Raw genomic sequence first — 141,141 nt, forward strand, 5'->3', positions numbered from 1 at the left:
ACACACACACACACACACACACACACATATATATATATATATATATATATATATATATATATATATATATATATATATATATATATTTGTCTGCTCTGCCCACCCGGCTGCATCTCGCTGGTTATATTGTGCATGCCTATCACAAGTCTTAATGGCTGTGCAATGCTCATATGTTCCAACTGTGAGCAATTATCATGCTGCGGTTGACTGCACATGGTCAGCTGGGCAACTATCCCGTCAATCCCACCTGTGTCTGGAGAACCCACCTGAACTGACATCAGCGATCGGACGAAGACGCCGCAGGGGTTACGCACCATGTGTTATGCACCATACCCACCGGATCCTCTCGCCTGCGATTGGTCAGCGAGCGCTCTAATGCCAGAGGTGGTGAACACTAGCGGGCCTCCGGCCGCGGCCACGCACACGGAACCCAACCAGTAACCGTGGTGCGTGACGTCACCGTTCGGTGCGCGCGATGGCTGAGCTTCTGGTGTTGATCGGAGAGGTGGAGTAACCTGCCGCGGTCGCCAGGTCGGGGCGATGCGGGGGAGACACTGGTACAAACGGTCACTCGTGTTCGAGAGCCGCGTCTCTGCTGAACTCGTGCCCGTTGCTGATGTCTTTACCATGTTCATTACAAGCTTGCCGTTTCGGGCAATGCTTGAAAATATCTTAGACGAAAAGCATCCAAACCTAACATGTTCGCCTGCACTAGTGACAGTCAGTGTACGTGAAAAGGAAATTGACTTATTTATCTTATGTATCTTATACATGCATCTTATGTATCTTAAGAATACGACATATCTTAAGATGTCTATCAAACGAAAACAAATTCATCGACGTATCGCGTTCATAATCAGGTTAGCTTTTGAGGCCAGCGCAGCGCATCATTCTTCCGACTCCGCCCGGATCACTCATCATTCTTCCGACTTCGTCCGGATCACTCATCATTCTTCGTTATCCGTCCATGTTCTTCCGACGTTGTCAAGAGTGGCTGTTTCTGTGAAGTGACACGACATCGATATACATTCAGCCTGTGTGTGCCTGTTCAGCGATGTTGAGAGACGCCTTGAAGTAAACGTGCAAACCAGAATGTATTCTCGTTGCAGTTCCACTTTTACCATGCCACGGATTGAGCTTACTAGGGAATATAATGTTTTGGTTTAATGCATAGAAAGCTATAATACGCTCATCATGTCTAATCTTGTAGCCTATTTGCTCCCAGTGTACTTATTACACCGTGATATCGCTACTGACAGGTAATTTATACTTTTATCTCTCAGATTATGATGAAAATTGTTGCTTAATGTAATCGTCCGCATCAAATGCGTTTCTTACAGTGTTGGCTCAAATATACAGATAATTTACGAGTTATAGGCTCAAAAATACTTTAAAGGCTATGTGGCAAGGGTTTCTTTGAATGCATTTAACTCTGTGAAGAAATGTCGAGTCAAAGAGTCAACAAATAACCTAGCAGGTTAGATTGGAACATGAAGCGTCACAATGAAAGAAGTGGACAACCCCGGTCCAGGTCTCTCGGGCGGAAGCATAAAATAATGACGGTGCGTTCCTACCGGTGGAGATATATAGAACAAATTAGATAACCAGGATATATAATGATATCAGGAATTTACAGACTTTCCGTAAATGAATACAATGCAAATGATGCAATTTCAACTGAAAACAATGGCTGTGATGGAAGTTACGTGAATATCTCAGTGTACAAACTGTCCAATTCTGCTCATTTTACTACAGATTTCAAGTGGCGAATTGTACAGCATAAATGCGTATCATGACTTGTATGTTGTGAACGACAACCGATCCATAGCACGCAGCCAACGTGCTCACTAACTTCATTGCAGCAGTCTTTTAGTCTGAACTGACAACTAGCTTCAACGATTTTACCCTGCTAGTGGACAATGACTTCGATCAACTACGGAAGCCGCTGTCCCGCCTAGGAGGATTGAAAAGCACGGCCTTCCCTCAGGCATGCTTTTCAAGCCTCTGTGATTTGCATACCTATTGGCTGCCTGCTGACCACCCGCATCGGGCTGCGTTGACCTGAGGTCGAGATGTCTGATAGATTCAGTTGCGTTCGCTAGTTAGCCTTTTTGCCAGAGCATGTGTAATTTGTTGGTAGTCAAACTGATTTTAACACGCAAGCAAGTAGCAAGTAATCTAAATATTTTACAATCGTTGAGCAGAATCGGATTTGCCAAGTCATCAGCCGGTGCTTTCCAGATTGTCGAATTGTCGGATTAGCTCTCCGAATAGTCGAAGTAGATATGTACCTCCACAGGTGATAACTTTCTTAAAAAGCACGAGAGGTGCTGTTTCAGCCAGCATTCGGCAGCCCATGCAGCGGTATGTTTGCCTGCTTTGGACGCCTCATCGATGTAGTGAAACTGAAAATAGTGTTAACGTTACGTTGAAGCGGGGTGTACTGGTACTGGTCTCGCCGTGAGGGCCGAGCCACAAGTGCCCTAAAAGAGGAGTGCGAGGCACCAGGTCTCGGAACAGTGATGCTTATGAAAAAGCACGTCTTACTGGCTATGAAAGCTTTCGCCTGCGTGACTGAACGTGATCGGCCCTACGATCGCGTTAATGTTTGTCAGAAAGACATGCATAAATATGTTCATGGATGGATTTGTTTTTTAGATGGCTGGATATATCATCTATGGCTTATATAAGCCAAAATGTGAGGTTTGCGCAGAGTTTAAATGTCAGCATCCCAGTCTTTCTTATGAGAGATGTGGGTAATCAGAAGACACTGATATAAAGGATGCTTGTCCAAGGAACAAATAAACAGAAGAGGTTTTTTTACGCCTGCTGTGGTGCATATACCAGAGTGCTTCACTTTTCATGCCATGCATTTTTACATTTTATGAATTGTCATGAAATTTCGGTACATTTCACGAAATATGTTTACATATCTGAAATTTCAGAGCATTTCATGAACTTTTTGAACAGTTCACGACACTTCATACTTTAAACGTTTTTTAACAAGCCCAGTCCTGTACTCAAACCGATGACTCTCCACGGACTTAACAACAGGTTTTAGTAGCTTGACTCTCCTTTCAGTCTTTAATTTGTGGCAGGAAAAGCACTGAACGTTGCTATTAATTTTTCTACATGCCCAATTGTCTGACGTTGAATACCAGAAATGTTGGACTCACGAATATACTAGGATTAATTACCGTCAATAAATTGGCTGTAGGTCAGCTCGATGGCTGTTATTCTGTACGCGCTCACACAATAATTAGAAACTGAAGCTTTCCTCAAAATATTGCATGCCTTTACAAAATAAAACTTGTACTTTCAAATTCAAACAGGAATCGCGGTACGCTGTGTGACTGCCATTCTGACAATTGCTTTCGCGAAGTTAATTAGCTGAATGGGAGCAACGAATTAGGATGGCGTCCTTGTGGCGTGAAAAATTATGCGTGACACTTTAACCAACATCAAAACAGCTTGGAAAGAACAATTGAGCCTCATTGAGCAGTTGCGACCAGTTCCAGCCAATAAAGCCAGTTGTGCGCTTGCAGCCTTTAAGATTGACGCAGGATATATAATGTCATCAGACAGTCTTGTGACATAAGATCACTGTTCTATTCTTAGAAAGGTACACTTCCTAAATGACTTGAGTTCGACTGGCATGCAAATTCCTTTTTGAAACTTTATGTGTAATCGATGCCAGTTTTTGAAGGGAAGTGCCCTTTATCGTAAATTGCTGAGGATCGCAACCAAGTAGGCGATGGCGCAACTAAGGCGTTAGGGGGGGGGGGGGGGCGGGCTCGTGGGGCTGAGCGGAGTTTTTCACCACGACTCCGCTGAATATGATTGTGCAACCTGGCAATCAGGAGACAGCTATTTTGGCTGAAAATATCATAGACTACCATGGGCAGTGTCATGTCAAGCCTAACAGCCCTAATTTAATAACAAGGTCATCGGAAAGCCGAATGAGTACGTAGGGCACGCACCTCAGGCAATTGTGTACGGTACTAGAGCAAACCAACATCGATGACTTATTGATACGGTAGGTGCTGCACGGATTAGCACTTTGGGGTTCTGTTGTTTGCAGTGCGTAGGTACTGGTAATGAGGTTGAGATTGCCCGTAAAAGTGGTGTCCATCGGCAATCATAACGCGTCTCCACAGGCGGGCCTATTTTATCTGTACGCTTCGTATCGTCAAAAGCCGGCTGATCCGAAGCTTCTGCGCAATAACGATTGACAAAAAGGCCTATACTATCGGAGCTACCCCGATGGGTCAAATTAAGCTCATGTTATGTTCTTTAAACGGCTGATTGCACAATTGGTTAGCGTTCGTTAAATTCATCATGAGCGTATGATAATAACATTACAGCTATGTCGTAAAGCACCATGGATACGACTACGTCCACCTTTACGGCGCGTAGGGCAGCAGAGATCTGCAACAGGCTGAGAGGGATGCGACCTCCAGCTGCACGCCGTTCCAGCGTCATATTCAGGGCTGTGATTAATGGCGTGACTACGGATAGTGCAGCGTCCAGACTTGCGTTCGACTCCATTTTCTTTGGCCATGTCAGAACCGGCTCATAGTTTTGGGATCCGATTCAGCTCATGACTCATAACTGTTTCAAATTGGTTACTTCAGCTCGGTTCGGACCAATCGCTTGCGTTAGATCATTTGGTTCTTGGCTCACGCGGCTTGCAAAGTAAAAGATTCGATTTATTTCTGGCCCGTTGGGTTATGACTCGTGAGCCAATATATACATATATATATATATATATATATATATATATATATATATATATATATATATTATAGCATGGAAAATAGTTCAAAAGGCTTAGAAGCAAGTTTGAAGTGTGAGCCTATCAACTGCCGTGCAGAAAGCAATACCTTTCCTGCAACCTTTTACCAATCAGCTCTTTCAAGTATCAGATCGAGTCTAGCCCATTCCAACTTTCCCGTACAACCAGACTACCTACTTGCACCTTGCACCAGATTCATTAGTTAATAGCATGCCATGTGGACCAGACTGCACTAAACCTGGAAGTTGGCAATCTGACACTGATCTGCGCCTGCCAAGTGCCAGCCAAGGGCACTCACGTGAACGTAACCACATTTCCACCAGCCAGTACCAGCCATGCCGCCGACGATGGTATGTCAACAATTCAACACCAGATTGAATGAGTATTGCAATTAAGATAAAATCAGTATGAAATATTAGAACTTATTCATATTAGATATCCACTGCTAAGATTGTACATGAAAAGCATAACTAGTTTGTTTTTCTGAACAGGCATACTTACTAAAAGTGAATGTTTTACATTTGAAGATATTGAAGAAAGCATCAGATACGATGTAATAAGCTCACATACAACTATACTTTTTAAGTGGAAAAGATTGCTTTTGACAGTACAATTATTTCTTTAGTAAATATGCGCTCCAACGCGTCATGGTTTGGTTACATCATTGCACATTTCACAACACTGATCGACAGCCAATGGTCGTTATATTTGGCAATGCGTTCACGAACGCTAGATACGAACGCCTCGCTACTTGTCTTGGCCTTCACTGTCGCATGGCTTATGGGATGCGAGTATTTGAGTGACGTCATTATGACGTCATGAATGCAAGGTGACTGAAATACCCTCCCCGATAAGCATTTGCCCATTTTCGCAGGTGCTTAGCTCAGAAACTAGATGGGCTTAGGTCGTAATAAGGGCAGGATTGTAAACAGCACCGAAAGGTCTTCAAGATGGCTATCTCATTTGAAAGCCCCATATACATGGAGAACACTTCCTTTAAATGCAGTTTGCAAAGAGCAAAAAAAGAGGAATTATTGACCCATTTCAAACCTGGAAATAGCTACTGATGCAATCCCGAGGTCATATTCCGCTACGTAGAATTCGCGTATGAGATGAGACGACTTTGCGACTATTGCTATCATTTCATATATCCCAAGCACTAGCATGCCCACAGCGGTTTAAGTAGTGGATGAGGGGTCAAGCAGAGACTGGTTTATTGCTGCGACAATTGGCAATGAACAAAATAATCAGTCCTTGGATGTTGTAGGCAGCAGACAATCTTTCAGTGATTCTGGCATAAGATATAGTAATGTAGGTTGTCTATGGCCAGTACCATGAAGTATCCTCTAGTTCCTGGCTGAGATTCAGCGGGCTTCAGATCAGGATTAACAGTATTGTGCTGGCTGCTTGCGAATCATAATAATAAATTGTGCCAGTTTTGCAAAAAGCTTTGTGACTTATGCTGCATGCTGTTCATTTTAACACTCCGAAATAGTCCGCTGATTTGTCTGGCGCGTTCTGCACTTCCTCATGCTACCATTTAAATTTGAGCTATATGGTTCACTGATACAATATTAATAGAACTGTTTGGCTCACAACTCAGCTAATGAAATTTAGGAGGAATGTGATTTAGCTCATGGCTCAAAACGACATTTTTCCGAGCCCAATCAGAATCACCCCAAAACGATTGGCTCGTGAGCCAATTCACGATTCAGCTCGAGTAAAAAACAAGGCTGACAGTGTCACGTAGTAGTGTCGAGAATATACAACATCCTGGTTTCGGACTCCGTGTCACCAGATCATTGAGTCTAGTTCCGGTTCTTGCGTTGTCCCAATAACGTATTTCAGCGATACATCGATCATAGAGTTCGAATAACGTGATAGTACGTATATTATCCTCGTCGATGCCTTGTAACTTTGACTCCAAGCAAATAATTTCAAAATATATCATTCCGTAACTATGTTCGCTGTCGATAATTACCGTTTGCCTGAGTCGCACATCACTAAGTTTGCTTGGCTGTTCGCAGTCACATCGAGAAAACACAGCTTACATTTGGATTTCTTTGGTAAGCAAATTTGCTTATCTGCACATTTGCACATTGAACTCTTTGCACGTGTGGTTTCGAAACACAGATGTGCCAGAAGGCATCATCGGTGCTCCGTAACCACACACATCGGCGTCGTAATCCGCGCATTTGCACATAGAACTCTTTGCACGTGTGGTTTCGAAACACAGATGTGCCAGAAGTTTGCAACGGTGTTCCGTAACCGTACGCATCATTGCCATCATCCACGCGTTTGCACATTTGAACTCTTTGCACGTGTCGTTTCGAAACAAGGTATCAGCCGCCACGTGGTGGGTCGCGATAAGATCTGCACACACGCGACGGGCTCAATCTTCGTGGCGTTCCACAGCATACATTCATGCCCGTCTGACAAAGTTGTCAGATACGGCTTGCGCGGGAAGCAGGCAAGCGGGCAGGCTGCTTTGGCATTCAGCAGGGAAGCACTTAACATTTTCATTGAATGGGTTAGTTACCCCGCATGCTCTGACTATAATGCGTCAGGCGATCTACTTTTCACTCATAGCGGAGGGCAGGTGGCAGCAGCTGCAGACAAGGCAGCAGCTAAATATCTGAATTAGGGTTGGATTCAGGGCAGAGACAGACACTCAGCTAACTTGAAAGCCAATGACGATATAGCAACTGTGCGATTTTACGAGTACATGCAGGTTTCTGTACCACGCTACTGGAATAAGAACGAGAACAGAGGTAAGCACACACAGGCAAATCTATTAACTGAGTCGCTTTGATTCTACCATTCTAGTCTTTCCCATGGCAAATATAGCAGAACTCATGTGTTGTGCGTATGGCTGCATGAAGCAAAACACCATATCCACGGAACAAGCACCAACGAAATAAATAAAGGATGTATCTGAACATTCCAGGCACAACATTAGGCGGCAAGGAGCTGTGGTGTGTGCGTGCACATATTCACATGTATGTATGTATGGATTTAACGGCGGCACATTGCACACATTAGCGTTGTGCTGACTGGTCCGATCAGGGCAATGCCTTGCCAAGCATTCCCGTGACGCCAGAACGGCGCTGGCTTACCATTACGGAGGTTTGACGTATCGCCATCTAAGATCCGCCCCCAGCCTTTTTGTGCCGGCGCGGATTGCTCGCCGTCTGTGGCGTCTGCTGCGCTGAAGGACGCAGACACCGACCGACGCGCGGCGAGAGGAGCATACAGAGGAACAGGGGAGCACAAGGGCTGGGCAGTAGAGGAGCAGAGGATAGAGGAACATTGGAGAAAAGGAACAGAGGAGTCGACGGGTGGAACGATAGAGCAACGGAGGATAGAGGAACAGTGCAGTGGAGGAACGAAAGCAGTAGCGGAACAAAGCAACAGAGGGACGTAGGAGTAGAGGAGCAGAGAAATAGAGGAGCAGAGGAAAGAGGAACAGTTGAGTACAGGAAAGAAGAGTGCAGAAGCAGATGAGTAGAAGAATAGGGGAACAAGCGAATAGAGGGGTAGAAGATCATAGGAATAGAGGAGCAAAAGGTACAGGAACAGTGGGGCAGAGGATCAGAGCTGTAGAAGGGCAGAGGAGTCGTGGAACAGAGAGGCAGAGGAACAGGGGAGTGAGAGGAGCATAGGAGTTAGAGGAACAGGGGAATAGAGGAACATACGGGATAGGGGAACGGAGGAGGTGGTCTGTAGGTGGTGGGGAAGACATACGTGAAAGGCCGCCGCTCGCGTAAGACTCCACGGAACGCTCTAACCCTTGTAGCTGGACCGGAAATACGGAGTCGCAGTTGTGTGCATGCCGTCTGCATTTTACAACTGCGCAGCTAAATTACAATGTCATGCCACTGATATCCATGTGGTATCACAATGTTTTGCCACTGATATCCATATGGTATCATTAATTTAGAATGGATATCTTAATTCGGTACGAACTAGGTCCTCCGTCGGAACAACTCCGTTGCGTGACTCCACCTATGGGCAGTTTTGAATCGCCTCCCACACGGGGTATCGCTTCGAGGCCCAACGTGATGTCGGACCGAGCCGAGTCTACATAAGCTTATGCCATGTCACAGCGTCGACTTCGTTGATGGGTCGTGGTACTTGGAACGAGAAATCACATGTTTATCTTGAGAATGTGTCAGCTTTGTGTGCTTTCCGCCTTGTGTTCGCATGTGGTAGGTATTAAGAGTCATCCTAAAATTTCAACTTTCGAAATAAGTGCGTCAACTCGAGCCGTTCGGAGTGTGAATGCTCGGCGACAGCCCACGACAGCGCGGGGGCCAAACCGTGAGGTGCAGCTTAGTTCTACAACATGTTGAGCAATCAGAGCACTTAATAGTCGTCAGCTGGTTGGTTGGTTGGTTGGCTGGATTGATCAGCTGTCCATGTCCGGAAGACAACGGCCTGGCCATGTTTGTCACGGGACACCTGCGCCGCCGAGCTGCTGCCGCTTCCGAGGACCACCAGGTCGGGGTCACGGGACACCTGCGCCGCCGAGCTGCTGCCGCTCCCGAGGACCACCAGGTCGGGGTCACGGGACACCTGCGCCGCCGAGCTGCTGCCGCTCCTGAGGACCACCAGGTCGGGGTCACGGGACACCTGCGCCGCCGAGCTGCTGCCGCTCCCGAGGACCACCAGGTCGGGAACACCCACCTGCCGCAGGAATGGTTAGTGATAAGCGTTTCGTCCTCAAACACACATTCTAGGCTCATTCCTGCCTTCAACTCATGGGGATATTCATGCGGTACATATTTTAACCTTTGCTGTTACGGTTCTCGCTCGCTTAAAGCATGGATTTTACATTCATAAAACAAAATCACATGTACAAAATGTCACGCAAACCTACAAATGAATTACCTAATGCAGGGATTCCTTCAAGTCTTGTCAATGTATACATGCATGCTATACATAAAGATACATATAAAAATGCATAGAATATAATGTTATATATAACACCTATAGATGTTATATATATAAATATATATATATATATATATATATTTATATATTACACACAAGAACATTGCGTATATTTAATCTGGGCCCGATAGCAAGCAAGCTGTCCACATTTCTGCCCTCGTCAAAGGTGCGAGTAAAAGAAGTCATCGCCCAGCTTCGTTATTGTTTAATTACAGCAACTGGTCTGAAAGCTGAACATCTCGCAACATCTGTTAGCTAGACTAATTACACGACTATCTAGCCTCCCTCCCCCCTAAAAAGGCATCCTGACCACGTGTGGTAGGTGCTACCGTGTAACAGTGTTATAATCCACGCGCAACCGAAAACAATCCGGTGGACGAACGGATGACGGGAAAGCTAAGCAGCCACGAATGAGATCGGCAAATCAACAGTTTTTGCGACGGATTCCAGTTTCATTACATTCTAATATTGGAATGCTGCTGGTGACGGGAGTCCTCACGTCGATTGTCTGGCAACGGACCATGGACTTATGTTGCGCGTTCAGCCTTACAAAAGATGAAGGAGGAAAGTGGTGCGCACAAAACCTAGTTATTTGTGAGCCCTTTAACCATAGCCCTTTAGGTTGCGGGATTGACATATCCGCTCAAGGTCAGTTGGTCTGCTGAATCTGGAGATGGCAGCTCTAAAGATGACACAGCAAGTTGACGAGACCTACATCCCTGCGGCTCCCAGTCCACATCTCAGCCGCTTACAGGTAACTCATGAATAAGAGTCCTTAGTTTTGCACGGACTATGCATTATGAGGCGATCCCCACGTGAAACATTGAGTAAGCTGCCCGGTTCATTGTGAGAAAGAACATTCAAGATAACTGGACACCTGTATGAAGAATGGGGACATATCAAAAGCAGAAGCTACATAAAAGGATGACAGTCACAAAAGTATATCATGACTTTTTCATGTTCATGCGGGAGGTAACAAGGTGTTAGGCCACCACTTTCTAGCCTAGCTCAATACTCAGGCCAAACTCAAACTACCAGAGCAAGCGGAAATCATCCGCGAAAACGTCTAGCGTGCTGTGGCGTTTTCATCGTTGCAGATTTTTGTTTCGGGGTTCTCTGACCTGCATCGCTGTTCACTGGATACAGGTTTCGAAATCAGGACAGTGTCATATCAAACCGAAGCAGGCGCTCTTACCAAGTCAACAGACGAGGCATTCGTTGACTGGAACTTCCCACATTAAAAAGTGTCCGAATGTGACGCGCGTCGATAGCTCACTGTTACTGACCCCTCCATTTTCTTCCGCGCGGTTACGTATCCAGCCCCCCCCCCCCTCCCCAAGGCCAAATATGGCGCGCGCCTCGCACTTTCAGACAAGCCTTACCTGCTCGAGCCTCACGCCGTGCAGACTGATCAGTTGTATCTAATGTACTTGCATTATTTGCGCCGGCCACGGCTTCCTGTTTCGGCAAAATCCGTCCGTGGTTGGATTGAATATTATGGAGTGAAAACATGGACAGGGAACTGGGGGCCCGCCGATACACACCGGCCTCTCATGACATAAACGGAAGAACAATAAGGTAGAGGGGGAATGCGTCAAAGACGTGGCGTGCGAAATGAGCCAGATAAGCGCTTGGGCTATTATTGCTTCGCTTCAAATAACCTTTGGGTCTTAAAAACGCTATACAATATGACGAAACAAAATTAAACGAAATGGCAGCATCCAGCAAAAGCCGACAATGTGAATTGCTGCAGTTGGTGGGCTTGCTTCCAAACTGAATGTTCAAGTCAACTAGAGCGTATCAACGAATGCAAGAAAGGATAAACAAATGGGCTATTACTGGCAAAAGGCGATAGTATGCAAAATAAGGTATCAGAAATTTTGTCACAGATGAGCAGCCCTTGTGCGTCTTAGAATATTTTGAAAACTGGTTCTGGATGGGGCAAGTTTTTAAACATGTATGACACGTGATAATAACATGCGTGCATGGCGCGTGATAGCATTGTCCTGTGCGCTGAGCTTAAATACGATTGAATTCTCAGCAGAAATCGAATCGAAAGCAACAAAAGTGAGCACTAGGCGTGAGGGGCGGAGGTCTAATCCGGCAAGGGCGGAATTGTCGCATCCTTCCCTTTTTCGGCTTATGTAAATTAAATCGTTTCAATCAGCATTTTGTTTTCATTTACGGCTTTTTCTGACATCACCTCTGCATTTCCTGCTTTCCCTCTTGTTGTCAAGGTAGGGTAACGGTGGCAAGTTAAAGATAAAGATTTAGCCCACATCATTTGATTGGATGTATTCATGGAACCGCCGTCCACACTCAACAGTGCCTGTCGTATGAGCTATATTATGAAATTTTGGGTCAACGGTACAGTTTTACAGCCAGGGCTTAACATACCGCAAAACTCGGCACGGTCCGTCCTGGCCTCTGACGTCACCGGAACCCAGTGCGGCCACTGCCACCGGTCACAAGACATCCCAATGAGGGTAAACAGGAAGCGCCTAAAGCTACTAAAGGCCACATCGCCACGATTGGGTGAATGTAAAGACAGGCGCCCTAAGCAACTGCACTATCGGGACAAGCAAATATTGAAGGCATTCGCAGCTGTTTCGTTATTTGCTTTTATGTACATCACCTGCTGTCTTAGACAAAACACATAACGGACAGGTAATCAAAAGGCCAAATGAGGCCAGATGGCCAATCAAAGGCCAAACGCTCTTACCAAATGAGGTACAAGGACAGAAAAATATTGAAGACAGTTGCAGATAATCTGCTGCCTTCTTTAATGTTCATTACCAACAGTTTTCGGCAAAACACAAATTTTCCTAACTTGGGGGATTCTGGCCTCCCCCAACCTGAGCTCTGGTCCCTCCCCTATTTTGAGGAGCAAGGGGGCCAAAGTTGGAGAGAAACCGGTTTCTCGGAGCATTTTAGAGACAGGTTTCGTCATTGTCTTTACCTGAGCCCCCCTCCCCCCCCCCCCAACTTGTTTCCGAAACTACACCGCTAATCTCTATGTCAGATCGAGTAGGTAAAAAGTAGATGTGTCTGTGCAAATATCTGTCTAACCACATAATGGTAGAATTACAACAGGCTTGCACGCAATCAAACACCAATAGAACTGCAAACAACTTCCAGAAACATAAGTTATTGCACCTGGCCACTTCTCAACGGTGTCTATAAGAACGGTGCCTTTTCCAACCCCATCCAATATGATGCCTGCAAATATCGCTAAAACGGTTGCGATAACTTATCAGGCCTGTTATCAGACACACCGGAATATTTCAAACACAAAATGGTGCACATCATGCAGGAAACGCCCCCAAATGCCCTCCCTAGCCGTGCTGGTCCACCGGGACCGGCAATGACCGGTAATACGGGACGGTGGCCCACCGGTAATACCGGACGGCGGCCCACCGGTACCGCCGTCAGGCATCTGCACTGGGTGAAGCAATCTATGTGCGCTGTAGCCGCTGTTAGCATTGCTACCGAGCGCGCGTCTTGCAAACGTGCGCACGGCAGCCAATGCAAGTTTCATTTGCTTTTGTTATTTTAAATTATTTACGCGGCTAATTTGGCTCCACGGCACTGGCTAGGCGCAGATTGTGACGCGCGCAGCCTGATAGCGCACTCAAGGTGGGCAGATTCAGTACATGGCAGGGTTTTACCGATGTGACGCCTTAATTGAAACCCTTCACGGGGGTGGGGGGAGGGTGGGGGAGCGCTCGGCAAAGCGGCTGCAGGAGCCGAAGCGTAGAAGGCTGCACGTGCCGACGTAGTCAAGAAAGTGGGACTTTGCTGTTCCGTTGATCAGTAGTCGGGGTGAAAACAAAGCTCACCGTAAGAGTGGCAAAACGCACCAGTGAATCCTTCCTTTTCCCAATTTTGCGTTTCTGTCGGACATATCTTGATACTCCGGCCTCATATTTCGAGCGTGAAAGCTGGTCGCCTGAACGAAATTAGCGATCGCTTTGCAGCGGGGACTATGTTAATGCAAGCATTCGGCACCAGATTGCTGCGGACTCACCGTGCTCTGCAGTGCACGACCCACACTTATAAATGAATATATATATATATATATATATATATATATATTCCCACAATATGTTGTCATACTGTGTAGCATCAAAACGAGGGAAGCATTATCAAGTTCATGTGGGGACCAAACACCACATCTCCGGAAACTAAGCTTTTTGCTGTTTTCGTCTCCTTTGGCGAATTATAATTATAGCCTTGTTCTGTGGGGGAAGCAACCCAAAACATGTGCACAACTGTTATCCGTGCCATTGACGCTGCATGACCGCAAGTCGTGTTGGCTATTTCCCCCAGACTTCTGGGCCGGGCGCGGACGTGGCATGTTCTATGGGCCCGGTGGGGTGGCGGTGCCGGCGGCGGCCCCGGCTGGGACCGGCCCCATTGTGTGGCGCCGGCGTATCGTGCGATCCGCCACACGCGACGCATCGATTGCTAGCGGCAGATAGGTCGACAGACCGGCACGACGCCGCTGAAAGGCCGGCGGAAGAGGCCAGCCGCGCAACTTCTGTTGACATCCGTCGACGAGGCGACACTCGTCGCTGGATGTTTTACCGTGCTGGCAGCTCAGCTGGTGGAGCGCCAGACGCGCCCAGCGATGCGCCACAGACACGTAAGCGGGACTTTACTCACGGAGTTGGTGCAAGTAGGCATTGCGACTCAATTCTCTCTCAGCAGCACGATGCAGCTAACTTTGATTTTTTCAATGTTGTGGATGCAGCCAAATCCAGACAGGCATGTGAAATCGAATCACCGACACCGCGTTGCCTTTGGCGGTCAGTTGCGAACTGCCGGGAGAGTCGGGCTGAAACGGTGCCCTGCTACGGCACTGCATGGCACATTATATGGTTCATATGGCATGGCATATACATGGCATATAATTAATAACGAGTTACAGGCGCCGATTCACCAAACGAATCATGAAAGCCTCCAGTCGAGTAAAAAATGAAATACTGCTGTCTCCTAGCTGGTGTGTTTCACCATCGTTTCATATCATTTGGAGCAAGCTCCATCACCGTGAAGGATGTCGAACTATGTCTGCGACTGGAATGAGTGACGTCGATTGCGACGTCACTGATGTGACGTCGCAGGTCGACGTCACTGATTCAGTGGTCGTGCCAGTCAATCACTGCTGTGTGGTGCGCCGTATGAACACAACGCGTGAAGATGTAGAACCGTAGTGAGTTGGGGGGGGGGGGGGGGAGTTCGCATCCCCCTCCCTACGATCTTGGGACTCAGCTCTCCGAATTGGACAGAGCACTTGGAATGGATGGAGAGGTGAGGACATGGAGTCATGGTTTCCCCTTGGGCCACCCATGAGGTTTTGGGGCTCCAATGAAAATCTCATTATGGGGAGTCACCAAAAACCCTCATTTCGGGGCCTCATAACTTTTATTTTCAACAGGCAGCAAACCCAAGGACACTTCAAAGGGCCCAAAATTTTATTTTCAAGAGGAGCCAATTCCAGGAGCACCACACGGTCCATGCCAGCCCTTGCATGAGATCATGGATAGGCCTCTGGCGAATGGGCACCCAAGTTTTCTACGAGTTGAATGGGAAACGTGCTGTGTACAGGCCTCCATGTACCTGCGTACTATGTTCAGCCCTCCACAATGTGCACAAGCCCACAGCTTCCATGATTTCAGAAGTGAAAATCTGAAACCTGAATTGCCGGAATCTGCGGATTTGGGGGATGGGGCACGATGATGGCGTGTGTCCATCTACCCCTGAAAGAAATGCTGCACCCGCCCATGTAAAGAACCACTAACCACAGACACCCTGCCGTTCGGAAATCGGTGCAATGTGAGATAAATGAACACAACATGATATCATGTATACATTTTTGTTTGTTTCAAAAGCCGAGAAAAAAGAGCCAGGTAAAAGACAGTATTTGGAGTGCACCAGGCTGATCTACCTAGCTCACAGTCCCCACAGGTTTTAACATTGCACCCCTGTAACGCATCTGTTTTGGTAACAGTGGTCATGCCATCAGGCATTTTACAACGGTGCAGTTTTTACTATGCTTAACATACCCGTCTATCCAATGATTTTGTTCTGTCAACCGAGTACATTCACATCATTTCACGACTTCCGCTCCACTGACGGTATTGACGCGGCCGACGATGAAATGAAGTGATAATCGAGTACCGCTAACTACCGAAGTGACGTTGTAGGATACGCAAACTAGTAGCAGACATGCTGTCTTTCTCTCGTTTATGGGCGGTTCTATGAGCTATGATAATCTCGACGGCCACGTCTTGCTACGGCTGATGCAAGCACGCATTAATGAAGTCGTTGCATTACTTTCCTATAAAGGTGTCGTCTATTGCATTGCCGTGGCAATGCGCGTGAGATAACAGATGTTCGGGAAAACTGGGATTTCCTGGGTATAAACTAAATAGATACAAGACACAGAATAGGCCATCGTGTTTTAATTACCATCGTCGTGTTCGTAATACCAATAGGCCATCGTGTTCTCAAAGGCATTCCACCCACCACTGGACGGTTGCTGGTGCAATGCAACATGACCGTGACACCAAAATTTAGTTTTTCTTCTGTGATGTATTTTTCTACTCCGCCAAGTCGGGTGGGCCATGCAGGCTCGCTGCTATCACCCAAAACAAGACTGGTCGTAAACAAACTACAGACGGCATCGGACGCCCTTTAATTCAGTCGGAGGCCTCGATTACCAGTGCGTGGGAATTTTCACAGGTCAGCTGAAATTCTCGACGCGAGGTAGCGGTGTGGCCGGTTCTGAGCCCGACGCTCTGGCCAGACGTCTTTTTAGGTTCCACAAACCAAGCATCACGGCCTTGTCGATGGGATGACTGGTCTAGAATGACTCTCAGCAGCCACATCATGTTGAACACGTGTTGAGCACACCATGTTGATCAGGCTGCTTACGTTCACATCATGGAAAAATTACGGGCTAAGGTACGGGTATGGATATGGCATTTACGAAATATCAGGCATTAGATTTCTGGAGAAATGCTACACATTGTTCCTGCTTGTGCTCATTTTAATAATCAATAGCTTCATTCACACTTTTTTGTAATTGTCAATGCATGAGTAAGTTTGAATGTAAGCTTTGCTAAAACTCTCTACAGTTTAGAACCCAAGTGCTGGAAAATTGTCAACAGGCTTATAACGGGCGGGGATAAAACCAAATTGGAATGGGTAGTGAGTAGATGGGTGGGCACAGTCCTAAGGATAGCGGTTGGATTGGGTACATGGAATCTTATCCCGAAAACTTCTATTGTGAGCGTTCTACTGTGCTATTTTTTCTCTAAGAATGAATCTTAGTACATATAGTTTGACACCCACAATATCTAATTTCCGTCGCGAGATAGCTAGTTATGACAGTTTTCATGAAAATCAAGCTCATCGAAGAACACCGTTCAGCCTTCGTTTGTATCGCCCAGATGTCTTATGCTATTGCGACGGACGGTAACGCTCATAGACAGCTTGATAAGCGATGGCTAAGCAAATTTGTGATGAAATAAAGGAATCGAAAAACCCAGACCCAGTAAAGAAGTATTTTGCAAGTCAAGTGCCACCATTGCATTTCACATTCGCTGAGCCTGAGGTGGTGAGGGCCCTTATTATCCCGCTGGTCAAAATGTGTATGTAAGGATACTTCTTGATACGTTACGTTCGCCTGCTGCCCTTTGCTTTCGAGCGACAGTGAGGCCGCGTGATACCGGGCAGGGGCGCCACACTTGCTGCTGGCGCGTAGGCAGACATGTTTGTTTGTGCGTTCTTCCACTGGCTAAGCGGCTTTCATAAGGGATATGAGCCTTCCCGCACTCAACACGCCATTACGCACCAATTACCCACCCCACCGCCATGACTTGTCACGCATGAAATACGGTGGCCATTGTGCTCCTGCGGTGTACGGCGCCATGCACCGGTTTCAAACAACGCAGGCGCGACGCCAGGAACCTCTTGTACATTGGGCAGGTGGGCAGTGTCTGTAGCGGGACAACACCATAAAAAATGCCACCTCATCCTAAAGAACGAATACTAATTGACAATTAATTACCATTTTGATTATATCTGCCACTGCCCTGTAATGAAGTATTTAATTATGCATTTATGTATTTCCTCGGAGCATCTCGCATTGACCGACCTGCAATTGATCACATTCGGTGGCGCTTTAGCATCAGTATCAAGTCCTTTATGGTGTGAGAGTGGGGCACAAAATCGACTTTGTAAAATGGCGACCCATTCGTAGGGAAGCAATGGAGGAGAACGATTTTGCTGCGCCTTTAGAAGTACTGCCAAACAGGTCGCAAGGCTTTAAACACTCCCCAGTTGATTCAACTGGAAATGAATTGAGCGAGTCGAATCCCAAACCGGTGTGTGTTGGATATTGGGAACGTCGATGGGGACTGCTGAAATGGCCAATGCGGATGTGGTGGTCGACAGTGAAGAGTGTTGTAAAGGACCAGGTGTAAATGATGGTACAGTTAATCCGGCTCCGGGCGGGAAATGGAGCCGACTTAAAAAGGTTCGACTTTGAGTAATCCCTTGGCGAGCTTTGGGGACGCTTATCCAGGAGATGGCTGTTTACGCTGGAGGCGCCTGAAGTGCGGGTGCTTTACACGGCCATGAAAGGCGTAGTCGTGATCGCAATACATTTTGGTCGATTTGTTTGATTGCTGACTCTCACTGTGTGCGCGGGGAATGCTTCTCATGCACGGCTATTGCACATGTGCGGTTTCTCAGCGAACCAAACAGATTGCGCGCACAAATTGAGTGATTACAGGGAATGGGCAATGGCATACATTTTGTATTCACACCCTATTCTGAACCATTTTGAATAGATGGATTTCTGGGCTCAGCGCCCATGCCACGCAGTACATGCTGCATGAGCCCTTGTTGTTGTCCATTGGTGTTTTCGGGCGCGTCGACTGCAGTGGTCATTTTGCGCCCATTTCGATGCTTTTACTTAATTTGTGCGGTGTGAAAATAACTTGAAAGTAAATATATTTTAACAACGAAAAGAGCTGTTTGGAATCAAGAAAGGAGGAACTGTCACCGAGCACATCTTTAATCGTCAGGGAAGAAGCCTGCGGACCAAAGTGACGTCGTCGTTCTTCGAGGAGGCATTAGTCATGACACAATGACATGGTGGACAGTGAGGACGGCACCACACCGCCGGCATAGGGGTCTGTCGGCTCCATGCAACAGATGGCCATGGGTGGCATACGTATGCCCAATGCGCAACCTGCATAGAGCCACTTCTTCCCATCGCACACTGCGAGAGCAGCTGCATGAGCCCTGAAGCCACCATCCGGCCGTGAAACGGCGGGTTAGGCCAACAGCAGACGTTTGCTATCGAACTAATGTGCCACACTGCTTGGCACGTAGCACACGGCACGTCCTGCCTTCTAACGTCACCTGACCTTCAGCACAGTTGTTGCAACCGGCTGCAGGTCGTTCCAGTCAGGGTCAAACAGCGAGCGCTTTAAGCGACCATAGCCTACCCCGCTACGGTTGGGCGAATCGGAACGCAGGTGCTGTTACCAAATAAACCATCGGGACGGATCTGAACGCATATGGCACATGACGGCACCCAAAAAGCAAATTTTTAAAATTTTTCCAAATGTGCACTCGGACAGCAAAGAGTTGATTGATAGAGAAAAGTATCAGCTTGATGCTTTGCCTAGCGACGTCGTTTTGCAGTAAACAGGTGGGCATCGAGCTATTTGGAAGTTCTAAAATGAATAGCATGCACAAGAAAATATCAAATAACATCACAAAAATATAAACTGTATGCATTTGAAAATGCGTCTCAAAATTTCTGAGATCGTGATGATGAGAGATGATCCAGACAAGATTGAGTAGCCGGATGGCTGCTTTGATGTCCGTTTCGTTGGACTGTGAATTGCTGCCAGATCTGTGCGAATTTCGGCACCTGATCAAATTGGGACTACGCGGCTCCCAGCAGTTGATGTAGGCGTCTCCGTATAGCCACGCATGGCCCATACCACCGACGCCTCCGGGCGGCGGCAGCGCATGCATCGCGAGGAAAGACAGTGCAGAGCTCAGCTAGTGGGTGAACGGACGGAGGGTGCGCACCACCGCAGTGCCTCATACCACCGACGCCTCTGGGGGGCGGCAGCGCATGCATCGCGAGGAAAGACAGTGCCGAGCTCAGCTAGTGGGCGAACGGACGGGAGGTGCGCACCACCGCGGTGTCTCATACCACCGACGTCTCTGGGGGGCGGCAGCGCATGCATCGCGAGGAAAGACAGTGCCGAGCTCAGCTAGTGGGCGAACGGACGGGAGGTGCGCACCACCGCAGCGCCTGCAGCCCAGAGCTGGCACAGTGCGTGCGGTGAGACTGACAGGCTGCACCTTGCCATGTGCACAGCAGGGGTTCGCGCGCTCGCCCTCCTATTGCGTTGTCATTCCTGGCCCGGAGGAACTCGGCGAACCCGAATGCGCTCGAAGTTGACCTGTATCTCCACCTCTCGCTCTTCCTGTTCCTACGCACGGCGCGGTTCGCTGGATACGCAACCTCTCGACATTGACATGCCGCCCAGCCGGCTGCTCCTCCCTCGCTCACGTGATCGTCTGAAGTCGTCATTGCTCTGCAGGTCCCTCCTCCCTAACCTGCACGATCCTTTGAACCTGTCACCGCTTTCCATCCCGCAGCTGCATTGCTTGAATTGCCACACTTTTTTGTTGCATTTTATTGCCACGTTTTGCGTGCTACTCAACCCTTTTCGCAACGTACCGATACATGCTGTCACGTCATTAAAAACACTCATTCTACACATGGAGTACACGCTTGCACGGGGAACGCTGGCACCTTAACACGCACTCATCATCCGTCACTAGCCCAAGGGTTAAACAGATAGAAAAAACTGCCAGAATAGTGAACCACCATGCGATAATACTGCTCATTGTGTCAGAAAAGGCTGATGAATTAATGATTTTGGTCCGTTCATCAATTACGCAATTTTGGTACTGTTTCAGTCTCCTCTCCCCTGCTTACGCGCTGGTTACGCTGGGTGACCCCCTGGTTACGCTGTGTTAAGCGTAACTCCCCCAAAAGGTAATGTCTGTTGGACCTCTGGTTGAGCTAGAGACGCGAAACAAAGGTGCTTATGCAGTGAGAGGAATCCATCAGCATCCATTTCTAAGGCCTTAAAATATATAAAAAGACTTCGGCATTATTACCAAACACACCTAAACGTAACGATATGCTGTCCACCCACCCCCTTTCCTTGGTTATACTTTAGTCACGCTACACCAAAACACTCCCTTTTCCCTCCGTTCGTAACGTAATATATGGACAGTCCTTTTCGGAAATGTAACTAATTATTTGCTGAAAATCCCAGAAAGCGCGAGATTCGGAGAGTTTACCAAGTCATGAACTACTGACGCTACGATGGCTGCGATCTCATCTCGCGCCTCTCGCAGGCGCCCCAGAAGTCCCACGCTCTCCAAGCTGTACAAGTGACTCGGGAGTCGTCGACATATCACGCCACGCATGGAGGGAGCGAGGGTGATGGAGCGTAACCGAGACCTCACAAGGGGGAGGGGGAGGGTGTTTTGACAGCGTGAAGTCACACTCGGGTATGATCGGAAATCATGCTACCTTTTTTATAATGTCATAAGTTTTAAAGCCGAGTGCATTTGTTTTTTCTGACAAACAGCATGTCCGTCCTCTGTTTCGCACCTTTTGCTGAATCCGGGGCGAAACAGACGCTACCTTGTTGGGATGTTACGCGTGACACAGCGTACTCGGTGTTCTGGGAGTTGACAATGTAATGCGCAACGTAATTTATAGTGAATCCCAAGTTCGTAGAGGTTTTATGTAGTGCTAAAACGAATGTTGGTGAAGCTTTTTCCTCTTACGAACGACGGCACGACAAAGGATGGCAGATGGGACATACACACAGAAGTTTTGGAGACTGTGCTGTACAGCCGGAGGTAAACTTTACTGGTGCCGACGTCCATGTTGATCTCCTGGGTGCCATCCAAAATGGCAAAAGGAAACATCAGCAGGCGGAGTGATAAGTCTATACAAAAAACCAGATCGTCAGTAAACAGTGCCATCAGTGCGGTGTGGACCAAGCATTGGAGAGATACCAAACAGGGAAAAGGCTGACAAAAGCAGCCTAACCAGCAGGCCAACGCGGGGATGCAAGATTTGCGAGTCGTTAGCGCCTTTGGCTTCCGCGCAAGATGCACCGGTTCTAATCCCGGTTTCGCCATGGCCTCTGAGTTCTTATGTGGTCTCTGCAGTAGACAGCACTCCGCAAAAAGACGACGTACTCTTGGCGCTCCCTATTTCAAGAGTGATGACATGTGGAGTGGTGGCATATGGTGTGCCTCACACATGTCACGTCGTGCAATAATGTTAGGTGGAGAGATTACAGTTTCGAAACGGGGGATGCCGGCGGCTTATAAAAAACTACAATGCAAACGCTGTTCGCAGGAAAACTGTTCATTACTATTTTTAGGCTTGCTTAAGATAGCTGAGAAATAGCAGTTTGTGTGCTAGTCCTACCAACTTTGTTTCTTCCAACCCCAGTAAACATCTTTTTTTGTTAAAGGACGACTCGTCGGAACAGGTTGTGTGAAGCACGCCGACACTCAGCGTTTTGGGAAGCGCCAGCGAATACAGTGGTCACATAAGCACACAGAGGCAGCCAGAGAGGAATCGGACCCGGGACACCATAGCACCAGCTGAGCATTCCTTAATTGATGTTTACCAACCTGACGTCATTTAATGCGTTTAGGCCGTGTATAGTGCGGAACTGGGGTGACAGACAAAATCGCTTGGGGCTCAGCCAAAAGGGTTGACCTACCTTACCCCAAAACCTGATATCTCTCCGGATTTCAGCCTTTTGACTTTGCTTCCTCGGTGAAGAAGCTTTCTTTTTAAATTAGCATTTGGTAGACAAACATTTCTGGGAGGAATGACTTCCAATTTCAAGTTAACGTTGGCTGCCTTTTGTGAAAAGCTGGGAATGGGGTGTAATTCACAGAAAAAACATCGTAGTAAATCTTAATAAGGGATCATTGATGGCAACCATTGTCGCTGATCGTGTTGTATAACCACCCCAAACCACGATTATGGGACAGATACACTTGCTGCGGTTGGGGAAAATAGGCAGTAGTCGCTATCATGGTCACCCTGCACTTTTAAAAGCTGATGCATATTGCAGTCATTCTCTCTTTTTCCAATCCAGGTGTTATCATTTGAAAACAAACTTGTGAACTACTTGCAAACTAACAGATGAAGGAGTTAGCGTGAAAAGGGAATATCAGCTACCTACAGTAAACTATTTGGTAAAAATTATCACTTTACAAATGGTGATGTGTTCAGTACCTTGATGTGTACCGTCTGCCTAGTATGGATGCTGATAGTTAGGATAACTGTTCTCCATTGATTTGACCGAGTATTTCCTTTTTACTTAAATGCATGGAGGGTGCCCCAAGGAACATGAGGAGGAGAAGGCCCAAGTCAGGCTGGGGTAAGCTTAGGTGCCCAAAAGTTTATCAAGTGACGCCCCTGGCACGAAGGTTTTAACAAACAATGGATGCCACTGTAGAGTTTCATGACGCGAGCCAAATAGCGCAATCTTACGTAAGTTGCTCAGTGCATTAGCGAGTAGCATTATTCATATAGATAGGACGGTAGTATTAGCCTTATTCCTTTGGAAAAACACGAAGAATGGATACATAGTTTGGTTGATATTTCGACAATATGCCTTTATCAAAACAAAAGCAGAAGTGAGTTCAAAATTCCTGTTGATGATCCTACTCCATTTTTCAGGTTGTTTTTTGGAACAGCAAACCACAGTTTTTACAGGACACCAACATTCAGGTGATTAAACGAAGAGCGATCGCCAGCCATTACCAAGATACAGTGCCTATCTAAGAATTAGAATGCGCGGACATGCGTGCACATGCAAACGAATTCAAGCAAATAGGCATCACGCATCACGCTTCATTCAAACATGCAGCAAAATGAAGTAAACAGGCATCACACATCGCACATCAATTATACATGCAAACGATTTCAATCGAACAGGCATCGCACATCACGCGTCAGGCATCACTTACACATGTAAACGATTTTAAGCTAGCCACATCATACATAGAAGCGCATATCATTTTCGCATAATTGGCCATGATGAGCTCTGCATGCTAAGCTTTGGTCGCCGACTTTTTATAAGAGTAGATTCACTTATTTTTCTGTCTGGGTGGTTCGGTGCTCTGTAGATGACTTTAAGCTCTAAAAGGGGCATAGGGTCCATACTTCCCTCGATTTCAACCCGAGCGTGTTTTGCCAAAAAATAGTCACCGAAAGGGGTATTCCCCGTTTTGTTTTTAACGTCTCGCAGGTGTTCATTGTATCTAAAACGAATAGGGCGCGTGAACTTCCCGGCATAGACAATGCTCCTCCCATGTTTTTTTCACACAGTTTACACTTGATTTGGTAAACCACGCTTTTTTGCGTGCAAACCCCTTAAAACCCAGAACTGCATAAATTACATCTATTGCCACCCGGGCACTTAGGCTTCGAGATGGAAGATTTCACCAGAGACTTTTTAAGCTTATTGTCGTTTTTCCAAGCCATGCGTACGCTCAGTTTTGGGTTTTTAACGATGTGTCTGATTTTCCAAAGCAAATGCTCATCTATAGAAGGTAACGTTAAGAATCCGTCTTCCGATAGGACGTGTTTCCGCCTCCTATCATCCATCCCCCAACGCGCTCTAGACTTTTTCACTTCTTCAACACCATCTAAAAGTTGCGGAGAATATCCGTTGCTCAACAGTAAAGCCCATATTTTGTTTGTGCTCTTTCTTTCCTTTTCACTACTTGATGAGTTGTTTAGAGCCTTATGGAACATGTTACGAATTATATTGTGCTTGGCGCAAGTTGGATGCGCAGACCTGCAGTGCAGAATGATACCAGAGTTTGTGGGCTTGATAAAGAGCTCCGTTTCTAACGTTGTGCGGTTGTTCCTCCTTTACACCGTCTCTAGCGTATCCAAATATGGGACCCTCTTTACGCTCCCCTGTATGCTCCATTTCCATCCCAAAATATCAAGCACACTATGTCTCCATTCTCCTGTTTTTTCCGAGGAATGAGGCTAATACTATTGTCTTTTCTATGCAAACAGCGCAATTTTGCAAGGGATTTAAGTTTTCCTGTGCAGATGGACGTCAAATGCAGGGGGTTTATTGTCACTCACTTGCATCACTAGGTATATACCAGGCAGCTGAACGAATGCGACGAGAATAGCTTTGTTCTGTGGAAGGTGGTGCACGTTAATGTTCTCGTCAAGTCTAAGCCGTTACATGCCTTTCTGTTTCGGTGCAGCAAAGCATAATTTAGCCTACATGTCCCATCACGATTTGCTTTCACTCATTCGTAAAATACGCACAGTAATTGACCTAATTAAGACATTGTGAAAAACACTGCTTATGCATTTTGTTTGAGCGTGGTGAGCAGATGTTTGCTCTCATGATATTGCTAACGTCGGCCAACCGCTGTTAAAACGTCTACCCGAATGCATGCGTGCAACGGCTTCTGTTCAGCCCGACTTGTAATCCAAGTTTTGCTCATTTCAAGCACACACATCTTGACAGCAGCTAACTTCATCGAAAATATGAAATAACAGCCAGAAGAATACCGCTGGTTTGACCGCGCGCTCGGCCGTTTGCTCTGTGCCCGACGCTCTCTCGAGTGGTGTGGACGCGCGCATCATCAGCCCTCTGATCACTGTCCTGAAAATAATCTTGTTGAATTGATGGCAAGACGGTCCTTAAAGTGAACTCGATTCACTCCGTTGTGATTGCTTAAGCAAAGGCTGAATAAGCGTGTATTCAGTCCTTTTGAGACCTTAGTGCTGACTGCATTGGTCCGGAGGAGGCGACTCTGGCTGGTTCTGGGTTTCTGCATAGGTCGGCGCTGAACAATGCCTTATGACAACACCGCTGTCATTGGGGGAAGTGCTGAGTTAAATTTGGACTACCTGATTGTGATTTACAAGTAGTTGAGACCCAATGCAGCCTGGTCCTAAAGCATTGACATTGAACAAACATCCAGGCAACAATGCATCTCGTAACTCTGAAAACGGCTCCGCACGCCAGTCAGACTTAAAACGCATTCAAGTCCTCGCCCTTGCATGGGCAAGATAACAGTGTGACAGCTGAGAAAACTGCACGCCCTACATCTGCTAGGAAATATTGCGATGACATCAGCTGCCCTTGAGATTGTGCCCCATAGGAAGGGAGAGGGCCTCCCAGACTAACAAAGTGGACTCCTCAACACAAGCATGACCTGCCGATGCAATGCAGAAAAGGGTCTCCCGAGTCTGATTTCGTGGTTTTTCCCCATTGACCGCTGGGAAAGTCTTCCCAACTCGAAACACATCTCGACGCGCCTGTGCTCAATCGTGTTCTACAAGTGATTCTTATTCAACAAGTGCTCTGGCTGGTTTGGGTGCGTTAACATGACGTTATAGATCTTCTTCTTGCCTCCGTTGTCGATTTAGCTGGAAAATCAAGTAGCTTCTGCTTGCTATCTGTAGGCAGAATTTATATATATATATATATATATATATATATATATATATATGTTGGAATATTTTGGCAGAATTCTTTTTATGCATGTTTGATTAAAAAAACTGCTGACTCAGCGTTGACGAGTTTTTTGAAGCATCGTTCTAGTTTCCGGGCCTTTGACTTGACATCATCGCTTAGATTAAAGATGGTTCGCACAAAATTGCTCATTTATTCATCGCTCCTTACATTCTAACGTTCCGAGATCCTAGAATGTAAGAAACAATGAATATATGAGCAATATTGTGCGAACCATCTTTAATCTAAGCGATGATGCCAAGTCAAAGGCCTGGAAACTAGAACGATGCATCAAAAAGATCGTCAACGCTGAGTCAGCAAACACACACACACACACACACACGCACACACACACACACACACACACACACGCACACACACACACACACACACACACACACACACACACACACACACACACACACACACCACACACACACACACACACACACACACACACATATATATATATATATATATATATATATATATATATATATATATATATATATATATGCATGTAAGCATGCATGTATGTATGCATGTATGCGTATATGTATGCACATTATGCATGTTTGCTTATATGCATATATATATATATATATATATATATATATATATTCATGTATTTGTGTCTATGTATGTATGCATGTATGTTTGCATGCATGTATATGTGTATGTATGCATGCAAGTATGTATTCGTGTATGTATGGTTGTCATCCGATACATATCGCCGCTTTCTGAGGGTATGACGAAGTGAGCTGCCCAGCGGACTTTTCACACCAATATGAAAATGTATTAATTTAGATTCGGTATGAGTTTCAAAAGCGTGCGTCACCCATGACGCCCACCAAGCACGACTTTGGGCCTCTCGTAGCAACATTGGCAAGCCAGGGATTGCTGAGATTACGTCAGGGCCTTGATAAAATGAGGAGCATTTCACGACAGTGGTTGATCAATTCTGTGAAAGTTGCGTCGGTGAAAAACGCGTAATTTATCGGCAGTGTTTTAATTTGTCATAGGACGCTCATCTCGACGCATGTATACGAGCTGTGCACACGACATGCGCTGGCATTCGAGCGTTTGTCACAGCGAGAAGACGCGGGCTGCCACGCTGAATGCGTACTAGTTTGCTCAAAGCCTTATTTTATGATGGCTTCAACAGATGTGTTGTGTTGCCATGGCGTTGCCTGCACACCGCCCGTCTCTAAACCTAGGCAGGCGACGCGTTTCTTAACACAGTTGGTGTTGAGAACTGCGAGCGAATATATATATATATATATATATATATATATATATATATATACACTTGAATATATTTGAAGGTGATTTCTTGACACCTCGTTCTAACCTGGGCTCGGTGGTATGCTGAAGGTCCGATGTTTTCAACACAAAAGCCCGAAATGTCAGCCGTTCGATCCAGAATCGGCGCGCTGCGACTTTGAAGCATTCAAAGTCACACATCCGTATTAAATGGCCGTCTCCAGCAGGCCACTGCAAGTCAAAACGCGAGTTTATAACAGTTTAGAGGAGTTAAGAGTGTTTCTTTGCCTCAGCAAACACAGGTTAAACGGATGTTAACCGTAATGCTTATCGGCAATCGTAGGTTGAACGGAGCAACTCTTGCCTACATCTATCACATCACGCAAATATTCAATATACAAACATACAACCGCATATCATTTCTTCCAACACTACCCGAGTGGGTAGTTTAACAAAGCTAAAATCAGCAAGAGGCCATTGTTCGAATGAAGTTACAAGACCTACACAGGCCAATGTCGCCAGTTTGGCGGGAGTCTATCCTCGGGGGCTAGAATCAGCCGGCTGCCTTATCGCTCCAACCCGCGGGACCAGTTCACCTATGGAATACAGGTACGCCTCATTCCACGACTCGCAGCAGACAGACCCAGCACCAGTCCCCCAGGCGCCCGACTCTCCATGCCCGCGTGCGGTCGGCGGTCCTGAATTCGTCGGACGTCGAAAGTCAGGCGGGCGCCGGCGGGACGCGGCCGGCCGCCGCAAGCGGAGACGGATTGCCGGCGGGCGGTGGGCGGGGGCCGGCCAGCGGATTCGCGGAAGGCGGCCGACGGGTGGACGGCGAGACAGAGCCGTCTAAACGATGGTCTTCGTGGCGCCGGCGGTGCGCGTCGCGTCCGGCCGCGCCGCATAACTCAGCGGCATTGTCATGCATCACGCCGGGCGGTACGTGAGGCTGCAAACAGGCTCTGCACTCGGCGACGTCCCCTCCCCATGTCGCGGCCGCGGATCTCCGTCGATGCCGTCAACTCGCCGCCAGCTGTTTTGCCAACCGTCTCTCACTGTCGGCACTCCGTGGGCCTCCCTGCCGCACCGCCGACGTTTCACCAGTAATGTCGCCGTCACTGGCGAAGTTTATCCGGTTCAGCTCTCTGCCTGCGTTACTGACGCTCATTCAGTTCTTTTGCCATCACTGTGTCGCCGCGCCCCAAGTCCCCCTGCCGCCTTTGTCGACGCCCCACCGATCCTCTTCTGAGTCGCTGTCAACGTCCTACCAATCCTACTCTGAGTCGCTGTCGACGTCCCACCAATCCTCTGAGCCGCTGTCGACGTCCCACCAACCCTCCTCTGAGTCGCTATCGACGTTCCACCAACGCTCTTCTGAGTCGCTGTCAGCGCCCCACTAATCCTCTGAGTCGCTGCCGACCCCCCACCAATCATCCCCTGAGTCGCTGTCGACGCCCCACCAATCATCCCCTGAGTCGCTGTCGACGCCCCACCAACCCTCCTCCGAGTCACTGTCGACGCCCCACTAATCCTCCTCTGAGTCGCTCTCGACGGCGTAGGTGTTTGAAAGATTTAAAACGCTCAATACTTTGGAAATTACGTATATAAGTGCCCAACGTAAACAGCAATGGCCTAGAATCCCACTTTTACATTCCTCATAACATTGAAAAGTCCCGCTCGTGGAACCGCGTCATTTCACACTGTCCCTACTGACGCTCCGACGGCTGTCTTTGTCGACGCGCCAGTCCTCAGTCCACGCGCCACCAGCCGCCAGCTCCTCCGCCAACGCCCCGGCGCCGCTCGGCTCGTCGGCCCCGACCCGGAGCCGGCGGCGGCCGCCTCTGAGTCCCAACGGCTCGCCGCCATCGGCGATAGAAACACGCTGAACACATTGCCAATCAACTGCTGGAACTGTTGGAAACGTCTGGCGGAAAATGAGACGAGTGAGCGAGGGTTGATGATGCCGTTGATTGGGGTTTTAGGGCGCGTCGACTGTCACGCTTATTTTGTACCCGTAACAAGGTCTCACTTAACGTTGAGAACATACTGCGGAAAACACTAACATCCTGAGAAAATACGAAAAGGTTGCCTACCTCAATCGCGCGCGGGTCATTACCCAACGCGTCACGGCCACGTAGCGTTGGAACGCAGCGTGGAAATAACGCAGACGTTAGTTGTTGAAGGACGGGCATGACCCAATGGCGAACTGTCAGTGGATCATCACAGCCAGAGCACTTTGGTTTATCTCCTCCACGCAGCGGGTGTTAGGGTCCAGGATGTCACAGTCGGTCAGCCCGCGGTCGGTGGGTGGGGCTTGTCAGCATAAGTAGGCGCCAGAGCACGAGCAGATCCGGAGTAGGATGTTCACGGGGAAGGAAGCACGGGCTTTGGCGAATGACAGTTATTCGAGAATCCACCAACTAGGTCAACGGGAGAACATCAGCGAAAGATCATGTCCGTTGGCCTTAACATCCCATTCGACCTTCGGCGAGAAGGTCGGCCGGTGCAACGAGAACGCGACACTGAGTGCCGCTTTGAAGTGGCAGGGGCCTCCCACACTGCAAGAGCTGCACCTGTTAGCTGGGATCTCACTGCTTTACCCTGCAATTGTATGTGCCGACAAAACAGCCGAGCTCTATCATTAAGCATGAGGTACTTCAGCTATTGTAGCCCTGCGACCTACCCCTTACAGGGAGATGACGTGTGGATACTAAACACCGAGCCTCTGCGCAGCACCCAAAGCGCCACCTATAACGAATTCGCCGGGTACACGGCGACACCTAACCGCAGACGGATGACCACCTCTCTCCGATTAAAACCTAAGCAGCCAAATTTCAGACTACTGCACCCAGGTAAAGTAGTGCACCCACAGCAAACGCACGCCGACAGGGCGATAACTGTTTATTTAACAGGCAATGATTTGCAGGTAAACGTTACCGAACGCCACCTGCTTACGGAGAAAACACGGTACCCCCAGTTTCAAATATTTGCAATCATCACTACGAGCCGGTATTGGGGTAACGATTTGCACGGTAGTTGATCGACGTTGTGACTAGATTCATAGCGAATCGCGCTGCACCAACAAGTGTGGGAAATAACCAGCGACGCCGAGCGCGGTTCCAAAGTTTCTAAGTCAGCCTAAATTATCGAGTACGTGGTGCCTACAAGTTCGGTCTAAGCACACGAGGGATGCGCTTCGTTGCGTTCGGCGTTTTAGAACAAAATCGATCCAGTTCTCTAAAGGTATCAGCGGAATATACATACGGTCAGCAATAAGCCACGGAACAACGCACAAAATAACGCTAAACGCTACTCATGCACATGCGACATTGCACTGCTGTAGGAGCCTGCATGGAACAATTATTTTGGCCCCGAATGGTGGGCAAATCGCGCGTTGGAGATACATAAATGCTTATAGAAAACTGTGGTATCACCGTTCTGCCAACTACACCGGTACCTTTCTACATTCTGCGCAGATCAACATACCGTGCTGCAATGGTAAACGCACAACGTATGTTCCATTCCTTCAAAACATTTACATGGAAGGTTAAGCTAGAAGATGAAATCATGTCCGCGTCGCACCTGGCTCAGGTTAACCAAGATACCTCACGTATTTATCATAGCATCACGGGCTACAACTGGGGGAAGACAGCAGTCTCTAAGGAAAATGTCAGAAATAAGTTTCATGAAGGGACTTACGCGAGTCCGCTGGCAAGATAACCCACGATGGCCCAGCTACTTCGCCATACTCTATATCACACGTGCAAAACCGTCGGAAGACATTAACTCTCGGCATCGTATGCTACAAGAATAAATATGGAACTTGCCTAAAAGGCGGCAGAGTCGATCTGTCCCGGTACCAGTCTACGAGGCAAAGTTCGATAAATCACAATACCCTTAATCACGTATGGGCAACACAGGCAAGCGCCTAACGTACCAGTACCACATACAATCGGAATCTACATAGGTCTAACGCATCGGCACCACTGCATTTGGTGTCTGCGCAGTGCCAGCTCTCCAATCAGGGGATCTCCATGGAGAAGAGCAGCGGGTGAGACGTGGTGACGGTGACCGTGTCGGCCACCGGCCGGTTGGACGTGCTGATCAGCTGGCCGAAGCGCATGTCGTCGCCGGCCAGGTTCCACTGGAGGCCGCTGGTGGAGACGTCGGTGGCGGGGCCGCCGACCGGCACCAGCGAGCACCAGGAGCGGCGCAACTCGGCCGGCAGGCGGATCACGTGCCGGCCGGCCGCCAGCAGCCACGACAGCGAGTCGCATGCCACCTGGAACACGGGCACGGACAGCAGCCGGGCCGCCGTGAACAGCGTGTTGACGTTGGCCATGATCTGGTCCAGCCGGCCGCTGGTGTCGACCACGGCCATGACCCACCGCACGCCGCCGGCGCGCTCCGCCACCACGCGCAGCGCCTTGGTGAAGTCCGTCTCGTCCTGGTCCGGCGTGTGGACGAACTCGCACTGCTCGAAGAAATGCCTCGTCTCTTCCGTGATCGAGTCGAAGTCCCCGGTGATGACGTCCGGCAGTGCGGGCCGCGGCTGTTTTCGTGCGTCCTCACTCTGCACCAGAGCCCTGAGCACGTTTGTGCCGCCATCTACGGCGACGCGCAGGCTGGCGCCGTTCCACAGGCGGAGAGCCTGCTCTTCTCTGCCACTTACTGGCCTGTTTAAGAGCACACATGCGTACGGAGTCTCGACAGGAGCGCCCAGATACGTGAGAACTTGGTCTGGGTGCCACGTACGCAGCCCGTCGTCCTCCGAGGACACAGGTAACAGCTGACATGCCACTAAAGGGGAACAAACATTCGTTAAAACGCATAGATAAATTTAAAGCTGAGTCAATACAATATTGTTTTGCCCTCCTAAGCTCCTCAAACAGCCCAACACCACTCCTTGGAGAGGTAATGCCACTGCAGACATACAGTCCTAAAAAACTGAGACAGGACCAATGACCCAAACCCTAACAGTGCTGATTTGTTTACTGTTAGGGTCTTGTAGGCACGTCAATAAAGATCAGAATAAGAGTTGGGGGGTACAGTTTTTCAGCTTTCACCAATACCCAGTGGGAAGAGGAAAAACAAAAGAGGAAAAGAGGAAACACAGCTTTCCTACCACTGTCCCTGATGCCATTGTACCACTAGCTGCCTAGCAGTGCAATGCCTGCTGTGACAGGTTTAGCATAGGATAGCCATTCCTTTTTCCTCCTTCTCCTCTCTACCCACCTGATGACAGGTGAATGCCAGAAGTCTGTGCACCCAACTCTTCTAATCTTCAACTTTCAGCCTACAACCCTCCAATATCAGGCAGAATAGTGCTAGTCAGGCTTAAGGCAGGGACAATGGTAATTTGTTTAATGGCCTGGGGTGGAACTCAATGAGAACATATCATATCAATTTTTACTATCCTATTTGGAGCCATCTATGGTGAACAAAAATGCTGGCAGAACAGGGTGAGGGGTTTCCTTTGCTACACCCCAGTGATAGTCATTTATCTACTTTGAAGCATGATGCCTGCATCAATGTGGTTATCAAAGGACTTTTTAAAGAAAATCCTTGGGTTGGAGCCCTTTTTTAACCTTCAAAGTAAGCAACACCTACTTAAAGAGTAGCATGCCCAACATCGGCTGGCATTCCCTGGTTTGGCAGATAAGCAAACATATGTCAGACATTTAATTATTGGTAATGAAACAATGCCAGGACTCCAGCATATTCTATTTCTGTTTCCAGGGACACAAGTGCATTTCAGGAGGCAGGACATCAGGAGCATGATGGAATATACCAAATTACATGATATGTATCAACAATGTATAAGAGAGCACATGGTCTCATTGCCCACCTGCAGGACAATGCTTGGGGGGAGGGGGTCAAGCTGAGGATCTGGTGACCCATCCTCCCATAAAAATTGTGCTGTTAAACAGATTAAGCCCTGTTTATTTCAAATAACATAAGTTATATATTAACCTTTAGCACCATTTGTCAAATAGCCCTTAACTTGTAAACTTTGGGTTTCAGTACTAATAAACTTTCCAAAATTTTTGTGATGTCTACAAAGAAGTTACAGCATAAAATGTACAGGCCTCTAACCATATTGTAGAGGGACTCAAAGAAGGTACCAGCTCAGCATGGAAGGGACTAAGGCCTGTCTGCAAAAGATCCTTCCACACCACTGGATGGCTACAAGACATTAATATGCTGAACCTTTTGCTTATGTGTGGCCAACTCAGGTCAGGCCGAATTATGCTGAATCTTAAAATAATTTTTCGGCGAAAAATGTTGAGTGTTTTTGAGTGAGTGTGAAAAAGTGAGCATTTTTGCCTGCTACTGCTATTGCAACATCATAATTCCTAAAACATTGGATCTTTATGCATTGATGATGATTGGCGGTGACTGTGTGCCAATATCTCATCCCTTGTATTTATTACGCACCTACCATGTCTAAAATTGTTGTTGATGTAACTGCTAAGCCAGACATGTTCAGCGCAACGTGTTTTTTTGCGGCCCGGGACCGGGGTCTGGGGCCTTACCAAATATTGCAAGTCGATACCACTGCAGCCAACTGAAACTTAATGTAGCTACCCACCTTTACAATCAATCAACCCGTTATTTTGCGTAAAATCACAACAGAACTGGGGTTCAAGTCCGCAAATGATAACCCGGACTGTTGATGACTACCCTCTATCGCATCGGGCTCTATATTGATATGCGCAGGGCGGTACAAACACCGGCTGGAAATGAGGAATGTAACAGATGCGCCAAAATGCATACACACGAAAGTAGCGTGAAGATCTTGCGTTAAATGAACCTTTACGTTCGTCAAACTGTCAACGATTTCGTTAGCTATATTCAGATCGATATTTATGGCTTTAACCCGCTTCGAGTTCCAAAATAGGTCTTACCAGTCTGAACTCTTGTGCTCCTCATTTCAAGAACAATATTTGTTCCTACACTATTGCTCGGTTTCCACACCTCTTGTTTTCCTTGGATATCAAGCGAGTCAGTTTTGAATAATATGACCTGGAACCAGCTATAACTCCACTTATCATATTAAGGACTTGGGAGGGGCTGTATGTGGTTGCGTGCTGTAAGTTTCTGAACAAACAGCGGTCTGAATGTAAACATGCATCTGTTGCAAACTTGGGGAAAGTCAAACCTCCATGTTTCCTTGAGTATGTTTAAGTGATAATAAACGATTAAACATTTCTGAGGCGTGGATATGTCCCATGAACCAGAAAATCAGTAAGACGGGTTGCTCGCAAAAGCTTTCATGAAGAAAGGATGATATGGCAGCGAAAAAACTGACAGTAATGACGCAAGAAAGGCAATAGTGCGCGTAACGAAAATACCTGCGAAAATGGCTCGCACGAAGTGCCTGAAGCAAAAGTGGCTGTAGGGGAGAGCCCTGTTGAAGGCACTGTTAGGAGACAGCACGCACCGAAGTAAGGTGTGATATGTGAGGCCTTTCGTCATTTAAAAAGATCTGACCTAGTTGACTCACGACCACGTCAAACGCTTTGTAACATGATTTGATCAGAGGTAAAAGTGGACAGATGATTTCGGGATGTAATGCGGGCATGTCCATGACTTTAGGTGTGATTTGGAACTTTCCTTCACCTACGATGTAGGTTGTCTGATAACAGAGGGTTTGAAATTGGAGACTCGTGTGTTTGTGTCGTTGTGCTGCAATGACACTCGGAACACTTTGTGCTTGGAAATTAGCTGTGAACTGCATGCTTTGAAAACCATCTCAGACACTCAGAACCTATGAAAACAAATCAATGAAGTCTGCAATAAAATATGTTTTGTGTTATATAAAGATGCATCATCATTTTTGATCAACACTTCAGTATATCTAATGGGAAGGAAACATAAGTTTGACCAGAAGGCAGCAATCAGTTGACAGCTTGTAAGCTAGTCCCAGTCCTCCAGCTTTAAGTTGCTGTGGATAATTATGAGAAGGAGTGTAGTTTTGCAAATAAACTGGGGCAGAAAAACCATAAGAAATAGTGAAATTTGCCTGCAAAGTATATTAGTAAACAGGTTTTTCCAAATTTTTCCCACTCCTAAACTTAGGAGAACTACACCTGTGGTTCTGGGCTAAGGCATTAAGAATAATAGTTTGTGGAAGAAAGTGGGTGTATCATCATATGTTGTTGCATGTCATGAGCTTTGGCACACTTTGGAGTGAGACTGCTTTAATGTTGTCAGGTTGTTGTGGCAGCACAAGTCATGTGAGTTTTCAGTGTCATAGTTTATTTGTGCCTGAGGTTTGAGACTGTCAGAGACATAATTGATTGAAGGAGGCTGATCCCAGTCACTGGATCATGGTGGTTGTGCATGTGTGCATGTCCACACACCCTGCTACAAAAATACATATAAAGCCAAGCATGTCTGGCAAAGCAGCACCACCACTGCACTAATTTCATTACATGCACATTATAAATATGAATTGCTATATATATGTGCACTCATAATTTAACACATGGTTGTCCCAAATTTAAGGGCATAGATAGCCAGTGTTGAAGGAATCATAATGCTGCAAAGACAATTTCAATGATATGCACTCAGAAAGCCTTTTTGCCTGTAAATCAATCAAAAATTTACATTAAGAAACATTAAGGTTTCAAGACACTCAATTCCTTTTTAGCATTAAAAGCCCTTAGATGTATCTCCAGGCTTATCCAGCCAGTTGGCAGTTGACACTCTTGCACTGTGGGATTTTTTTGTGCATCAAAATATAGCTGGCACCATACTTTTGCACATAGAAAGTCTGGATGTATGGCCTGCCTGATTAGATATAAACCTGACCTTTCATCTTGGTCTAACTGAGCACCAAAATGTCATTTGCCACAATCAGTTGACATGCTTAATGCTAGTTTAAATAAGGCCTTGAAATACTGTATTGACTGAGGACTGGTTTTCCAGATTTTTGGCTCTCTATTCTGTTCCATGATCATTTGCTCTGTGAAACATTCTTTAGTTGTAAGCTGGTGAGGCCAGACATGGGTAATAGCCAGAGTCAAGATCAAGATGTGTTAATGCAATCCTTGGCAAACAAGAGAGAACTTGATATAAGCAAGAAGTTAACACATACCCAATATGTTAAGGTAAGTGCTTTATTGTAACTAGCCTTACTGAGTAAACATTTATCAGTGACAAGATTAGTTGTATTGATTAGTATAAGAAGCATATGTTTATTGTGTCTTATCACACAGGGCATTATACATCCCATGATTTGCCTGAGTTGTCTAATATTTCCCACCCTGCTGTGCTGTTTCCAATTGAAATGAAGCATACTCTGTTGATTGATATAGCTACCCAAAACTGACTTGATGAGAAGTGCCTGATAATAACTATATACATATGAGCATAACTCTTCAGGGATGTGCCTACAGGCATACCAGGAGAAAGGTTAGACAGGGTAACATAGTCTATTCCCCCAACAGCATGGCAATTTAAAGATCAGGTCCTTTAAGTTCAGAATTTGCCCTTTACCAGGGAACTGTTATATTAAAACTCTATAAGTATCTTTAAGTCTGTTTTGCCTAGTTGTACAAGGCATTTCAGTGCTCCTTTTGGCTGTTCTGCCCACTCGCTTGATGGCATTTTATGTTGTCAACATCAGTTGGTGACAAGTGTGGGTCATGTTTCAGCACACTCGTGGCGAAGACATCGAGGGTTGTCTGACAGATCTGCCCTGGGATCTGATTGATGAGGTCTCACTGTATGAACGGGTGAATGCCTCATTCAACCTGGTCAGTACCCTGCCAGTGGAACTACCCCTACGATTGCCACATCTGCAGCATCTGAACCTGAGCCACAATCGGATCAAGGAACTGCCTGAGAGCATTGCTCTGTACTTTCACCTGGAGGAGCTGAACGTCTCGTACAACCTGCTCGAATCCCTGCCCAGGAACATCACCAACATGCGGCGCCTGGCGGTGCTGGACGTGTCTCACAACCGCTTCAGGCAGCTGCCAGACGACGTCGGCCTCATTCCGGGCCTGCGCAAGCTGAACGCCTCCTACAACCAGCTGTCCCTGCTGCCGACCTCGCTCGGCTCCAGCGACTCCGTGCGCGTCCTGCTCGTCGACGGCAACAAGTTCCTCAGCACCATCTACGAGGCGGGCTCGGACAACGTGCTGGCGCAGCTGCGCCGGGCGGCGCCGCCGCCGGCCGCCGCGCCGCCTCCGCCACCGGCCGTGTTCGCGCGCCAGAACGCGCCGGCGCGCGGCCAGTTCGCGCAGCTGCAGGCGCAGACGGTGGCGACGGGAGCGCGTACGCGCACGCCGCTGCTGCCGCCGTCGGGAGCGTCGCGGCTGGAGCCGGAGCGGCTGCGCGACGCGCTGGTCGGCCTGCTGTTCGGCGCGGCGCTCGGAGACGCCCTCGGCCTGGCCACCGAGGGGCTGAGCCGCGACCAGTGCCGCTTCCACTACGAGCCGGACTACACGCTGGCCGACACGGTGCGCGACGAGCTGCGCGTCCGGTACCGCGACGGCGACTGGACGGCCAACACGGACCTGACGGTGAGCGCCACCGCGCCGCTCGCCGGCCAAGGCTCGACTCCGTGTGTGCGCACGGCTGTTGATGTGCGCTCGCGTTGGAACTGGCAGAACGTGGGCCCCGAGTGACTCTTGTTCTTGCATGAAAGTAGGCAGCATGGTGCGCCTTTCGTGCCGATGAAACTGCGCTGGGTGCGTTGTGGCCCACTCTGCCTTGACGGACTAGGACAGATGTACTAGGCCGAACCTTTTGCGTGGGCTAGGACTTAGGATGGTGTAGCTCGAGCCGAACCCAGCCTCAACTGTCGCTCTGTGTGCCGACCCTCCCTGACCGCCTGTTTATGTGCCGGCCCTGCTCTGACTGTCGCTCTGTGTGCTGGCCCCTCCCTGACCGTCGCTCTGTGTGCCGGCCCCGCCCTGACCGCCGCTCTGCTCGCCGGCCTGCGCAGCTGGTGGCGCTAGACTCGCTGCTGCACTGGGGCGGCGTGTTGGATGAGCTGGACTTGGCGCAGCGGCTGCACGGGTGGCGCCACCGCGGCCTACCGGAGCTGGCCGACGCGCGCCGGCCGGCCGCCGACCTACTGGCCGTGCGCACCATCGACACGGCCGGCTTCACCGAGGCGCCGCACGCGGCCGCGCGCCGCGCCAGCGGCTCGGCCAACAACAACCTGAGCCCGGCGCGCGCGCCGCCCGACCAGCCGCCGCCGGATGACGGCTGCCTGCCGCTGGCGCTCGTCTGCGGTACGGGCTCGGCGCCGGGCGGGAGGGCAGGCCGGACAGCGGCGGCCGGCTGCCGGCCTCGGTGCCAGGCGGGGTTCGCCGTCTCAAGTGACGCCAGGCAGCCCTGCGACGGAGCCAGGCGCGCTGGGGGCTGGATGAAGGCAGTGCCGACCTGATTTATGGTTTGTGTGTTTGGTCAGGGATAGAGGGTTGTGCTGGTTTTTCAGGGCCTTCTGCGGGAGGCCGCTCAGTCCACCGGTGGCCAGCGTCCGCGCTGACGGCCGGCGCGCTCCGTTTCAGGCATCCCCCGCTTCCACGACCTGTCGGAAGTGGCCGGCAACGCGCAGCGGGTCTGTCTGACCACACACGCGCAGCCGTTGTGCGTGGCGGCGAGCGTGACGCTGGCGGCGCTGGTGGCGCAGCTGCTGCAGGGTCGCGGTCAGACGGCCGCCGACATGGAGCACCTGCTCAGCGCAGCTGGCGCGCTTGGAGAGAAGTTCACCACCGACGAGCACGAGCGGGATGCACTGAACAGCTGTTTTCGGGAAACGGGCGAGGACAGGTGGGAAACACTCTGCCAGGTGTGCTGTGGCTGCAGCCAGGCTGCAGTGCTGCGTTCCGTGCGACGTCGGTACAGCGAAGGCATAGTGGGCATTGTGTCACGTATGATAAAAGTGCCGCAGTGTCGCATACTTTCGAAGAGTCGCACCAGCACGCCAGATGGAAGCAGCAGTCAGTCCAAATGCTTCCATAAATGCATGAGAGGAATGGATAAAGAAAGGGAACGGATGTGTGTGTGTGGGGGGGGGGGCGGGGGGGGGGGGTAATACCAGAGAACCAGTACTCTGGACGCTGCTCATGTCAGGTCGGGCCGCGCGCCACAAGTGAAAGGATGCCAGTGGCACCGCGTAGTCCTGCGACGAGTATCTATTCTGGTCGGCCCACAAGGCGTCAGTATTGTGGTGAGCCGGCTGTAGCGAAGTATCGCATCCGTCGCCGACGCGTCCATAGTGTGACGTCGCTAGTGCGTCACTGAGAGCCCGCGCGTGCTGCCGGCAGCACGGAACCGGTCGTGGACGGCGAGGGTGGCCTGCTGTCGGCGCTGGCGGCGGCGGTGGACGTGCTGCGGCGCAGCAGCCGGCCGGAGTCGCCCGGCTGGCGGCCGCTGGTCAGCTCCGTCACGCTGCTGGGCGGCCGGGCCAGCGTTCGCGGCCAGTTGTGCGGCGCCCTGCTGGCGGCCCGCTGCGGCCTGGCCGGGCCTGCCCGCCGATCTGCTGCTGCAGCTGCGGCCCCGCCACCTCGACTACGTCAGCGCCAAGCTCAACACCCTGCTCGACCTGATGGGCCTCTAGAGGTGCCCTGACGGAGCCGGCGGGGCCCACCGGCGCCCCGCTCGACCTGACGGGCCTCTAGGAGGTGCTCTGACGGAGCCGGCGGGGCCCACCGTCGCCTCGCTCGGCCTGACGGGCCTCTAGAGGTGCTCTGACGGACGCGGCGGGGACCCACAGGCGCCCTACTGGACCTGATGGGCTTCTAGAGGGGCCGTGATGGACCCTGACGGACCCGGCGGGCCCCACAGGTACCCTGCTGAGCATGATGGGCCTCTGGAGGTATCCTAATGGACCCAACAGGACACCACAGGCGCCCTGATGGACCTGGTGGGCCTTTAGAGGTACCCTAATGGACCCGGCGGATACCCACAGGCGCCCCGCTGGACCTGGTAGGAGCCAGAGGTACCGTGCTCGTCTTCTTCGACTTCAGTAGCGCGCGGATAAAGCTGCCTGGATCTGATGAAACATCGTGGACATTATTCCGGCAGTCCTCGACCTCGTGTGCCCGTTACGCGTGTCCTGGGCCCATAAGGCAGGCTTCCTGTGCCGTCACCACATCGCGCCTCTCGCTCAATATTTTCTGCGGCGCTGCACGGGTTCTTTAGGACTGTCCGTACATGCATTTCGCCCATCCGTCCCACCAAAACACTTGTGGCAGACACGCCACTATCCAAAAAATTACGCGACGTGACTGAGCAACCATGGCCGCGTGCCAAACACGCCTCGTATGGAGAACAGCCTCTTGCCTGACGTCAGACGGTGGGACGACTGCTTTATAGCGTGATTTTTTGAAGACACGCACGCACAGCGGCTCGCCGTGACAGTAGAACAAAGACAGGGTACTGCGAGGCAATAATCAGCCTGCACCCGTTGTTGTGAGGAAATGATGTGGGGAGATGTGCGATGGTCGGGCTCCTCGCACGCTTCACCACATACGCGGACTTACGGTGCCGACCGGCGGACGCGCGGCTGCGGATGAGTGTCCCGGTGTATGAAGAGCTCTCTACTGCGTCTGTCGCCAGTCTGGTGTCTGCTGACATGTGATGGAGGCCGGTGCGCATGCGCGGCTCTGTGCCGCTCCCGGCGGTGTCCGAGCCGGTCGCGGCGGAGCGCCCGACCACTGCTGCCCACCGGTCCGGGGAATGCAGTACGCTCGCGGCTTCCGCCCGTGGTAACCAATGATTGTGTGATGGCTGTGAATGGGGTGTTGGGGTTTGTTACAATATGCATAACTGTCTGTGCCTTGACGGACAGAGTCCGCTCAGGAACGAGCGGACGGGTATATTTTTGGACGCGTTTTACGGGCTCGCACGGAGTCTCCAGCACTGTTGTTATGGCACCGATCTGCACGACGGGGCATCCAATACACGGTATATTTCATACTCTCCGCCCGTGTTTGGTTTGACAGCATCGCCGCGAGAGCCGAGACCGACCCGCCGGCTGCGGGGCTCAGGTGTCCACCATGTCATCGTCGGCCTCCTCCGGCAGCGGTGGCAACGGCGCCGCCCGCTCCGGGTTGTAGAGGGCGGGCGGAGCGGCCACGCACGGGTCGTACGTCCACTTGGGGAACATCCGCTTGTACAGCATCATCAGGATGGTGTCCTGGGAGTTGAGCGGCCCGTTGAACACGACCTTCATGTGGCCGTGCGTGCCTGCGGGGAGCGGCGAGTCGTCAGAGACGGAAGATGGACACTTGGGCAGCCGCACGACCGCGAACGCGCTGCATGATAGGCTCACGCAGGTGCAGCTGAGCAGTACGCATGATATATGGGGACATTAGTCTGAATACGTGCTGTCGCTGAGGAGGAATCAACGGATGCATCCAAAAGAACCACGTGTAGCAGCAGAAGCAGATGGGGAACCATCAAAACGTCAAAAATTTTGCGTCCAGTGCTGCTATCGTCCAAAAGTCGTAAAGTTGAGCGTCCACCACACCAAAATTGCGCCCAATTCCGTGTCAGCTGTCGGAGTTCAAAGCATCTAAGTACGCAACGTCCAAGATCACAGCATTCGATGTTCATAACATCAATCGACAACGACGTTCAGTTGATTGGCTTTGACTGACACTGTCCTCCAACCTTTGGACGTCCCGAACGCTGGATGCTATGAATTTTGGGTGCTGCGAGCTTTGATGTGATTCTCGCCTGTCCAGGGGACATTGGAGGTTTTTGGACGTTATGAACGCTGGATGCAGCGATTTTGGAGGTTCTGACCATTGGACATTTCTGGATCTTTGGACTCTCATCTCTGGATGTTTCAATATGCATCCGTACAGATACATCACCACTTCTATGACGTACAAGAGCCCATGACACGATGCGAATGTCTAACAATTGTCATCTGAGATGGGCCAGTCCTAAGGCAGTGGTTCCAGATGATTCCCTACAGCCGGAGTCAGCCAACTCACCAAGCGGCTCCTTGATGTTGCCCCGTCTTCCGTACTTGGTCCTCAGCTCGATGGGCTTGAACCACATAATGTCTTCCCGGTTGAAGAACATATATCTGTGAAACGGCCGCACGCTTTTCAGCAAGGATGCCAAGAAGAAAACTGACGTCCATGTGCCTGGTCTACATCACTTGCCATTTTGCAACTCATAGCAATGACACAATGAGCCAAACCGAAAACATTGACGATGCAAACCACATTTTGCGGCGCGCAATCGACCGATCGTATCATTACCCGCACCGCCTGGACCGGCGCGTTCCCCGTCATACCCACCTAGCCACCGCCGAGCGCTTGTTGATCTTGAACGGGTGGCCACTGAGCACGACGCGCTTGGTGACGATGCGGTCCGGGTTGACGGAGAGCACGGAGCCCGTGGCCACCAGGTCCTGGCGACGGACACGGGGCTGGTGAAATACGACCAACGCCGTACCGTAAGCATCTCGGAAAGGCAGCTGCGTACTAAAGCGGCTTCCATGAGAGCATGCGGCTTTCGTGCTCGGTTTTTACAAACGATTTCCGTTGGCACATGCGGTGACTATGAAGAATGACATAAATTTGAGTCTGAATAATGCACGCAGCTTTAGAGAATTGATCTGTCGGAATCCAGACAATACCTTGCGAGCAATATCAATTAACTTGGACGGAAAAGAGCCTCCTATTCGGAGAGCACCACGAACACTAGACATTGTCTAGCCACAAACCTAACATTGTTTCAGAAAAAAAGATGACAGTGTTGGCAAGATCAAGAAATTACCCTCACAACACCTTATGCACGCGAGTTTCTTATTGAGCATGAGCACCAACGAACAAGACTGCGAATCCCACCTGGCTGCCGTCGCGGTCCTCCTGCATCACCAGCACCGGCGCCGGCCCGTACACGATCGGCGCGAACATCGTGGCCACGACGGCCGAGTCCGCCCGGAAGAAGCGCTCCATCTGGCGGGCACGGCCGGACGGTGCAGGGTGAGGGCGAGCGGGAGACAGACTGCCGGGGTGTGGTGCGCTCAGCCGGACCGGTGGGGAGCACCCGGCACCGCCTCTGTGGCGCTGCCGGTCAGTAGGGACCGCAGACCCGGCACATTCTGCTTACAGTGGAAACATTGCCACAGAGACGACCGGGGCATGCCAACAGCAGGATACCTAGAGCGGTTCGCACTATCGTGCTTGGGATGCTCGCGAAGGCGACCAAGCAGCGAAGCAATGGACATCTGACATCACTGTACCAAAACACGCCGACTACATACGAAACTTCCTCAACTGAATACCGTACGAACGCGCGGGGCATTCTGTGCCAGCACAGAGCCGTGCCTCCTACGTGGCTGCATGGACTAGGCAACACGCCAGCTCCGAGTTTCGCATCCGCATCCGCTCCAGCGCGGCGTGGCGCAGCGCGGCAGCCGGCCACCCACCTTGTGCTTGTCGCCGTTGGTGTGCTGGCTGAAGACGGGCGCGGCGGCGAACCGGCGGAAGCCCACGTGGAACACGAGCCGCTCCTTGGCGCGGATCGGCCGCTGATGGCCGCTGGCGTGCCGCTGGATGACGCAGTTCAGCACCGACATCTTCTGCTCGTGCGCCAGCAGACCGAACACCACCAGCGGCGCCGCCGGGTCCCGGCTCGACCACAGGTACGACGGCACGTTCAGCAGCCGCAGCGACACGTACTGACCCGGCTGGCGGAACACAGGACGGGAGTCAGACAACGCACTGCCGGACTCAGCCGGTGCAGGAAGGACCCGGACCCACACGACCCATACGTCATCATCCAGCTGACCGGGCACGGCCTGCACCAAAGCGGCGCGTACGCTCGACACGACCGTCCACCGGCTCCCCGCCGGCCCCACCTGGGCTCCCTCCGGCTCCTCGGCCAACGCCAGACGGCACACGCGCTCGACGACCACCCACCGGGTCCCCGCCGGCCCCACCTGGGCTCCCTCCGGCTCCTCGGCCAGCGCCAGACGGCACACGCGCTCGACGACCACCCACCGGCTCCCCGCCGGCCCCACCTGGGCTCCCTCCGGCTCCTCGGCCAGCGCTAGGCGGCGCGTGCGCTCGAAGTTGGCGAACTGGAAGCAGCGTGCATAGTCGGCCGGCAGGTTCTCCTTGGGGTCCCATGGCGAGGCGCGGAACGAGGCCAGGCCGCGGTACTTCTGGAAACGCACGCGCGCCGGCACCTCCTTGGGCGTGTCCACCTCGTCCGGGAACTGCTCGTCCTCGCGCGCCTCTGTCGGCCAGCGCCACAGTCAGCAGTGCAGAAGGCGGTGCGAATGAAGAGCGAGCAGGCTTGTTGTGACGTTCCAGCACGATGTGCGATACAATGAGAAATACAAGGGCACTGTAGCGCCACGAGTCATCCGTAGCAATTACATGGAATAGGCAAGCCTGAGTATTCACACCGTAGGGTCGTGGAGACTTCATACAATATTTTTGTCTGTTCCTTGTGGTGAGTGATCTCACAAAAAGCATGATACTTTTTCAAACCATCAACTCTAGATCAGCAGAACACCACTTTGAATAAAAGCATCTCTTCACGAAACATTTGATCGGAGGTTAAAAGGGGAGCCTTATAGTTCAATAACATGTCCCTCAGAAAGCCCCAGTTTGTTTAAAAAAAGCCGGTGTTTTTTCTCTCTCCTTGACCATGATTGCCGCATCCGACACCACTCATACTGCATAAAATTACTGTACTTCAAAGGAGCTTCCGGAACCAACACGGACATGGGGCGCCAGTTCACCAACACCCACCACTAGTCGACCCAGTCCTCTGCCAGTCTCAGTCCGCGCGGCCCCAACTCACCGCGGATCTTCTTCAGCGTGGTCGCCTCCTCGTCCAGGTCCATGTCGCGGTCGTACTTGTCGTCGTCGACGGCCGCCTCCGACTCGGTGGGCGCCACCGACGCGCCTCCGTCGCCGTCGTCCGACGCCGAGTCCTCGTCGTCATCGGCAGCGGCCGGCGCTGCCGCTTCGTCGGCGTCGTCGCACGACATGCCGTCCGAGTCGGCGTCGTCCGGCTGGTCTGCCTCGCCGTCTGTGGGAGAGCAAGCGTCACGCTCCGCAAACAGGGCCAGGCCAGCCGGCACGGCCGGCCCCCTCAACATACACGACATGAACGTGGACGGGAGCGAGGCACACCACGAGCCAGCGCCACAACGCCAGCACGCCCGCATTCCTACTGTGGGGATAGGACGATAGGCACAACCATATGTCTGAGCATGTTTTCACTGCACAAGGGCTAGCACAACACAAAGGACCTTCGTAGATCTGCCCTTCGGGACCAGGCCACCCGTCCGTCCCTACGCGGGCCCGCCCGACACAGACCACCCAGCGGCCACTGTGCGCCGCCGCCGCCTCACCGCTGTCCACGATCCAGGCGGCCTGGTACTCTGACGTGCCGCGCGGCACCCGCTTCCGGCGCGCCACGCGGTTCAGGGTCTCGGCGTCGCGCAGGGCGTCGTCGTCGGGCCACGGCTCGTCGCCGTCCATCTGCTCGTCGGGCATGTTCTCCGCCTGCAGCGACTCCTGCCGGCGGCCGGACAAGGCGGGCGGTCGGGGCAGGGGCCGGCTGTCGGCGCCGACGGGACGCCGCGCACCACCGCACACGGCGGCCGGCGTGAAGCCAGCTCACCCGAGACTGGTACAACCAGGCGCGACGGGCAGAGCGCGCGCGGATCAGCCCCAGAGGTGCGACACGCCGATGACATGCGAGGCGACGGGCTGATGACTGCTGTACGCCTATCTACAGACAGCTCAATCTCTCGGCATGTTCCAGGTCTATTTTTACTTGTTTTTAGCCGACGTGATCGCTACCGGTCCGTTTCCACTGCCGGGTCGGCGAGTCAGCGTGCGAGCCGGCACACTGACCTGTATGGCCGGGTCGGCGCGGCTCAGCACCCGCTCCTCAGCGTCGGCCATCGCCTGGTCAGCAGCGGCGGTGGCGCGCGACCGGCCGGCCAGCGGGTGCGGGTCGGCCGGTCCGGTGATCTCCGACAGCTGGTAGTCACCCCAGCCGCACACGTGCACCAGCCGGCTGGCCGACAGCGGGCGCCGACCGCGCAGGTAGCCGGACACCTGTCAGCGTGCCGGAGCCGGCCTGTCGCCACAGCGGCGGCCAGCGTCAGCACGGGCGTCACGGGGCGTCCAGCCCGCGCGGCTCAGTAGGATCCTCATGTCCTCATGTCCTCTCCTCACGATCCTCATGTCCTCTATCTCACTTGAGCGCCATTGGTTGACAGTGACAGCTTAGAAGATGCCACCACAGGCGTAGGGATCAGCGACAGTGCCAGCCCGCGCCGCAAACAGACGTGAACTCAAACTTCAGCCGCAGCCGTCTATGGCTTTCTCAGCACGCACGCATAGTTACTAAGGTCACGTGCAACGGATGGATGCCAACGTTTTGTGTAGACGTCAGCATCTTGCAACCCTCTTTATGCCCACCGACGAAGTACGAAAAAAACTTTTCCTTTTGTACGCCAAATACGAAAGTACGTTTAGCATCACAAACTGCGCATAAACCGGCCGATCGGCGGCGAAAGCGTGACAGTCTGACAGTCGAGCACCGGCGGCGGCGGCGGCGGCGGCGGCTCACCTGCTCGGGATCCGGCTCGAACTGAAGCCGCTCGGCCAGCAGATGCGGCCGTCGCTCCCGGAACGTGACCGGGCGCAGCTTGCCGTTGGTCACGTGGTGCAGCAGCGCCGACGCGTCCGACGGCGCCGCTAGCACGTGCAGCCGGCCGTCCTGGCTGCCGAACCAGCGCTCCAGCTGCTTCTGGATCTGCTTCTTGGCCTCGCTCTGGCGCTGCGGGAGGGCGAGATGGCCGTCACCACGTTGGACGATGCACAGAAAAAAATGCAAAAAATGCAGATATTGTGAGTGAGCGCGTTAATACAACGGAGATGACAGTGGCGCTCCCGTTGCCAAGGGGTACGTCCCTCATTGTTTGCAGTATTCTGACACATTCATGTAATATCTGATGACTGTCAGATATAAACACTAGTGGCAGCGATACAACTTTCAAACTACTTACGGCCGTGATCGCATTTTGTAATCATGGTCTCATTTTAACATCACGATCTTAACTGAACTCCGTTTCATTATCACGGTCCCAAGTGCAACACGCTTCTGATAACGTTACGGACGCCAACGGCGCCTCCTTTACAACGTTGAATCCCGTGCGTACCTTGGGTGTGGCGTGCTGTAGGCCGAGCACGGCCAGCATCGTCGAGGAGACGCCGTGTGCGAACACCGCCGAGAGGATGCGCGTGCCTTCCTCGTCGGCGCCGTCCGGACCCAGCAAGAACAGCACGCAGTCGGCCACCTTGACCGCGTCCAGCGTGGCGTACAGGTCACCGCCGGGCGGCGAGATCACGGCGAGCCGACGCCGCAGCCGCCCCACACTGAGGGTCACGGCACGGCGTCACCGGGCGGCCTCTACACCACTGCATGGCGTCAACGAGGGCCTCTACAACACGGCACGGCGTCACCGGGCGGCCTCTACGGCACTGCACGGCGTCACCAGGCGGCCTCTACAGAACTGCACGGCGTCGCCAGGCGGCCTCTACAGCACTGCACGGCGCCTGCCGGCAACACGCCGCTCATTCCTGATCAGTATTACTGGCATCACAGCCATGCTACAGCCATCCAAATAGTCAACATGCAAGACGCGCGGACCAATGTCTATCACGCAGACATTTTTTTTCTTCGGCGCATGCCACAAACATTATCGTTACAACCAATCACCGCACAGTTTCATTGGCCGTTTCCTTCCCCTCGTTCATGGATCGTGATCAGTGATCGGGCTGACCCAGCCCGGGTGCATGCACACCGCTGCCCGGTCGGCGCCCCTCAGGGCACACCGCTGCCCAGTCGGCGCCCTCAGGGCACACCGCTGCCCAGTCGGCGCCCCTCAGGGCACACCGCTGCCCGGTCGGCGCCCTCAGGGCACACCGCTGCCCAGTCGGCGCCCTCAGGGCACACCGCTGCCCGGTCGGCGCCCCTCAGGGCACACCGCTGCCCAGTCGGCGCCCCTCAGGGCACACCGCTGCCCGGTCGGCGCCCCTCAGGGCACACCGCTGCCCAGTCGGCACCCCTCAGGGCACACCGCTGCCCGGTCGGCGCCCTCAGGGCACACCGCTGCCCGGTCGGCGCCCTCAGGGCACACCGCTGCCCGGTCGGCGCCGCTCAGGGCACGCCCCAGGGCTGCCCGAGCGGCCGCTCACCTGATGTGGGTGACGCCCTGCGGTGACTGGGTGACCGTCAGGTCCGCTTCGGCAGCTGTCAGCAGAGCCAGCGCCTCCCGCGCGCTCGCGCCGCCGTGCAGCGGCACCAGCGCCACCAGAAATGGCGGCGTGCTGGCCGTGCCAAGCGCGCGCCGCCGGTTCAACGCCTCCTGGCGCTTGTTGGCGCGGATCTGGCGCGCCTGTAGTCGCCGCTCATGCCGTTTCTGGTCATGCTGCTTGCGTCGGGTGAGTGCCTTCAGCTGAACTTTGCCTGCCGAGATGTCAGGTGGGCAGCCATGACGCATCACTCTCTGAAAGCTGCTAATGAAGGGTGCGCTCCATGTTTGCACAGGGTTCAAACCAAAATAGCCATTTTGAAGATCAATCAGTGTAGTTCACAGCTTTGCCCGTCTTAAAAGCTACATCCTTCTACGTTCTGAGCTACATGCCCACGAAAATGTGCAGACAACTTCATGCGGACTATTTCAAAGCCAGTCAGGCATGCATGACGTCATAGCAATGTCATTCAAATCCTGCAACCCCAATGGCCAGTAACAGTATTGGTGTTCAAGGCCAGTAACAATATTGTCATCCGGCCGCTCAGATCTGGCATGCAGGATCACGACTTCCAAGTACAGTAGACGTCAATTGGCTATCAACCTATGTTGAGCAGGCTGTGCAAATCTCAGTCATGATTTCGCACCATAGCTGAGTATGTGAAAACAAGTAAACATTTTAAACTCACGGATAAATATGCAAGAACACCACGAGAAACGACGAAAACACAAGTACATCACGATATTTGGCTCGTGACCACTTCAAGCACGCCACTGCCATCTCTCAAAGAATTAAGTATCACAGGTGAGTGCCACTGTGGTAATTTCGCATGGCTTGTTTGGCCGTGCGTCAACGTTATACAAACCCCTCATGATACAATCAAACAATGACATCCTGATGAGCACATTTTCTAAAAGGAGAAAGTTTGCTGTCTAGAGCAGTCTTTTCTACTAACCTCACCAACACATCGCCACAACTCAGGGGTGGAGTTAGCCACACAGCATGCAAGGTGTGGTTAGAGAAACAATGTTATTGAAGACATGGGAACACCTGTAACACACCTTTGCTGATGTTATCCAGAGACCGGTTGCTCTTGTGTCTGCCAGTTTTGTGCTGCTTGTTTTGCTGTTTCAGGCTAGATGCTCGATGGGAATGCATGTTTATATTTATTTCTGACCTGAAATACAAAATATCAAGAGTGTTCACAGCAGCCCAGATGACAAAGAATCTATACCACCATCATCCATGACATCATGAACCATATATTCTGCCATATTCCATGTTTGCAGCAGTCTGAACATCAAAGATTCCATATAACATCATGTAGTATCTTTGCGGACAAACAACTTCCAGTAACTTCATTAAAGTGAAGCAGGTGTGTTGGCCCATATGCGAACTCACTTAGCCCTTAGGTCAAACTTTAAGGTGTATATATCATGGCCTTCAGGCCAAATAAGGTCAAACTCCAGCTTGGTCTCCAGAGTGCCCCCAGAACCTAGGTACTTGTTCTAAGGAAAAGGTCCCATGCTCATCAAAGGTCAGTAACCTTGTTTGACCCTTTGCAGGTTAAGGAGACCCTAATCATACAAAACTGCTTTGATGTTTGCATTTGAATAAGGAACACAAATTTCACTATGCATATGTTCCTAAACACAAAATGTTGAACTGGGTCATTTTAGGTCAGTGAACTCCTCTGACCTTTAAGAAGTTCATGGAAGATGTAAAATGTGGTTTCTGCTATCAATCAATTCAAAATGAGCACCAGAAACTACCCCAAACATTACGCCCTACAGAAATAAAACAGGTTGGTTTTGACCTTGGTCTGACTTTTATACCTAATCCTAGGTCAACTGAATTAATTCATCCAATCATTATGTTGTCTCAGAGAGTACCTCAGAAATGTATGGCTCCATCCATCCAAATGTCATGTTGTCTAAGAGAGTATCTCAGAGATGTATAGCTTCATCTAACATTCCATTGTTGCATCAGATTGAAGGCTTCTCTAGAAATTGACTTCACTGGATCCATGGCCTGACTTTGACCTGCAGTAGCTCAGCAACCTCACAAGGTACATCTAAATTTGTGATGCAAAATGATCTGCTATTCAATTGTTGACAGCTATGCAACATTTGGCATGGCTATGCAATGAGGTTAAGAAACCATTACAGAAAACCTTCAGGTTTTTTTACCACCCCTGATGTGAGCTTGTGTTCATCCAAAGCTGAAAAAACAATACATTTTCCCATCCATATTTATCTTCAGCCACTTCTGTTAAATGAGTGTTGACATGAGAACAAGTTAGCTGCTGACAGCCTACCTATAAATGCAATACAGACAGTTTCATGAATCCAACATGTGGCAGGGTGGGTATGAGTTGGTTTAGGCACTTGCTGCTTGACCTTGACAGGTATGACCTGTGGCCAGTGACACTGGTCATGCTAAGGGTCAGTGACAGACCATGCAGAGCATCACAGTATGTTAACCTTTCACCACCACATTCTGCTATTGCCTAGAATCACATGATCAAATGGTAGGGGTCCAGGCTCACACAACAGACACTGCTTAGCATGAGCACTGATCCCAGAAATCCATCCATTCAAGTGCATGTGCACTGCAATTCTGTGCCCCCATAGCCTGGTGCACATTCACCATAAAATCCACCATCCAAGGAGAACCATCCACCATCTAGAGAGCCACTATTTCAGGGATTCATGAAAATGTTATGGTGGTTTTAGGCAAACAGCACTCGTAAGCACATTTCATGCAATAATGAGCCAACAATCAGTGCACTTTAACCTGGTCTGAACTTATCGACCGCACATGCGAGGTTCACCGCACCAATGATGCGTGCTCTTCGGCGTTCGCTGTCCCTGCACACGTATCCTTATGTAACGGGTAGAAAACACTACAGAGTGTTCGAAACATTTACTGAACACCAAACAGCACAGGACATTTACCTAACGGAGCCCTCCACACGCAGTCACACATGCCATCTCACAACACAGGTCCGTAGCAAGCAACGCAAGGAAAAAGGCCAAGGCAATTGCGTCCACGCGGCGCAGCGTGCGTGAATGCTTATGTCGCATCCACGCCATATTTGAGACAGTATGTTACGTCATAAGTTTTTGTGACTATATGCTACCATATCAGTACTTGAAGTATAACCAATTGGTACAACCTTGATCTTATCGAAAGGCACTGGGAAGCGAATTTCTTCGCGCGTCGCGTGGGATTATGAGCGTTATGAGCGCTGTGTTGGAGCGTGGTGCACTGGGACGGCCAGAATTGGGGGTTGTCGTAAGTCAATTGTTACGTTGTCTTTACTGGCTGACAGCGAATTTTGTGTTCTGTCGGCGGATGGGGCGTATGTTGGTTTGCTATAGCCTGCAGAAATAAGGAAACAGTTAAAGAGCAACAGGCTGAACGCGACAAACAATTTGGGGCAACCAAACAAGCGGCAGTTCTGGAGACTGGCTGTGTTTGGAAAAGAATAATGACACCCAACTTTTGGCGTGTAATTATGTGTTTAATTCCGTGGGCATAAAGCATGTTGGTGTAGGTATACATTGGTACCTTATGTTGGAAAAATCATTGTACATCATTCATTGCGTTAAAGGTGGAACATATCGTAAATAGTCGTAAAACGGGTAGATTCATGCTCCTACCTTCAAATTTTAATAACAACGGTAGTGAGCTCCAGAGCGCTGCGCGCACCCCACTGCCTTAGCTCCCCAATGCTGTTTCTGTGTTATTGTTATGTAATTACAATATTTCTGCTCATCAAGAACCATAAAAAATGTATGGTGCCAAGGTAACAATAATAATGCAATGAAAAATGTTTCTTATCACGTCTAGGTATGTTTACAAAACAGACAGGCCAGAAAAGTCCAGAACGTAGCCCAATCTGACCTAACCTAACCTACCCCCTCACCATATCCCGTTTAACCCAGTGTCCCACTGGCATCCATGTCCCATGCCACATATATGTACGGTATAAGAAGTTTTGTTTAGCCGCCATATTCACATTTTGGTTTTCATTCCCACCCAAAAATGTCATATTTCCCCACCATGTCAACCAATCTACAAACAATACTGAAGACTGCTTGGATGCTTGGATACGCAAGAAACATATTTCGTTGGATTCTTGTTACCTTGGCCTCATACATGTTTATGGTTCTTGATGTGCAGTAATGTGATCACGCAGTAATGTTGTGATCATGCATGGCAATGGCTGGTGCCAGGTCGCGGTTGATGCATGTTTGCGGCGCTGGGATGTTCCCTATCATAGTTATTTAACTTCCAAGGTAAGAGTTTAGATGACCTGTTTTACGATTAAGTACGATATGTTCTACCTTAAAAACGGTGATTTATGTACAATGCTCTTTTTTAACATGAGGTAGCAGTGTACGCCCTGACCAGGATGTTTGTGCACTGTTGGTGGAGAGGGCAAGTTCTGCTCTTAGTATACATGTTTCAGGACTTACCAGTCATGTTGAGTGGGTAGCGGGATTGTGTTCAGCTCGTCATCAGCCCAATTAGCCTAATTCTTTGCTTGGGATCCAGAGCTAGTCAGGCTATAGGATTCAGGCCGACATCTGTGCTTTACTTCTTTTCTAGCTGTTGCATATCATCTTATTTCCAGATTTCAAGTGATTTTTTTGGATCACATGATAAGTAATAGAAGACCTTAATAGCTCAGGCATGCGGCTTGATATGTTTGGCCTTAAAGTTGGATTATTTTTCAGAATATGGATCAAATGTTGAAGCTGTCATATGATATCCATGACTACTCAAGTTTCTCAGGAGGATATGTTCCAAAGTAAGTTGTCTATGGTTCCATTATCCCACAAAGTTAGCTATGCTGTCCTGTTAAAAAATATGGTGTTATAATGCACTGAAACATTGGTGCATTTGTAGGTTGTGTGGTAAATCATACAGAAAACAATATGGTATCAGATGATTTTGCTTTAATTTAGTATTTTACATATTGTATTTTTCATATACTTTACCATTATCATTACCAGCAGAGTCATAGGTAGGATAGTCATAGTCAAGTCAAGCCATAAGGTAGGATCTTGGCCAATTGAACTGTAAGTTTTATTTCCCAAGGGCTGCATGGAAATAATGTTGCTTAGTGTAAGCCTCTGGGTATCAGTTTTGCTTTAAGCATTGTCTTGTGAGGTGCTTGCATGTTGTTAAAATCTGACTTCTTGTCCTTTAGAAACATTGCAGAAGATAAGCCAAGTGATCAAGCATCAAGATGGTCATCAGAAAACAACAATCCCCCACAGGTAAAGGCCCTAGCAAGAGCAAAATGTTCAAGTTGGCAAGCTGTTAGATACCCTGACCATTTAATTTAATAGTTTCTTGCTGGCACCTGGTGTTGAGCTGTCTCTGAATATGTAGATGTTCTATGTTGCCATTCTTGTATGGTTGGTAGACCAGTGTGCTAAGCTTTCAGATGTTCTTCATCATTTGAAGCTCAGGGGTGGTTGTTTTTTGCCACTACCTTACATCATGTTGTTGCACTTCCTGACCAAGCATGCTTGCTTTGCAGTACATAATTTTGAAGCTGAAACAACCTGCAATTTTAAGGACAATCACATTTGGAAAATATGAGAAGACCCATGTTTGTAACCTGAAGAAGTTCAAAGTGTTGGGAGGCCTCTGTGAGGACAACATGATTGAGCTTCTTGACAGGTGATCATTATTATCACATCATGTTCCCAGCTGTGTGAACTGTGACCAGTTTGGCTAATCAATCAAATGAAACTTGACCAGAAGTGTTCAATGGTAGCAGAGATGTATGAGTATGATACCAACAGCATATTGTGGAGGCTTGTGTGTTGATTTGTGTCAGCGCTTGACGATTCTAAAGCAATTGCTCCTTGACTTTGACTGGTGGAGTGTGTAGTATTGTCCTGGGGCTGTGTGGCATTATAGGCATGTTAGAGCACCTTCTCAGTAATAATTTGTCCACTCCAATACCAAGTGGGATTTTCTGTCTGATTGCCTGAATTGTAGCTCTTATTCCTGTTACACATTGGTGAGGGTATGCTTGCTGACATTTTGCTGATTGCCTGAAGTGTAACTCTTGTTCCTGTTACACATTAGGTGAGGTATGCTTGCTGACATTTTGCTACACTGTCCACCCCATTTGATCATGCTCTCTTTCAACCAATGACATTGTTTGGCTCTCCCCTCCTGCCACTTGCCGACCCTTGAGTTAGCACAGCCCTGTCACATGGGGCTCTTTGAGAAAACATGCAAGCTTTCAATACCTGAACATGACTGCTGTGCCACGCGACTGACCCGTGCTGTGGCCATTTGGCAGCGGTCTCAAGAATGATAACCAGCCAGAGACGTTTTACCTGAAGTACAAGCTGGAGAACAACCCTTTCCCATGCCAGTATGTGAAGGTGGTGCCCCTGCACTCATGGGGGCCCAGCTTCAACTACAGCATCTGGTATGTGGAGCTGTGGGGTGTGGACGACCCAGCCACCGTGCTGCCCCACATGGACTGGTTCACGGCGGTAAGTTACCTGGTCGGCGCTTGCTACGGCAACCTCCATCCCACATATAGTGATACAGCACTGTATGGTATAGTACATTGTTGAATTGTTTGACAGCCATGAAGTGGGATTATGGTGGATACTGATGCACGATAATCGGTATATTGCCCCTAGCTTTTTGATGTTCCTTTGGTTTTCATGTATCAATACTATATATTTATATGTACATACACATGTAGGCATGTATTACTTGCATTGATGCATTTTTAGTGCATTCATGTACTTGACTTAAGCTACCACCAAGGCTGCTAAGGTCAATGTTTTTGACATAATTTGGTCCTAGATTGATGGCTCAGGTGACTGGACAGTTAGCTGATAAGTGTGCATGTTTCCAGTTGGCAGGGGCTCTTTACTTCGTGTTAAAGTGGCATTGCATTTCTCAGAACCGGTCAGGTAATCTAGCGCGGAAGTCGTTACCTTAGAACCCAGGCTGTCACGTGCGTTGTCACCAACTCACCAGATTACCAGGTGTGTAGCTCGGTGGGGTGCCATGTCTGCATCACATCTTTCCCCTCCCCCTCCCCCCGACAGTACCGCGAGAAAGAGGCCATCCGGCTGTGCCTGAAGCACTTCCGGCAACAGAACTACCAGGAGGCGTTCAGCTCGCTGCAGAAGCGGACGCGCGTGCAGCTGGAGGACCCGCTGCTCACCCAGCTGCACGCGGCGCTGGTGGAGCGGGGCGACTTCGGCGCCACGGAGGAGGCCGTGCAGCAGGCGCACGACCGCGGCCTCTTCCGCGAGTACATCGGCCAGCACGAATACCGGCCGGAGTGGCTGCCGATCGTGCCGGCGCCCGGCACCGACCGGCCCGGCATGCGTGGCGGCCATCAGGTGAGCGCCGCGTCTGGGGTCACGGCCGCACCCGGCCCGCGGGCTGTCCGGAGGTCACGGCCGGGTGCCGCGCGCTGCGTCCGGACCGGCGCCGCGGCGACTGAGGTCGCACGGTGGTGGCGACGGCAGTGGCGCGGGTGTGGTGTCTGGTGGATGCGATGTGTTTCATGATAGCCATAAGTGGTACGGGCAGTCTGAAACTCGCCGGTCAAACACACGGCCGGGTGCCCGGTGCTTTCAGTGTACCACATGCATCTCCAGGTTGTTGTTCTTTAAAACGCGAGATGTATTCACGTCTGCAGACATACGGGATGCCAAATTATGTTTACTCTGTCCACATGCTGCTGCAAACTGCTGGTAGCTGGGGTCAGTAAATCGCCATTTCAGATAAGGCTTTCTGGGCGGGCCTTGTTTACAATTACCACGCCCAGATGCATCGACAGTCGTTCAGATGCATTCCCACCGGCGAGCCCGGTCCGTGCCTGGGATCACCCCGTCCCGGGGGTGTACGTCGCTGCAGCATGCGACCGTCGCCAGCGGCCGCTCTCCCGCAGCCCGGCCGTACCGCGCTGCCGCGCCCCGCTGACGGCGTCCGCTCCGGCCGCTTCAGATGTGCTTTGACCCGGCGCACGAGGTGATGTACCTGCTGGGCGGCTGGGACGGCACGCAGGACCTGGCCGACTTCTGGGCGTTCGAGATCAAACAGGGCCGCTGGACGCGCCTCTCCGCCGACACGGCAGCTGAGGTGGGCACGTGGAGCGGTGCGACGGGTCGGGACACCGCCGCCGCAACAGGCCTCATCAACACGCAAAATGTCACGCGTTATCAAGCAGGAGACTGAGACGCACGGACGCCATGACGTCAGACGTCATGCATGACGATACGCGTGGGGCTTGCAACGGAGGACGATGCTTCCTGTTTTCCTATATCAATTGAAGGAGGCTTAATGGGTTCGTGATGGGCAATAGTACCATACATAGATCGCGTTTCTCAATGCAGCTGACAGGGTGGCAAGCTGGCAAGGTATGTGTCAGCGTAAAGAGGTTCATCTTGTTAGGTCCGTGAGTTTTTGCTCACACAGTACACATTGCAGGAGCGGTAGCTGGAAGCATGGCGTGTTTTTGCGGTGCATGAGGTCATGTTTACATCAGTCCGATAACTCATGTGTTTACATCAGTCCGATAATGTTGTTGCACGTGGTGGCTGCAGTAGTGATGCGCGTGGCACCGTTCCCAGGCAGCTTGGTTCTATAACGGTCGCACAGACGCATCTACATGATCCACTTGTGGGCCAGGCGCATGAGCTGTGCTTCAGTGACGCCGAAGTCGGCACAGTTGTTGTACGCAGCGATCTCCTGCACAGGGTGGTCCGAGCGCCCGCAGTTGCCACAAGATGTGTCTGGACATGGAGAGGCAGCAGATCTTCACTCTGGGCAGATACGTCGACTCTTCGCAGCGAATACCGGAAAATCTCAGGGTAAGTTAACGAGCCGGTTTTCATTTGTGGCCGATTCACACCACACATCGTGCAAGCTCAAAACTCATATGATTAGGTTTATGTTTAGTACCGGACGGGGTTAGATTATAAATTTGTCGCTTACTTATGGTGGATTGATTTCCTTGCATTTTTCGCCGAGTGGAAGTTCAGTCAACAGAAGCATCGAGTAACATCGAAACATCGAGTAACCCCGTGCACTTTGGGTCGGCGCCGGAACGTATTCTGCACATGCGCAGTGAAGCGCAAGTCCGCATAATGCACATCTTCGTAGAGTATGCAGGTCTCCGCACCAATGTCGGCTCGACGCTCGTACACCCAGTCTCGGTTCAGCTCTCAGCGACGCGGTCATTTGCCAGACAGTCTGGAAACGTCTCTTGCGTGCACGTGGTTAGATTCATTAGCAGATGCTGGATGGAGATCTTCAGTCCAGTTGCTCCCAGATCCCGGTCCCAGCGTCAGTTTTCCTCTTATGCGCATGTTCGGTGCCGTCGCCGCTCGTCGCCGCGCCGAAAACCGCGCGCTCACCCCCCCCCCCCCCCCGTCTTGCCGCCTCCCGCAGAGTGACTTCTACATGTACGACATCCCCTGTCGCAAGTGGACGCTCATCACGGACGACACGGCCAGCGTTGGCGGACCCAACCTGATCTTCGATCACCAGATGTGCCTGGACCCAGTCACGCGCACCATCTACGTGTTCGGTGGCAAGGAGCTGACCTGCACCGCCTCGTGAGTGGCCTCTCATCGCGGCCGGTCCTGGACACGCCGGGTGCGCAACTGGCCAGTGTGGCGGGGATGTGGCCAGGACAGCTGGCCAGTATGGCCGAGATGTGGCCAGGCGTCTTCGCATGTATTAGCGTGTCGGTGTTCTGGCCGAAGCGAGCCGATTATGACGAAGTCATTGATGAGGATTCATGTTCACTTATTGTCATCGATGCTTTGGAAGGGTGGGTCTTTGCTCCGCATGCGTCTGCTGTTACACTCCTCTTTCGTTGTTGCGTTAGGCTTGTTTCGTTGACGTCTGTGTTGCGTGGTGGATGGGCGCGTGCGGAGGCGCGTGCGGTGGGCGGCGGTGACGCGCCCACCCTTGCTCGCCGTGACCGGCCAGTGTGGCCAGGAGCTCGCTCGACGACCGCACCGGCACACTCAGCTCCGTCGAGCCCGTGTTCTCCGGCCTCTACGCCTTCCACGTGGCCACCAGCACGTGGGGTCTGCTGCGCTCGGACGGCCACCACGCGGGCCCGGGCCAGATCCGGTCTCGCGTCTCACACTGCATGCTTCTCGATCACGTGAGTGTCCTGTCGGCGCTTCTAGGCTGCTCGTCCGGGCTGGCGGACGGGTCGGCACTGGCGCAGCCTTCGCCGCGGGCCCGCAGGCCGCCGACCCCGGCGGAAGAGACGTGTTGGAGATGACAGAAACTCGTCCGCACTGGCTCTTGTTGTTGTGTACAGCGCGTGTGTGGACGCCTGTCGCCTGTTGAGTGGATTCGTTTCGCGGTGCGCGGTGCAGTCAGCGCACGCCCTGTGCTAGTATGCTGACACGCCAGGGAGGTGCCCTGTCGCCCCGGCCCGTCGCAACCTCCCCGCCGTGACCGGGCGCCGCCCCGACGCCGCAGAAGAGCCGGCTGCTGTACGTGCTGGCCGGCCAGCGCAACAAGGAGTACCTGAACGACTTCTTCACGTACTGCCTGGACACGGACGAGCTGGTGGTGATCTCGGACGGCACCCGCGGCGACGGCGCCTCCGACGTGCCGGCCGCCGGCACCACGCAGCGCGCCACCATCGACGTCGACCAGGCCGAGATACACGTGCTGTCGGTGAGGCGGCCGCGTGGCTCGATGCGCCGCTGACGGGCGTTGGGACAGCTGCCGGCCGCCGTCTGGACCTGGCGCTAGCGACCGGGACGGATGCGGGGCTGGCAAACCGCGGGGAACGTGTTGAGTGCTTTCGTTGTTGGAAGTGTAGCTGCAGGCTGTTCGTGGCGGTTCGGGGGGTGCCCACTGGTTATCTTCGCAGCGTCAATGGAAACGGAGGGAGCCGCGCACGGACGCAACAAACCACGCATTCATAATTGCAGGGTCTCAGCAAGGACAAAGAGAAAAAGGAGGATAACTTGAAGAATTCCTTCTGGGTGTACGACATCAAGCAAAACAAATGGTCAGTCTGGTTTCCCAGTTAGCTCATTGCTTCAAGCGATATCATTGCGTTGTGTTTAGCTAGTGCTTAGATTTCTCTTCACACGCCGTGACGGAGTGTGGGTGGATGGTAGACGACTTAGTCCAATTCGTTGGTCGCCAGTCACCTTCAGTCACCAGTCATAGGTCTTTTTGTCTTTTGAAATTCACCGTCGTTTTAGGGTGCCCTATTCGCATACGCGACATGGACTGCTCCGCCGACGCATGACCGTGATGTGCCGTCAAGCATCTATATATTGGGGTATTTACCCCGTACTTGCCCCTTCCCCTCCTTAGGGTGTAATCCCCGCCTTGCACATTGATCGGAGGAACGATCACACTGCAAGTGGCTAATCAGACCTACTGCAGTGGAAATACAAACGCCGCGCCGGGAGTCGGTTGAATGATTACGTCGGCGACAGCCTCACGCCACGGTCACGTGCTTGGGTCGCCGGGAGTCTGTTGAATGGTTACGTCGGCGACAGCCTCACGCCAATGTCACGTGCTTGGGTCGCCGGCGCCTTCAGCGCGCTGATGCCGTCCCCAGGTCGTGCATCTACCGAAACCGGCTGGAGCCGGGCCCCAGCGACGACGCGCGGCCGCTGGTGGAGCCGTGTCCGCGGTTCGCGCACCAGCTGGTGTTCGACCACATTCGGAAGGTGGGTGGCCGCCCGTCTGGCGGGCCCGCCGTCCAGCCACGCACACTGTGACTGTCTCCGTGCGCCAGATGCGTGGTCTCTGAGCCGTCAAATGCCGCACGTCGATGCAGGTGACATATAATTCATCAGCGCGCTGTGCGCTGCCGAGCTGTGGCGGCGCCGGCCGGATGTCCCTGTCTCATCGCACGGTGGCTGCCGGCCGGTTATCCGTGTCTCACGACACTCCGTTGTCGCCGGCCGAGTGTCCCATCTCACACCACTCGGTGGCTGCCGGCCGGGTGTCCCATCTCACACCGCTCGGTTGCCGTCGGCTGGGTTTCCCATCTCACACCGCTCGCTGGCCGTCGGCCGGGTTTCCCGTCTCATACCGCTCGGTGGCTGCTGGCCGGGTGTCCCACCTCTCACCGCTTGGCGGCTGTCGGCGGGGTGTCCGTGTCTCACCGCTCGGTGGCTGCCGGCCGGGTGTCCCATCTCTTACCGCCTGGCGTTTGGCCGGCAGGTGTTCTACTTGTTCGGCGGCAACCCAGGCCGCAAGTGCAATCCCAAGATGCGACTGGACGACTTCTGGCGGCTGAAGCTGACGCGACCCACCTGCACCGAGATCCTGCGACAGTGCAAGCTGCTGCTCCGACGGCAGAGGTCAGTCAGCCAGCCGATCCCGCGCGGACGTGTGTGGCGTGCATGACATGGGCCTCTTTCATGATGTTACGGACGGAATGGGCCGGGTGCCTGGTAAAAACAGTCGTGGGAGGTCTGGGGCTACCTATCTGAGACAGACGAGTCTGGCCGGACTGGCCGAGACGTTACAAATTTGGCATGGTATCGTGATAGTTGAACGCGCACAGACTCTTGGGCATTCTTGCACTAATCGCAATGACGTTATGTCCCACAGTTCATTTGGGTGCAGTGGGGTAAGCAAAGGATTTGGGAGTAAAATATGGGGAATGGAAGTTCAGGGGCAAGGAGAAGGGACATCTTGGAATACATCTGCACATGGCTTGGCCGCACCCGGCAGACCTGTGACTCGAGCCGCGCCGTTGCAGGTTCGAGGAGTTGGTGACGGAGGACGTGATGGCGGCGCTGCAGTACCTGCAGACCGAGCTGGCCAGCACGGTGGACCACGCCGACGCCGAGCAGGAGCGGCAGTTCCAGCTGCTGGCCAGCCGGCTGTTCGCGGTGCCGCCGGCCGACCCGGCCGACACGGAGCCGCGGCGGCGCGCCCGCTCCCAGCTGTTCGACCAGCTCACCGTGTTCTTCCCGGCCGACATGGCGCAGCCGCGCACCAACCTCACCGACCTCATCGTGCTGGACAAGTGAGGTGCGCAGCCGCCGCCTCGCCTGCCGCGCCGGGTCGGCTCCCGACATCGAACAGGCCGTCATGGGGACCGGCGCACGCCGGCTCCGTTGTTGGCCGGCCGCGACAGTGGGCGCAGCCGACGCGCCTCCGCAGTGAAGGTCGCGACGGGAGTGAGCGGAGCGTCACCGAACGATTTCAACGAACGGCTCGGCTCTGAGAGCGCCGCCGGGAAATGTAAACCAAGCGTGACTGAAGGTTGATCAGTGAGAGAGCTACCGGAGCGCAGCCGGAAGACGGACAGCGTCGTAGCAGAGAGAACGAACTCGATAAAGAGCTAGCTTTAACATGGTTTTCACAGCAGTCGTGAGCGGTTTAAGAGGCTGACTCTGGCCACTGCGCCAACGTTTGGTGTGGCACGCCTGAGTGGAACGTTCGTCTCGCCATGTGCCGCGGGCACGACTCGCGCGTGGTGGGGAGCTCAGCTGAAATCATCCTGCAAGTACTCACCGGCTGCCACCTGCACGTCGGGCCTGGGAGCGTCGCCTTTTGCTGGTCACACTCCAGGAAGTGTTAATCTGCAGGAACTCGCGCGTAGTTGTCTGCTCACCAGCGATGCATATGCGGCGTCGCGGCGCGTGCAGCCGCCCCGTAGAGGCGTCACAGTGTGCGCGTGTCTAGTCAGCAGGCGGTGCTGGGTGACGCGATCAGTCAGACAGTCGGACGCTGGATAGCCAGGTGTTCGGTGCCCCGTGTGAGAATGGAATGTTTCATACAGTATGCTGCAGCGAGTCAGTCTGGTTTTCCTCGAGTAGGGATAAAAGTTTCGTTGTGCTCTTGGAGCGCATGATGCAGATGTCCCCTACCTGAACCGCACAGGTAAAAGCAGCGCAGACAGCCTCCAAACAAAACAAATCCTAATGACGCTTTGGTCTATTGCGCCAGGGACTGGCCACCATCTGATCTCCAGCAAACGATAGGAAAAACAACGTGTCGCCTCTAGCCGCAAAGGACTCAATGGAGTCAGTCGGGACGATGACACATCTGGAGTCAGTCGCGCCAGTCAGACCCCGCTGGACTGAGCCTGAATCCTGGTCTCTCACACGCTCGTCGGATGCTCAACCGTCCGCACCACTGCCGCAAATGTACAAACTGGCCACCGCGGCACAGTGCCCCCCCCCCCCTTTCGTCGCGGTGCCGCCGTGACCCGCTCCTCCCCGATCTACGAGGAGTCGATGAGCTCGCGACGGCGCACCTTCTCCAGCTGCTCCAGGTCGCGGTCCAAGAGCCGCACGTCCACCGGCGGGATGAAGGCGCCTGCCACACACCGGCGCTCCAGGTTCATGAAGTTGAACGTGGCGGCCGCCTGCTCGGTGGGCAGGATCTCGAAGCCGATCCGCTTCTGGCGCAGGAAAGCAATCACGTCCCTGCTGACGGTGGTGCCCCGGTCGCCTGTGGTCGGGAGCGAGGCATGTGTCAGGGTGGGTTAAGGGTGGGTGTGCTCCGCCGCGGGCAGGGGGCGCATGACACTGACGAGTTCGAATGACACGAGAGGAACCGGGGACACCGGGTGTCGCCATGTACACGAAGCTCTCCAATGTGTTCCAAAGCCCTCAAAAACCACTGACATGTCAATTCACCACCATTATGCATTATGCGCTCATGCAGGCGACAGCTACACCTCACGTTTGACCGCCCATTACTTCAGTCAAGGGTCACACTACAACTCGATGCGTGAAAGGAGTGCTGCACATTACATGGTCCGACCTGTGCCGATGACCAGACAGTCGAGACGTGGCTCCATGATGCTGAAGAGTGACAGCGAGGCGGGCGTGATGTCGGTGTGCGAGCCGACGTTCCAGCCGAGCACAGTCCGCGGGAACACGGCCATCGGGCCCACAACCACTACACCTGTGTTCAGGTGGAAGCCAAACTGCCAGCACAGGGAGGCACAGGCTCACTTACAGAAGATGACACATCCAGACTGAAACCAGACTTTGGGGCAGGCAAATGCTGAAGTCATGGTGGAGACTGCCTTGACAAGAACAATGTGCCTGGGATGTGGGCCATACAAATTCCAAGTGCATTTGACCAGAGTTGTATCTGTTCATATGTAATACACTCCTGGGGTAATCAGCTGCTGCCCAAATGGGATAAATATCATGCCAGATTTTTGAACCTTGAACTCATGGGTGGCTTTCACCATAACCCTTATAGTGTTTGACATTTATAACTTCAGTGACATCTCACCTGGCTCACTCCATCAACACTGATCAGATCACCCATCTCCTTGTTAAGAAGTGTGACAGTGGTTCTCTGGTCCTCATTATGTTCAGAGTGTACCAGCCTATGAGCAGTCAGAGCCAATGTTCTTGCATGATGAACATGGCTGGAAATAAGACCAGGTTGTCATCTACCATTCAACAATTAAAAATAGGCATATCATACATGTTCAAATCCATGATGGTTAGAGACTACAGTTCAACGCTGCAACAGCTTGGGACAAGTCTTAAGGAAACTCAATGAAATAATATTCACCTCAACAGCATCTCGGCAAATATCTGTAACAATGGTAAGCCAAACAGAAAAACAAGTACCCTCACATATCAAAAGTCATGAGTAATCCAAGGTATGTCCTTTTTGCTCACAGACACACAACAGAGCAGAGACATCAATCTGTGTAAATAATTGGAGGGGGCAAAGGAAGCAAAGAAATGGGGAGCAAAGAACCTAACATCTCCATAACTGACTCTCAATTGGCTGAATCCTCTTTCTTTTGACAAACTTTCCTTCAATACAGACACACAGACATATATATATATATATATATATATATATATATATATATATATATATATATATATATAAACATACATACAGGTGGTATTGAAACATTCAACCATGGTCATCAAATGATGCCTATAGCAGATGGGCTGTGAACTTTTCTTTAATTTTTGGATGATTCCTGACAAGCAAACATATTTGGGACTCACACCAGCTTTGGGGGCCAAGACATAGGGGTACAAGATCTACACAAGAGCAAAGGAACACTCATGAGGAGCAGAATAATTATTGAGTCATCCAAGCCAAATATTTCACTCCACAAACATTTTCTCATTCTTTAGGTACATAGCTGCAATCGCAAATTTAGGCAGAAGGCAATGCAAAAATGACATCAACTTACTTTTTGCATACTTTCCTCGCCAGTGAACATCCCAGGGGTTTTAGAACCCGTGCCAGCATAGCGGCAGCACTGGAGAACGTCAATGATTACACCCAGACTACACAGTCCCAGACAATGAGGTGACCTGTGATATGTAAGAAAATCAAAATTGAAAATACACTATTCTGTCAGAGGCGTGACGCAGCGTCGAAATTCCGTCTGTTGCCCACTATACAAGGTGCACGATGCCCTCACGCCATAAATATTGACATATGACTATTATGTAATTATGGTTGTCTTTTATCGGTTTGGTGATCCACTAAATTTAACAGGCACACTCCGCTAGAGGCTTGGCAAACAAATGGCGCGACAGAGACGAGTTGTAGCTGTGAGGGAATTTCAAACAAATCGAGAGGTCGGTTTTCGCCGATTATTGCGGATCTTATTTTAAACCATTGAGTACGTGTTCGTGAGGGTAATGTTATGCAGTCCAAATTAACCTATATGAGAACACTTATTGTGCGTGTGCAGATGTGCAGACAAATGTAAACCCAGTAAGTACAGTGTGTGTTAATGCAATACGTTCCGCGAATCATGCTCTTGTCCTTGATGCATGCGCGGCTCGGAGAATCGGGCATACTTATGTCCTTCAGTATGGTTGGAACTAGCATATAAATCTAAAGGGAGGAGTCAACCTATTCCAGGTAGTTTCAAGTCTGTAAATAGTAGGTCAATGGCCAGAAAATAAAGAACTATGAGTTGGTAGGAATGTTCCTTTGGACTGCTCCTTTTTTGTTTGTAGATGTGTTAGGGATACTGACCGCTTCTGTCATTTTGTGCCCATAATGTTTTAGACTATCCTTGAAATTAGGTATTTTCTCATGCTTGCTGTTTCTGTTATCTAGGAATACTTATCTGCTTTTTAATAATTTTAGATATTTGATTTTGCTATTTAGATGTGCATTTGTATACTGCAAGGTCACAGGCAGAGTAAAAATATACAAGTTCATCAATATCACTACAGTTGCTGTAGCTCACCACCATCCAGACTGCAAAAGGGGTTACATTTTGTGGCAAAGCAGGGAAATCACTGAAAAATGCATTGGCAGTTAACAGAATAAGTAGTTGTAACCAGTGTAGGCTGGCTACATCATGTCACATGGTACTGCATCATCAGCATTGTTGGCATGACATGCATGCTAGCAGGCATAGTTTTGCTGTTATTATGTGGGCCCTCACCACCATTTTGATCTTCCCATAGGTAGCTGGTATTGAAGCAGCTGAACAACAGCTACAACCTCAGCACCAATGGAACTATCAGACTTAAGCAAACTTCCTAGCATCACAGAAGAATCAATCATAGCCTATCTCAAAAGCAGGCTTTTGTCAAATGTCATTTACACATGGGCTGGCACAAACTTGATAGCTGTCAATCCCTTCCAAGATGTGGGTACATTTGAACACCCTGAGCTGAATCAGCTGATACAGCAGCTGGATGGTATTGGCAGTCCATTGCCTGCACATGTGCATTCTATTGCACAGATGGCATATCATGGTCTGGCAACAGGAATTGATCAGGCAGTCATCATCAGTGGTGAGAGCGGTGCCGGCAAGACATTCTCGGCGCACCGCCTGCTGCACTACCTGGTACAGCTGGAGGAGCGGGGCGATCGTGGCGCCGGCCATGCTATGGAGCAGAAACTGAATGTCTCCAGCCCATTGTTGGAGGCGTTTGGTAATGCTAGGACGACCAGCAATGGTAACAGCAGCCGCTTCTGCAAACTGTTTCGGTTGTCATACTCAGACGGCTCGCTGCGTGGGGGCTCGGTGCACACCTGCCTATTCGAGAAGACCCGGGTGACGTGGCAGTCGGGCGGCGAGCGGAGCTTCCACATCTTCTACCAGCTGCTGGCGGGCCTGCCGGCGGCCTCGCTGCGCACGCTCGGCCTGGAGCGCTGGCCAGCGTTGGCGGCGCTCGCGGGTCGGCCTGGCGCCGGCGACGCCACCGCCTTCGCGGTGACGGAGGCGGCCATGGCCGAGCTGGGGCTGAGCGGCGCGCAGCGGGCCGCCGTGTTCGCCGTGCTGGCGGCGCTGTTGCACCTGGGCCGACTGGTCGTCGTGCCTGAGGGTGACCGATTCCGGGTGGAGCAGGACGCGCCGCTGCTGGCCGCCTCCCGGCTGATGGGCGTGCGCCCGACGGCGCTGGCCGAGACGCTGGCCGTGCAGCAGCTGACCGCTGGCCGCGGCAGCGTGGTGCGCCGGCCCTGCGCCTCGGCTGCCGAGGTGCTGGCGCGCCGCGACTGCCTCGCGCGTGAGCTGTACGACGGCCTGTTCCGCTGGCTGGTCGACTGGGTCAACGTGCAGATTGCGCCGGCGGACGCTGCGCCGCGCACCCTCTCGCTGCTGGACATCTCCGGCTTCGAGAGCCTCGAGTGCAACAGTCTGGAGCAGCTGTGCATCAATTACGCCAACGAGCGGCTGCAGCAGTTCTTCCTGGCGTCGTTTCTACGCCGGCTGGAGGCGGCCTTCCTGGAGGAGGGCCTGCTGGGTGCGCGGCTCGAGTACGCCGACAACGAGCCGCTGCTGGCGGCGCTGGACGGACCGGCGCCGTCCGTGTTCGGCGCCGTGGACGAGGCGAGCGGACTGCGCCAGCCGGTGTCGGCGGCGCAGCTGAGCGCCGCGCTGCAGCGGGCCGCCTGCGTGACGGCCGGGCCGGGCGGCGCGCACACCTTCACCGTGCGCCACTTTTGCGGCCCGGTGGCGTACGATGCGCGCCGGCTCATCGACAAGAACCGCGACCGCGTCGACCCGTGCCTGACCGCGCTGCTGGCGGGCAGCTCGGCGCCGCTGGTGCGCCGCCTGCCGGGGCCGGCCGAGTCAGTCGGCACGCCGACGGGTGCGCGCCGCCGCCACACGGTGCTGGCGCGGCTACAGCGGGCCGTGACAACGCTGCTGCGTCGGCTGGCCGGCGCCGACGTGCAGTACGTGCGCTGCGTGCGGCCCAACGGTTCGGCGGCGCCACGGCTGGTGGTAACCGACTACCTGCGCCGCCAGCTGCGCGCCGCTGGCGTGGTGGCCACGGCACGGCTCGCCGCCGCCGGCTTCCCGTTCCGCCTGACGCCGGTTGAGTTCTGCGCCCGGTTCACAGCGCTGCTGACGCCCGCCGGCCGCGCGGCGAACGACGCTGTCGCCAGGCGCCAGACCGTGATACAGGTGCGAGCCGCGCGCAGCCATCCCAACCGAACCACTCAGCTCCCGGCAGGGTCGGGTATCGCTATGGCATAGCCATCAGCGATATACTGATAGCACTAACTGGGCTTACTTTACAAGCGGAGCACATATTTTCACGTGCTCTTTGTCGCAATTTTACTCATGTCCCAAAATTCGACACTTTAAGGCAAAGTGGCATTGATGAGAAACATGTGTGACTTCCCCGCGCCACGGTTTTCATGCTTCCTCTAAGAAACGTTAAACGTGAAATGTCGTTTCATTCGATACTGTAAACATGCGGTCGGTTTGACTTACCAGCACATATTGACGACATTAAGGTAATCGCGAAAACACCGCCGTATTCTCGTGTCGCCATCCGTTGATTCACATTGTCCTAGTTATACCTCTCGAGAGCATAAGGTAGGTTCCGTCACTGTTATACTTGGTACCCATGGTGTTGGTGCTCTGACATCCCATTTTAAATACAATATGGAGTACACTTGATCCGTTAAACAACGATATTAGGCGACTGAGAATTAGTCCCTTCCATCTTTGCTATGCATACAAAACTGACTTACAGCGCGCACCTGCTGGAAGAGAATTGTGGCCTACTGATATTTCTGTGATGCCCCCAGGCGGTGGAGGACTGGCTTCCGGACGACTCGGAGGTGCGGGTCGGCTGCGGCCACGTGTTCCTCACGCAGCGGGCCTGGTACCGGCTGGGCGGCCTCTGTCAGCTCCGGCTACGTTCGGCCTCCAGCCGGCTACAGCGCGCCTGGCGCCGTCGCCGCCGCCACCGCGCCGCCCTCACCATTCAGCGCGGAGTCCGGGCCTGGCTGGCCGGGCGGCGACTGTGGCGGCGGCACCGGGAACGGGCCGCCCGCCTGCTGCAGCGCCACCTGCGTCTGTGGCTGGCCGCCAGGCGGCGCCACAGGGCGGCGGCCGTGATTCAGCGTGCCGTCCGCGTCTGGATAGCAGCCAGGCGACGCCACAGAGCCGCTGTCGTCATCCAGCGGGCGTACCGAAGCCGCGCGCGCCGCCAGCGCGATCGCTTCCGCCATGTGACGACGCGACAGCGTGGGCGGAGGCGGGGCGCGCCGCCCGAGAGCCGGGCCGATTCCGCGTCGGACGGCGACTCGGGCGTGAGCTGCCGCAGCTCCCCCTCCGAGCCCGACCGGCGCTGGCAGCCGCGCGGCGCGGGTGACCCGCTGCTCAGCCCGCCGGCCGCTGGCGGCGGCAGCGCGCCGGGACCGCGCCGTCGCGAGTGGACCCCTCGCTCGGCCGAGGATGCGTGCCGGCCGCCACACCAGCTGCGAGCGGCAGGCCGGCCTCTGTTCTCCGAGAGGGGCATCGTCTCGCTGAGGCATATCTTCGACGGGCCGCTCAGGTTCCACACCAGGAAGACGTGCCTGCCCTTCTCCTGTGAGCTGCCCCGCCGCTTCGTGCCAGGCGGTCTGTTAGACCTGTTGTAACGGTCGCCAGCGTCCGGGTCCACGAGGCGGCCTGCTGGGGCAATGAGGTGTCGGTGATAGTCTACTGCATAGGAGACGTGTGCACGTGTGGATGGCTTGTAGACCTATGGATGTGACAGGATGACGGCACACGCGAACAAGAGGCGTGGTCAACAGACGCATTGGACTTCCGACTATTACCATCGACATGTTCAACACCGTCCGAGCTTCTGTACGTCGCGTGGCTATCTGTCTGTTCACGACGGTGGCATTCCGCCTGAACTGGATCGCCCTGGTTCTGGTGTGCTGCATGCACTTGCGTGAATGAATAACTGATCGCTCGCGACCTCGGCTGACGTCAGGAATGTCGGTGCTGGAGCCGTACTCACGCTCCCCTGAGGGGCTCGCGTCGCGCTGTGTTGTGACTCGTGGAGTGCTGAGGATGATTAATCACGTCCTCACCATGTGCAATGCACCAGGTGCGAATGATCAGTAGCTGTGGTATAGGTGCTGGGAATCCTACCGTGCCGTTTTCGCTTCGCCGTCAAGACCGATGGAGATGGTGCCATATCATAATGTTCTATATGCGACGGTAGCAGATGCGTAGTACGCCGATACTTTGTGGTCATGCAAAGCGCAATAAACACGCCAACCGTGCATGAAAACGTCGTGTAATGGTTGTGTGTAGCAGGCGCTACATGACTGCATAAATTCATCATCTATTCATGATGAGCTGAGAACGACAGCGATTAGCTAACCAGCTCCAGCTCCGCAGTTCCGCCTTTACGGCGAAACGTCCCGGGACTAGCACTAACGCTACAGTGCGGCACGCATACCCGCGTGCTTTATAAAGCCCCGAATGTCTGGCCGAGTACGCTCGGCGCTCCTGGCATCGACTTGAACTGGGGCGGGCCACACCAGCCTGCAGCCAACTCACTCGAACAAAAGACGCTCCAACAGTTCTAGCCAGATAATCCATTCGAAGCGGCCATTTCACCCCAACGCTCAGCTTCCTTCTTCCGAAAACGAAAGGTTGTGGCCACAAATGCAACAATTCACGACATCTTGTCATCACAATGTTGTAAATAGTTGCTCCAGGGCTCGGGCTCATATGAAACGGTTCAACTTTCGGGGCAAGGAAAACCCAATACTGCGGCACCCACGCGGTGTATTGGCCCGGTCACTTCGAAGACAAGTCGAGGTTCCGTGAGAAACAAAAAAGCACAAGGCAACGAAGGGATAAAAGAGCATCTACACATCGAGGCAACATCGGCGAAATACGGCTATCAGGTCACACCATGAAATTCACGCGGTAAAGGCATCGCATAAACATTGGTTGCAAAATCATGAATGCTTGGGTTGATCAAACAGTTAAGGTATCGCACGGTGACAATAAGTGACACGTACAAGTAGTAGGCAAACATTCATGCAACGTTTAAAAAAGGCGATTGAACAACGATACCTGCCCCTCCCCAAACCCCATCACCACCAAACGATCATGTGACACCAGACGATGGCCGCAGCGCCACCTGTGGATTAGGGGGGGGGGGGGGACAGTGCGTTGGCACCGCGCCATTGGAGGATAAAGTGGATTGAACCGGACAAAAAACCTGGGAAAAGGTGTTTTTTTCTGAGCGTTACGGTATCACTGGTGCTTACACCTCGTACAACACTATCCTGCGGCCTTGACCATAGAGACCACGGAGTAACAACGGACCTCAGTATCAACCTTCTGTCAAATTGTATTTGGGGGCACGATTTCGCACACTAATCTAACAAAGTATTTCTTTCAATATAACAATAGCAATACACTATGATATAACGCTGATTGCACGATGTTGAAAATTGACAGAAATGCTTAACGATCGTGGCCGTTGTAAACCAGAAGTAAGCTATTCCATATTACAAAGTGGAACATTGTTGCATGATTAATCACACCCGCATACGAAGATTAGACGCACTTTGAGCTAGTAACATTTTGATTACTGATTTATTTCATTCGAAGAAGGCCAAAGAACTGTTCAAAGTACCTTAGTTATTTTACCAGGCCGTACCAGAAGTCTCGTGTCGGAGGCATTGGCAAGGCATTGGGCCGTATTTCAAGGAACTGGACCCGCCCCAAATTTGCTCGGTTCCGAGCGCGGAAAGCGTCAGTGTCGCACATCCATCACGCAGGCTCCGTCCCTTCACTGTTCCACCTAATTGCTGTGTTATTGTCCTAGACGTCATGCATCAGTACGCAACAGTGGTACGATGACTACGGAGGTACTTGATGTCATGCCGTTACAAACGTCTTAAGCCAAGGAAACGTGTGCGAAAGTGCAGTTGCCTATGTTGTTCAAATTGTTGTACAGTTCCAATTTCCCCACATTTTTACACAAAACTGAAAAAAATTTCTGGTACACCCAATCCCTTTAGTAGTCATTAACCACGTCAGCCACAAGAATGTTTGAAAGGAATGCTTCGCAATATTCATGAGTCATTTTGAACAGGGCACAAGTTTTGAACAACCATCTTGAACGCACCTTCAACAACTATTTTGTGCTATGACATGATCCCTCTGCATTGATAACCTACAAAACTGACTTGATCGTACACAGCGGGGCGAGGAGCATCAGGCGAGAACGCAGCCTTCGCCGCCAGCGCGCGTCGCGGGCGCTGGCTCCGTACAGCTCACCGCCGCGCGGCCGCGCCACAGGACGGCCCCGGCGCAAGGCACTGCACACCCGCATCCGTCGAGGCTCACACCAACGCCGGCTCCGCAGCGTCCCCTCTGGAGCATCCACAGTCATCACCGAGGGCGTGGCGCCGCAAGATGGCGCTAGACTACCGCGGCGCCGCGCCTGCCCCGGTGTTGGCGGGCGGTGTTCGGTGCGGTGCCGCCTCGGAGGCCGACCGCACGCCGGCGGCGGCGGCGGCGGCGGCAGCGGCGGCGCGGGACACGGGACTGGGCGGCGGTGGGCAGACCGCCCGCTCCGGCGGCGGCGGCAGGATCTGGCCCGGAGACGACGGCTCCATCCGCACCAGCAGCGGCAGTACCGACTGAACCGCAGGATCGACCAACTCGCTGTCTGGCGGGGCGGCTCGCTGGCTGCACGACGGAGGATCAGACTGACCGGGTGGAGGAGGGGTAGACTGACTGGGCAGTGGAGGGGTAGACTGACCGGGCGGCGGAGGGTTAGACTGATCCGGTGGTGAAGAGGTAGGCTGACTGGGCGGTGGAATGGTAGACTGACTGGAAGGTGGAGGGCTAGACTGACTGGATGATGGAAGGGTAGACTGACTGGGCAGTGGAGGGCTAGACTGACTGGAAGGTGGATGGGTAGACTGACTGGGCAGTGAAAGGGTAGACTGACTGGGTGGTGGAGGGGTAGACTGACTGGGTAGTGGAGGGGTAGACTGACTGGGTGGTGGAGGGGTAGACTGACTGGGCGGTGGAGGGGTAGACTGACTGGGTGATAGACGGGTAGACTGACTGGGCGGTGGAGGGGTAGACTGACTGGATGGAGAAAGGTCGGACTGGCTGGGTGGTGGAGGGGTAGACTGACTGGGCAGTGGAAGGGTAGACTGACTGGGCGGTGGAGGGGTAGACTGACTGGATGGAGAAAGGTCGGACTGGCTGGGCGGTGGAGGGGTAGACTGACTGAGCAGACAATGGTCAAACTGGCTAGGCGGTAGAGGGGTAGGCTGAGTGGGCGGAGAAAGGTCAGACTGGCTGGGCGGTGGAGGGGCAGACTGACTGAGCGGAGAAAGGTCAGACTGGCTGGGCGGTGGAGGGGTAGGCTGAGCGGGCGCCTGAGAGTCAGACTGTCCCGGCGACGGAGGGGCACACTGGCTGGGCTGCACGAACTGACGGGTCGGCGGAGAGACCAGCTGACCAGCCGGGGTATGGACTGATTGACCAGACGGTATCGGGCCAGACTGGCCGCACCGGAGAGCACCAGTCTCACCGGGCGCCGGAGGGGCAGATGGGTCGGATGGTGCAGGGACGGGCCGGCCGGACGGCGGCGGTCCAGGCTGACCTGACAGGGGAATGGTAGCCTGACCGGACGCGGGAGGCACACACTGGTCCAAGGCGTGAGCAGCCACCGGCCCGACTGGCGCGGCTGGAGCGGCCGTCGGCTCCGACGCGCCCGGTGTCGACTGGGGCCCGCCAGGGGCGGCGCCTGGTGTGGGGCCGCCTGGCCCCGCCGCCTCCAGCGTGCCATTCTGGTGGCACACCGGTGCCGAGACCGTGTTTTCCATCTGCCAAGACATGGGTGAATTAATGCTTGCACTTTTGGACACTTTAGTGCTATCAGTCATGGGTAGAAATGGCAAATACATCCCCGTAGAACAAAACATCAATAACGAGCCATGTCGACGGTTACTTAGAGTCCATCCATCGGAAAGCACGACACAATTATATTTACCAATCCAAGATGGAAATGCGACAACATTTACTTGGTGTTCACCTCCGGACTGGAAGAATTGTAAATTTTAATTTCAGTGTATTTTCCTCCCGAAGAAATTCTCAGTTACATTTCACCGACCGTACGAATGAAATAATCATGTTACTTTAATATGAGTGCATCCACCGAGGACTTATCCATGTCCTTCACCACACCAAACGTCCCATCCCAGGCCAAGACCGTCAACGAGCCCCACGGACTCGGCGGCCGCACCTTCCAGAGCATGTGCTCGTCCTTGTAAGCCAGCAGCGGGATGACGAAGACGCTGATGTCGTCGACGGTGGCCGGCGAGCCGTCAGCCATGCGCCACTGCCGCTCCCGGAGCTTCCCGCGGGCCGCCATCACCAGCTCCTGGGCGGCCGAGACACACCTGCGGCGCATGGCGGCCCGGTCACCAGACAACAACCGTCCCGTCGCCAACCATCGCCAGTCCGGTCACCAGTCACCACCCGTCTCGTCACCAGTCACCACCAGTCACCAACGGTCCGATCACCACCCGTCACCACCCGTCCGGCCGGTCACCACACATCTGGTCGCCACTGGTTTGGTTACCACCGCCGCCGCAGCACAGTTAAACTGTGAGCGCGCGCCGAGCAGAGGCCGGGGGTGAGCGGGCCCGCGCCGTGGTGCGGTACAGGACGCTGGCGCCGCTGCTACGGAGCGCACAACTGTACACCTGCACTGTAGTCACACCGTGGCCCGGCACATAGTGATCTCCAAACCGCTTCCGCCCGAGCACCTGAGAAACCACTGGAGGGGCGCCTCCCCGGGCGGGCCCGCTCTGGAACACACACCTGTACCGCTGGAGGGAGACCTCCCCGGCCGGGCCCGCTCTGGAACACGCATCTATACCGCTGAAGGGACGCCTTCCCGGGCGGGCCCCACCCCGGAACACGCACCTGTACCGTTGGAGGGACGTCTCCCCAGCCGGGCCCGCTCTGGAATACGCACCTGTACCGCTGGAGGGACGCCTCCCCGGCCGGGCCCGCTCTGGAACACGCGCCTGTACCGCTGGAGGGACGCCTCCCCGAGCAGGCCCGCTCTGGAACACAAACCTGTACCGCTAGCGGGACGCCTCCCCGGCCGGACCCGCTCTGGAACACGCATCTGCACCGCTGGAGGGACGCCTTCCCGGCCGGGCCCGCTCTGGAAAACGCACCTTTACCGCAGGAGGGACGCCTTCCCAGCAGGGCCCGCTCAGGAACACGCACCTGTACCGCTGGAGAGACGCCTCCCCGGCCGGGAAGTGACTTAGCGCGCGTTCCACCAGCTGCGCCACCGTCTCGTTGGAGGTCACGTCCCAGAGGCCGTCGGTGGCCATGACGAGCACGTCTGAATCGGTGACCTGCTCGTCCTCAAGGTCGATCACAAGCACCTGGACAGGCGGCGGAGCGTGAGGCCGCAGCGCCGGCCACCAGGCAGGCAGCAGTGGTTATTGCAGCGGCAGCCGGCGGCGGCGTCACGCTACAGGCAGGCCAGCCCGGCCGGCAGCCGCGGCAGACTGAAGCTCGATGCCATTCACATACCAAACCAGAATCCAATCCAGGATGACTTCTGCAAAACTTGGCAGTTTCTAGCTGTATTCAATCCAATTCAGTTCCACGTTATTAAACGCACCGACTCGACTCTTGTTATCAGAATGAGTGCCCGGTCGGCCCGAACCAGCGTCCAGTCACAAATGTCAACGACAACGAGAACTGAAAGTACCTCACGCAATACATCGAAGTCCTTGGCGAAGGACTTAACGGACCCAGCTTAGGCAATTGTACAGGGAAGAGTAATGAGCCTGCTGGGCCGGGACCTACCTCGGGCTGCGACAGGAGAAACGGCTTGACGTAGACGCTGGTGTTCTGCGCGCGCAGGCCGTGGTCGCCGAAGCCGCGTGTGACGCCGATGGTGGCGCATACGCGGCTCTGGGGGAACGGCAGAGGGACGCCTGTCACCGACCGACAGCCGACGACTCAGAGCCACTGACCTCCTAGACACAGGCAGGCACCGCAGACCTCCCAGACACGAGCAGACACCACAGATTTCTAAGACAGGGCAGACACCACAAACCTCCCAGGCACGGGCAGATACCACAGGCCTCCCAGATACGGCCAGACACCGCAGAGCCCCCAGACACGGACAGACACCGCAACCTCCCAGACACGGGCAGACATCGCAGGCCTCCTAGACACGGGCAGACACCACAGGCCTCCCAGACACGGCCCGACACCGCAGAGCTCCCAGACACGGACAGACACTGCGAACCTCCCAGACACGGACAGACACCACAAACCTCCCAGACACGGGAAGATACCACAGGCCTCCCACATACGGCCAGACACGGACAGACACCGCAGACCTCCCAGACACGGGCAGACGCCGCAGGCCTCCTAGACGCGGGCAGACACCACAGGCCTCCCAGACACGGCCCGATACCGCAGAGCTCCCAGACACGGACAGACACTGCGAACCTCCCAGACACGGACAGACACCACAGACCTCTTAGACACGGGCAGACACTACGAGCCTCCCAGACACGGGCAGACACAATGAAATTCCCAGACAAGGGCAGACTTCCCAGACATATGCGGGCACCGCAGACCTCCCAGACACGGGCAGACACCACAGACTTCCAAAACAGGGCAGACAATGCTGACCTCTGACGGGCACGGAGACAGACAGGCATCATTGACGTCTCACAGCCACAGATGAGTGACTTTTCGCCGACTCCGTTGACCTCTCGGAAGGACGAAAAAACGGCGTTAATGTCAGTACGTGCAGCTGCGCAACACATCCCACTCTGATATCAATATCGAAAAGGAAGCACTAATCCAAGAGTTGCAAGACCTCCAGAACCTCACCATATCTCAGCATCGGCAAAAGACAAAAAAGTTTGCAGTCTTAGCAACACGCGCAACGTACATTGAAGGAGAAAATAACGTGGAGTTGACTGCCCGACTCGTTTTCTTTACTTCCCCTTCCTCCGGTTCTAACATAATAAAACGCTCAACACTAGCCATTCATGACCACCTGGACTTCGGGCAAATTTTCAGAACCTATAAATTTAACCCAGGCAAGTTCCAATTTCGCCAAAGCCGCTGGTACCGGCGCCCGGCGGCGGTCTGGAGTAAACTCCGCCCTCGCAGGGCCCCGCTCAACCGCTTCCCCTCGCAGGGTCCCGCTCACCCGCTTCCCCTCGTAGGGCCCCGCTCACCCGCTTCCTCTCGTAGGGCCCCGCTCACCGGCTTACCCTCGCGGGCCCCGCTCACCCGCTTCCCTTCGCATGGCCCCGCTCACCCGCTTCCCCTCGCCGCAGACCACGGGGAACTTGACGTCCTCCTCGGTGACCGTCTTATACGCCCAGCCGGTCATGTGCGCGTCCCGGTACAGCACGCGCTTGCCGAGGTCGCGCCGGCTGACGCGGCGGCAGAAGTCCAGGTGCGTGAACTCGCCGCCCAACAGCGCCGGCTGCCGGCTCGCCTGTGGGACAGACGCCGGGTCACCGCGGCACGCCACGGGTGTGGCCGGTGGGACGCACTTGGTACGCGACAGTGGCGCATGCGGTGAATGGCTCCACGACCATCGGACAGACTACTTTTGGGAGATGACACGCTGCCTGCAAGCCGAGTCAATTTAGGTGAAAAAGAAAACGTGATGACAGAATCAAACACAAGCGCCAGCCCGCCAGCAGGGCCAAGGGAACCCGTGCGGACGGCAGGCGTGTACAGCGCTCCGCCCTCCCCCCCCCCCCCCCGCCGGAGCAGGTCGTCCAGCCGACACCGCCGCCCCACGCACCAGCTGTCGGACCCGCTGCCGCTCGGTCTCCGGCGTGAAGTCGTGCGAGGCGCGCAGGGCGCGGCCGCGGCGGCATACGGCCGCGCGCGAGTCGCCGGCGTTCGCCACGTACAGCCGGCCCAGCAGGAAGAGCGCCACCAGGGCCGTGCAGCCGCCGCGCATCTCGTACTTGCGCCGGTCCTCGGCGATAAGCGCGTCCTGCGGCACCGACGGAGGTGGGACTGTGGACGGCAGCGGATCGGGGCCGCTCGCCCGCCGGCAGAGGCCGCTCCAACCGGCCGCAGGCAAACACGGCACAGCCTGTGTCCCGCGGAACAGCTGGCTCACCGGGTTAGGCCGCAGGCCGACACGGACGGGCGCGGCTCAGGAGCCGAGGGCCGCACCAGCACCGAGAGGGCGGCCTCGTCACGGCGGCAAGGACGGGGGAGCGCGGGGCGAGGTGCCGGGAAGGGCCGCTGGGATGCAAGCGGCACACACAGCATCGCGCGGTGCGACGAGTAGAGATAAGAGCGGAGCGCACGCAGGCGGGGCGGCGTCACGACTCCACCACGACAGACGGCGTCAACAACTCATGGTCCAACTAGCCTGCAATTATTTGGCCGTAATCCAACGGCACTGGGTACGAGTCTCAAATCAGGCATATTGTTTGACCTGAATGACATGAAAAGGTCGGCTGGCAACTGGTCACAGGGGTCAACCAAGGCCCGGGTGACCACGCACGCAAACCCTCTGCATTCCTTTCTGACGAAAGACAAGACAAATTACCATTATCATTGAGGAAAGGAAACATTACCCAGTTCAAAACTACGTAAGTTGTTCAGTGCATTTGCAAGAGACATTTTTTCACATAGATAAGACGGTACTAATAGCCTTATTCCTTGGAGAAAACCAGGAGAATGGAGATATATGTGAATGGATATTTCGGCAAGACGCCTTTATCGAAACAATAGCAGAAGTGAGTTCAGAATTGCCTGCCCATGATCCTACTCCATTTTTCAGGTTTTTTTAAACAGCAAGCTACAGTTTTCACAGGACGCCAACATTCAGGGAATTAAACAAAGAGCGATTGCCAGCCATCACTAAGATACAGTGCTTATCTAAAAAGGATCAACCGCACAATTTTACCTTATCCTTTCGTCAAAAAGAAATGTGGTGGGTTTACGTGCACGGCCACTTGAGCCTTGTGCACCCCCTTCGCCTATATCCCCATTGTCCTGTTTTTTTTTTCTCTGAGTCCTGGATGCAAATCAATCCCTATGAATGAATATATTTTCAACGAAATCTAATACTTAAAGCCATGCCATTTAAATAAACTGAAAACAGCATGTCTTTCGCCATCCTCGCCTTAAACAGACTATAACCCAGCAGGACGCGGGTTGCGGCTGTCATCTGCACCCGCCGTCGCCGGTGCCACCCACTGACCATGTCGTTGAAGGCCGCCTCCAGGGCGCCCGTGACCAGCTTGTCGACGGCGAGCTCCTTGGCCGGGATCCAGAGGAAGGCCGGCCGACTGCGGTCCGGGTCCGCCGTCTCCGGCGGCAGCAGGTGGTCTATCACGTCCACCAGCTTCTCCTGGGGCCAGACAAAAGGCGCTCGCATTCCGGGAAACAGCCGCGAAAATATTTTGTCTGGCTAAGTAAAACTGCGATTGGCATAACAAACATATCTGCCAAGGACAGCACCGCGTGCATAAAACAAAAACAACCATGTACCGCACTCCTTGACGGGCAAAGCTAGCGACTGCCCACCTTGCAAGCTTCCGGACTCTCCCTTCCCTCTGCCAATTGCTCTTTGACCATACATACAGGTGCCACCACAAAGGCTTGTTGTTAGTCCCCCCTCCCCCCCCCCCCCCCCCCCCCACCACAACTTGCAAGTTGTAAGCCTAATGAGGCCTGGCACTCGGAAACAGGCGGCAGCTGCGGTGGTCTGTCTCCTGGAGTGCTCGCACCCGTCCCCCGGCCCGGTGATGTCACCGCCCGCGCCTCACATGCACGATGTGGTGCAGCTGGTTGGCGGCTGCCGTTGCGGCGCCGTGGCCCGCGTGGCCGTCAAACACGCCGAAGTAGTAGTAGCGGACGGCGCGGTCGGCCGGCCGAGCCCCCGGCTCGCCGGAGCCGCCGGAGCCGCCGGTGTTCGGCTGCCGCAGTACGCCCACGTGGATGTGCGCGTTGTCCTCGTTGCGCTTGCTCTTTCCGGCGTTGACGGCCCTGGACGCCCGGATAAAGGCATGACGTGTCAAATGCGACGACAGGAGCCAGAAAACAAGCGTCACACACGTACTATGCGTGGAGGTTATGTCAGAGAAAGCCTCAAGCTTACAAGGTCGGTCATAACACGCGATGGCGCGAAGGGGTGACTGGTTCTAAAGGTAAATCTGATAACAGCATTGCATCAGCCTCATGCACAAACACTTTTCCTGTTTGCCAAGGTCTCCACCAATATGAACCAGACCTTTGAGACCAATTACTCGGCATAACCCATGACAATGTTGCAGCTCTTTGTATCCATAATATGTATATGACCTGTGGGGGCTATCTATCCAATTACGGCAGTAGTTTCTTACTCAGCATAGCCAGACATCCAGGGCATCCTGGTGATGTCACGGGGCACCATGATGGGGCGGATCGTGCGGTCACCTGCCACCTGCACCTCATCTTCTGAGGTCAGGTGCAGAAACTGGGGACGACCATATGGAAACTTGGGCGGTCTGGGCTCGGGTAGCTCCTTTGCAGGGCCATTATGTCCGTCTTCTAAACTTCCAACAGCACTATAGATAGCTGACTTAAACTTGTTCAACATCTCTGAGGGCCACCTGGAAAACAGTGACAAGTGAGCAATGCATTTCTATTCACTTGCTGGTGTGCAACAGGGCTTGAGTTGCTATGAGTGCTCACTTCTTGCCCCTAACTGCAATGGCCTGTGACCAGTGATGGCAGCTGTGCCAAATGTTGGTGACATTATAGGGCAAAACAGACCATCAAACATTAACAGACTGCATCAAGTTCATTAAGCATTTCCCGCAAAATTCTGCTGTTGGTCCTGATTTAACATCAGATGGTGCAAGCTGAGCTCACACAACACATACTGCTTAGTGTGGATGCAAGTCTAGAAGCCTGCCCCAACAAAAGGATTGGTTTCAATCCAGATCAAGCCCAACTGTAGTCAACCTAGCACCCTGACTCCTTGGGTTTGGTTCACTGCAACGACGGGATGGAATGCTTGATCACGATTAAAGAGTATTGGATCAACAGCATACAAAATGTTGAGAGTACCGAGATGGTCAAGGTGCTAGAAGTCTAGCAGCTTGCATTATTTGCATTCCTTATATTAGAATGGACACAAGTACACTTAAAGTTTGCCATCATTATCCCATATTTTATGAAAACTCATTGAAAGCATAGAGCACACAAGCTACTGAAACACAACTCCACAGAGCATTACAAGCTTAACTGAAAGTTGCTAATGCTGGTTTCAGCAGAACCATACTCAGCATCCCAGTTTGAAAAAAACTACAGCAATTATTCTATTTCAGTGAGACTTCCACAAATTGCCAATCACTTGAAAAGAATGAGAACATTCTGTTCAAAAAGGGATACAACAAATGATTCTTGCACTTTTGATATAATCACTGCATCAACTAGGGGTGCATCTCATTGATAGCATCAGTTAATCCAGTGACATCAGTCACTGCATTCATCATTGCACCTATGGCATCTACCAGGGGCATACCCACAAGTGTTCCTCAAGAACAAATGCTTTTTCCATATAAGTTTTTACATGCATTAACTGTTGCATGATTAAATTTCAAACACACAAACACAAAATAATTTGGGATGGATGTGTAACAATACATGAATCAAGAGTTGCAGTACAAGTGGATCCAGAATAGGAATGTTCCTAGATACCATGCTTACAATTTGGCATGTCTATGTCTCACTAAATTTGGTTTTCAATGGAAAACCTTGCACTTTGGCCCACTAATTGCAAAATTCAGTGTAAGCCATTCATATCCACTGTAAAATAAAAAATAATTCAACCTGCTCTTTAATTGATGTCATAAGTGAATGGCTCTCTAGGTGTTCAATAATATTCCAACAAAAAGTTGGTTGATGAATGCAATTAAACCATCAACAAATGACAGAACTCAACATACCACACATGAAACAAACCACATTAATAACATGTAACTATCACATGATTTAAGTGAACAACTAGCATCAGATGATATGGCATGAAAAGCCATATCATCAAATCAAAAGCCATATAAGATGTGTGGCAACATTTAACAGGGGGTATAATACATCCTGAGAAGTCCGCACATCCTACAACCCGGTACAGAAAAAGATGGAGCACTGCAGAATGTATCTCCATTTCAAATGTTCTCACCCTCAAACAGCGTTGCATACTGTTCTAAGAATTAAACCAGCCATTTTCGGAGTCACATCAATAAATAAAACGCTCAAAAAACGGAAATAACCACCAGTTTGCCAGACTGGTCATATGATAACAAACCTTCAGGTACCAGTCCTATTACGGAATCCCTCAGCTGCTGAAAGAATGGGGGGTTCCGTTCCAACGAAGGCTCAAGGTTCAGTTCCATTCGGCCATATGCCTATCTTTATTACCCTCATCAAGACAGACAGATACCGATGCGCACCCGCACCCAAGCAACCCAACTCACAAGTACCAGTAACTATCAGTACGGGTACATCGCACGTCCTAATGCCATTGATATTGAGCCGTACCGGCTGAGGTTTAACTTATTGCGTATTCGACGCACATTTGCGCAGTATTGTAGTGTAAATATCAGCATCAGCTGATCAAAATACATGACGTCATCAATAATGTCAATAAGTTTAGCTCTTTTCATTTTTAACTATTTTATAACACACGAAATGAATGGTGTAATCATGACGCCATAAAAATTTCAACCCTAGCATGGCATCACTAGAATCCGACTCATGAACGGTCACAACCAATCCATCGACAACTGGTATGACCTTGACACATACGTGGTTGACAGTTTAGGCGCAGCAAAGCCGAGGTCATGGCGGAAATCGTTCTATTTACATCGGTTTACGTTGAGATAGTTCACCTCAGCTGCGTTGAGCGAGCACGTCCGCGTCCGTCCCCACTCTCCATAATCTCAGACGGTGGTGTCATTTACCCTGGCTTGAAGCTAGCATTGCTCCGCTCTGTAGGAATATTAAGTCAGGTGTGGTTCATCGTAACATAACGTCTTTTAAGGAACTCACTGGGGGTGCAAGGCCGGCGACCGGGGCAGGGCATGGGTGACTATGCTCTCTCTTAATGTTTAAGCGTTTTGGAGATTGTCTCTTCGTATTGGACACTTTCTTTCAGAGATTTAGGTTGGGAGCTGAAATTTCTACTGGACAGGGTACAATACCCTCTCATTTGATCCAGTTGCAGTAGTGTCACACTCTAGTTTCTTGGATTTGAATTTTCTCAGTGTTGTTTCTACTGAAGATGCACCAACTGGCTGAAGGCTGACTGACAAGGGAGCGCTAGGGGGGCATTTGCCTCTCAGTCTGCAAAAGATATGTGTTGTGCTGAAACATTATGTGCATAGAGCAATACAAGCTGTAAATTTTCAGCATATGTTAATACAACATGTAAATCTGTAACCTCAGCACATGGTCATCACCAAATTCAGAGTATAGGGAGCCAATGTTTCAGGGCATTGTGATTTTGCATAGGGCAAGTCTCAGGCAGCAATACTCACTCAAAGCATTTTTCACCTAGAATATATGTGAAATTCAGCTTAGTTTGTCTTGGGCTGAGTTAAGTGCACACAGGCTTGAGGTTCAGCATGCCAATACTAAATGCCATTTTTTGCAGATAGGTTGACGTCTGCAGTTAACAATACAGGTTGTTTGTGTTTCTACTTCCTTGGTCAGGTAACATGCTGCTATGATATGACATGTGCTGTTGGCTGTTACATGCTGATTTTTCTCCCATAGGTCAAAAGGGATAAATAAAAATGTTATCAATAGTAAAGCCTCATATATTACATCATGGTGAATTGATGGGTCCATGGATTAACAAAACACAGCATCACATGTTGTCAAGTAATTCAGCATTGCAGTCCATGAAGGAAAAGCTTGGCTCAATAATGACAACATATGAACATTACATCGGAATTGCAGATGTTACTGCAGCTCAAGACCGAGTCATACAGGTAGGTGCGTTGTTGCATTGTTTGCACAAGGACTTGTCTCTGCAGTCTATACAATGAAAAGTGAATGTGTTGGGCTAGTTGGTCAAAGCGCTCACCTGTCATTAGATGACAGCCAAGTTTTCTCAGTGTATGCCATTTTTTGACAGCCTTTAGATACAAGCCTAGTGCCTCCCTGACAGCCTTCAAATACATACATAGTGCACCAATAAAATGATCACATAAGTCCAGTGTGAAGTGATGTTAGCTAATTTCCCATAAAGGTAAGGGTTCAGAGGGAAAGCAAGAGCAGGGTTTTGTCTACACAGGCTTGAACCTGTGATCACCTAGTTTGCTTAGAATGGCAATTTCAGGGTATTTGTATGTTTATTTCTTCTAGAACAATCAATACAAGAACAAAGTATACAGATTTATGTAAAAAGCTAATGAAGGTAATGAGTGTACAAGATTCATCATGCCTACCTGAGTGATATGTACCCACCAACTCTAATTTATGATATAGGTAGTGTCTTCCAATATGGAACATGATGCATTTTGTCATTATTCCAGCAGTCAAAACAATTTGTTTTTCCTTATGTACATCTGCTGACTGCTGTTACTCTGGTCCTATTTTATGTAGCTGCATATTTTGGTGGCAACTTGCTGTGTGCCAGAAATGCCAGGAGTAATGAAATATAGCTATGTCACACCAGTGGTGGGGGGACTTGGCTTCAGTCCTGTTTTTTAACATTCAGGCTAAGCCTTGTGACTGAATGGATTGCTTGGATCAGGAGCTTATGGCTAGGCGATGTTTGTTGTATGGGCCATGGCTCCGACCATCCGATGGTGAAATTCCAGGTTAGCAGCAGAATTTGGTGGTGAAAGCATGCTGTCCTGCAAGTGCTTGGAGTGGTCTGTTTTGCCCTGTGGTATCAGCAGACTTTATGCACGGCGGCTGCCAGTGGCCTGGAGGTCATACCAGCAAAGGACAGATAACAAGCATCCTAAAGCAACTCGAACCGACCTCACTAAGGTTGGTGGATTAGAAGACAGGTGCTCTAACCACCTGAGCTATCTGACTAGACTTAGTTGCAACAAATATGTTTCACAACCCTGTTAAATGACTGACAACTGTGTGTGACTTCTGGCCAGGCAGAGGAGCTGTTCCTTCGAGCACAAGCCCAGAGGAGAGAGCAGCAAATACACATCAACCATGTGCAGGCGAAGCTCAAGGATCTCCATGCTGAAATTGCTAAGACCAGTAGAGGAGAGGATCGATATTTGTCTCTCGTCACGGAGGTAATGTGTATTAGCTCCAGTCATACACTCAATATGATGTGTTTTGCATCTTAAGTGAGCTGTGGATTTTCCCCAAACTATTACTTATCCAAAGCCCCTTGGCTTGTCACGGTTGTGAAAGGTCTCCCAAGAGGTGTCTTCACTCTTCAAAGAACTGACGACAGTCTTCGGGCCAAGGATGTTTCTTGCTGCCCTTGAGACTGCAGTCTGGAGGCTTTACTTGCTATCTTGAGATGATGTCATTGCAGAACGAAACAAATGTTTTGTCTGCACATCCGCTTAGCTATTGCAATGTCGGATTTCATACAGGTTGTACCTGCATTAACCACTGCGCGTCTGGGAAACCGGAGGTACGGGGTTCGATTTCCCGCGGTGCCCGCCCGTCCTGCCAGGGTGAGGGGCAGGCGACGCCATATAGCCTTAGCAGCTGAGTGCGTCGTAAAACCACAATGACACACACACACACACAGTCATATTTTTCTTTGAACGGGGCCTCCTCAGCAAGCAACAATGTCATTGGCATGTTCCATGCTGGTATTGTGCTATGCTTGTCACACGGATTCACTTTGTGCTGCTCAGGAACACCGGGTGCTGCGTGAAGAGAACACATTGAATGCTGAATATAAGGTGTTTGAGAAGGCAGAACAGGAACTCTTCACAGCTCTTTCAAACGCAGTGCGCACATCGCATGAAAAGGAGCGGGCGCAGGCTGAAAAAACGAAGTACTGGTCGATCATTGGCTCGGCGGCCGGTGCGTTTATCGGCATTGTTGGCACTTCGATCAACAATTGGCTACGGATGCGCGAGCTGCGCGACATCGCCTCTTCGTCAGCAGAAGTTCCCCAAAGATTGCAGGAAAATGTGGCCCTGCTGACGTCCTCGGTGGAGAACCAGCAGAACGAAGTCAAGAAAGCGATGCATTCCATAGAGGTAATAGAGGTGGTGCATTGGACATTGAACGATCACTGATGAGGCGTGGATTTTTACTTTTGCTAGTATTCGCATCGTTCCTGGGACGGCGTTGGCCATGTAAACTGTTTGTTGCAGTTCATTGCATTATCTTTAATGCGACCATGCATTGCATTGTGACTCGCAGTGTCCCCGTTATCTATGGTATATCCCTGACATAAAAGTGAATCTATATGTACACAAGCCCTAACTCGCAAACTACGTGTGCTCTGCTTAGTTCTCGCAAAAATATTACACAACAATGTGGCCAGGTATATGGCCGGCCGCTGTCGTCGAACGCTCCCTTTGGGACGCTGGGCGACGCGGCAGCCCGCGCCGCCGGCTCGGTTCGGCCGCGCCCCGTGCGCGCCGCCGCCGCCGCCGCCGCCGCCGTCGCCGCCGCGTCCTGTGCGGTCTGACCTGACGTGCGCCGCGCCCTCCAGGAGCTGTTCGGCGCGCTGCCGCTGGCCAGTGTCAGCCACGCGGCGCCCGACGCCAGCCGGCTGAACGTGCAGCTGGGCGAGCGCTTCGCCGAGGAGGTGGCGGCACAGCTGGCGCGGCTGGAGCAGCAGCAGGCCGGCCTGCGGCGTGAGCTGGCCGCCGGCGTCTGGCAGCAGGCGGCCGCCGGAGACCCGGAGCCGCTGCAGCTGATGCTGCTGGAGCACGAGCGGCGCGTCGAGCGGCGCCTCATGCAGGCCTCGGCCTCACTGGCCACCGTCGGCGTCATCTGCGGCGCCCTGCTGGCCGTCGTGCTCTCGCGCACGTTTGGCGGTTAGGAGCGGCCCAGCCGTGCGCCGCCTGAGGCTACTGGATCGTGCTGCCGGTGCGCGGGCGAGTCTTGCCCTCGCTCCTCGCATGCGCCCAGTGTTGTGGTTCATGGGGGGGGGGGGGGGGGTAGGGAGCTGCTGTAGCTGGGTACGGTGAAACGGCGGGATATTGTTAATGAGCTTTAGGTGACCCGACGCTTGTCATCACTCGTACAGCTTCTGTTTTTGTGATACAGGATGTCGCGCGTATCGCCGATTGGTGACCTGTTTTATTCCAGTTGTGTGGGAACTGCCTTTTGCGGTCTGTACAGACTGCTGGACGAATGATGAGTGCTCTGTGGGTACTATTGCTTGCCGAGAACGTGAGTGCTTTATTTCGCGATGTGTTGTCGTCGAATGTTGTAAGGTGTCTATGTTGTCTGTGAAATGTAAAAAACTTGAATGTCGAGAAAGTTTGTTCCCGTAATTTCTTATGTTATTTTACGTTACCAACCTTCCCATCGCGGCATTGCACGCTGCCGGCATAGGATACGATTGTTACGTGATGATGATGATGATGATGATGATGATGATGATGATGATGATGATGATGATGATGATGATAGATGAGAGAGAGAGAGAGAGAGAGAGAGGAGAGATATATATATATATATATATATATATATATGAATATATGTATATATATATATATATATATATAATATTTATTACGGAACCAATTCCCAGCCTACTGCGCCCGCCGAAGTTGTCAGAAATAGGCAGATGTTATTTTATTAAAAAACGCCTATGGTTCCGAAAATTCACCATGCGTATTAAACTAGTCCATGTAAAAATCATGGATCACCGAAAATTGGTGTCACTGAACTTGGACAAGTCAAGCCGGCTTGTTAGTGTCAAATAGTACATTTGGGACTTTATCAAATGCAGATACAGAAACAGACTTCATTCAGGCAATCCGCAATCAGCTTGTCTTTTATGTCGAAAAATACCACGTTGGAATGTATCCATGTCGCCATGATCACATGATATTGTACCCCGCAGTCACCGCAGCCTACAAAGCATAAACTTTTGAACGATAATAACAGCATGCCAGTCCGGCGCAGGCGACAGGCTGGGCAGGCGGCGTTTAAACAGCGGCCCGGGAAGACGCAATACCTGGGGCGGCAGCGTGCGCAGTGTCGGACTGTCTGGAAGGCCACAACTTCTCAATCGCATGCTACGGAATAACGTGCATCGGGTATTTGAATACAACGGAGCAAGTAAACACGGGCAGGATTGCACGGAAAACGCATACCATTTGGCGCCGTCGAAGACTTAAGTTACGGAACATCAAAGAAGTGGACATAAGGTGTGGATCACGAAACCGTTCTACTCGTCGCGTGCTACCCAGTCTTTGAGAAAAGATCACGACTGCTTGTGTTTGAAGCTAAGATATCCATGGCGCATTCCCAACCGATCAGGCATCTGATAGGCGGGGCCGCCGTGCCACGGATCGTGCCGCGGATCAGCACGTCGGCCTCCTACTTGTTCTTCATCACCGACCCAAGGATATCCACCGGTAGCGGGAAGATGATGGTGGAGTTCTTCTCGGCCGAGATGGTGTTCAGCGTCTGCAGGTACCGCAGCTGCAGCGCGGCTGGACTCTCATTGATGACGTCAGCCGCCTCCTTCAGGGAGCGCGAGGCGCGCATCTCACCCTCGGCGGCGATCACCTTGGCCTTGGCCTCGCGACTGGCCTCGGCCTCCGCCGCCATGGCGCGCTGCAGCTGCATCGGCAGGCGCACGTCCTTGATCTCCACCCGCTCCACTTTGACGCCCCACGGGTCGGTTGCCTCGTCCAGGGTCTCCTGCATGTGCGTCGATATCTCCTCGCGCTCGCACAGGATCTCGGACAGGGTGCGCGTCCCCAGCGCGTTGCGCAGCGTGGTGGCGGCCAGCAGCCGCGTGTTGCGCGCGTAGTCCTCCACGTTGGCCACGGACACGGTCGGGTTGGAGACGCGGTAGTAGACGACGGCGTCCACGGCCACGGTGACCGAGTCCTTGGTGAGGATCTCCTGCGGTGGCACGTCGAACGACACGCTGCGCAGGTCCACCTTGGAGTACGCGTCGATGCAGGGCAGCACGAAGAACCAGCCGGGGCCGACGGCGCCGCCGCTCCGCAGCCGGCCCAGCCGGAAGATCACCGCCCGCTCGTACTCCTGCACGATCTTGATGCACATCCACACGGTCAGCGGCGACGTGACAATGAACAGCAGGTACGAGAGGCCGATGATCAGCGCGGAGAAACAGTCGAGGGACGAGTCGCTGTCGGCGCCGCCGATCACGAAGTCCGGCTGCGGGTCGCGGCGCTCGCCGGAGAGGCCAGCGCTGGAGCCCTCCTCCAGCGCCGGGTTGTCGTGAGCCTGCTTTGCTGACATGGTCGGCGGCGGTGGCGGCACTGAGCGGCCGACAGCGGGAAGTCGCTTGTCATGTATCGGACGCCCATCGCCCGCTATCTCGCGGGAGAGGCCCACGTCGTCATTGCTGATCGTACTGCTTTTGAGTGGGACTTGACGCAGTACGCAGGCAGGCAGTCAGGACTTTGTTCAAGTGAAGTTCAATCAGTGACGCACAGCTATCTGAGGCGATGTTCGATGAGGAGGTGGCTACAAGATGAATTTGGATTGTTTGAACAAACGTTTGTTTGTTTGTTTCGATACAATTATTTCGCCGACAAGGTTTTATGCTGTTCAATGTGTGTCTGTGGGTGAAAGTCACAGAAAGCCCGGGTGCCCGCGAAGGCGTACATACAAATGCACGCTAGAACCTATAGGCTATACCAGATTCGACGACATTCATTTTATGGTCCGCCGCGGCTGTGGTCAGGCCGACTCGTCCCCATGTGCCATGTAGTTTCGTAAAGTTAAATACCGAGCATTTACTTATAACCTGCGCTGTGTGAGCATGCAGGACCGGAAACGGGTGATTAAACTTCAGCTTTCACGAATCAGAAGTAAGTTGTCAAGAGAAGAGGGTGTGTAGTGAAACTCGTCCTTGGATAGGTTTTGTCTTCTTAGAGGGGAGAGGCAAAAATCAAACTGTCGTTATTCCCCAATAAAGGGCAAGATCAGATACATCCAGGACAGCAGAAGACCGGAGTGCACCGCCCTGTTCTCATCAGCCAGAATTGAGACGGCCATTACCGCATTGGATTGGAGACAGAGATAGCCAGCCCGCGACTGTACGGAGACGAACTGTCCAAGATAAGCCCAGATGCTTCAGCACCAGGCTGTCCCTGGGCAAGTCGTATCAGGATACGGAACGGCCGGAGCAGTTGGGACCGGGCCTTACACGAGGACAGCTATGACGGGACTGGAGTAGGGATGAATACATCCAGGACGGGACTTGACTGCGTTGGACAAAACATGGCCACGCTCGGGGGACAAGATGGAATATTCAGTACTCGTAGGATAGCCAACTAGTCTGAATCTCCAGCCTGGTCCGAGCAGGACTGGTCCGGGCTGCACGAGACAAGACACATGAAAGGATGTGTGCGGGCGCCAATGGACCAAGAAAGGTCGACAAAAGTCACTGTCAATGACGGACCATTGCCCTTAAAACGCGGTTGGTTCGGATAACTGGGCAACCTCGGTGGACCGCCAGCACAACTGATGCTTATTTGCTGAACGCAGGATTGTGGTTTATCAAATCATTCAGTTCCTTGCATCGAACAACGGACGTCGTTTGTGGTCGTGTGTATTGCACTAGCAATAAAATGATGGATGCACTAGTGTGACCTGACCTTGGTTTCAACGTGATGATGGACCAAGCAAACTGCTCGAAATTTCATAACTTATGTAAGGACGGTTCACACCATTGGACGGAGGCGCTCACTTGAAATGGAAGGTCATTCTCCGCGGGAAAACGATTTTGAATCTACGAAATATTTGAAGTTCCTTTTCAGTTTTACATCGAGGGTGCAACTCCAAGTGGCTGAATTCCAGAGAGGCCAAATTTTTAGATAAGGTTTCATCAACCTTTTTGGCTGAAACCCCTAACCAATCTTAAAAAGAGACAGCTTTGAAGACGTGATGTCTTATGTCTGGCCAAGTCTGCAACATGATATAAAGAAACCTCATAACCTCCTTAACCTGAAAGCTTGATAGCTCGACAAACATTCAGACCTGACTATCGCGCGACTCTATAGTGTGCGAAATAGTGAACGCAAATTAACCATCTGAAATAATGTAAAGAACGGTAACGTCATATGGGCAGCTGATAGGGAGGGCTAAGCGGCCCATCCAACATGTTGACAACCCCATGCTCCGAGCCTATAGATCTGCTGATCTGTCTGCTGATCGACACCAAACTTCACCAATCGATGCCGCTTAGTCGATGATATATCCCTTTCAGAACGTGGTGACCTTAGGTCACGTCAAAGATCACCATAAATCCCAAACCGGAAAACAGGGCTGCAGACAACGCCATGCTCAAAGCCCATGACACCGATCGACACAAAATTTCTCCACCAATCGATGCGCCAAATTCAATATCCCAGTCTCTCCAGAATATGCAGTGACCTTGGGTCAGGTCAAGCGTTATCAAAAACGCCCGAAGCCATCAAAATTGGTTTCAGATAACCCATACTCCGAGCTTATGGTACCGATCAGCACAAAACTTTCACTGTTTGATGCATTATGAGCGATCTGTCGTACATTTTCCAGGGCTGATGACCTTGAGTCACGTTTTAGGATCACCAAAAATGCCCCAAACCACCAAAATTGCCTGTAGAAAACCCATGCTCCGAGCCTAAGGCACCGGGCAGCATGGAACTTTCATCAGTCGATGCGCCATAGTCGGTATCCTACCCTTACCAAAACATTGTGATCTTTCGTTAGATCACAGGTAACCAAACACGGCTGAAACCATATGAAGTCAGCTTGCAGACATGGGGCTGTCTGCACCTCCAGACAGGCATGGGGCTGTCTGCAATCCTGCTTTCCGGTTTTTTGGTATTTATGGTAGCCTTTGACCTCACCCACGGTCACCATGTTCGTGAGGGATGGGGTGTCGACTATGGCACATCGATTGGTGAGGGTAATGATGATGCACGTTCTGCTGTTCTGTTGTGTCGCCTCCGGCTCACTGGTACACTCAGTACGTTCAACGTCCCTTCTGTATTTCACACTCGTCACAGGCACTACACGCAGTCCGTCCCGTCGGTGCGTTCGTCCTTGCGCCGGCGGCTCTCCGAGCCTTCTCCTTTGATACTCCCTTCCCTCTCCTGGACCCCACGGCCGCGTCTCTCGCCCGGGGTACCTGGGGCAGGAGGAGGGGAACGCGAGCGCCTCGAAGCGGCGCTAGCCAAACTAAGCAAACATTTACTAGCAGCACATAAGTGTCATCTGACACCTTACAGTGATTGGTGCCATAGACTCGGAGCATGCGGTCGTCTGCTGCCAGTTTTGGTGGTTTTAAGCATTTTTGACGGCCTTTATGTTGACTTACGGTCACCATGTTCCGGAAAGGATGGATATCGACTTCGGCGCAACGATTGATGAACATTTCATGCTGATCGGTCTCATAGGTTCGATGCATGGGATTATCTGCAACAAGATTTTCCTGGTTTTTATTTTTGGTGACGGTTAACGTGACCGAAGTGATATAAGACTATGTCACCGACCAAGTAACATCGAATGGTGAAAGTTTGATGTCGATGGGTGCCGTCGGCTCGGAGCTTGAGGCTGTCAACAGGTTTGATCCGCTGTTTAGACCCTCCCCACAAGGACAAGGTAATATATCAACCTTGAATGCTTCCCCAAACTCGGAGATGGGAGGTGATATCTTGGTATCAGGGCGGGGTGGGGGTCTTTGAGAGGAATTGGAGTGCGGGTATCTACGAAAGGTAACTAATTATTGTAACTTGTGAGTGTTTGGCTTCTCGGGCTTTATATTGAGTTTGCCTCGGCATCAGCTAGTGAGGATGTATTTTCGCAAGATAGGTTTGGGGGGGGGGGGGGGTGTCGCTTGGTTGCCTTCCTCTTTAACCGTAAATTTGTGTTTCCTTTCTTGGTGTGGTAACCATACACAAACAGGGTTAATGTTTTTTATTGTACCCAAGGGCTTTGAGAAGGAGTTCTCCTAGTGGATCTAGCCCAGGGTGTCTTGCGGAAAATTGGCATGAAAATGGTCAGTATTGAACACAACAAGGGTCCTTTTCATGTCTGTTGCAAGCAGTCAATTTAAGCATATGCTTTTTTGGGACAACATCTTACAGTTTATTTATGTTACAGTTTGCAAGCGATTCATTTAGTAGAAGTCCCTTTTTTAGATACCTTTGAGGTATGTTACGTATTCAAGACAAATTACTGTGTCATTTTCTCTCAGCTTGCATGTACCTAATGCATACAGTTCCCAGCTGGTTTTTTGAAGTTCAAGTGACTCTCAACTAGGATTCAAAGGTCTGCTTATCCTTTGAAATTTCTTGGATCAACATCATGCAAAATTGAGACACCTATATTGCATTAGCATCATTGTACCAGACATGCAGCTAGATCCCATGAGTGGATCCAGAATCCCATGAGATTATCAGTGAGAATACATGGGCTGTATTCTAGGTGAGTCAACATCAACGGACCATGAAATTTGTGCAGAGGCTGTACTTTACTTGCATAGATTATGTTAACATGAAGCAATCTGAATGTTGCAGCTTTAGTAGCCTGGCTGGGCCCAATCAGGCAAGGCTATATATTTGGAGTTGTTGATCATAGAACAGTTAATTTTTTGGGAGGCAACATAATCTTTTGCAATGATTTCAGTTTAGGCTCAATTTAGGCTCATGCCTCGTCAGGTCACATATTTCTGCAATGCTGCAATTTCTTCACTTTCTACTTACATGTGTGGTCATCATGAGAAACAAATGTGGAAATGATGAAAAGGTAGAGACTAGGGTCAGAGATGGATCCAATCTCAGTGACCAAGTATGGCAGAAATATGAGACTTGCGCTGAGGTGGATATATATATATATATATATATATATATATATATATATGTGTGTATGTATATCATTCTTGTGCTGCCAAAGGATGGGCCACTTCATGTGTGCTGACTATAATGTATGTGCTGCCAGATATGTGTTATTGTGCTCAGTAGTAGCCAAACCATGGATCCACCTGCTCTTAGTATTTTGTAAATGTATGTCAGACATGTAGGTGAGCTATTCCAAATTCACTTGCCTTCTCAATTGAAATCGCTTATACTTAGCAGGCCCATAGCAGCTATGGGCTATGGCATAGCCAGTTGGCATTCCAGCAATACCATTGGTCAAGCTGTGCACAAATGGTAAATGAGAGTGTGACTGCCCATTCAACTCATCAGTGGCAGTACTCCATTCTATTCATAACATAACCATGGGAGACCATACCATAACCATAACATAACCATAACCATAACATTCCATATGGTCTCCCATGGGTAGTGAGCTCCACATGCTCATGTCTTGGCATTTGTGTGATGATAACAGGCAGTGTTGTATGCTCATGTCTTGGCATTTGTGTGATAATAACAGGCAGTGTTGTATCACCTCATTTGTCCCATTTTACAAAAGGCTTCTTACTGGTAATAGTTCTCCACAAGATCTGTGCCACTTCTCTGCTAGATGTGGGCATAGGAATGGCAGGTCCATGGATGCCATGACCCTACCAATTTCCAAAAAAGCTGAACAATGGCCTAAGGTGACACACATAAATTAACTTTAAAACTGGCATGGCACCCCCACTTTCTGAGACAGTTCTGGACCTCTGCCACCAGGTATGGGTTCTAGCACAGTGAGATGTGGAACAAGTCTCCCAACATCTTGGACATAAAATAGCATGACATTGATATTACATGGAAACAACCTTGACAGCATCTTTGCCCTCTAACTGCTGACCATTGATGGAACTAATGGCACCAGTATGCAGTACAGTGTGGACAATTAAGACAACTTAATTCATGAGTGACTCAATTTGAGAAGCATCTTACTTGATATCAACAAGGAAGACATTGGGTTCCTGTTTGTTTCTTTGGGAGTTTGGAGTTCTCATTCTGACAAGGATCAACCTTGAAATATGCAGGGAGGTGCTAGTTTAGCAATGTTTTCAAGCTGGCATTGGCTATATCAACAGCATCAGATAATTCAAGCTGTGCCCATGGTCACTGGTGACAATATTCACAGTAAGCATATATTGAATGGCAGGTAAAGTTCTCACATGCACTGCCATGCACCATGTGCACTGAGCCAAAAATATATGCCTCATCAGCAAAATGACATGGGACAATGTTTGGACTGACATAGAGTTCTTGGGGTGTGGATGCAACACTGAGAATCCAATTTGTTTGGTGCAATTTTTTGTTCAATTCAAAATTTTATTCAGCCAGAGCAATTTTTTATTCAATTTGTCTTGCCCAAAATGGCATCACTGCATAGCACTTTTGAACCTATCCTTCTCTTAGATGAAGCAGCCCATAACAAAATGCAAGGACAATCATGGATATGATATTGGAGCTCAATTCTTCACTTAGAAGAGGCATTGGAAGCTCGATCCGCTGCCCTTAGGGGGAAGTTAACTGAAAATGGTGTGGAAGTCATCAGTCAACATTGTATTCAAATTCATGATGAATTCAAATTTGCTGATGAACCTGTCTATTGCAGGTGGTAACTGCGCCGGCGCTTGGCTGGCCGTGTAGTTCCTGAGCTGGGCGGCGGGTGGCCGTGCAGTACCTGAGCCGGACGGCGGGCGGCCGGTCTGGCGCTGGTCCGCCGGTGTGAGGCCGGCCTAACCCGTCCGGTTGGTCCCCCCCCCCCCCCCGCGCGCCACGCTGGCGTTCTACGACCTGAAGCAGGGCCTGCGCGAGCACGGCGCCGACGAGGCCGGCCTTGAGTTCGGCTCGGTCGGCCTCGGGCCCGACTTCGAGTCGATGATGGCGTCGGAGCCGTTCCGGCGGCTCGACTCGGCGCCGTCGCCCGGCTCGCTGGGCTCGCCGCGCGGCGTACGCTCGCCGGCCGTGCCGCGCCAGGACTCGACCGGCACGCTACGCACCACTATCCAGCTGGGCAAGACGGGCGCCTCGATCGTGCACACGGGCCCGTTCTACCTGATGAAGGAGCCGGCAGGTGGGGTCGCGTGCCTCGCGTGCGCCGGCGCGGACGCTCGGGGCCGGCGGGTGGCCCGTGCCACTGCACTCGGCGCTGCCCTGTCCAACGTTCGACGTGAAGTCGGATGGTTTGAAAACATCGCAGTTGCTTGTTGGTAGCGTTCATAAAATCTGCGTTATGGCCGCAGAAGTTTGGAATAGCTGTCTTGAGAATTCTCACAGATGAGTCGCATTACTGTTTTTAAATTATGTTCATATTCAGCACATCTGCCGAGCATTTCTCACCAGAGCCTGCATCTTTTACAGTGGAGAACGAAATAACGGGAGCCACAAACCTTATGACGCATCACAATCTGGAGCATTCTTACAACAAGTTCACCGGAAAGAAGATGAAAGACTCCCTTTCGTCCTTCCTGACAAACCTTCCAGGTGTTATTGACACACCTGGTTCCTTGGACAACAGGTAACAAGCAGCAACAGCGCCCTGACAGCCATCGACTGTGCTGTGCTTATTTTGTCAAAATGTGCCACTCGCTGAGTGTAGATGGGATATCTAGAATGGCTTGGTTTGGGTGGTCTCTTGCTTCACAGCTCCGCGCATGCATTGATACATTCTTCAGGCTTTAGAGTCATTGAACCATGAGTAGGTATACCAACATTCTTCAGGCTTTAGTCATTGAACCATGAGTAGGTATACCATGTTTGAAGGAAATGTTTCACATTTGAAGATATTGAAGCAAGCATCATGCATGATGAAATTAGCTCACTTATTACCATTGGCATACTCTTGAGTGGAAACTGCTGTAGACAACGAAAGTTTTCTATTCAGTAAATATGTTCAATATGTCATTGATTGTGTCACGGACGTTGATATGACTGCGCTCGCTTGTAGTTTTTCAATCTTGCGAGAGATGGCGACATGGGCTGGAAATGTTCACTAAGACAAAGTTCGTTATATACTCATGTTTCGTTACTTTTACGCAGTGTTCATGCATATCTATCCGTGAGTTTAAGATAATGAGTTGCACCCAAATACTCGGTTATGGTGCTATGCTTAAGGTATTGAAGGTCAAGTCTTATTTCCATAATAACTGAGAAAAATGTATGTAGGGATGGGAAGAACATAATATAATAATAATTAGGAGGATGTGTAATGCGTTGTGTTACGAGTAGGGAAGGTAATTCGGGCGATCATTTTTGCAGAGCTTGTATAACATTGGTTGAGAGCCAACTGACGACAGTTGTATTTGGAAACCGTGCTCACGTACGCCGGATATGAACGATTCGATCATTGTGGTTCCTTAACGTTGCGTGCCGCGGGGCCAGTGGAATGGCAGGAAAATTATGGTGTTATTGTGTCGTTAGGGCGGTCTGGGTAACCTTCCGAACGTCTTGTGCTGGGCATGCACGACCAATGTAATGGTGCCATTTGCTCACCAATATCCATCATATGTTTAAAGGCGGTATAAGATTTTTTCCCCACAAAAAAAACGGAGGTGTAGGCACGTTTCAGCTCATGAGCATGAGTAACATGTAAAACTCCAGTCACTAGGCTGGGGAATATCTCTCAGTGATGTAAATCACCCTCAAACATCTCTAAGTGTTCCACGCGCAATGACAAGTACCCAAGTACTTAAAAATGCTAGCGGCCCCCTACTTCTCTTCTATTCGAACAGCAAAATTGCAAACAATACAGCACAAAGCTCTTGGGTGCACTTCGTTGAGTCATACAACTTATTCACCTTGAAATCACGAAGACAGTTATTGTAAATTAAGCATTCATCATGAAATTATTCAAACAAGCACGAATAAGGATCTTACTAGCCGTTTTGTGATTGCAATGTATTTAAGATTTCACACCTTTGTCACATGAACAATCGCTTGAGTCGCTGCTACCAAATTACACGGTCGTTATTACCCATGTTTGGTGAAATTCTTATCCAAGTTATCATCTAACCTTGATCCCGATTTCTCCGACCCAAGGCCTTTGTAATGAAAAACCAACACCGGCACATGGCACCAATAAGCCGTCAACTAACACCCGTGAATACTGTTGTAATGAGTAAGCGATAACAGCGCCGTCTGGTGTTGGTCGATACCCGCCTGTACATTGTCATAAAAACCATACCGTGGGGGAGGCTAGGAATGAAGAGAAATAACAAGCAATGCTCTTTTTGGCTATCTTATCCAAGCTACTTATGGTTGATTGGAAATGAAACGTAGTGGACATCAAAATGACATGAATTTTAGCTTTAAACATACGATAAATACTAAAATGACCTCTCAACTAGGAGATAATTTGAAAAGAGCCAACAAGGTATTATACTCCCTTGAATGTAACGATGAACTAATTCGTAGAAGTCTGTGGCTATTGGTTTACTGGCTCGCACCAAGTGATCTGTGAAAAATGTTGCCTTTTTCGCCAACCTCTGGCCCATTTAGTCTGTGCGTTGTGCCAGAAAGAGACCAGTTGATCACTTAGGCCCAATTGAGCTGCAAAGGGCCCCGCGATGTACAATCGAATAGGTCCCATTCATTGAACACGGTGTTGATCAGCACTTTGTGTACCTGATATTGGGTGACGTGACGTTGTGACATTTGTCAGTAATCGCATTGTGTGTTCGCACGGTCCCTGCAGAGTAGCTTTTTGCTATACGCATTTCCCAATTGTACGTGTAAACAGGTAGCTCATCCTGAGGGTTGGCTGTATTGCCTGCAAACCGTGAGCTGCAGTAAGCTCGGCTGTATTAGGGGCCTTACGTATGCGTAAGTGTTTCGTGGCCAGTTGGGGACGATCCTTCCTCTCGACTCTGTCCGGAAATTGTCACCAAACGTCCGGTTAGCCGACACCAACCACGTCTGACATACGCCGGGACTCTGGTATCCCCACAACACCACCCGCGCCCTGTGGGATCTGGGATCCTCGCTCTACCGTGGCGACTCCTGGATCAGTTCCTGGTTTGGTCGCAGTTCGCTGCGGTCGCTGATCGAGAAGCCACCCGTGGTGGGGAAGGAGCTGGTGCCGCTCACCAATCTGCAGCTGACCGGCTTCAGACTGCACGCGGGACCTGTGAGTGTGACCCGGCCCCGGAGCAGCGGCCGCGGAGAAGCCGAGTGACAGGGAAGGGGTCGAGGATCATGGTTGAGGTTATTTCTAGGCTGATGTAACAGGTATTCTTACGGATTAGTAACGTGCTTAGCTAGCTTTTTTACCGTCCCGGGGTGAAGTGAGGCGAAACATTAGCATTTCTGACGAGATATGAAATGGACGGTGGAAGGCCGGGTCGTGAACTTTACGCTAAGTACTAAGTGCAACGCTAAGTGCCTTCGCGACACGTACCATCGTGCCTGCGAAAAACATCCTAGATCTCGTTGACATTTCGATAAAACTAATGTAAGTGATGTTCTCGTTGTCTGTCAGGTCTGTGGCGTGCCATGCCACTCCCGTTAGCAGCGCTTGGCTTGCCGTCTGGCGCTGCGTGACACTACATTATCGCTACCATTACCGGATCAGCGGCGGATGACCGATCACCGTCCGGTCGGCCTCTAATTGACTAAGTGTTCCCGACTTGTTGATGTGCGCCGGCGGCTGGTGGCCGTCGCCGCCGCCTGGCTGATGGGAGCGGACGGGTGCGAGGCGGGCTGAGCCGGACCTGGCGCGGCGCGAGCGCGACCTCACACAGCGCCCCTCCCACCGCCAGCTGCCCGAGCAGTACCGCTTCACCAGCCAGGCGCCCATGAAGAAGAAGCACAAGCACAAGAAACACAAGCACCGCGCTGGCGACACGTCCTCGCAGGACGGCACGGACGCCGGCGAGCCGCCCGAGAAGAAGCACAAGAAGAAGCGCAACGACGACGAGAAGGAGCGCAAGAAGAAGAAGAAGGAGAAAAAGAAAAAGAAGCAGAAGCACAGTCCTGAGCATCCCGGCATCAGCGGTGCCACGAACGGCAATGGCAAAACGGTGTGAACGATGGCTCTGTTCGGGCAAGCGTTCATGAATAAGGCACGACGTTTGGACACGTTTTGGGGTGTCTATTACCTTGCCAATCAGAAGGTGTAGTGTCGTACCTGTTGGGCGACGAAATGTCCAAATGAAGCCGTACCATAATTGTTCCATTTATGTTAAAGAAGGGTACTTCTCTCTGAAGTGTGTCATCCTCGATTTCGCCGTAGATGCATATTTTTGTCGTGAGAACGCTGTACAATACACTAGCAACTTTATTTTAAGCAAATGGTTTTGCTCTGAACGTGCAAAATATGATGGAGAGTGAAGAAATGACGGTGAATGCGAATACTGTGAATGCTCAAACCGTGCTTAGCTATCTGCTTTTGCGAATCCACCCGATGTTGCGCGGTTTTCGGTGAACGTCGCTGGCTACCCCCGGCAGCCAGATAGCTGGCCGTCTGCTGTACGCGGCCTGTTACGTACACTCAGCACGGAAGTATGTCTGCCGTCCAAAGGTAAAACCCCATATGTTCGTTTCCAGCCATTTTGCGTGTTTTATGTCATCTGATTCGTCTTCTCATACCGCATTCGGACATTGAAACCAATAGCTGGATTTCCACACACTTTTAGCTAAAAGAATGTGACAATTTCAAATGATTGTTTAACTACTCGAGATCAGCATGAGTAGATGAGTCAGATGACGTAAAAAGCGCAAAATGGCAAATGGGGTTTTGCCTTTGGACGGCAGATTTACACGCTTTCTGGAACGGTCGAAAGTGGAAAGCAAGGCAATCGTCAAAACGTTGCTGCAAGACATTCTGGATGAAAATCCTGAACAAAGTATCCTGGATTGGCCCCCATGGGCAGCGGGCAACAAAACCTTCATTTTGGTGCGCCATAGCCTTTATACCATATTATCTGCGCCTGTAACTCTGCCGAATTTCTAGATCAGCCCGTTCCACGAGAGGAGTCCAGAGGCCTCAACTGCTGGCCGTCACGTCAATTATTTTCTTGGGGAATCCAATTCTAGGGACGCCACAAGATAGGAGCAGATCCAGAGGGATGCGTGGGGGATGACTCCCGGTGAATGCGTGAAGAATGCATGAGACCATGCCTTTTTGGGGTCCGATGAAAATTTGGGACACCACAAAATTTATGACAAATCCGAGTAAAGGACCAGTTTCGAACCCAGTGATTTGTGATGCCCATCTGCGATGAACAATTCGGTACGACTGTTGCATTTTGAAACGAATTTCACCGTGGTTCATATGGGTTGGAGAACATACAAATGTCGAATGACCCGGCCAGACCTTGACCTAACTTGATCCTTATTAACATTGAGTTGTGATCCTGACGCGCAAGAATATGCATTTTCGTTTGGCGTCCGGTGCAGAGACACACCACAGTTGTTGATGAACGCCAAAGGGCCCTGAGGTCGTCCAAAATGCATATGTTTGTTGAGATACATCGCTCGACGTGTGACGTCATCGATTTCACGGCAAACGTCGCTTTAACGGTGCCCGAGTAATACTAACTGGCTATTGTTCGCCGTTTTTAAGTTCTTCTGACAGACGTCTAGTCCTGAGATAGCGAGGGTTGGTTTTAAGCTCCAGGTGGTCATGATCGGCAAAACTTTCCGAGCGGTGCCGAGCTCAACAAAAGAATGCTGTCGCCAAGGGACGGGAGAGGGGGGGGGGACGCAACGTCGCAAGCCCCTGCAGGGGAGGAAGTACCCCGGCTGCCGGTGGGAACACCACAGGCGAGAGGACTTACCGGCTCACTGCGAAGGTTGTAAGAACCATGCGGATCTGTGCTGACGCAGCGTACTCTACTTTTGATTCCAAAGACACCCAAGTGAGGTCACACTCCAGCAAAGATCGCACAGAAGGACAAGTACGTCATCTTCGTATTGCATTTCAGCTGAGCAGGGTATTGCTAGACACCGGTGCCGTGCAGTTCAAGCAATCAGCAGGAATGGACGTCACCTTGAGTGTCATTAGCTACAGAAATGACTCATGAATGCTACGTAGTTAGTGGCAAAAATTGTGTAACTATGTTGTCTTTCCCCATCCAATGCATCATCAGTACCTGAGGGCAGGATTGCCATTTAGACTTGGCATGCACTGGCAAGTCAGCATGCAGCTATTTGCTTTCTTGACATACTAGGGTTGAAATACTGCTTTGATATCCTTGCAGTCAACAGCATTGGCTGATATGGACTGATGGCTAGGTGGCACAAATAGCTGTGTTTGCACAGTCCAAAGATCATAACATGTGAACCAGCCCCAGAGCTGTCATGACAAAAGCAATCTGGGCTCAAAATTCATAACAAATGATTAATTATAACAACAGCTCAATTATCCACCTCATGGTTTGCAAAGATACATGTCACAAAAAAGCACCAAGGAAACATATTTACTCACCAGTACAAAAACGGGTAATGATGTGCACCACAGATGTTCTCTGCACATCATGCGACATTATGTTAGGTTTACTTAGTTTATGCAGTTTTCTTCCACATGGAATGCACAAACCTGGATTTGACAGAGTACTGATGACAGCTGTTTTCATCCAGTGCTCACATTTGCTTTCTTGACATTCTGGAACCATCACTGGGCAATTTTGGTCCCATCATTAAAAATAGTTCACATTCTGCACTGACTGCAATGATCTATTGCCTATATTTGTTGATCCTTTGCATCATGCAGGAATTATTGAGTTACCTATCTCACACACCTTAAACTGACAAGCAGCAAACAGCTTAATCACATCAAAAACAAATATTCCAGCCCCCGCTTCCTTGCCAGTTGGTCTACCAGTGTGATGTAACTTCATATTTCCTTGATGAGCCAGTCACCAATATCCAGCACATCCCTCCTGCCAATAGGTGGTCAACCAAATGTTCATGTCACAGGAGGGATGTCTGCAAGATCAATCCTGGGGCATTTATGTATTCACTTAATGAAAGAAACTATTGGTACTCCTTGCAAGAATTGTTGAACAGTTGAATTACCTACCTCATGGCCTACAAAGACACCTGTCACAAAAAAGCACCTAGGTGACATGTTAAATCACCAGTACAAAAACAGGTGATGATATGCAACACAGACGTGTTCTCCATGCAGCATGTGACATCATGTTAGGTGTTAGTTTATGCACCGTTTTCCTGCACATGAAACACACAAACTTGGATTTGGCAGAGTGATGATGACAACTATTTTCATCCAGTGTTCACATTTGCTTTCTTGCTGTTTTGACCCCGTCATTGGGCAATTTCGGTCCTACCATTAAAAAAGTTCACATTCCGAGCTGACTGCAATGATCTATATTTGTTCATCCATCATATCATGCAGCAATTTTTAAGCTAGCTTTCTCACACAAATTAAACTGACAAGCAAACAGCATCCTAATTTAAGGAACATCTGCAAAAACACTCCTGGGGCCTTCAGGTATTAACTTAATGAAAGAAACTTCGAGGCATTCTCTGCAAGAATTTGAGCAATCCAAAAATTAAAGTGAGAACAAGTCAAAGCTATATAAAATTACCATATTACCTCCGTCCGGCTTCCGGAAGCATGGAGCCTGCCCCAGATGTAAATTAATCTAACCTTTAGGCGGAAAGATAACACCAAACACCGCCGACGCCTGCTGTCTGCATAGATCAAGCGCCTAGCAAGGCTAAATTACGTGAGCATTTCTGTGCTGCTAGCCACTCAAGGCCCTCAGTAATAAGAGTAGTTTTAGCAGCATGGTGTCAACTTCACCTTCTTTCTCTTTTCCTTTACCATCTTGGCCTTGGACCGTCTCGAGCAATAGCTAAAAACCCGTGGAAAAGCGGCAACACCAAACAAAGCTGAAATGGCCATGAACGGACCTGCGTGCGCCAGGCATTTTTCTTTTTTTTTTTTTTGTTTAGACAGCTGACGGCCGATAATTCGGACGAAATCCCTTCCTGAACGGATGATCCTCTCACGGGAAGGGATTTCCTCCGGCGCACGATTCGAATCAGCGGAACGGCGCGTGAGTGTATACATGGGCCGGATAGTTCGGATCGAGGATGGGTCCCGGCTCAATTCGAATCACAGCTGCCCATGTAAACAGGGTAATTGTAGCGCGTAATCCGACCTGCCGTCTGCCGGCGTCGGCCCCAACTTCTCGTTACCAGGGGGCTGATGCGACACCCGGACCTGCCCGAGCAGGTTGGCGCGGCGCTTAATGGGTCCGTTCCAAGCCCGCAGCAAGCGGAGGTCGAGCCGGATGGTCGTGTCGATGACCGCGCCAGCTGCGCGATGGTTCGAAGCGAGATCATTAAGCCACATCAGCAGGCGATCAGGTCGTTGCTCAGCCCGTTATCATATCTGGCCCTTCCGCCGGCGTGGGCTCGAACCGCGGCCTGAGACGGAGCCATCCGCGAGTCGACCGCGGCCGAGCCGTTTACAAAGCGATCAGCGACGAGCGGGCCCGGCTGCTGCCACCGTACGGGACGCCGCGGCCGCCGCTGGTCGGCCGCGCGGGCGGCCAGCCCGGCGCTGCGGACCTGCCGGCGAAGCTCTAGCGCGAGCTTACCCCACGCCGGGCTGGTGTGACGCGCGGCGCCGGAGTGGATTTGTCGGTAACTCCCCGAGTTGTCTCCGTCGGCTCCTCCCACGCGGGCGCTGGACGTGTCGGTAGGACCCCGAGCTGTGTCTGTGAGCTTCTCCCACACGGGCGCAGGAATTGTGGGTGACACCCGAGCTGTCTTTGTCAGTTCTTCTCACGCGGGTGCGGTACTTGTCGATCACACCTCGAGGTGTTTCTGTCATATCCTCCCACGCGAGCGCTGGACTTGTTGGTAACACCCCCGAACTGTCTCTGTCAGCTCCCCCCCACGCGGGCGCGGGACTTGTTGGTAACACCCCAAACTGTCTCTGTCAGCTTCTCCCACATGGGCGTGGGGCATGTTACGCGTTTTGCGGAGAAGTCTCCTCGGCTGGCGAAGCCGGCATCGCGGCGCCATCTCTTTAAAGACGGCGAATCACGCTCCCGAAGCGCTTGGCACGAAGATCACCATCCCATAAAGGCTTATCGGCTGGCCGGCCAGCCACTGCGGCTCGCCTTAGAGAGAGCTGCAAATGGACAAGGCGAGATGCCACACGCCCTTGAGCACAGCTGGTCGCTGGAAAAAGCTGCGTTGCACGAGACGAAAAGCACGAAATGCATGCTCGCCGAAGCACATGACTTCAGCTAATGGGAGCAGTACGCCTGTCCGAGAGGCTTCCCCCGCTGCCATCAGGCTCAGCCTGTCGGTGCGTGCAACTCCGCCTACCGGAGCTCGGGGCCCGGACCAATGAGGACAGTGGAGGTGGATGCGACAGCAAAGAGCTCAGAATGTCGGCAGTCAAAGGGAGTGTTCCACGTTGATATGGGGTGTTGAACTGAAACAGCCATCTTGAAGATCTTTCGATGATGCTTACAACCCTGCCATTCGTAACCTTCTTAATTTTGAGCCCCTCTAGTTTTTGAGTTGCATGCCCGCGAAAATAGGAAGAGTACTTCGGGGAGAGTATCGCAGTCACCCTGCCATTCATGACGCCATAATGACGTCATTCAAATCCTGTCATTCCATGAGCCATGCGGTGATCAAGGCCAGGAAAATATGATTGCCGAGTCATTTATACATGGCGTTTTTTGGACCGATTTCCAAATATCACGACCTTCAATTAGTTCTCAATCAATGTTGTGCAAAGTACGATGACGTAATCAAACCACAACGCGTTGAGGAGTATGTTTACTAAATAGAGAATTGAGCTGTCTAGAGCAATCTTTTCCACTTAAAAATCATGCCAATAGTTATGAGTGAGCCTGTTTCATCATATGTCATGCTTGCTTCAAAATCTTCAAGTGTGAAGCACTCCCTCAAGGTCACTGCATTTCTGTGCGGCAGCCCAGTACGGGGGAATGGTGGCGGTTGTCCAAATAACCACGCGGTTGCCATCGAGTACGAATGAGTTAGCAATGACTGCTACCGATTGAAATACCTGATGAAGCAACCTCCTGCAGTATATGGTCACTTGTCGAGAAGAAAGTTGAAGACTTGAACAATATTGATTGGCTTTCATCGAACGACGAAAAGTTTAGAGTTTGGTCCAACGTCGCCAGTTACCTAACTTGCCAATGAGTTGAGACAATACATCGTGTAGCCAAACTTTCTGATCTTCAAATATGAAGCATTTCCTTTAACGTCACTGCACTGCTGTGCAGCAGCCCAGCACGATAGAATGGTGGTGGTTACCCAAATGATAACGCGGTTGCCATCCAGCACGAATGAGTCAGCAGTGACTGCCAGCGATGGACACACCAAATAAAATAACCTCCTGCACTATACGCTCACCTGTCGATAAGAAAGCAACGAAACTGAGCAAGACTGAGAGGCTCTGACCGAATGACGAAAATTTAGAGTTTGGTCCAACGTCGCCAGTTACCAACTTGTTAATGAGTTGAAACAATAGATCATGTAGCCGAACTTTCTGATTGTTTTCGATGAAACCCACCGTCCTAGGCACTTTGAAAGTCAGCCAAAAACTTTGTTTACAATTTACACCCACCAAGAAGCCAACTGTGTTCCACCCATTCACAACGTGTGTATACCTGACTTGGTCCCGAAAACAAGAATGTTTTCTTTAGAAACGGCAGGAAGCTGATGTGCTCTATCACAAAAGGAACGATCAGTATCAATTATCAGATCACAGATCAGGAAAGATCAGATCAGTATCTTACATAATATATATATATATATATATATATATATATATATATATATATATATATATATATATTATGTAAGACGTATCACGTTCGTCCCACGAGCTGCTGGTGTTTCCGGTGCCGGCGGCGGCGACGGCGGCGACGCTGATCGGCTAAGAGTCTGCATAAGTGGTTTCGGGGGCGAGGAGGATGAAGATGCTTGATGGACCTCGCCATTGTGGGTAGGAGCAGTGCATAATTGGTTATGTAAATCCTGGTGGTAATGTAAGCAAAGGGACATTGCACGAGCCGTTTGACCCTCGTATCCCCCGGGAGTTGCACGCGCCTTAGTGCGCCGCAGACGTCTTACGTTACTACAGCCGGCGACAGCGGTTCACGGTATCTGTTTTCTGCTCACGTCAGTCGAGTTTCGCGATCTGTTTGTGTGGGGTGGAGCCTCTATGGTTCTGCGGAACAAGCAAGGTGATTCGTCTTGTCTCAAACGTATGGCCTCTAAACTAGATAAACCGACCACCATCCGGTATGAGGAAACTCTGCAGAATACCGATTCGGCGAAAGCGCAACGACTGCAAGCAACAACAACACCTCTAAGGACAGCCACGGATGCATCCGTCATTGGTAGGTCGTCTTCCTTGATCGGTGACGCTAGGCTGCTACCCACGCGCGAAATTTTCAGTAGTCCGATGCCAATCAGGGAGCTTCCGACGACAAGGCCGTGTGCAAGGCAAGATTAACACGCGCCCGGGTGGCCGGCTGGATACCCTTCGCTCAGGTGGGGTGTCTCTGAGATCTCAGGAACTAAGAAAGCTAGAGACATCAAATTTATAAGGTGTGCTAACCTACGTAAACTCACTTCGGTCAAATTTTTAGGTTTCTAGGTCATGACCTTCACGTCAAATAAGGTCAAACAAGGTCAAATTCCAGGTTGGACTCCAAGGTGCCCCCAGAACCTAGAGAACTGTTTCTAAGCAAAAGGTCACATGCTCATTTAAGGTCAGTGACCTTGTTCGACATTTTGCAGGTCATGGTGATCAAAATAATACAAGACTGCTCTGAGTTTTGCATTTAAATAAGCGACAAAGATTACGCTAAGCAGTATGATTCTAAAACAAAGTGTTGACCTGGGTTATTTCAGGTCAATGACCTATTCTGATCTTTAAGAAGTCCATGGAAGATGTATAATGTGATTCCTGCTATCAACAAATTGGAAATGAGCACCAGAAACTATCCCATACCGCAAGCCCTGGATAATAAAACGGTTGGTTTTGACCTTGGTCGGACCTTTATACCGGACCTTGGGTCAACGTTATTTGCTCATTCGATATGTGTGTTGCCTAAGAAAACATCTCAGAGATGTATGGCTTCGTCTAACACACCGTCGTCGCATCATATTGAACCATTCCCCTAGAAATTGACTTGGCTGAAACCATGGCCTGACTTTGACCTGCCAAAGGTCAGCGATTTTACAAGGTACATCTAAATTTTTGATACCAAACGATCCGCTATTAATTGTCGATAGCTATGCAGATTTGGTGCAGCTACGTTGCGCCGTTCGGAAATCATTCCGGAAAAACCTTCCAGTGGTGTTTAGTTTAGAGGTGTTATTGTTAGAGGTGTTGTTAGAGGTGCTGGGGGTCAAATTGACCCCCACCCGAGCGCATGTTAAGGTTGCAAACGTCCCAAAAATAAAAACCTCAAGACAGCGACCAACAGTCACATTATTGTGCCAGCTATGTTTTAATCAGCCGACAGCAAGGAGGGCGAACGGAATCATAAGAGGATCGAAGCTTGCCATCAGGGTATCTTGGACCAGCGGCCTGCTCTCAGCAGTCACGGCTGGTGCGTTCGGCTCCGACACAGGCGCCACGTTCGTCGGCTCGGCAAACATGTCAGGCTTAAAACTGTGCTGTGCTGGGCAACTAAATGCCCACTGATGTGCCTAAAGCAGGCATGTCATACACATGTGAAACAGGAAGGCAGGTTAAGCTCCATGTAGGCGTATTGTTTTAATGAACACTTGGGGGGTGGGTGTGGGGGGGAGTGGGGGGGGGGGGGGGGGGGGCGAGGGGCGCCTGCCTCTGAAGTTTTGACATGCTGTTGGAGGGGCATGTGGTGCAGGGGCATGAAAAGGTTTCAAATTGTGCACGTAATAGTGCCTTTTACTTCAGCTTGGGCTCCTTGTGACTGCTCGAGATTGCACTGAATCAAAAAATGGTGAATTCATCCAAATGAAAATCTGGAAATGTACCTTGTATACCATGACCCGCCTTTCTTTTCATCGGCGGGATTAGTTTTACATGCGATTCTGTTTGCAGTTGGGATGGTTGCAGGAAATGTGCCACTTGAATAGGTTTACAGCTATGAATTTGGTTTGGTGTTATAACTGATGCCTCTCAGCACATCGCAAGTTCTGACCTATGTCGGCTCAAACTGCTGGAGAGCAGACACCACGCCACGGCTGGGGACACTTAAGCACTCCAATGCCTGGTTATCAAAAAAGTTGTTACATCAGTGTCCGCCTTTTCCCTCGCGGGGCTGCCGTCCGGCAGGCATACCTAGATGGAGACTGAACACAAGGCTGAAGGCCGAGAGGTCGATGGTCTGGAGAGCATGGCGCCAGCTGTCGGCCACAACGTCGACATGCAACGTTCGACGAGAAAATGTCCGTGATGAACTCAGCACTTTAAGGCGAATGAGAAAAAATGGGAGAGACGGGGTGAGCGGCGGCAAGGCGTGGGCGGTCGCCTCGTCGCCCAGCGGTGAGGTGACCGGCCACAGGCAGAGCCGGGAAGCGATCTTCACAGAGGGGAGCAAAACCAGCGGGACCGTAGCGTGTCTAGGTCAAGCTAGCTCAGCAGGTGCCCTCACCGGCGCACTCGTGTCGGCGCTCAGTGGACAGCGGCGACCGGCCCCCTGCAGTCAACACCTCAAGTCATCAAAATGTAAGTGGAAGAGCAGAACAATTGAACAGTCAAAATCTTCTCTCCTCTGTCCGATTCCGTTACTACACTTGCCCCCGACGCACACCCCTTATTCTGTGGCGCAATGTGTCGGATCACGTGCCCGGCGCGTGGCGCAATGAAAATCACCCATTAGAGGATCGTTTCGAGAGCGGGATGAGGGCTGAGGCGCGCGGGGTAAAACAGGAATGATCAGTGGAAGGGAACCGGTGGCAGGTCGCATTACATGTGAGGTTATGTCACTAGGACTATCACGGAGAGGATCTGCATTGCTTGCATGTAAATCAGCGCCGTGTGCTTAGATGTGTAAATATGGGCTAGATTTTAATACATTACGCCGATGAGCAAGTCATGGTTTGGGGGAGAAGGCGAGGAATTTAAGTGAGGAATAGACGTAGAATAAACGAACCATACCAAAGTCATGCATCCAGGTTCTGATGACATGTATCAGTTAAAACCGTAATCTACACGAGTCTTCACGTTAAAATAGGCTTGACAAAACAGACTTTGCTAGTTGGAATGAAGCACTTTATTCACAGCGCAGACAATCTACTGCCTTGACTGGCTTGACTTTATCCGCCATAAACTGCCCATTTTCGATTCGCCAGTGATTGTACGACTAATTAAAGGGTTATGAAACAATGAGGTCAGAAATGACGGACTTATTTTATTCGACACGTAGCCGTTTACTCGCGATGCGCGTAGATCTTCATATAGCCTAGCGGGAGAAATCACGCACGCCGCACACTATTCTTGTAGCATAGGTCAGTACTTTCGGCAATAGTACGAATCTTCATGAACAGTTGGGGCCGTGAATTTTGATAGAATATGCAGCAGCATGTTTACAATGCGTACCGTTTTTATATGGACCTGATGGAAAATGACGTACATTGTGACGCATTCTATGCTACCAGCCAGCTCATATAGGAACTGACGCGAGCCTTCACGACAAATTGGAATCAGAAAGGACTGACTGCAATTCAATACGTAATTAATGTTTGCGACACATATAGCTCTAAATGTGATTTTGGAACAGCTGCTGGGTATTGAAGCTCGTTCTATTTCGTGGGCTTTACATGATGCATCACATTGATGTCAGAAGGCCTGCTCGAAGTCCCGACGAGTCACGTGACTAGGAGAGTGCATCTATTCATTTTATTCACTTTCAAGCTCGGCAAATCGTCCATGAACCATTCGGAACGCGATCGTTGAAAATTCTGCAGGATTCGTCAGCAGAGGATATATTTCTGATTACCAGTCCCTAAACTAATTGATTCAGTACGCATTTCAAGCATGCATGTTTAATTATTTCGCACTGTATTTCGCGGAGAGAGAGTCACTTCCATGTCTACGATTTGGACAAGTTTACTGTGTGCCTGGATTTCTGTTTCAATATTCTAGTCACTGAACTCGCGAGCATGTGATAGCATGTCAAACGCTGAATCAATGCAGTGACAAGAATTCTTCGGTTTTTTGCTGGGCGGCTAATTCAGCATGGTCTTCCGAGTCAATGATTCGATTTTGCTGAACTTTTGGAGATGGTCTCAATGCCTCGGTCAGTCAGAGCCAAGGTGCAGCTCCCGGAGGCTCTCATTCGTGGATTATACGGTTACCTAGGCCTTACGACAGGGCAACCCGAGCAACGGGGCTGTCTTTAAAGGTGTTTTAAGTCAGATTATGAATGACGACTAAATTACGCGTGCAGCGACCGTTTAAGATTCAGCCCTCAGGACAACCGGGACAGTGCAAGGAAATCTAAAAAGATTTGTTGAACTTTCACTTGAAGAGGATTTTCTAGGCAGCGCTAGGGGCCGGACGGAATAAACAGAGTTTTCCCGGATCTTTTGCTTTTGAAAGCAATGGTGGATCAGGCCCTCTCCTCCTCTTATCATGCTAGCGTACAGCCGTTTACTTTGAGCACCCGTGATGATCAAACAATAGGGAAATTGCAGCTAAACAGCGATTACGTGAGAGGTGCGGGAAGAAATGACAATTCTGCAACAGTCATGTTGATTCCCTTCCCTGTAGCAAAGAATGGCAGCTCGTGGTTTTAAATGCATTAACATTCACGCCAAATCTAGCGCAGCTTTCAGTCGGCATTAATGCACCGTTGCATGCTAGGAAACAATCCATTTATTTTGCTTCCTTTCAGCCCTGAAATCACTCCGGCTAAAGCCAATCGGACTAGACGAAGCGTCAAGTACATTTTACCAATAAGTGAAAACTGTAACTAGACTCGTGACCAGGGATGGAGCGAACGCTTAACACTGTACGAAAACCTGAGCTTTGCTTGCTTAGAAGCATGTCATCGCTGCGCATCGAGCAAGCTACACTGGATTGGGAGGCAGGCAGCCCAATGGGGTCAGGTGATCGTGTCACTAGTGATTGAAGCGCGCAGGGACGCCAGAGAGTGGCTAAGTCCAGTGATTTGTTTCGCTTTTTTCGACGTGTGTGTTCTGTAATATTTGCAACGCACTAATGAGTCAAAAGGTTTGTGCACTGCATGCTACAAAGCTTGAAAAATCTTTTGAGACAAAGAGATATACGAACATGAAGCTATTACCCCGCAAATTTGACGAAACCTTTTACCATGGCTTTTGATTTCTCCCTTAGCGCGTTTACCATAGTGGCCCTTTTCGAGGCGCGCTTTGGAGTTGAGAATGGGAGTAAAACGTGACCCATGCGACGCACTGGTCCGAACTTCAACCAACCAACTTCTCGTGACAGGCCCTTGCCCGGACTGCAGGGAAGAAGTGGGAAGCTGTTACGAAGCGTTGACGGCATAACTTGGACTCGGAAATAATTAAAATTGATATACCCGTTACCTCCTGACGATGCGGCAGTGACACTGCCCAGTGCTGTAATTAGACCTAGCTGGTCGAGCAGACGTCAGATTTAATTAGAGCATGTTTTTGAAATATGCCCCACAGGTGGGACACTCTTTTAAACGGAGCCGTTTATCTTAAAGGTATGCTCAAAGCACAAAAATACAACAATATACTCGTCGTCGCGTCGAACAAAAACACGCCTTCTTAAATTTCACGTGGCTATGTCGCACGGTCTCGTAGGTATAATGCTTTGAAGCTGAAAAAGTGCGAGTTTCTGAGAAATTCGACCTTCAGAGCCAGCCGCGATATCTCGTTGAGACCAATCCACTGGTGTTTCCGCTAAGCCCTGTCTTTAGTGGTTTGAGAATGCCGGGGGAGTCGCATCATCATCCCCCCCCCCCGCCCATCAGTTCGCGCTATGAAGACGATGTCGGACCCAGGGTTCACAACGCTTGACTACTTTCTAGCCATCGGCGATATCTCTTGACAAAGATATTTACTAAAGAGGCAGTTTACAGACAGTCTTTCTCGGAAACAGTTGGCTGCAGTGCGTAAACTGCGTGCAAAAAGGACCTAAAGTGCCGAGCAGACACACCAATAGCCGTGGCGAAAGCCCAACTTTGATAGAGCGCTAAGTTTTATTGACCACGTTCATGATGTGGCGAAACGCGTGATGGTAGGTTCGCCCTCCAGAACAAGCATTCGCATAAGGCTCGGCAAAAGGGGTCACTGAGCCTTCACCTTGGTAGTGTCAGCCTTGTAACGGGGCAGCCGGCAGTCGTGCAAGCAGTCGCAGATGTGAAGGCGATATGACACGGTAAAGATTCTTATGTGTTATTTGGATAAGGGGTTGAGGCAAAATGGATCCAATGAACGTACATTTTGATAGTAGAATGGTGGATTCGGAGTGCTAGCAATAAATTATGTTCAGCACGGAATCTGATCAAATATCCGTCCCAGCAAAATTTTCGTTGCCCGTATTGCTTCCTATTTTGCAGCTTAGCTGGACCTGTAATCCGAACTAACGATACCACGCCAAAAAGCTGTGTTGCCAAATTTTGCTCCTTATGCGACCTTGTAGCAGAGCGATTCGAGTCTCAGGTTCAACTACAGCGATGCTAGGCGCACACCATGTGTAGGGATCAGAGGTCGCTTGGCATAAAAGACCCCATAGACGGGTAAATAAGTGGCTTCAAAGTCATGTTTGGGCTGTGGAGAGAAAAAGCGTACGGCTTACGTTTGACATTGAGTACCATCAAATATCACATGGTTCACCTCCAATGTCTAAAGGTACTCTCCATCTCAGGAAATGATTTTTAGGTTGTAGGTTCAAGTCATCCCGCTGCACCCCACATGGCGACGCCACCACGAAAGTGGATAAAAAAGTAGTCTTTGTGTGGTGACCAAGTCCTTTTTTTCTTTTCTTCATATTTCAGCCAAAAATATTGGAACGGCGCCACGGCAACATTAGGGACCCAACTCAACATTGGAGGAAGGGCCGTGACAAAAAATACAAATCGACACCCGTGCATACATGGCTGAATGCCGAACATCATCCAATGCTTCTCAGGACTCAATAACACCTGTCGACGGCCGCAGACGTAGCTGGCCGAAATGTTACACAGTCGAATACAACAGGCGAGGGCGATAGTCTGAACAACAACACACCAGACGAGGGGGATAGTACGAACAACTATACAACAGACGAGGGTGATGGTCCGAACAACAATACAACAGACGAGGGCGATAGTCCGAACAACAATACAACAGACGAGGGTGATAGTCCGAACAATGCAACAGACGAGGGCGATAGTCCGAACAACAATAAAACAGACGAGGGTGATGGTCCGAACAACAAAACAACAGACGAGGGCGATAGTCCGAACAGCAATACAACAGACGAGGGCGATAGTCCGAACAATACAACAGACGAGGGCGATAGTCCGAACAACAATACAACAGACGAGGGTGATAGTCCGAACAATACAACAGACGAGGGCGATAGTCCGAACAACAATACAACAGACGAGGGTGATAGTCCGAACAATACAACAGACGAGGGCGATAGTCCGAACTATACAACAGACGAGGGCGATAGTCCGAACAACAATACAACAGACGAGGGTGATAGTCCGAACAATACAACAGACGAGGGTGTTAGTCCGAACAACAATAAAACAGACGAGGGTGATAGTCCGAACAACAATAAAACAGACGAGGGTGATAGTCCGAACAACAGTAATTCTATCGCCAGTCGCCGCTAGGAATGACCTGATGCCTGACGCCTGATGCCTGATGCCAGGACCTGCTGCGCTACCGAATGGCTGACAAGCCCGCAGTCGGAGTGGCGTTGTCCGTGATGCGTCTGTACGTGGCCTGTTGGGGGCCCAAGGTGGTCGTCTTTCGTCTGACATCGGGTTACGTCAGCGCTGATGAAAAAGCATCCTGCCACAGCCGCATTTCGACCCTGTCATGTACCCCGGTGATGAGCTATTTTGAAAAAAGCCCGTGTTATCGTGATTTTGAGAAGCATGCGCAAGTTACTCGTGGCTTTGCGGAGAGGGATGTGTAAGTGATTTATACTGTTGTCGGCATTACAGTCGGACATAAGTCTGAGAAGGTGGAAGCCCACCGGAATATCAGCATCTTGACATGCGACGTGTACTGTACGCTTGCACACTGCACATTTCGGTGATTAGTGACGTGCAATATAAGATGTTTTTATAGAAACGATATTCACGGAATAATGTGACGTGAAAGTCTACTGAGTAGAAGTACGGAGTAATAATGTGAAAGTCATCTCACTTAGTTTGTATGGCTGCCGCCTTCTTTTCTCTAGGTAGAGGTCAACTTTAGGCCAGATTGGGTTAACGAGAGGTCAGATGAACTCACATCATATTTGTTCGCACACCATCTACCCTCGCTCATCACAATAATTCGTTTAATACCTATTTGTAAGCAGTTTGGAACCTTTTTATTGTTGAGCGCTGTTGCCCCCCCCCCCCTTTCAATTTTTCTTCCCTTCAGCCAAGCGGCACGCCTGCTAGATGTTGCGGTTAAAAATGTGAAGTTTTCGTGGTAAAAACACTAAGGGTTTCTTTCAAGAGTTCAAGTCCATGTTAAGGTGAGTGTTCCATATTTGCATGGGTTTTAAATGAAATGCCCATCTTCTCACTCGGTGAGAAGATGGGCAGGAAGATCACTCGGTGCAGTTCACAGCCATGCCCCCTCTTAAAACCTAGAACCCTCTAGTTTCTGAGATATACGCCTCCGAAGATATGCGAATTATTTTGTGGGGACTTTTTAGGGTAACTTAGGCATCCATGACGTCACATAACATCATTCAGATCCTGTCATTCCTTTCACTATCCGGAGACAAGGCTAACAAAAAATAAATTTGCTGGGTCGTTCCTAGCTGGCGTTCGTGAGCACGATTTCCAGATATAACAGTTGTTGATTGACAGTCAATCAATGTTGTATAAGGTGTTATGACGCGGGCAAACAATGGCGTACTTAAGAGCATGTTTATTAAATAGCAAAATGATGTTGTCTGGAGCAATCGTTTTCACTCTTAAGTACACCAACAGTTATAAGTATGTTCATTTCATCATGTGTGATGCTTGGTTCAATGTCTCCAAATGTGGAACATTCTCTTTAATGTTGGTTTTGATAACGCCCTGCTGAAACCCCCGCACTCCTCAGAGCGAATAAAAGCAGCGAAGTTTAAGCTATTTGTGTGCCACATAACCATACATGCGGTTCTACAAAAATGACTCTTCTGATCTCCCTTGAATCGGAAACACACTAGCCGTGGACGACGATACTTTTCCGAAAAGTGGTGTTCAGGGATACTTTAACGTACAGTCACAGCACAAATAAAGTCCCTTCACGCTCCCGTGGGCCTTACTTCTCAGAAGCCAATCCTGAAACCTTGGACCGTACCCCAGCACAAAGCTGGCACGCGGGACAGTCCTGGTCCAGGCACAGGCCCCCGGCAGCAGGCGAGTCAGAGGTGTGGAGTGACGATGGCCGGCCCCTTCGGTGGACGGTGTCTTAGTTAAGCTTGACCGGAATCGAAGCGCGCTGGAGAGGCTGCCGTGCGCTCCGTTTCGTTCGCGTACCAGGCGAGTGGGTGGTAGACGTCCATCACCATTTGGCCGTTGGGATCACAAAACAAATTGAAAGAATCGATTGCGGAATTTCGTTAAAAAATGCAACATTTTGATTGGAAAAATGTCTGGGATCAGCGCCCACGCTATGGAGCGTTTGTTGCGTGAGCCCTGACACCACTTCTCGATCATGACTCTGCGGGTCAGTAATACAATTTCATGGTGAAAGCTATGTTTGGCACTGTCATCTCACTCTGAGGGCCGTACCCTTTAACGCCACCTGACCTTTACCGCACCCTCTGATATCGGCCGCAGTCCATGCCATAATGGACGCATAAAGCGACTGGAATCCTCCCCGCCACCAGCAGGTGAATCAGGTTACAGGCGCTCCAACCAATTGAGCTATTGGGACTATCGAGGAAATAGAAGGTGAAGTAATAAGAACTTTGCAGACGAACCTCAGCATTTGGGCAAGAGCAATAACATCTCAAGAATTACCAGACCAGATGCATAGAATAAAGAACGAGAAAGAAAAACAAGATCAGATTGCCTTTTCTCACGTTTACGGTTGTGTCTGCCTTCCATGTGTGATGGGTGATTAGACCGCAGCACCGCTATCTTTGAATGCATTGTATTTATAAAAGCTCGGTAGCATGAGAATCCAAGGCTGGCACGGCCAGTGATCCATCTGCGGTCTTTTGTCCGTCCCGGTGGCTCAGTTGGTTAGAGCGCCTGCCTTCCGATCCACCCACTCGTGGCGGGGTGGGTTCGAGTCGCTTTAGGGCGCTCGCTATTTGCCCTTGACAGGTATGGCCTGCGGCCGGTGGCAGCGGTCGCGTTAAAGGTCAGTTGACGTCAGAGGGCAGGACGGACCGTGCCGAGCATTGCGGCATGTTAAGCTTTCGCCACCAAATTCTGCCATTGACATGGGATTGCGCGATCGGATGGTTGGGGTCAGGGCTCACACAACAAGCACTGCTTAGCGTGAGCTCTGATCCCGGAAATCCATCCATGCAAAAGGTTCGGATCAAATCTTTAAAAAAAAATTTAGTTGGCTGGTCAGATCTTCAGATGCACTGCTCAAGTCTTAGTCTCCTGAGCACGTTAGCCAATGTTTTGTATTTATTCGTCTCGGTCACATGACTCAGTCCGAGGCGTTGCACTTCGCCAAAAGCAATCTAACATATCCAAAAAGCTCAGTGTGTTGGTGTAAGCGTCCTTCTCAAATGGAAGCCAGACACCATTATCAACATAAAAATAGCAACATGTTTTTGTCATATTTTTTTTGTTTGTTAAACATCTTGTTTTGCTATTCCTCAGGTGATAACGCTTTTACCATCAAATGTTGAAGCTTGCCGGCAAAAACACTGAGCAACAGCTCCTTCCTTTCGCTTTCTCAGTTCGTCCCAATAGCTCAGTTGGTTAGGGCGCTACAGTCCAGTTCTCCTACTTGTGGCGGGGAGGATGCAAGCCGCTTTATACGCCCATCATTTAGCCCTGGCTGGCGTGGGCTTCGGTCGGTAGCAGGGGCTTCGGTAAAGATCAGGTGACATCTGAGCGTTCCAAAGCGTAAGACCTGCAGTACTGAACGTCGCGACATGTTGAGCTTTCCTACCGCTGACTCGGAATTTTCCGACCGAGTGGTGGTGTCAGCGCCCACGCAGCAAGCACGTCATAGCGTGGGAGCTGATCGAGAAATGTATCGAACCTACAGCTCAGGACAAATTTTTGTCAAATGAAAAAAATAAGATGCTGCAACCGATTCTTTTGTTTTTGTATCCTAATCTGTTGAAGAATTAAAGCGAATTGGTGATGAATTTCTACCACCCACTTGTCTCACATGGACAAAACTGACCGCACAGCAGCCTCTTCAGCTCGGTTCGATTTCAGTCAAGCCTCACTCCCACGTCGCCGAACGAATAAGCCAGCTATCATTCATTTCACCATTCTGATCTGTCTGTTGCCGAGAGTATGCGCCTGAATCAGGACTGTCCTGCACAACAGCTTTGTGCCGCGTTACAGTCCAGGGTTCTAGATTGTCCTACAACAGCAAAGGTGCGCTAGCGCCAGAGGCCCTTTACTTATGCTGTAATTGTATGCATTGTGCATGGGTGGAATTCGGTCATTCTCTTGTTGGATGCAACTCTTAACACACGTGTAAAAGTGAACGATATTCGAGAAGTTATTTCGTAATTGTCCCTTTGTGGCAACTTCCAAGACAGTTTTTCCCAATCATTTTGAGAAATGGACACCCATGGCATTTAATATAAGAACAGCATAAGTAACAAGCAGGCTCTTGGTTTGAAGGCACCATACATTCTTACGTCGAACCTAAACAACATCGATGCCCAGGAAGTAATGGCTCAAGGGAATGTTCCACTTTTGTACGTGGTTTTGAAGTGAAATAACGCCCGCGGAGATGTGCACACTACTTCGTACAGACTATTTCAAGATCATGCAGGTATGCATGCCGCCATAGCAACGCGACTAAAATCCTGCCACCCCAGAGGTCATGCGGCACTCAAGGCCGGGAAGAATATTTTCGTCCAGCTGCTCAGATCTGGCGTCCGTGATTCCAAATATAGTTGACGTCAATCGGCTCTCAATAAATGTTGAGTAAGCTGTGCAAGTTTCAATCCCGAATCACGCTTTGTGATACAAAATATGAGCAGTCGGACATGGTTGCAAGATATTGCGGAGATAAGACTCATAATAGAATAACTTGGAATAACGCTATAACCGAGTATGTGAATACAAATAAACAGGTAAACCCACGAATAGATGTGCAAGAACACCACGAGATCGTACACCACGAGCCAAAACACAAGCTCATAACTATATTTGGCTTAGTGGACACTTCGAGCGCTGCCACTGCCATCTCTCGGCGAATTCGAAGTATTGCAAGTTAGTGCCAGGATGGCAATTTCACACGGCTAGACAGCATCCCAACGACATACAAACGCTTCATGACGCAATGAAACAATGACGTATTGAGGGACATATCTATCAAACAAAAGTTTTTGGTCTACAGTAATGGTTTTCACTTACAAGCATACAACTAATTATAAGTGAGCTTATTTTATCATATCTAAGCCTTTTTCAACAGCTTCAAATATGGAACATTCTCCTTAAACGACGTCATCAAGTAGACAAGCAGACATTGACACACACACACACACACACACACACCCACACACACACACACCACACCACACCACTCCACCCCACACCCACACACACACACCACACACACACACACACACACACACACACACACACACACACACACACACACACACACACACACACACACACACACACACACACACACACACACACACACACACACACACACACACACACACACACACACACACACACACACACACACACACACACCCACACCCACACCCACACCCACACCCACACCCACACCCACACCCACACCCACCCACACACCCACACCCACACCCACACCCACACCCACACCCACACCCACACCCCACACACACACACACACACAAACAGTATATATATATATATATATATATATATATATATATATATATATATATATATATATATATATGCATATTGATGAACCCTAGGCAGTGTGCCGACAGGCTAGCGTATAGGACCCAGGCCAGAGCATGAGGCCGTCTGAGGGAGCAGAAATGACCCAAGATCAGTGTGCGTGAATTGGTGCGCCTGTGCGATCAAGAGTTCCCGGGCAGGGTAACAAAGAGGACCCGACAAAAGTGAAGGGTCCTCCGCGAATGAGATCAAATGGAAATAGCCCTAAATCAATGTAGAGGGCCACTGAGCATCGAGTGCCTCACTGCATTACCTTATTTGGGCCCCAAAAACAGCGTACGGCCCTCCGAGAAAATCGAAACAACCCGAGGCCAATATGAAGGGCCCCTAAGCAACCGAAAACACCCCGCATATGGGGTCCAGGCAACAGCGTATATAGCCTTTCAGGCCCCAGCGTATATAGTCTTTCAGGCGAATGGGGAGAATCCGTGCACCCTCTCTGATCAATAAAGAGTACCAAAGCATGTGAGCAGATAGTGCCCCAACAGCAGCGTAAGGCCCTCCAAAAACTTAGAAGTACCCAAGATGCACAATATGGAAGGCCCCCGAACGATCGAGTGCGCCCGAACAGGTTCATAGGTGGGATCCCCGATAAGAGCGTTGGGTCCTCTATTCAAATAGGAAGTACCCAAGACCCAGTGTGGAGAACGCCCGAATGATCGAGTGTACCTGGACATGTTATTAGGTGGGGCCCGTTCGGAGCGTATGGCCCTTCATTTAAATACCAAGACCCAATGTGCTTAGCCTGCGAACCAGAGTGTGCCCAAGCAGGTTAACAGATGGGGCCCCCAGCAGGGTTTTAAGCTTCCGTTCAGATAGGAAGTACAGAAGACGTAAGGTCGAGGGCCTCCGAACGATCGAGTGTTTCCGAGCAGCGTAACAGATGGGCCCCTGGCAAGAACGTAGAGCCCTCCATTAAAAAAATTTAGTGCCCAGCGCACAATGTGTAGGGTCCTCAAACCATCGAATGTGCCCGAGCAGGTTAACAGATGGAGCCCCCGACAGGTGCACGGGGCCCTCGATTCAAATAGGAAGCACCCAAGAGCCAATATGAACGGCCCCGAAACGAGCGATTATGCCCAGACGATTATGCCCTCGACAAGAGCGTAGGGCCCTCCGTAAGTGACAGGCAATTGGAAGGACCCTAGACCAATGAAGAGAGCCCATGAGCATATCACGGATATGACGGTAGGTTAACCGAGACCATCGTGAAGAGTCCCTGAGGAACCGAAAATACCCTGGGGGATTAAAATATGGGGCCTCCGGCAAAAGGGCTTAGTTCTTTTCGGCCGGATGGGAAGAATCAGTGGAGCACCCCTGATCGACGAGAGTGATCCGGCATGCTAACAAAAAGGCCTCGAAAACAGCGCACGGCCCTCCGAGCAAGCGCAAAAAATCAAGGGCAGCACAATAAGTTTCTTAACGATCGGATTGACCTTGCAAGTGGACATACAGGGCCCGGGAACAGCGTAGGGCCTCTGAACAACGTAATGAGCCTTAAATTCTTCCAACCACAACCCTCTCAGTCAGTAAGGAGTTATTTCTGTCTGCTCTTGGGCCCTTCACTTTCGCTTGCAAATGTTCTTGGTCACCTGAAGGCACAAATACGTCCAACTTTTTCGTGTTTTGTGCTAAAAACTGCGCCTCTTCGGCCGCCTGTGGGCCCTTTGGAGCCCAAGGGGAGCATGGCCCGTGCCCCTTCTCCTCTGTATCGCCATTGACTGCGTGCACAAGTGGTTGCAAAGATTTTGGCTTGCAGAGACGTAAGTAATGTGGCGCAACGGTCGGAACGGCATAGCCGTTCAAGATGGCCGTTCAAGATGATTGCCGACTTGATATCCTTATTCTTCCTATAGAAGACCATGCAATGTCGACTACAACTAGCTTAACTCAGAATCCAAGATGGCGGCCGCCACCATCTTGAAACTTGTTCCAATTTCCAACCTTTTCTCCCGATGACTTGGAGGGTCGTTTGACACCATTTAAAAGGGTTGTTGACAGGGGGTCCATTTATGCAGTGATTTTTCATGCATGGGGCCACATTCAGAGTCAAATTGAGAGTCAAAGGCCAAAGATGATCAGGAATCACGAAAATCGCCTCTGTTGATCGATATATGTCGTTCGTGGTCTTTTTATACTCATTGTAAGTGCACCACTCACAGAGGCAGCATGCGTTATATACCATAGTTATACAAACATGTGCTACATGTGCGAAGCATGTGCTGCAGAAGACGCTTTTCACTTGGATGGGTACGTATAGTCGAGGTGCCATCATTATGCTTCCTATATGATACCCTGCAATGACAACTACCGCGAACGTTTCATGAAAATCTTCTTTGTAACTTGTATTATGTAGCTAGGAGAGTTAAATTAGCTTGGTTGCTACCTGCGTAACCTTGTGCACGCCTCATGATTGAAGATGGTGACCGCCGCCATCTTGAATGCTGGTCCAGTTACAAAGTTTCACCGCGATAACTTGGAGGCTCGTGTGGTACAGCTTTATGTATTTTTATAGAGTGAAGCACATTTTTGCGGCTATTTTTAAGGTGTGGGGTCAGAGTTAAGATTAAATAGAAAGTCAAAGGTAAAACGTGATTACAGGTAGGTACAAGTCAAACAGTGTAAGACCGTGAACAAGCACGCTCAAATGACGTTCAGGCAACAGTTGAAGACGGTGTGGGACTAGAGCGATAACGGTCATGCTCAGTAGGGTGATTGATCTGCATTCTGCTGGCGCTCAACACCATGTCCCTTGTTACAATCATTCTTATACTGTTACCGTGCACCGCCCCTCCACTAAGGAGCCTGCCCGCATCGTCCCGGCCGAGTGGTCTCAGGTAGTAGGAGTAGGAGTACTCCAGTAGGAGTGCTCCAGGTAGTTGCTCAGCTCCTGGTATGGCTTATCATGAGATGGAAGACATGCAGCAGCACGGCAATAACGTGGCGGTTTGCCATTAAGGCTCTGTTCCAGGCCTTTCCGTTTGTCCTGCTGGTGATAGCACCACCAAACGCTGCGCTCACAGTCACGCCCACGATAGATCCCCTCCTCAATGTCCCTACACAGCTCATGACACTCATGGGAGTGTGCATCATACCCGTGTGAAGTATGCTGGGGTATCATGGGTGTGCATCATGCCCGTGTGAGTCAAGCATGAGGGTGGTCCAGCGCTGGCGTTCGTTGGATTAGAGCAGGTATGCAGTCTGATACAAGTGGAGGTCGCCTACGAAGTGAGCGTGTTGCATACTGAGAACATTGAGAGTCCTTTCGAGACAAGCGTAGACAAAAGGGTTGTCAGGTGGCGAGTCGACCATCGGCCCAAACACCACCAATATCTTAGACTTCAGAGCAGAGCCCACTTCCAGTCACTTGCTGAACATTGAAAACTGTCCGCCCGGCCGGCCTTTCAGTCCTGTAGACTTCCGACAGTCATGCCAAGCTTCAACGAGATGCCAACCAACGTCTGCCAGGAGATCGGATGTTGGTTGGCCTCGGTCAGCTGCTGTACCGCGTCGCCTGGCCAATTCCTGGGACCGCAGAAGGCATGGCCGAAAGTTTGGATACTCGACTAGCCCGCTACACCCTTAGGTCCCCCCCCCCACCCTCAAACAAGCTTCCCTGTGACCTCCCCCCCTTCCGACCCCGCAGAAGAGAAGCGAGAGATATTGCCAACTTCAGCTGGAGCGACGACGCCTCCACCATCACAGCGGCCGTCTCAACAGCAGGAGTTACTCCTGAAGCGCTCCTGGATGGATTGACCCGCAGCTGCACCGCTGAAAACAAGGCATACAGCGTTGTACGCTGCAGTGGCGACAGCCACAGCACAGGCCTTTGGCGTACAGACCACTGTTAGTGTTATGGAGCAATTGTAAGCTATAGTCGTTGCACCAACAAGCAGATGCACATCGAAGACAACAAAGGTGTATATAGTGATGATTGATATGAAGTGTAATAGACGAATGCAATAGATGATGGCTGCCAGTGCTGCGCTAAATGTCTCTTTTCTTTGGAATCTCAACACTGTACATCAAAAGTGTCCCCTGAGTTTCATATTCATGATTTTCCGTTGAATTAGACCTTGTGGCCAAAAATAATTCCAGAAATGCACTCGGAACCAATGACAAACCCCGTAAAAATATATTACACGACTGCCTGCGTCATTGAGATGACACATCAAATTGGTTTGCATTGAAGATGACGGCGGCCGCAATTTTGAATTCTGAAAAACGGTCAATGTTGCACAAATAGCAATCAAGTTTATTTAGCTTTCCTCATTATATAAGATACGTTTCCGCGAAAAAATTGTACGGTAGTTAGCAACGCAGACCAACATTGCGGCAGCTTGACTACGAAGATTTCCCCAAAATTCAAACGAGTTTTACACTGCCTACGGTCTGACTTGCACCGATTAACTTATGGACTTGGGTCCTGATATTTGTATAAGTTGCTCTCCATGGGTTGTGCAATGACCAGCTAGGTACGAGCTAAGCATGACTAGCGGCCATCCCACTCCCCGTGCGCCAGGTATTCAACTTGGTATGCATAAGTACCACTGAGAGTGATACGCATATCTCGGTTATTCAAGTTCACACGTACTAGCGCTCAATGCTCGTTTTCTGAGGGCAAGTGTAAATATATGCAAAGGAGGGATTTCCCAGGCTATTAAGTGATATCTGAGCGCCACAAGAAACTGTGTCCACCTACCTCCGACCAGCCCTTGGCAAATGTATGGAAGAGATGACCGGGACTTGCATTCTGATCATGTATGCACGGGGAGGCAGTCACGGTATCTTTTACTTGTGTCAAATTCCATTCGATAGTTTTTCTCGTTTCTTGCGTTCGGAGGCCGAGAAGTCATCCACCAGTTTTGCCACGCTTTCCGCCACTGACTCTGCTTCAAGTTATCTACAAGAATACAACAGCAGTAGCAAGGCCCTAGCAGCAGTACAAATTCATGTGATTACTGCAAAGCACGCTGGATTCATGCTCATGGCAATTCTCGATTACTATCGTCTGAAAAGTGTCCCAGATTATTGGCTGTCACAGATAATTTAGGGAGAAAGCTTTCCGCGATAGCAGTGCTGAGCGCGATCGCGGGAAATTGAACTTACGATTCCTGATAATACTTTGCTGTCAAGCTCCTGACGCTATTCCGGTCAGCAAATAACAACGATATTCAAGCCGCCAGTGGAAGCATTTGAAATAAGGGACGATGGTGAAGTTCTCCTTTGGACTCCATCTCATGACTGACATGTTAAGACGTCAATCGGGCAGCTTGGTTGTGCTCATTACTCAGCACAGACGTGAATATAGCGTCGCGTCTGGCCACACCCGGCCAAATTGTTTCTTAAGTTCACTGGTGTCTTCTGGTAAAACATCACCTTCCAACTTTCATAAGCAGCAGCCAATTCATCAGAACTGATGAGCTCGGCTCAAACTGAAATGAGGCACACAGTATGGCGACCATAGCGAAGACAGCAGCTAGAAAAGAACGCTGAGCGAAGGGCGCTGAAAAAGAAGACTGTCCCTCACCAATAACACCCAACTGTGGTTCAGACCTCGGTGATTCTTTGCACGCGTGGATGGCATTGATAATTGTTATTCAAACATGGATAGCAATCATGCAAAATTGTTCTTCTTTTAAGAGAATGCTCCACATTTGTACGGAGTTTTGGACAGAAATAGCCATCTTGAAGATCATTTGGTGCTGTTCACAATCCTGCCCTTCTTAAGACCTAAACCACTCTAGTTTTCAGTCTACACACCCGCGAAGACGTGCAGAATTTTTCGGGCATATTATTTCAAGGTCATCCGGGCATCCATGACGCCATAATAGCATCACTCAAATCATGTTTTTAGTCAGCATTTTATTGTTTTTTTTGTCAGTATTTAGTCATGTTTTCTATTAGCATTTTGCCGTTTATGTCCAAAATTCTCGAAAAACTTAGATATAATAGACTCGTCCTTCATCTAAGCCAAAGCCACCTAATTCATCAATATCATTTCGAATTTCAGAAGAACAAAAGTACTTACATGCCAATTCTTCTTCTCCAGGACATTGTCATTAATGTTAATGAAAACGAAGAATATGTATTAGGTTTGTATTTACATTTGAAAAGGCCTTTGATACTGTAAATATAAACCTTCTTCTACGTAAACTTACTAAATATGGTATTCGACGAAAATCTCATGAAATCATTCCTTCTTATTTGTCTGGCAGAACTCAATGTGTAAAAATGAGGAATTATCCATCAACAATAAAACACGTAACAATGGGGGTACCCAAGGATCAATTCTCGGCCCAATTCTCTTCTTAATGTACATAACTGACTTGCCTAAATTAAGTAGGAACATGATTTGCCTGTCTTGCGCTGATGATACTGGGATTATTTTCAAAAATATAACAATTGTTTAAGTTCAAAGCAATGTCGATACGATTTTGCTTCTAATGACTTGCTGGTTTACTGCTAATTTGTTCTCCATGAACGTATCAAAAACATTTACACAGCATTCCACTACCCTTTCTTCGCATTTCCAACTAAATGTATAACTTAATAATTCGTCTATTGAAGAAAAAGCAAAAATCAAATACCTTTGCGTAGTCATTGACAAATCTCTTAAAATCACAAGCCACATTAATTTTGTTGCAAGAGTAGTAAGCTGAAATATTGGAATAATGAGTAGGGTTAGATGCTTCATTGATAAAACAACGCCACAGCTACTCTATAACACTTTGATTCTTCCTTATTTAAATTACTACTGCTTGATTTGGGGTACAAATTCTGCTTCTCAACTAGATCGGTTAATAATTTTGCAAGAAGGGATGAGCATCTTATAGAAAATGTGTATCCTCCACAAAGCTCGGAGCCAATCTTTAAATGATACAACATTTTGAAACTATCGGATATTGCTAAATCCCAATGTTGATTGTGATGCATCAATTTGTAACTTCACAGCTCCCTGCATCATTCGATTTAAAATACAAACTCTACGAATCAAATGAGATGGATATGAGGCGTGTAAAACATTTAGACCAACCTTTCTCTAATCGTAATTATAGATTATTTACAACAGCTTGCCTTGGCCCTTAGCTGTGGAACGACATCATGGTTTCCTATTTTCCAAGAACAACGGATATCTCTATCAAAAACCGTCGTTAAAAACATCATCCGCAAACATTTCTTAAATACATATTAACGTAACCAATACATTTGAAGATGTTGCAATTCTTTCCACTGCACATATCCAAAGCACTCCATATTTAACCTCCTTCATGTTCCATAATCACGTTCTGATATAGTTAAAGTCATGCACATGTACCCAAATTCACGGCGCTGGCTACGGGAGTTCTCCCGGCAACAAGCTCCGCTTAGCTGGGTGGACTCCCTGGACATCCAGCTCAAAACTCAGCACGAAAGTGACCAGGTAATTGCCCCCTCCGACTTTATAGCGGGCTATCATTAGCTGACTTTGGCTAATGACTCCTTCAAGCCTTATCATGTATGATTTTTCCTTGCCTATTACATAACACAATTACTTCGGGTCTGCACCACCTCTTCGCTTGCTTCTTTACGTTTATTTTATCTCCCTAGCTGGGAGTGCCGCGACTTTATTTTATGTTTTCTGGTGTTAACGTACGGTTTATTGCGTCTCTGGGATTGAAGGAGGGGAACTCCTGGTTACCTGTTCTTGGGTAACGGCATGGAAAAAAAGGAAGAAGAAATGTTATTCCATCAGCCATGCAGCGATCAAGGCCACGAAAAAGATAATTGCAGAGTCGTTCATATCTGCCGTTCGTGAGCACGATTTCCAGATATAAGGACCGTCAGTTGGTTCTCAATCAATGTTGTCCAGGGTGTGATAACGCAATTGAACAATGACGCATTGGGAAGCATATTTGCTAAATAAAGAAATTTTGTTGTCTAGATCAGCCGTTTCCATTTAAAAGCGTGCCAATAGTTATACGTGAGTTTATTTCGTCACATCTGATGCTCCTTCAATATCTTTAAATGTGGAACATTCCCGTTAACAGTTTTAGCAGCAGACGTATTGAGATCGTTGACTCGTCTGCATTATGAGTTGTGGAAAAGAGGTGCCAGGTATCACGTGCAGTTGAAAGGTTTCAGCCCCCACCCACTCCCGCCCCAGCCTGCAGCTCGGCCCTCCCAGCGTAACGAAAGCCCTACTAGCACAAGCAAACAAAGTGTACAGCAATATTTTGATTTTCTCCAAATAGCAGGATAAGGGAGGACAAGACCGAGGATAGAACAACACTTGGGGAGACCCTAGGTCGGTGAACTCGGGGCAGAGCTTTACCAAGCAATTTCGTGAGACTTCACCCCTGGTAGAGGCGTGCACAATTTACATATGACCTCTGTGCTTTAGTAGAAAGTGGCTTCGAGATTGGGAATTCAGAGCTCTTTTCCTGGTTATCGACGTACAATATGCCAAAAAAACATTGGTTAAACGAATTTATCAGCAAACCTTGACTATATAGTCAATACACGACGTTTCTGGGTGTACTCATAGCCATGGGCGAATAAGGTTGAGTAAAATATTCGTTTGAAAACGAAGACAGGTGAATACAAATATCATGTTAAAAAATACATACAAAATGATGATATACTAAATATAAGTGTGTGTAAAAATATCTATAAAATATTACATCTCATATTTTAGCGGACAATGACACTAAGATTTCAACGCAATAAATCATCTAACCTCTAACACCCTAACACCCGCTATACAGTCCTACTCCAATAGCCACACGAAATGCAGTCGGCCAAGCCGGAAGGTCACAATGACCCAAACCGAGTTTTAGGCCAAGCAGTTACTTAGAACAAAAACCTGACACCCAAAAGCATTGTACAAAACACGCATATCCCGGTTATTCAAGTTCTCACGTACTAGCACCTAATACACGGTTCTGCTGAGAGCTGCCTAAAACACAGTCAGCTAAGCTGATAGGTTTCGATGAGCTGCACCGAAAATCAGGACGGAGCGACATTTGCCAGCACACTTCGGTGCTCGTTACAACGAATATGGAACTATTTCTAACAGTGTGTAACCTAAACGGTGCTGCCCCAGCCAGGTCTAAGATGGAGTTGGTGTGTTTAGTTTTGGACAGAGATTACGAATTTGCAGTGATTCAATCATTTTGATGTCCACGTTGCCTGAGATAAGTTGATATTTGTTACACTAATTGTATTGCAGGTCGGCAGTGGCCAGCATACAAGCTTTGAAAAATGATGCCGAGAAGCCAGGAGCACTAGGCTTTTTTTGTTGAAAAAAGTTATTTCGAGAGACAGCTGCCTGGAAAAAGTTTCCTATTTGATGCCTAACCTGATGAGTGCATGTGAGTTCCAGATATGTCTGCAGACTAATTTGTCGTTTCCCACCAGTGATTACCAAAACCACAAAAAATATCGGGCTTATGCTGAAAGGCGAAACCGTGTTTGACAGCTCTAAAGGAAATAATCCCGCATTAATACGGGCGCTCAGATCATGTTTTTGATGTGGGATGGCCAGCCGGACATGCGATATTCAAATTCTACTTGGCTCGAATATTATGGGATCATTCACAACTCCCTGAAAGGTATAACACGCTAGCTAAAACATGGTCCGGTACACACAAACTAGGCCTTTGTCGGAAATGAAAAAGCATGTCTGCAATGGTACATACATATAATTATCGGTAAAACGCTAATGGGCGCTTCGAGCCTCCCGCGCCTTTGTACATTGAGAAGAGGTAAAAACGCATTTCATAAGATCCCAAAAAGGCAGACAAGTGGCACTCATTCGTTCACTTTTTAAATGGCCTCACACAGCCCAAAATGCAACTTATCGAACCGACTTTTGCGTGACTTCATAAAATACCGGCAGAAGCACAGATATTTGTTTTTTAAGATCTTATCCCCACCATTAGTTATCACCGCTTACTTTTACGCGACTTATTGTGGCATCAGCAGGAGCACTGAGACTGGTTCATGGTTATCATCGCCTACAGCGTCGAACTGACACCCCGACACCCCGCCTGGACATCTCCAGCCAGCACGTGCGCAGGAGGGAGCGGCCTCGGACCGTGTACCGGCCAGCTGCAGCCCGGCCCCGACCGTCGCCGACGGGCACCGCTTCTCCGTGAGATGTACGTCCTACCGCGACCAGCGGCGAGACCTCCAAGAGCCGCCTGCCTGCCCGAGTGACCTGGCGGCGCCATGCGCTGGCCGGGTCGGCCGGGGCGGGCGCGGCGCTGGCCGCCGCCGCCGCTGGATCGATTTGAGAGGCCCGGCCGGCCGACGGACGCGTGGGTGGTGGAGAACACTCGCGCCGCCCCGCCCGCCGATCGGACCGCCCCTATAAAGCGCCAGGTCGCGTTTGGCTAGGTATCGTGGTCACGGCGGCGCGGCGCCAGTGTGTGCCCCTGGTGCGGCGCCGACGGCACGCCGGGAACAGCGACGCTCGGCGACCGGCGACAGAGCAGGTGAGACCCGCCGGCACACGCGGGGGCGGTGAGCTGTGCACCCCTCTCGCCGAACCCGGGCGGCACGGGCGCCACTCTGGCTCAGGGTATCGGGGCTACAGCCACGTGCCATTTTTCCAAGAGATGGAATGGGTGACGATCACTGTGAGTAGGCGTCGATTTACGCTGCTCCCGCTCAACGCACGTGACTCAGATCCACGTGAAAGCTGGGAACCTTTACGACCGCTGTCGTTGCCAGGCAGAATTACTTGAAAAGGTTGTCTTGTAGGCAAACGTGTTTGAATATAGGTTAAGAACAGTTGTGTCGCGCACAGTGACCAGTGGTTACTGGTTCCAAGTTCCTGTTATGGATTGCTTGCAGTTGGATCGTTTATCCATCTATGTGGTATATACATCTAGCCATATATATATATATATATATATATATATATATATATATATATATATATATCCATCCATGTGGTCTCACTAGCACATCCTATAACAGCCTCACCAGAAGGCCGATCTTACTGCATTGTGTCTTACTAGTCGGACTCGGTGGCCTTTAGATGGGTCGTTCATGCTAATCCTTTCCGCTGGTCTCTTCGCTTTGCTTTCGCCCTCCTCTGGTGTCACTACTGGGAACGTGTCACTTGTCTCCACGCCTCCTTACCTGAGAATCATCACGATTGACACCTAAGCTGTTCTTAACTTATTCATCACTCGCATGCCAACTCAAATCCCAGTGCTTTTAAGTCAAGTACGGTCAATGAAAGCGCGGAAGGGCAGCCACTTGGAACGCGATATATGTCATTGGTGGCTCGCGTGGGGTGACATGGACGTACTCTGGTACTCTCTGCTGACAAATAAGCCGTCTGCAATAGCGACGACAGTCTACAACTTACCTGATATATTGCGGGGCGTGTGCCCCACAGTCCGTGTCGTGCGCTGCCGCTTCAAATATGCATTCGACCCGCACACGAGCACATACTCACACAAGAGAGATACAAATACGACCAACGAGGCTGCAGAACGAAAGAGCATGACTTCCACCACCCAAAAATGCTTAGTTTGAACGACCCGACCCGACCCCAACGCTCTCTACCGCTTACCAACCGCAAGATGATTTGCAACTCGCGATCTACAGCACTTCAGTTACGGCGGCAAGCAACCTTATTATTTGAAATTACCTGTGCCGGCGTCGTGATGCCTCATCTCGAAATAATGTTGTACTTGAACGGTTTATGTGCGACGTCGCATGAAACAAGTCGCCAAGTGACTTATTCAACCAGTCAGGTCCCTTAGAAAAAAAGTAAAGATGACAACGCCAATAAATACGCGGCGTCAAGAGCTGTTCGCTGCAAAAATCTCTAGTTGAAGCGTCCACAGTTTCTTTAGATACGTTTCCACCATCATAATATATTTTCGCACATCTATGGTGAGGTAATCATGAGTTCTTAAGCTAAATAATAACCAACCTTCAAGATGTCAGTTAGACGAAAACGGCAAGCAATCATTATAATGTATGAAAACACTTGACGTCTGGGGGACGTTTCTCATGGCTACGAGTGTGAGCTGTTAAGTGCATATTGACACGTAACGTGGCACACGACGTATGGGCATAATGTGAATCACGTGTTCATGTGGAGACGTTACTTTTGATTAGTTGGTTTGCTTGACATGTGTGGAACACACACAGATGCATCCCGTTTTTTCGAGCGAACCTGTAGCACGAAGGGCCGGCTGCGTCGAATCGGGCTTGGGACTGATGGGAGTTGGGAGTTGCCGATGTGGTATTAATGTCGAGAAGCACCACCCTAATAGCGCCTAGTGCCACGTATCGTATGCTAGTAAGAGCCGAATTCGTTGTCCGACAATAACTGTATTTACATTAATAAAACAGCTTATTTGGAAAACCTGGAACCCAGGTAAACTGCAGCTTGTCACTCTCTGACAGTGACAGTGATAATCTAAGCGATGATAGCTGACAGTGACAGTCTGAGAGGTTGACGGCTGACGGCGACGGTGTGAAAAGTTGACGGTTGACAGTGACAGTTTGAGCAGTTGACGGCTGACAGTGCTCAGACGCTACAGATACAATGCTCATTACAAGTGCGACCAGCACAAGGAACAAAAAAACAGCGCATAAATAAGGACAGAACAATCAGAGTTTGAGCAAAATCTCGCAAGTTGTGGCCAGAAGGGGATACACGCACGCATCCCACGCATCCCACGCATCCCACGCGGCGTACTCACGCGCAATGTGTCAACAGCTTTCCCGGCTTCTGCAGCCCTCAGTCTCCATTAGATCCGATTACCTGTCTCACCGCCAATCCCTCTGATCCCGTGACAGCCTGAGCCGTCACTGGTCCGCTCCGAGCCCGCGTACCTGGGGACGCCACAGCCTCCGCTCAGTCTCAGCCACCGAGCGCCGTCGCTGGTCTCTGTCGGGTACAGCCCTGCCAGGCCAACACCGGTAATTTTCGGGCAGCTACACACGTCGTCACACAGAATCCGGAGAACTCTCTGTCAACCAGCGCGAAATGGTAGTCAATGCCCCAAAAACCAGGTCAAAGCCAGCGACCGTCGTAGCGTTCTTCTGAACTGTAGCCGCACGGAATAGTGATTAATTTTATGCAGGACTACTGACAAATATGATCAGGTTTTTGGCGACAACCATGGAATTGTGTAACTTAAGACACGTACGTCCATCCATGTTGCCGCCACCTTTCAAAAAGAAAAGGAGAGTTGCATTCAAGCGCTTGAGTTCTGAAGTGGTTTTCTGAGTAAAAAAAGGAGATATAAGGAGGAAAAGACGTTCTTTAAAATATCAGCTTAGTTCTTAGCAAGCCTTATTTCTTGTATAAGCAAAAGGATATCAACACGCTTCTATGCTGCGTAAAAATGCTCAGCAGCACATTTCACTGGACTATATTTTTGTCTAACGCCAAAAAGTGCCCCTGACACATCCACCGAGAAAACAATATTTTCCTCCTCCTCCTCCAGTCCCAGGTGCTATGGAAATATTTGATAAATACATTCATGTGAATTCTCTGCTATAAGGCACTGTCAACGAAGTCAATCAGTTCGCCAGAAAGGGGTCCCTGCCTGCCGCGGTTATTTGTCTCCCAAGACATGGTGAATTGCTACTGATTCGCCAGCCAGGAGAAAACGGCGACAGAAATACAGGTAAAAGGAGAGCGGCAAGTTTATCATGACGTCACCTACACAAAATTATTTCTTTCGTATTACAACGTTCACACACCTAAACATACCTATGGATGCTGGAATGCCACTACTGGCATAAGTACAACATGTCACCATCCGTTTATGAGATGCTGGTAACTTTTAAAACCGGTATCGGCCCACTCCAAACAGCACAACATTCCACAGGAGTCTATTTTCTCAGCATAAACCTGGTAAACTAGTACGTAAGTATTCCTCTTTCGAAGGCGCTCGATGCTCCGGTTGAGAAGCTCACGGCACACATAGGTAAAGTCGTGCATAAGGTCTCGCTCCTGAGGATGTCGACACTCATGCGGCGATGCATCCGTGATAATGTCATAAGGTCTCGCTCCTGAGGATGTCGACACTCATGCGGCGATGCATCCGTGATAATGTCATAAGGTCTCGCTCCTGAGGATATCGACACTCATGCGGCGATGCATCCGTGATAATGTCATAAGGTCTCACTCCTGAGGATGTCGACACTCATGCGGCGATGCATCCGTGATAATGTCATAAGGCCTCGCTCCTGAGGATGTCGACACTCATGCGGCAGTGCATCCGTGATAATGTCATAAGGTCTCGCTCCTGAGGATGTCGACACTCGTGCGGCGATGCATCCGTGATAATGTCATAAGGTCTCGCTCCTGAGGATGTCGACACTCATGCGGCAATGCATCCGTGATAATGTCTTTAATTTTGGGGATAAATACTGTAGGCAGACACTGAGCAAAGCCACCGTGAACCCATTGTGCACCGCCACCACGAGCTATAGTATTTTGAGGCGGGCCTGAAGGACAGGCCTGGAGTATCTAGCCCAGAAACCCGTGCTCTTGATGTGCTATATTGACGAAAGGGGGGGGGGGGAGGGAGGGGGTGACTGACAGCACATGGAAGCAGACTAGCATTGACATTCTTGCGCCAAACTCTGAGGTTTACCTTCGAGCATTCGGGTGGTGTGTCAATATTGGCTTTCTTAGACGCGCATTTCACTTTGGAAACGCAGAATGATACCACCAGTGGCACTGAACTTTTGCATAAAACCTACCGATTGCTAGATCGTTTTTCATTTTGATTCAGCGTTCCCTAGGTCCGCTGAGCACGTGATCAAGAATTGATTTCGAAGTGGCATTAATTCACTGAGTAGAAGCAAGGATGCGGGCATGCTTGCACGTTGAGCACTGGTGAATTTTGAACTGTAGACTTATAAATGATATTTCCCTGCGGAACCTGCTAGTTAGACTTCTCACCACACGCCCGGGTGACCACCTGGATACCCATCGCTCGGGTGGGGGGGGAGGGTCAGTTTGACCCCCTGAGATCTCAAGAACTAAGAGAGCTAGAGACACCAAGTCGACAGGGTGTAATGTCTTGTACGTGAACTCACCTAGGTTAAGGTTTGAAGTTCCTAGGTCATGGCCTTCGGGTCAAATAAGACCAAACAAGATAAAACCCCAGGCTGGTCTTCAAAGTGCCCCAGAACCTAGATACCTGTTCCAGGCAAAGGTTCACATGTTCATTTAAAGTCACTAACCTTGTTTGAACTTTTAAAGGTCATGATGGCCGAATCATATAAGATTGCTTCGAGTTTTGCATTTATATAAGCGACAAAGATTACGTTTGGCAGCATGGTCCCAAAAACCGAATGTCGATCTTGGGCATTTAAGGTCAGTGACCTTTTTGACCTGTAAGAAGTCCATGGAAGATTAGAATGCGGTTTCTGCATACAAAAATTGATATGAGCACCAAAGACTACCCCCTACGGCAAGCCCAAGAATAATAAAACAGGTTGGTGTTAGGCTTGGTCTGACCTTTATACCCAACACTAGGTCACTGATATTTGCTCATTCAATTGCTGTGCTGCCTAAGAAAGTGTCCCAGAGATGTACTTGAGATGTATTCTCAGAGACGACTTCGCTGAATCCATGGTCTGACTTTGACCTGCCGTAGGTCAGTGACTTTACAAAAAGCATACACATTCTTGACACCGAGCGACCCGCTAAAAATTGTCTACAGCTATGCAAACTTTGTCGTGGCTTTGCCGCACCCTTCGAAATTCATTCCGGAAAAGCCTTCGGGAGGTAAAATTGACCTCCCAGTCGCGCGGAAAGGAGGTAAAAGTACACATAAATTAAGCTAAGTGATACCTTGGTCAGTGCGTCACTTCCTAAACCCCAACGAGACTTGCAACACTCCCAAGTTGACTTGTAAGGCCGCATGCACGCAGAAGAATGCGGAGGTCATCTGTGAAAATTCAGAATAAGTTTTGATTTGTAAACCGCACCCAATCTGACCTAACCAAAACTTAAGCGGACCTTAGCCTATCTATTGCAACGTCTTGCCGCGACAGTACCAAAGAAGCTGTCCTTGCACGGGTTGAGTCCTTCCGTTGTGAAAATCGGCTCTTTCATGTCATAGATCTTGTTCGAAATGCGCCCGATAATCTACTGCTTGAGCTTGAGTGCGAAGCAATAGTTATAGGCATCGCTCAGGTGCGAGCTGCCGGTAAGTCAAAGCCAGTGGCTCAGAAATATAATACTGAGCAGCGAACTGAATCTTCCTTATATTGTTTTAAGTCTGAGTTGAACTGCTGCTAATTTTGATTTGGGTAGGGATCTAAAAACGAGTCCGAGTCTGATTCGTACTGGCTTAGGCTTGAGTCCGCATCCGAGTCATAGCTCATTGGTTTTCAGGTTGATGAACGAAGGGTGAATATGAGTCCACGCTTCAAATTGATGAGTCCAAGACAGATTCATGTGCAACATATCTCAATTCACTTTAGGTCAAGTCCCAAATAGTGATGACTACAGATTCGAATCCGGTTCTTGGCGGACTCAGACTCAGGCCTGGTCAGGCGTGGTCTGGGCCGATAGGACCCCAGGACGTAAATGTGCTGCAGATCGGATGTGATGTGGTGTACGTCAATAGCAACGGGACCACCCAGGTCCTGTTTTGCCGTAACTGCTTAGGTCATGCAGTATGATTTCAGACTTTGTTTGCGGGAATTCTGTATGATTTTCGATCATGCGAAGATAAAGCATGACATGTGGCATAGCTCGAAGAAGAGAAAATTACGAAGAAACTTCACATCTTTCACTGCCAGCCAGGCGTTCAGAAATACGTATTCATTCATCTATTCTCAAGTCGCTTTAAAGAGGCCGTTTGAGCTCATTTAAAGTCAGCCGTTCGCTCCTGACCTTTGCATTCTGATGAGCTGAGCAGAGCGCTGCGGGGCATCCAAGCGAATGAACGTTTCACTCCTTCACCCACAGCAGTTATGCAAAACAAGGCAGGCTTCATCGATGACAGTCAAAGTGAGATCATTGCGTATAAGTCAAGCAGCGGCATAGCTCAACCAAGTATCGGGCCCCCGGAAATACGACCTTCGATCCGTCCGCTAAAGTTCAACGGAGTTTAGTCAATCACGTAAAGCTCGCATGCCAGATGGAGCATGGCCATCAGCATGTAGAGAATATTTTCGAGACCACTTACATAACACTTCATGGTAGCAGGTATTGCCGTTGACCCATATACTCTGTGTAGATGTCACTGGCCGCAAACAGGCATCAGTTGTTGACATCTGGCTGGTGCGGTATCATCTGAGGGATGATACACCGGAGAAGCTATACGCACAGTAACTTCGCATAAGTTCAAGCCCATGGTTGCTGCCATAAACAATGCAAAAGTCATAGGAATCATGTTACATAAGTTTCAGTCCGCAAAACATAGACCTGACTGTATACGAGTTATAAAGCCATGGAGGATTTCGTCCTTCATTTTAGGTTTTCCTCAATATTTTACACAGAAAGGATACAAATAAGGCCCAAAAGGACTTTTTGACTGTTATCTGTGACCAACGCCTATGCCTTTTGCTCGAAGCAAAAGATGCTGCCTTTCGCTACAAATTTTGCCGATAAAAATGTTTCGAAAGAGCCATATTTTTAATGAGGCTGCTTGAGAACGAGACAACTCTACAACACTACAACGATCTCCTTGGACCGGCCGGATCCTAAAAAACAAATATTTCGAGAAGAACGGCATGATTCATTCCATTGCCTCCTCACTTTGAGGCTGACCTGAGATTTCTTCCATTTTTCGCCACCTTTTGCATTACCTTGCCTTGAACTGTTACCCACTTCATCTTTCTGTTGAATTTAACACCGCCGTGGCTAACGAGCGAGGGCCGCAGAATCCTTGCCCACATTCGACCTCATTTCTTTCACATCTTACTTTATGACCATTGGTCTCCATTTTCGTCTCTAATTACGACCGGTACACTGATGGCCATGGATTTGCGTGAATATACCGGCTGGCCACGTAAATAGCACTCTACAAGAAAATGATCCACAAAATACAGTGTTGTTATAATTGCCATAGCCGAACAGAAAACGTTGCATGGTGTGGCACGGTAATACATTTAAAGGCCGGATGGATGACGGTTCAGTTCGTCTGAGGCCGGCATGCCCATATTCATTGTAGGGTGTTTTCACCGTCAGTGCGATTCCATTGAAGGGAGTGTTTCACATTTGATGATATTTAGGGAAGCATGAGATATGTGGAACAAGCGCACTTATAACTATCAGTATACTTCTTAAGTGGAAAAGACTGCTGAAGACAGCACAGCGGACCTTACAGGGAATGCCCTTACATTTGAAGATCAGAAAGTTTGACTACTCGATGCATTGTCTCAACTCATTGACAAGTGAGGTTAATGGCGACGTTGGACCAAACTCTAAGCTTTCGTCGTTCGATCAAAGCCCATCAATATTGTTCAATTTTGTTATTTTCTTATCGACGAGTGAACATATACTGCAGGAGGCTGCTTTATTTGGCATTTCAATCGTTAGCAGTCATTGCTGACTCACTCGGGCTGGATGGCAACCGCGTGATCATTTGGGCAACCGCCACCGTTCCGCCGTGCTGGGCTGCTGCACAGCAGTGCAGTGACCTTAAAGGAAATGCTTCACATTTGGAGATATTAAAGCAAACATCAGGTATGGTGAAACAAGCTCACTCGTAACTACTGGTATGCTTTTTTTTAACTGGAAAAGACTGCTCTAGACAGCTCAATTCTCTATTTAGTAAATATGCTCCTCGATGCGTCATGGTTTGATTACGTCAACGTACCTTGCACAACATTGATTGAGAACCAACTGACGGCCGTGCTATTTGGAAATCGGGCTAAAAAAGCGTCACGTTTGAATGCCTCTACAGTCATATGTTCTTGGCGTCGATCACCGCATGACTCATAAAATGACAGGATTTGTGACGTTATTATGACGTCATGAATGACAAGATAAGTTTGAAATATCGTCCCTAATATACCTTTCCTCACTTTTGCGGAAGTATAGGTCAGAAACTGGAGGGGCTTAGGTGTTGAGAAGGACAGGACTGTGAACAGCACCAAAATGCTTCAAGATGGCGTTTTTCAGTTCAAAACCCCATATGAATGTGGGACACTCCCGTTAAGAAGCTCCCGCTGATATCAGACCTGAATGCATGGCAAACTCATGCTATCCGAGAAACGTGAAATCTGGTATTATAGAGTCGTGGGCTTGGCCGGACGCCGCTGTGTTTTACTATATCAATCGTCATTGTCACGACTTCTAAAGAGAAGCGGCGGTGCTACCGCTCCGTCCACCCGCACTTTGTTTTGCAATAGACATGCTCTCTTCAGGTAAGTTTTAAAAATTACAGTCCATGATAAACCATAAAATATTCAAAGCTTGAAAAATCACGAGCCTAAGACGTTTATTGCAGACATTTGATGCTAAGGTGTTTAAAATGAATTAAGATGACCTTCTTGCAATGATTATAGACATGACAGTCGTTAAGTAAGGTTTATTTTTACTGGGTTTTGGTCACAGACCTTGCTCAGAGATACAAAAATTCAAATATCCAAAGTAAACATTCGGACCAATATTTAATACCATTTGTCACGTTGAAATATTTAAAGTTTTCGATTCAGTGAGCAATGTCAGTGACAAGAAATTTATGAAGAATACAACTTCCTTGAGAAGCATCATGCCTGTGACTATGGTAAGATTACCTTTATCTCAGTTTAATACTTACCGTGCGTTACGTCTCATAAGCACAGAACAACATTAAAAGTGTCTCGTACCGAGACACTCTGACAGGCTCGGTTACATGCAATCCAATGTATTGTTATCGAATGGCCAGTTATTCACAATGTGCGAAATTATTGCAAGGGCGAGGTGGACAAACCTGTAGGAATGCCTTGGTATAAAAGCTTTAATTGAAGCGTCCCCATATACGTGTCCCGTACCGGGTTCTTGAAGGTTTTGAATTACATTTTATGGATCACCATAAAGCATACATCTCAAAAGTTGCATGAAAAGGGCATGTTGTCGGACACGTAATGAACTTGGCTGCTTATTTATGACATTTCATTCTAAATTGAGACTGAGGCCAAGAGCGTACGATATGATATCGATTAACATACACAGTCCCAGAGAGAGTCTGCTATCGGCAAATGAAGAAAGGATACGCTAACAAACAAGCCCAGTTGTGCAACTTTATGCTAGTCTGGTTAATTCACTGCCGAGTTGAGGATTGTCGCATCTTGTGAGACGACGCACGCCATTAATGCAGCTGCATCTTATAAATGACCAGGGTAGAAGTGTAATTACATTATTCCCACAGCGATCTGGTAAGTCACAACGTGCATGAACTCAAACTATGTCACAAGCAATGCTACACGAATGGCGCTTGCGTGCTACCTTATTTCAAAATGTGGCAGCGTAGCATCATTATGTTTTTCAAAAAGTAACTATTTCTCAGCAAAAACATCCTACTTTCATGCCCAAATACTGGGAATGTTAAGAGCTAGCAAAATGTTTTGGTGTTGGCTGGCGGGGCCGGGTAGACTTTGAGGTATTTGTTAAAACGCTCATTAAAGCAGTGCCCTAAGTGCCATAAAAAGTTGCGTACGAT

At 50.3% G+C, this 141,141-nt stretch overlaps 10 protein-coding genes across 15 annotated transcripts; 5 read left to right on the plus strand and 5 right to left on the minus strand.

Annotated features, from left to right (window-relative positions):
• Window positions 1-30,541: 30,541 nt before the first annotated feature.
• Window positions 30,542-34,726, minus strand: LOC119111917 (thiamine pyrophosphokinase 1). Of its 3 annotated transcripts, XR_005095646.1 has the most exons (3): window positions 34,250-34,349; window positions 32,893-32,993; window positions 32,321-32,457 (listed from the first exon to the last, which is right to left on the minus strand). XR_005095646.1 is itself a non-coding variant. In XM_037235792.1 (2 exons), exons 1-2 carry the CDS (start codon window positions 34,588-34,590, stop codon window positions 31,679-31,681), a joined length of 804 nt encoding a protein of 267 aa, XP_037091687.1. In that variant the 5' UTR covers window positions 34,591-34,726; the 3' UTR covers window positions 30,542-31,678. The 3 variants fall into 3 exon arrangements, 1 of the variants encoding a protein (XP_037091687.1); XM_037235792.1 differs by lacking the exons at window positions 32,893-32,993; window positions 34,250-34,349 and adding an exon at window positions 34,566-34,726 and having other exon boundaries at window positions 30,542-32,457; XR_005095645.1 differs by lacking the exon at window positions 32,893-32,993 and having other exon boundaries at window positions 32,372-32,457; window positions 34,194-34,349.
• A 304-nt stretch (window positions 34,727-35,030) lies between these two features.
• LOC119111616 (uncharacterized) lies at window positions 35,031-40,538 on the plus strand. The gene is made up of 8 exons (XM_037235423.1): window positions 35,031-35,105; window positions 36,592-36,773; window positions 37,320-37,821; window positions 38,023-38,192; window positions 38,618-38,849; window positions 39,189-39,450; window positions 39,948-40,027; window positions 40,468-40,538. The coding sequence occupies exons 2-8, from the start codon at window positions 36,669-36,671 to the stop codon at window positions 40,536-40,538; spliced, it is 1,422 nt and encodes a 473-aa protein (XP_037091318.1). The 5' UTR covers window positions 35,031-35,105; window positions 36,592-36,668.
• Window positions 40,539-41,577: 1,039 nt separating this feature from the next.
• On the minus strand, window positions 41,578-51,979 carry Tsr1 (Tsr1 ribosome assembly factor). Its single transcript, XM_037235424.1, has 14 exons — window positions 51,893-51,979; window positions 49,997-50,112; window positions 48,879-49,149; window positions 47,840-48,056; window positions 47,248-47,457; window positions 46,524-46,733; window positions 46,016-46,181; window positions 45,460-45,690; window positions 44,669-44,886; window positions 44,075-44,335; window positions 43,491-43,601; window positions 42,939-43,051; window positions 42,627-42,721; window positions 41,578-41,871 (listed from the first exon to the last, which is right to left on the minus strand). The coding sequence occupies exons 2-14, from the start codon at window positions 50,091-50,093 to the stop codon at window positions 41,669-41,671; spliced, it is 2,403 nt and encodes an 800-aa protein (XP_037091319.1). The 5' UTR covers window positions 50,094-50,112; window positions 51,893-51,979; the 3' UTR covers window positions 41,578-41,668.
• Window positions 51,980-52,147: 168 nt separating this feature from the next.
• Window positions 52,148-62,750, plus strand: muskelin (muskelin 1). Of its 2 annotated transcripts, none has more exons than XM_037236945.1 (15): window positions 52,148-52,232; window positions 53,681-53,754; window positions 54,157-54,226; window positions 54,493-54,635; window positions 55,270-55,468; window positions 56,039-56,338; window positions 56,949-57,083; window positions 57,701-57,814; window positions 58,395-58,561; window positions 58,941-59,121; window positions 59,448-59,648; window positions 59,909-59,988; window positions 60,553-60,664; window positions 61,164-61,303; window positions 61,708-62,750. In XM_037236945.1, exons 1-15 carry the CDS (start codon window positions 52,170-52,172, stop codon window positions 61,979-61,981), a joined length of 2,253 nt encoding a protein of 750 aa, XP_037092840.1. In that variant the 5' UTR covers window positions 52,148-52,169; the 3' UTR covers window positions 61,982-62,750. The 2 variants fall into 2 exon arrangements, with proteins under 2 accessions (XP_037092840.1, XP_037092841.1); XM_037236946.1 differs by having other exon boundaries at window positions 58,950-59,121.
• A 123-nt stretch (window positions 62,751-62,873) lies between these two features.
• Window positions 62,874-65,476, minus strand: LOC119112521 (NADH dehydrogenase [ubiquinone] 1 alpha subcomplex assembly factor 3). Its single transcript, XM_037236730.1, has 4 exons — window positions 65,143-65,476; window positions 64,209-64,347; window positions 63,726-63,891; window positions 62,874-63,410 (listed from the first exon to the last, which is right to left on the minus strand). The coding sequence occupies exons 1-4, from the start codon at window positions 65,199-65,201 to the stop codon at window positions 63,181-63,183; spliced, it is 594 nt and encodes a 197-aa protein (XP_037092625.1). The 5' UTR covers window positions 65,202-65,476; the 3' UTR covers window positions 62,874-63,180.
• A 66-nt stretch (window positions 65,477-65,542) lies between these two features.
• On the plus strand, window positions 65,543-68,065 carry LOC119111618 (unconventional myosin-XIX). The gene is made up of 5 exons (XM_037235426.1): window positions 65,543-65,675; window positions 66,383-67,308; window positions 67,405-67,755; window positions 67,870-67,971; window positions 68,003-68,065. Exons 2-5 carry the CDS (start codon window positions 66,430-66,432, stop codon window positions 68,063-68,065), a joined length of 1,395 nt encoding a protein of 464 aa, XP_037091321.1. The 5' UTR covers window positions 65,543-65,675; window positions 66,383-66,429.
• Window positions 68,066-70,933: 2,868 nt separating this feature from the next.
• Window positions 70,934-82,793, minus strand: LOC119112332 (uncharacterized). Of its 3 annotated transcripts, none has more exons than XM_037236463.1 (10): window positions 82,707-82,793; window positions 80,583-80,831; window positions 80,007-80,226; window positions 79,439-79,588; window positions 78,017-78,214; window positions 77,519-77,701; window positions 76,039-76,146; window positions 75,445-75,608; window positions 74,447-74,603; window positions 70,934-74,027 (listed from the first exon to the last, which is right to left on the minus strand). In XM_037236463.1, the coding sequence occupies exons 2-10, from the start codon at window positions 80,816-80,818 to the stop codon at window positions 72,609-72,611; spliced, it is 2,835 nt and encodes a 944-aa protein (XP_037092358.1). In that variant the 5' UTR covers window positions 80,819-80,831; window positions 82,707-82,793; the 3' UTR covers window positions 70,934-72,608. The 3 variants fall into 3 exon arrangements, with proteins under 3 accessions (XP_037092358.1, XP_037092356.1, XP_037092357.1); XM_037236461.1 differs by having other exon boundaries at window positions 82,701-82,761; XM_037236462.1 differs by lacking the exon at window positions 82,707-82,793 and adding an exon at window positions 82,532-82,690.
• A 327-nt stretch (window positions 82,794-83,120) lies between these two features.
• LOC119111934 (mitochondrial potassium channel) lies at window positions 83,121-87,311 on the plus strand. The gene is made up of 4 exons (XM_037235814.1): window positions 83,121-84,218; window positions 85,347-85,493; window positions 86,073-86,423; window positions 86,885-87,311. Exons 1-4 carry the CDS (start codon window positions 84,021-84,023, stop codon window positions 87,215-87,217), a joined length of 1,029 nt encoding a protein of 342 aa, XP_037091709.1. The 5' UTR covers window positions 83,121-84,020; the 3' UTR covers window positions 87,218-87,311.
• A 612-nt stretch (window positions 87,312-87,923) lies between these two features.
• Window positions 87,924-89,860, minus strand: LOC119111935 (band 7 protein AGAP004871-like). The gene has a single exon (XM_037235815.1). The coding sequence runs from the start codon at window positions 89,623-89,625 to the stop codon at window positions 88,729-88,731; it is 897 nt and encodes a 298-aa protein (XP_037091710.1). The 5' UTR covers window positions 89,626-89,860; the 3' UTR covers window positions 87,924-88,728.
• Window positions 89,861-93,005: 3,145 nt separating this feature from the next.
• MED19 (mediator complex subunit 19) lies at window positions 93,006-100,551 on the plus strand. Its single transcript, XM_037235817.1, has 5 exons — window positions 93,006-93,092; window positions 95,881-96,342; window positions 96,630-96,786; window positions 99,294-99,393; window positions 100,025-100,551. The coding sequence occupies exons 2-5, from the start codon at window positions 96,147-96,149 to the stop codon at window positions 100,289-100,291; spliced, it is 720 nt and encodes a 239-aa protein (XP_037091712.1). The 5' UTR covers window positions 93,006-93,092; window positions 95,881-96,146; the 3' UTR covers window positions 100,292-100,551.
• Window positions 100,552-141,141: the final 40,590 nt, after the last annotated feature.

Source organism: Pollicipes pollicipes, unplaced genomic scaffold (genome assembly GCF_011947565.3).
Source record: "Pollicipes pollicipes isolate AB1234 unplaced genomic scaffold, Ppol_2.1 Scaffold_7261;HRSCAF=8764_pilon_pilon_pilon, whole genome shotgun sequence".
Classification (NCBI taxonomy): domain Eukaryota; kingdom Metazoa; phylum Arthropoda; class Thecostraca; order Pollicipedomorpha; family Pollicipedidae; genus Pollicipes; species Pollicipes pollicipes.

Excerpts from the sequence above, each read along its gene's own strand:
- LOC119112332 (XM_037236463.1), bottom strand. The coding sequence starts at position 80,818 with ATGTTGAACAAGTTTAAGTCAGCTATCTATAGTGCTGTTGGAAGTTTA. Across the intron at positions 79,589-80,006 it reads AGCTGCACCACATCGTGCAT|GAGAAGCTGGTGGACGTGAT; the intron begins GTGAGGCGCGGG and ends GTCTGGCCCCAG. Across the intron at positions 74,028-74,446 it reads ACGAGCACATGCTCTGGAAG|ATGGAAAACACGGTCTCGGC; the intron begins GTGCGGCCGCCG and ends ATGTCTTGGCAG.
- LOC119111917 (XM_037235792.1), bottom strand. The coding sequence starts at position 34,590 with ATGAGGAGCACAAGAGTTCAGACTG. Across the intron at positions 32,458-34,565 it reads GAGCACAAGAGTTCAGACTG|TGGCATGTCAGCTGTTACCT; the intron begins GTAAGACCTATT and ends GTTCCCCTTTAG.
- muskelin (XM_037236945.1), top strand. The coding sequence starts at position 52,170 with ATGAGCGTTATGAGCGCTGTGTTGGAGCGTGGTGCACTGGGACGGCCA. Across the intron at positions 54,227-54,492 it reads AAAACAACAATCCCCCACAG|TACATAATTTTGAAGCTGAA; the intron begins GTAAAGGCCCTA and ends CTTGCTTTGCAG. Across the intron at positions 57,815-58,394 it reads GAATACCGGAAAATCTCAGG|AGTGACTTCTACATGTACGA; the intron begins GTAAGTTAACGA and ends CGCCTCCCGCAG.
- LOC119111934 (XM_037235814.1), top strand. The coding sequence starts at position 84,021 with ATGTTATCAATAGTAAAGCCTCATATATTACATCATGGTGAATTGATG. Across the intron at positions 84,219-85,346 it reads CTCAAGACCGAGTCATACAG|GCAGAGGAGCTGTTCCTTCG; the intron begins GTAGGTGCGTTG and ends ACTTCTGGCCAG. Across the intron at positions 86,424-86,884 it reads AAGCGATGCATTCCATAGAG|GAGCTGTTCGGCGCGCTGCC; the intron begins GTAATAGAGGTG and ends CGCGCCCTCCAG.
- LOC119112521 (XM_037236730.1), bottom strand. The coding sequence starts at position 65,201 with ATGCTGGCACGGGTTCTAAAACCCCTGGGATGTTCACTGGCGAGGAAA. Across the intron at positions 64,348-65,142 it reads GCGAGGAAAGTATGCAAAAA|CCATGTTCATCATGCAAGAA; the intron begins GTAAGTTGATGT and ends TCTTATTTCCAG. Across the intron at positions 63,411-63,725 it reads CTGTCTGGTCATCGGCACAG|GCGACCGGGGCACCACCGTC; the intron begins GTCGGACCATGT and ends TCCCGACCACAG.
- MED19 (XM_037235817.1), top strand. The coding sequence starts at position 96,147 with ATGATGGCGTCGGAGCCGTTCCGGCGGCTCGACTCGGCGCCGTCGCCC. Across the intron at positions 96,343-96,629 it reads CCTGATGAAGGAGCCGGCAG|TGGAGAACGAAATAACGGGA; the intron begins GTGGGGTCGCGT and ends CATCTTTTACAG. Across the intron at positions 96,787-99,293 it reads CCTGGTTCCTTGGACAACAG|TTCGCTGCGGTCGCTGATCG; the intron begins GTAACAAGCAGC and ends GTTTGGTCGCAG.
- LOC119111935 (XM_037235815.1), bottom strand. The coding sequence starts at position 89,625 with ATGTCAGCAAAGCAGGCTCACGACAACCCGGCGCTGGAGGAGGGCTCC.
- LOC119111618 (XM_037235426.1), top strand. The coding sequence starts at position 66,430 with ATGGAACTATCAGACTTAAGCAAACTTCCTAGCATCACAGAAGAATCA. Across the intron at positions 67,309-67,404 it reads CCGCCTCCCGGCTGATGGGC|GTGCTGGCGCGCCGCGACTG; the intron begins GTGCGCCCGACG and ends TCGGCTGCCGAG. Across the intron at positions 67,756-67,869 it reads TGTTCGGCGCCGTGGACGAG|TGCGGCCCGGTGGCGTACGA; the intron begins GCGAGCGGACTG and ends GTGCGCCACTTT.
- LOC119111616 (XM_037235423.1), top strand. The coding sequence starts at position 36,669 with ATGGGTAATAGCCAGAGTCAAGATCAAGATGTGTTAATGCAATCCTTG. Across the intron at positions 37,822-38,022 it reads CAACGTGCTGGCGCAGCTGC|TGCTGTTCGGCGCGGCGCTC; the intron begins GCCGGGCGGCGC and ends CGCTGGTCGGCC. Across the intron at positions 38,850-39,188 it reads CAACAACCTGAGCCCGGCGC|GCATCCCCCGCTTCCACGAC; the intron begins GCGCGCCGCCCG and ends GCTCCGTTTCAG.
- Tsr1 (XM_037235424.1), bottom strand. The coding sequence starts at position 50,093 with ATGCATTCCCATCGAGCATCTAGCCTGAAACAGCAAAACAAGCAGCAC. Across the intron at positions 47,458-47,839 it reads TACAGCACGCCACACCCAAG|CGCCAGAGCGAGGCCAAGAA; the intron begins GTACGCACGGGA and ends GCCCTCCCGCAG. Across the intron at positions 41,872-42,626 it reads CAACATCAAGGAGCCGCTTG|GCACGCACGGCCACATGAAG; the intron begins GTGAGTTGGCTG and ends CGCTCCCCGCAG.